The sequence below is a fragment of the Aplidium turbinatum genome, chromosome 4 (assembly GCF_918807975.1).
Source record: "Aplidium turbinatum chromosome 4, kaAplTurb1.1, whole genome shotgun sequence".
In the NCBI taxonomy this organism is placed as follows: domain Eukaryota; kingdom Metazoa; phylum Chordata; class Ascidiacea; order Aplousobranchia; family Polyclinidae; genus Aplidium; species Aplidium turbinatum.
This window is the reverse complement of record NC_137475.1, coordinates 12,948,812-13,092,990: the sequence shown is the minus strand read 5'-3', so window position 1 is coordinate 13,092,990 and position 144,179 is coordinate 12,948,812. Positions and strand designations below refer to the sequence as shown.

The window sequence follows — 144,179 nt, the reverse complement described above, 5'->3', positions numbered from 1 at the left end:
GGCAAAGACTACAGCAATAAGTAAGAAAAGTTTTCATTTTTAACAATGATTCTACGTTTGCAGACGTTGAAACAATTCCTGTCTGTGCAACCATGCACAGAAAACAACCCAGAGAGCAAAATCCGTCATTTTTACATTGATTCAACGTCTGCAGACGTAGACGTTGCAGACGTTGACGTTGAATAAATGTAAAATTGACGGGTTTTGTTGTCTGAAAAATCTTGGCAATAATGTCTTCATCTTCAGTGTTATAAATGTAAGCAATCCCTGATGCCGCTTAGATTTAAATTAAATTGCGGCTGACGTCACAAAGACTCATCAACAAGCTATTACGAGGGCGAAAAACGTAATAGAAGTCAGGTTTAAAATAGGAAAAAGGTAAAAGGTAAAAGTTCATGAAAAAACCTGACTTCTATTACGTTTTTCGCTCTCATAATAGCTTGTTGATGAGTCTTTGTGACGTCAGCCGCAATTTAATTTAAATCTAAGCGGCATCAGGGATTGCTTACATTTACATTTCACTACACTGAAGATGAAGACAGTATAGTTTTCGGAACGTTTGTTTGCTGAACATGAGTTTGGTATTTACATTTTGGGCTCTTTATTTCTTGATTAGATTAACCAGGCGTTCCAACCATTTTGCTCCTAAGTTCTTGGCAATAACTTTTCCAAGACACCACTTTAGACAAGCGAGAGCTCGAATTCGAACGACTGTTCTTTGAAGTTGTTGGTTGTGGTCATCTGAAGAACATCCATTCCAGATGAACTATTTTCCAAAGTTTAGAAATGATGAAATTGCGTTGTGTTAAATTTTTCTAGGTCAAACTAGTCTTTTGGTCAAACTTACAATATTTTGGAGAATGTTTGTTCTGCATATTTACAACCAATGCCATGTTCGATTAGTGCTTACGCGCCAGTCTCAAGATTGAGCGGCACTGGTTCGGCTCTCGGGTTGTGCGCTTTAGCAACGCATTTCAGAACTGCTCTCCATTTAGAAGCACCCAGTGGATGCTAAAACCTCAATTGCTAAGGTAACAGGGATCAATAGTCAGTAGGTAGATGTAACAGAAAATGTATTTCGCACTTGTTAGTGCATCGTCAGTTCTGATCAGAACTGACGATGCACTAACAAGTGCGAAATATATTTTCTGTTACATCTAGGGGAGACCGGGGCTAGTTGTAACATTTTTTGAATTATTTATTATATGTCTGTAAAAACAAGTCTGAGCGAATTTTTTGGAGATTAGTTGTATAGGTAGACTATTTACGCATATTATTCCACCTAAAGCCCTGTGATATGTATTAAGGATATTGAGAAAATTGGCCTAGAAAAACTTCAATCGGACGTTACAACTTGCCCCGGATCTGGGGCAAGTTGTAACAAAATATTTTTGCTGCTAATAAATAGCAAACACTTTACTGAACATTCACTTTTGCTCAAGAAAGGTTTATTCACTCCTCAAGGTCAGAAAATGTTCACCAGAAGGTACACACTGAAGCAAAACTGCACACAATATAATAGGCATTTCAAAAATTCACATTTTTCCTTTACTCTTCACAAAGGTGACAATAATACTTTGGCAATCCCTCGGTACATTGAGAATGCGACCAACCATGGCACTTTTCACGCCTGACCCTTCTCCCGGTCTACTGTTCGAATACGCTTCGGAGCACACCAAACAATACCATTCGGTTTTCTTCGAGAAGCCTTGTTTCTTTTTCTTTTCAAAAGTAAGCTTTCGCTTCTTCGTGTGCTTGGATTTGGAAGCATGTTGCTCTTCCTCAAGCTTCTCTTTTTCTGGTGTTTCTGTCAAGATTGCAGACTGCTTAGTTTTGCGTTTCTTTGCCCCAACTTTTTTAGGTGCAGCCTTAGGCAATCCTCCCATTACTTGGATAGGAGAAAACACTGCTGAACCAGCACTGAAAGAAACAGAAGGACTTGGTGTTTCACTTGAACGAAGAGAAGTAGAAGGTGTTGCAACTGAAGGTTGATCAGTAGAAACATCCTCACTTGGAGGGATACAGGATTGTTTATGACTTGTTATCTCAGTGGAAGTATTTTCATCTGTGATGATAGGTAGAGCAGGGACAGCATTGCCATGGATAGGGTCATCTCTATCAGTAACAGGAGCAAACTCATGATCTTCAAAGATATTTGGATTAAAAGGCATAATGCCAGTTTTCTTAAACCCATTCATGATATTGATTGGGGTGTTGGCTCTTGGTAGAGCTTCATTAAGAATGGCTGGCAGATGATAAATTGACATTACTTCACCACGATGATTTTTCATCCAATTATCCTGTGCACTAGCAAGATATTTCTTAAGAGGCCCATAAACTGAAACATCCAGAGGCTGGAGTTTATGGGTATTTTCTTTGGCTAAGTTCAGTACAGAAATAGACAAATGTGCAGAATAGTTGTCTAGCAGTAGCAAAACAGGGGCTTCTTTACTGGGTCGCACATGCTTAATAAAGTGATGCATAAACTCCAAGAATTGAGCTTCCTGCATTCATCCTGAACCATTTGCTACACCAATGCAGCCAAGTGGTCCCCCACGAATAAACCAGTCCCTATACATTTTTCTAAGAAAAATCAATACTGGCGGCACGTTATTGCCGGTGGCATTAACTGCTTGACAAACAGTCACCAATTCTCCCCTTTCCCTTGAAGTAATAGCACCAACTTGTCTGCTGCCTTTTCGAGCTACAACTTTGCGGGGTTTTTGCACAGTTGTGACCCCTGTCTCATCCAAATTCCAAATGTCAGAGGCTTTAAATTTGTAACGATTCAAAACTTCACCAAGTTTGTTGAAATACAACTGAACATTGTGTTTATTAAAGCTTGTTGCCCTTGCTATATAATTAAGCATAATTGTAACAGTTACCAAGTAATCTAGTTCATTTACTGCCAAAGAACATAACACAGCTCTTGTTACATCTTGCCCCAATAGCAGTTAGCCATAAACTGTTCGATATTTCACCAATAAAATGCCACATATTTTTGGTCAACTTTAATTTTTTAAATACCTAAGTAAATAGTTATATCAAAAAAAAAAGACCAGCCCTCTAGCTTACTTTTTCTTGTCGTAGTAATTACAAGTTCATTTTTCTAAAATTTTACTTTCAGTAGGCAAAAAATGCTTTTCGTTATAACTCAACTGTACGGAGAGATATTGAAACGAGGGTTTCTCTGTAACTTAGCTACAATACACTTGATAGAGGGCGCAATAGAGAAATATATTTTTCTGTTTAGTTGGGGAGAAAATGATAGTGTTACAACTTACCCCTGTTACTTTTAGCCCCGGTCTCCCCTACTGACTGCTGATCCCTGTTACCTTAGCAATTGAGGTTTTAGCTTTCTAGATATGGAACAGGGATCGTTTCAGAACAAGACTAGGTCGGAAAGCGAGGCAGACTCCGACTCAGCTCAGCAGCAGCCTAGAGCAGTTTGCTACACCCAGTGGATGGAATAATAATTCTCCGGCAACAATTATCGAAAACTTTACTCAATCTTGGTGACCGGCGTGGGTCAGTGGTTATCACTGTTATAGAAAATCCTTCATTGGTTGGGCGGTTATGGCCAAACATAAAAGACGCTTCGACGTTTTTTAACAAGATTCCTTATTGACATAAAAATTAGACAAAAGCAATAGTCCGGCAGCCCGTGCCGTATTTGTAACATCATAAGGTACAAAAGGTTTGAGTGTTTTATCAACCTTGCCCCACTGTGGGATGTTCAGAAACCCACATCCGAGGTTTCACTGCTGGGGCGTTTGGGGGCTACGCCCCGGTGAAAAACCCATTTTGGGGGTCAAAAAAACATCATAAGGTACAAGAACAAAATCTACGCCAGATTTTATGCCTTCACTTGTAGACTTTGGAACAAGTCGATCTGGGTGCCCCAGGTGGGGCATTCCCGAATAAGGGGCCCCCAAAGTTGGGGAAAAATACGTAAAAATAACATCATAAGGTACAAAGATGGAACTTCTTTCATCAGTTGGGGCATGTTCCACTGAGTACGAAACAACTTTGCTCATGGCCTCAATGTGGGGCTTAACCTCATTTTAGGGGTGTAACCCTTAAACTTCACAAAATTAACATCATAAGGTACATGGATGAAACCAAGTGTAGGTGATAGTACCTCACTTATGGATTTCAGAACAATAAAATTTGGTCGCCCCAGGTGGGGCATTCCCGAATGAGGAACCCCCAAAATTGGGGAAAAATACGTAAAAATAACATGATAAGGTACAAAGATGGAACTTGTATCATCAGTTAGGGCATGTTCCACTGAGTTCGAAACAACTTTTTTTATGGCCCCAAGGTGGGGCTTAACCTCACTTTGGGGTATAACCCCTAAAATTTACAAAATTAACATCATAAGGTACATGGATGAAACCAAGTGTAGGTGATAGTACCTCACTTACGGATTTCAGAACATTAGAATTGGTCGCCCCAGGTGGGGGTATTCCCAAATAAGGAGCCCCCAAAGTTGGGGCAAAATACGTAAAAATAGCATCATAAGGTAGGCTACAAAGATGGAACTTGTATCATCAGTTGGGACGCGTTCCACCGAGTTTGAAAAAAACTTTTCTTATGGCTCCAAGGTGGGCGTTAACCTCATTTTGGGGGTATAACCCCTAAAATTCACAAAATTAACATCATAAGGTATAAAACCAAGTGTCTCTCGTATATATTTCAAAACGTCTGCAAATATTTTGGAAAATCAACGAAGCATGTAAGATATAATGTCTACACAGCATAACATTTGCTTATTAGGTTAAAATTTATCACTATGAAAATAGATATTGTACGCTAGGGTGGATTGGCGGCTAATCCTTATAGCCTACTGGGAATTCGAGAACGTTCCCGGTTGGCCGATCAGAGGGTCACTGTCCTGTTTTATGTACAAAAGAAAATTTTATTTGAAATATAATAGTCGTAGCGCTATAACCTTATTTTTTGTATGAATAACACTGACAATGATTCAAGTTACAAATCGAAGCTTGCTATACAAATACGTACAATGTCTAATTTTATAGCCTATATTACCGGTGAAAAACTTTTTCTGAAATGAAATAAATTGTTTGTGAAACGAGCATTTTTATGCTAAATCTATTTTGATAGAAGTGGACCGTTATTATTTTTAAATTCCCTGGCTAATTTAGTTTGCTAATCCGCCCCTGATTGTACGTAGGCCTACCTACATTAAAGTTTCTCTCAGACTAAACACTGAACAGAAACAAATCACACTATGTGGTCTCATTGAAACAACTGAGAGGACTTCTCGAATAACATGTGATTTGTGCTGAAAGGAATGAAAAAATTGCTCGCTATACAAAATAACGAAACCTGGAACGGCGTGCGAAAGAAACGTTAAACTATACACTAGAACGAAAAGATGCACATTGAACTACTTGAAAACGTATGCCCTGTTCATCAAGTCAAAAGGCTTCTTGAAAAAGCATGCCTCCTGCATAATCTCTCTCGAGTAGGCTATGCACCATTGGCCCCGGTTTGCCGCCATGTGAAAAGATCAATCCAAACACTTTGTTCCATGTGGTTTTGTGAGTTCTGGTGGAAACGTAAAATTAATACAAGTTCAAACTGAACAAAGACGGTTATTTTTCTTAAATGTATTAACAAAAGAAAAATGATCGAATCGCAATTTCTGCAACAAAATACACAACGTAAGATTGTTAAACTCAACACTAGAACTAGAACAAAAGAAGCTGTTGTTCGCTAGCCTGCCAGAATGAAATGATACGAATAGAACGGAGTACTGCCTCGCGGAGTACACGTGACAAGAGGAGTGCAAAAGTAATCAAGGAAGCATGCTAACTGCAGGCATTTGTGCACAAATCATACTCTATCCCCATGTTTTACAAGAATAAAGGTAAAAAGTTGCTTATGTAGGCTATAGCCTACAGTTTATTTATGCTTGAGGTGGAGAAAGGTAAAAACTTCTATTTATTAAAGGTCTGCAGGTTCGTCGTCAGAAAAGTCAAATTCATCCGTTTCTGTTGTTTCATCTTCTGATTCTGTTCCGTCTTGGTCCAAACCCTTCTCACTTTGCAGAACGTTGTCCAGCGTGGACGGAACTGGATCTCCATCAAACCAAACTGGAGTGAATTTACCATCTTCCATACGCCAGGCGCTTTCAACTGGTGTCTGGAAAAAGCTTCCTTTTTTGGCAGCATGATTCCACATGCCACAAATGTAATTCGCTCTGAGTATTTTCTGATGGAGCACAGTTTTACACGGGGGAAAGTTGCTTCCATCTAAACCTTTCAGTCGTTGCAATGGATTGGAACCTTTCGGTTTGTATGTCTCAATGAATTTTTTAAATCGTAATTCATTAACGCAATGACCACTTTTACATCCATACATCTGGCACACAAATTTTTCAATGCCTTTTTCAATGTTTTCATCAAGATTTTTCGAATATCCCAAAGCAGCAAAGGCATGTTGAGCATGCACATTTTTCTCCAATATATTAAAAGGTCGAGCCTTCCCTTTACTCGAAAAAGCAGCTATATACCGTATTTATCTGTGTATAAGTCGCATTCGTGTATAAGTCGCACCCCAAAATTTGGCTCAAATATTGGTAGGCCTACAAAATGTTTTTTTAGCAGTTTTTATTGAAAAACAACAATCAAAATTTTAAAAGCCTTCAAACTCGTTTTCATCTTCACTGATGCCAAATAGTTTGTCCCATTGTTCTTGGGGCATTTCTTCATCTGCATCCCATTGAGGTGGGATGTCTTCTTCGTTACTTTCTTCTTCACCCTCATCATCATCCTGATGATCCCACAGATAATCATCTTCACTTCCATCGAGATTGTTGGAAATGTCAGTTTTTAAAAAGCTTCTGGCCACCATATCCTGTGGAATATCATTCCAAGCACTCTTTGTCCATGATACCAGCATTCGTTTGTCAGAAGTTCAGAACCTTGTGTATAAGTCGCACCCTCGTGTATAAGTCGCACCCCAACCTTTTTGGGCAAGATTTGGTGCAAAATTTTGCGACTTATACACGGATAAATACGGTAATCACAGCCTGTAAAGCAATGAAAACCGGGAAGCGACCGAAGCATGTCTGGAGATAAAGTACTGCCAAGCTTTGATACATCAAAATATCTCAGAGTGTTGTTTACCTGTACACCAACTTCAATCCATATGTTTACGTCTTTTTGTACAAACGACAAATTTCCCAACAGTATGATCAGAACATCCGTGTCATTAAAGCGGACTACCACATTTTTCACATCTTGGCATGCGGTGACGATGTGGTACATTAGGCGATGTGGTACATTAACAAGAAAATGCACCAATGCTTGCTTGAAATTGTCATTCCTCATTGCGACTGCAAAATTAACAGGTCGTTTCATGGCCTCTCCTTCGATGACGTATTGCTGATCGCGGAAGCCATGAATTGCTCGGCGATCTCGCTCGGCATCTTTGATGGACGGCGATACAGTTCTATCGAAAACAACGTGTATTATTTTCCCACTGTGTCTGCACAATTTCTTCAAAGTCGTCTTTGCAACACCTCCGAACGTCATCGCAAATCTCCAAGTGTGAAGAAGAAACATACCATCGATCAATGTACAGTCAACAAAAGGTGGATCTGTACTTTCAATTTTCTTTTCAAGAGCCTTCAAAAGCATTGACTTTTGGGTTGATTTCATCGTTACATCCATATGGCACAAAGACAGTGGTACTGGTGTGAGGGGGTAAGACAGCATCAATTCCATGTCTACCTTGTGATCTACTGCTATACATAGAAGCCTTCCCATCAAATTGCGTTCCATTCTCAACTGGGAAAATTTGCCTTCGCGGGTTATGCTTTTCACAACGGCAGCTTCAGAAGCAAAGTTGCAGATTTTGTTTCTACGTATTGGTTTGTTGAAGGTGCTAGCGTCCTGGTGGCATTGACTTATAAATTTGTTTCTATCCTCAGTTCCTTTTTGAAAAACATTCAAAAGAAAATTTGAAGTGGCAGGAGCAACTGCTTTTCCTGTGCTAATATTGAAAGGATACATCGAAGCTTGCACTAAATAAATTAACTGTACTGCTTATTTTTTGCATTAGTTTATCAAAATGTCTGCGATCTCTATCGATGCTTGAAGGACGAAGGTCAAATGATGCTTCCTCTGCTGATGTCATCTCCAGATCTTCATAGAAGTGGTGAAGGATCGATCGGCGCATAAAGTGGGTAATCTCTGTCTGGCACCAATTGAATTGGTGAAAGACGTAATCCTAGTGAGTCGATTGGCTGATTCTGCATTGATTCTTTGCTCCAAAGTTTGATCAACAGCACATCCACAGAAGTTTTTTTCAGTTCTTTTTACGGACAAGATGCCTTGTTCAAACAGATCACTTATTCCAGGATGAGTTTCTTCCATTGTTAGCATGTTATCCTGCAGTCGCAAAATCCATCTTGCATAATTTGGTTGATTGAAAATGAAGAACACGCTTGACAGCTCTCCTATATGCAGTGCACAAACAACTGATGATTTGCAGAATGAATACTCCGAGCAAAGAGGAGGTACGTCTTGACAAGTTTTAAGTATCCATACCAGTACTGGGCAGTGGGCAGTCTTGTCATTTTTTCCTGTTTCGGTTTTCCTTGAAAATTCTTGGTAGGAACTCAAAACGTCTTTAACATCGTCATCCAAAAAGCCAATCGTTGATTGGGATGGACGAATACATAAACGACGTAGTTCTTCGTCCAGATTTTCAGGAGAAGGGCATTGTAACAAGAATTGATTAAAATGCAAGATTTCTAATGCTGCTTTGAAAAGAACGTGTATTCGTTTGCACCTCTTGTAATGTGTACCACGCAGAAACCCGTTAAGGGATCCTTCGGCAAGAATACCAGCTTCTGTTAGGATGTATGGACCACCTGAACCATCCAAGTACTTACCCATAGCTTTAAAGAACGCCATGCAAATGTGGAAACCACCCAGTAATATGAACAAACGGTCATATTTTGGACTTTCTTGCTTTTGAATGGTGAGAGCATGTTTTGCAATGGCCAGATCGTATGTAACACACATGTACTCTTGCTGGCATTCATCTGCTATCTGCAAAGATCTTCTCATTGTTTCAGCAACCACTTGCAGACTGGTGGGAGACTGGTTGATCTGCGGAAGGTATGAGATCTTCTGTCTTGGGAAGTTATCTTCGAATACTTTTGCATTCCATCCGACCCACATAGGTGTCCTTGGAATACCCAAGGCAAGGGACACTACCCACAATGTATCAATCGTAGGAAAGTTTTGCAAAGCCTTGTGCGTTTGAATTCTCTTTTTATCCTCAAGAGCCAAAAAAACGAGCTCTGTCATCCGTTTCCGCTTACTATACGGTTGAAAATCTACAACATCAGCTGCCAGTCACCTCCGCTTCCTCGATTTCTGCCGAAAGGTTCCATCTTCAGGTTAAGGCTCCTTTACAATTTCTTCCGTTTCCGAAGTTACAGCCAGATTCTGAAAACAGATGCCAACTGTGTCGTGGAGGGTTCCCTTTCCATCCAAAGTATCGACAAAAGCATCATAATTATCCCAAGCTACACCGGTGTATCAGTCTTTGTGCTAGGAAAAATCCTTAGCTGAAGCAAAACAAATTTTGACGTTTTGCAAACACTTGGTTTCATCCAAATAGGCTACAACCTTGAATTTGGGGGTTGTAAGTTATATCCTAAAATGAGGTTAAGCCCACCTTGGAGCCATAAGAAAAGTTTTTTCGAACTCGGTGGAACGCGTCCCAACTGATGATACAAGTTCCATCTTTGTAGCCTACCTTATGATGCTATTTTTACGTATTTTGCCCCAATTTTGGGGGCTCCTTATTTGGAAATGCTTCACCTGGGGCGACCAATTTTAATGTTCTGAAATCCGTAAGTGAGGTACTATCACCTACACTTGGTTTCATCCATGTACCTTATGATGTTAATTTTGTGAATTTTAGAGGTTATACCCCTAAAATGAGGTTAAGCCCCACCTTGGGCCCATGAGAAAAGTTGTTTCGTACTCAGTGGAACATGCCCCAACTGATGAAAGAAGTTCCATCTTTGTACCTTATGATGTTATTTTTACGTATTTTGCCCCAACTCTGGGGGCCCCTTATTCGGGAATGCCCCACCTGGGGCACTCAGATCGACTTGTCCCAAAGTCTACAAGTGAAGGCATAAAATCTGGCATAGGTTTTGTTCTTGTACCTTATGATGTTTTTTGACCCCCAAAATGGGTTTTTCACCGGGGCGTAGCCTCCAAACGCCCCAGCAGTAAAACCTCGGATGTGGGTTTCTGAACATCCCACAGTGGGGCAAGGTTGATAAAACACTCAAACCTTTTGTACATTATGATGTTACAAATACGTCACGGGCTGCCGGACTACAACCAAAGCAAGTCTACATTATTTAACATTTTCTAGAGACAAACCCGCAGACTCCTTATTAAAGCCTTTGTCTTTTCTAAGCTTGCCTTAGATTTAGACGATGACGATGGAGGAAATCGTCTGAGTTGTTAACTGCTTTTAATAGTACTTTTTTTATAGGGAACTATATTGTTATCACTCAGTTCCTGAAAATGACTAGTATTGCTTCTATTGCAGTAACACAATCATAGCAACATCAGTCAGCACTTTCAAGTAGGAAAATGTATCTTTTGTAAAGTTACATTATAGTGGCAAAAGTTATGATGTTGTGAAGCAAAAATCAACATGTTTGTCGTTGCTTTTACTTTCATCAGATGAACGTTGCAACTAGTGTTAGAAACGATAATTGTCCAGATGAACGCCCAAACTTTTCAGTATTCAGCTATGATGTCTGTTACGTATCAAACGTCGATAAATTTCTGGTCTATATTGGTTTATTTTGAAATTTTCAGCAACTGTACCTATGTATTGTATGTTAGGCTATGTTGCAGCCAGGGGCGCCGGAAGCGGGGGGAAAGGGGTGGGGCAGGAGGGACGATCGCCCCCCATGCCCTCAAATTTTCTTTGGATGGGGGCAAGGGAGGCAATGGTGCCCTTTTAAAATCATGTGAGCTACTGCACATTTTTCAATATAACAATTTCTGCTATTCGCTTTTAGCCTAATTACAATCTTTCATTTTTGCCTCAAAATAATATTCACACACAAAATTCTACATCACAGTAGATTACATGATACCCTTCCGTGCCATTCTTATTTGTATACCGGTATGTAGTTCTTGTATCATTACGGTACTCGAGAATGAGTTATTGTGTTGGTCACAAACGTAATTTATTGAAAGTCTACCACTCCTATGCATCTTCAAAGACGGTTTTGTCACAACTATGTTTGATGTTACCACCAGTTGTGAAAATCAAACGCCAATGATTCGAGGCACCACTAACGACCGTTTTGCATTGCATAGGACCAAAGTTAGGGCCGGATGGCCCGGTATTGTTGATGGCTGACTTATGAGAAAAGAAAATGTTCCTCGTGGTCTTGGTTTTAGTTAGAAAAAAGATCTGAGTGATAGAGAATTGTAGGAAAGTTAAGGAATGGTAGCCTATAAACGTCTTAGCATAGCAAAGAGTGTGAGAACCTAGAAGTTAAATTTTTTTAGAAGGAAAAGTGTAAGTAAGCCGTTATGGTATAGGGTCAAATTAGGAAAGGTGAATGCTGAACGCAGTTTTAGACCATGAGGCGAGTGAAAATGTGGCTTCGTACCACAATGACAGACAACAATTCAAACAACTGAATGTTTGCGACTATTCACAAACAGGTGATGGACACCATTGACTTAGAAGCTGTTGCAAATGAGCTCATTCGAGCCACCGACGCGCGTAAAATGCACTTTGGATTGGTTTGATATTTGTCTATATACTGTAGGCTATACAAATTATCCCGTAGACACATTTTATACTTTGCAGCAAATTGTGACGCTGTGAACGTGAAATTTATCTTTTGTTTCTACTTGTTCAAACTATGTCAATATATTTCATTCATTTATCTTCATCTGTTTCACATTTCAATTAATACGGCTAATAGGGGAAAAACTATTAACGAACTGCCCAGCATTATCGATATGACTTATCTTAAAACTTAAAAAAGTGCCCTTTTTTCATAATCCTGCCCCTCCAGTCAATTTTCGTTCCGGCGCCCCTGGTTGCAGCTTGCACTTACTGCAACTCGAAGCTCAATCAAGGTACCGTAACTAGAGATGTAAAAAAACGTTTTTTTTGTTTTTAAAAAAAACGAGCTCGTTTTTTTTTTGTTTTTTATCGTTTTTTTTGGTTTTTTATTCGTTTTTTTTTACCTATTTTGACATTAAATGTCACAATATGCAGCAATTAGGGTAAACTTATTGCAATAGCGTCTCTTTTAACAAAGAAGCAGTCTCATAACTCGTATAACTTACTTTAAATCAGACTATATGTCTGGTATAGGCCTATTTTTTCATTGCAATTTTGTAGATCCCAAGTCTCGACACACGAGCCATAAAGATTTCTCACCGTCTCAAATAGCAGTAACAGTGTCCTATGGTTGGCACATCTCAAGTATTGTCTGTAATTTGGTCGAGCCAGTTGTTAAATGCAGTACCACACTCGTGTACAGTCTTGAAGCCACCTGGGATTTTGGTTAATGGGCATGTTAGGACCAGGTGGTCAGTGTCCTGTTTTTCTACTTAACAAAGGCACTTTTGACCAGCACTCCACACCTTTTCCAGTACAACGTCAAGAGGTTGTTCCAGTTGATGTGCATTTGGTGCAAACTTGATGAAAATCACACAAACGGTTCTCGAGTTATAAGTGAAGTAACCTTGGCCACTAGGTGGCTTCATAGATAAGGAGCAATAGAGAAATGGCAATATCTCAAGAACCGCTCAACATATTTGGATAATTTTTAGCTCTACCCCATGTTTTCTGGGGTGGGCTATTTGTTTATGAACATTAAAACAAGTTTTGGCAACTATTTTTTCAGATAAAAAGAAATTAACCTCTTGTCGTTATGCACCAATAAAACCATGATGCGTAACTTTAAAATAAAATTTTTTTTTTAATCGGGTAGAGGAAAAATTGATGAAAAGTTTGGCAAAAGCAGTGTAGTGCTAAAGTCCCAACTTTTAGCCCAAATCACATTTAAATGTAGTGAAAGATGGAAAAATTTTGATGTTTTTTATTTTCCCTGAAGAGGTTCAATACTCCATTGTGATGTCATAGTCATTGTATGAGATTTTACGCCCTTTATTTTTTATTATTGTTTCGTAGTTGCGGTTACCACATTTTAGTCGTCGTTTGCTGCTGCGAAACCTTCCGAAGTTTACCATGACAGAATTGTTTTGTAAGCAAGTTAGCTAATATTTTTATGTGCAGTTTTTTATCTGTAAATATCAGCAGCCGATTTGAGGTAGTAAGGGAATTCTTAAGTTTATAGTGAACTTATTGTACAGTAGTTTTTGTTAGTGAAATCCGTGTGTGTTCGGTTTCAGTGCACTGTACAGTTAGCCTAATTATTTTGTATTCATGTTTTTCAAGACAATTAGGCTGTGAATTGTCATGTGATTCAAATTCAATGATTGTGATCAGTACGTGTGGAGCACATAAAAGTTTGGTAAGTGCACTGGCATGTTTGGTGGTAACCGCTTAATTCGTTGTTTTATGTATTTATGTTCGTTGTATTATTATTCCACAGTAAACCGTCCTGCAAAAATCTACTGAGTGTGTCCAGTGTTGCCAGGTCGCGTTTACTCACAAAAAAGAGAATCTTATCAGAACGCGAGCGTCACGCTCCACGGCGCTGTGCGCGAAGCTGATACAGTTATGTTTGTTTTCCCTTAATCACACCATATTACTGTCATAGACATTTTTAAAAGAAGTATGGTTGCACTTATCTATCTAAATCAGTGGTTTTCAACCTTTTTGGTGGAACGGAACCCAATGAAACATTCCAAAAGCTCGCGGAACCCCTGTTCAATAATTTATTTGCCTTATGCAAAAAACATCATTTGATTAATAAAATAAAATTAAAATACTCATGTTCAGATTTATTTATATACAATAAAAATACAAACTGTAATAAAATTATAATTATTTATTTTCTCATAAAAAAATTCAATGAGAAACTTGAGCCTAGTGTTTCTTGCACAAGTGTTTAATATTGGGTCGTGTGTTTGACAGACACACACAAAGTTCATCTTCCACAGACAGCAATTGTGCTCGCCTCTTGTGCTTGATGATTATATTTAAACAATATGCATATAATAATAAAATAGACTCTCGGATTTGAATGTAAACTTGCGGAACCCCTAGACTTACTGGCGGAACCTTTGGGTTCCGCGGAACCCTGGTTGAAAACCACTGATCTAAATTGAACTACTGTAGTTTTCAGGACTTTGAAACTTTAGCACTTTTCTGTTTTTGCCAAACTTTTCATCAATCTTTCCTCTACCCAAAAAAAAAAATTAAAGTTACGCATCATGGTTTTATTGGTGCGTAACGACAAGAGGTCAATTCTCACTCCTTTTTACTCCAGCGTAGTTCCCAAATAAAATAAGTTTTCATCTTTGATGTTTGTTTTGTATCTTTATCCTGCATTGCGGTAGCCTAATATGGGTAAAACTTTATTCTTGTGAGGAAAAGTATTATGAAGCATTTATTCACTATGTGAACACTGCGAGCAGTGCTGAAAAACTCCACTTTAAAGGGAAACTTTCTTCATTCATGGTTGGTAGTTACTAGCAATAGTTAACATGGGTGGTGGGCATTTGAAAGGAACATTAACCTAAACCTTTTCTGACAAATGCACTTACTTTTGACAGCTAAAAATATCAGTGATAAGATCTCTTGCATTATGTCACAAATGATCTGCAGGAAGCATCAATGACAAAGTGTCTAAGACCTTACAACACACAAAAAGAATACTTCTGTTTCAACATTTATAAAGCATATTCATCGTTGTTAAGCTATCAGTTAAAAACATGTTTAAACAAGCTATTGGCAATAGCTTGCATTAGTAAATTACCACAAACAAGGTAATGTGTGTTCTGAATACTGCCATCTTGCTTTTGCCAAAATTTCGTCAACCCATTGAGTGTGTACAAGAATAACCAGTAGGCCTACCGGTATGCTAACATCGTAGGCTACCTTCCATAAAGGGCACTTCCATAAAAGGAAAAAAAATTAACTCTCTACATTATGTCATGTATCAAATTGCATTAATTCAATGTTTGTCAGGTCTACTGCCACAACACATGCCTGAGAATGAAGAAGAAAATGAAACAACATAGGACTATGCAGAAAAACATATGCTGCTGCCAAGCACACACACTTAGCAATTTCAGCACACCAATAAAACCAATTTTATTAGTTTAATGTTTTTCAAGAGCACTATAATGAAACTAAGCTGCAAATTGTAAAAAATTTGCAACTTTTCCAGAAAAATATGAATAAAAAAAAAAAAAAAAAAAAAAACGCGTGTTTTTTTTACACGTATTTAAAAAAAAAAAACGGTTCGTTTTTTTTGCATTTACAACTCTAACCGTAACACAATTTATGTACAGCTCTGACAATTAGCTTTTTTTCAGAATATTGGCTGAGTAACTTCACAAGCATAGTTTGATCACAAATGTCTGCAACCTCATTACATTAGAAAAAAAGTTCATTGATAAGCTTAAAAAACTCACTGTTTTGATCAAGTACCGATGGTTTAATCAGTAGTTCTCAAACTGTGCGTCGCGACGCCCGGTGCGTCGTTGCAATTTTCCAAGGGCGTCGCAGAAGAGTTTCGCTCGTAGCTGAATTCAGTTTATCTTATAAAGATGAGGTTAATCCTTTGATTAGCAGTTTCAGTTGTCATCAAAGTTGTTAACTTCATTAAAACACGCCCACTGAAGTCAAGAGTTTTCAAAAAACTTTGTGGAGAAATGAATGCAGCGCATCGGAGTTTGCTCTTTTAATTTTCATCCAGGTGGCTTTCGCTTAGAAAATTCTGTGAACGCTTCTACGAATTGGTGGATGAACTTCAGGCTTTTTTGCAGCAAGAAAATAATCCACTTGCAGCTTGTTTAGCTCAGAACAATTTTTTATTGAAATTGGCTTACTTTAGCCTACTTGTGTGATATCTTCGCCAAACTGAACATTTCTATGCAAGGGCCGAATAATAATATTTTATTTGCATCAGACAAAGCTGTCCATATCCAAAAAAATGACATATTCATAAAAATGACATTTCAGATTCATAAAAATGACATTTCAGATAAAATTGCAGCATTCGTTAAAAAGCTGCTATTGTGGAAGGAAGATATAGCAAACCTGTATGGAAGCTCTCGATACTTCACTTTCTTGTCCAATTTGCTTGAAAAGAAAAGTATGACGCTGCCTTCCAATTTGTGAAGCATATTTGGGCAACATTTGTCCAAGCTCGAGTCGAAATTTGCAAAATACTTTCCAAAAAATTTATCAAACTACGAATGGATTCGTGATCCTTTCGTCCAACCTACTCCACTTTCTTTTACTGCACAAGAAAAAGAAGCCTACATTGACCTTTGTTGTGACAATTCCCTGAAAAGGATGTTTAATTCAGGAAATCCGGCAAATTTATGGATTTCAATGAATGGCGATTATCCAGCTTTGGTGAAGAAAGCACTACGAATTATTATCCCATTTGTCACGTCATATTTATGTGAAGCAGGATTTTCTGCCTTGGCGGTGATAAAAAGCAAATTTCGATCACCAATAAACGCTGAAAGAAAAATGCGGGTGGCAATTTCAAAAATTCTTCCAAGATTTAATGAACTTTGTAAAAACAAACAAGCCCACACGTCACATTAAATAATATGCATGGCTTTTTGTTGTTGTATCACCAAACAAAACTTTAATAATAAGTTTCCTCATTAACTTTTATTTGCTGGTGCGTCGCAAGTCCAGAATACTTTTCCAGAGGCGTCGCAACAAAAAAAAGTTTGAGAACCACTGGTTTAAATCATGATGAAACTTAATCTGAATTCATTCGGAAAAAATATAACTCTTCTGAAACTCCTTCTATGCAAAATGCCCAAATAGCAAAATAATCGCTTTTTTTACGTAGTTAAACGTCTGCAGTCTTTGAATCAATGTAAAGTACGATTAGTTTACTGTCTGGATGGGAGTTGGAAAAGTTTGACTTTTCTTTTGATGATCAAAAACAACACCAAACTGAACTGAACCGCATTTGATCATCAACACAACAAAACTAAATAGCTAAACCGTTAGCTCAGCTGTAACCTGTAAGTCCAAACAATTGTGTTACCGTCTTACCGATTCAGCGATGTCTCAGTGGCTGCAACGAGTGACTGACGCGTGGCAAAGACTACAGCAATAAGAAAAGTTTTTATTTTTACAATGATTCAACGACTGCAGACTAAGCGTTGCAGACGTTGACGTTGAATAAATGTAAAATTGACGGGTTTTGTTTTCTGAAAAATTTTGGCAATAAGTTTTCAAGACACCACTTTCGACAAGCGAGAGCTCGAATTCGAACGACTGTTCTTTGAAGTTGTTGGTTGTGGTCATCTGAAGAACATCCATTCCAGATGAACTATTTTCCAAAGTTTAGAAATGATGAAATTGCGTTGTGTTAAATTTTTCTAGGTCAAACTAGTCTTTTGGTCAAACTTACAATATTTTGGAGAATGTTTGTTCTGCACATTTACAACCAATGCCATGTTCGATTAGTTAGTGCTTACGCGCCAGTCTCAAGATTGAGCGGCACTGGTTCGGCTCTCGGGGTGTGCGCTTTAGCAACGCATTTCAGAACTGCTCTCCATTTAGAAGCACCCAGTGGATGGAATAATTCTCCGGCAACAATTATCGAAAACTTTACTCAATTTCGGTGACCGGCTTGGGTCAGAGGTTCAAAACCTCTACAAGTATACGAAACTGCCAGGATTAAGTAGGCCTATGTAAAACCGTCAGAAAGCTTTCTCCTGCCAGGATTACCTACTAAAATGTAACATTACAGTGCAACCGCTAGGCTACAGAAACCCGGTAGGTCACTCTTTTCTACATAGGAAGTTCATAAGGTTTGTTTGTAGAGAGTTAGCGTAATTTCATAATCAAACAATAACCTAAAGCTCAAGATAGTGTACTTAATTACATTGAAAAACGAAAAAAATGCCATCAAGGAAAGGGAAAAAGTTATCTTCAGCTGACAAATAATGCGTGGATGAAAGACCTAATGTTTTTCACAAATATGACGAAGCATTTACAAACTTTCCATTTGGCATTCCAGGGTACTCAAAAGGTTCTTATATCAGAGCCAGCTCAAAAAATTTCAAGTTTCCAGAACAAAAAGAAATCAAAAAGTTTCAAAGAGACATCATGTCAAAAACATTTTGTCATTTTTCCAGAGTCAAAACGAAAACGAACGCTTTTCCTAAAAAGGAAATTTCAGATCACTAAGTGCCAGAATACAAAAATAAATTGCAAAGACTACTGAAGACGTTCCAAGCTAAACTGAAGATTTGCAGGAGCTAAAACCATGGTTTAAATTTCTTGTAAATCCATTCAACGTTAATGTGGTCAGTGATGGCTTTCCAGTTTGCCAACCGTTTTTCTCAAACACATCTGCAGTAGAAATGAAACTGACCGAAATCCAAGAAGAAGTCGCTCTAAAAAAATTCTGTCATTGCCACTCTACGACTGAGTTTTGGAGTCAGGTTCCAGAGAGTGAATACCCAAAACTCGAAAAGACCAGTGTACGACTCATTTGTGTATTTAGCACGACATATTGTTATGAATTTTATGCTCTGTAGCCTATTGAAGCTTGTAAAGTCAAAATGTCGTGCAACGCTTAATTAATGAACACTTGGATTGGAAACCCCAACTTTCTACTGAACAATGAACATGCATTGCTGGTGTCTAAAATGCAGGTAGAATTATTGTGTGAAGAGATGAGATTTGTATCGCAGATCCAAATATGTTTTGGTTATCGCTTGTAACCTTGGAAAGGTACCCAGTTATAACCAGACTAGTTAGAAGGGTCCTTACTTGCTTCGCTTCTACGTACCTTTGTGAGTCGTTGCTTTCATCAATAAACTTTGTATAAAACAAGCATAGAACGAGACTCACATATGCTCATGTTCATGAGCTTTTGAGGATATCAGTAAGTGACAGAAAGCCCCGAGTTGATGCTATTGTGAGATCTAAACGAACTCATCATTTTTCTCACTGAAACAATTTTGCAGCTGTAGAGCCTGTAGCACACTTCACTTTTGACTTTTACAAAGTTATTAATATGTTGTAGCTTGTAGGGTACATTCAACATAAATAAAGCACCATAAAAATTAAAGCGTGTCCAATATTTTTACTATTCGTATAATAGTGGATCATCATGTTGTCAGGTTTGTCTGTGATGAATCATGATAGAAATCATTTGAACATTTCTGATCTACTGTGTAGTTTTACACAAAATTACTTGCATTCCAGTTTTTTTAGTTGTATTTTTAGAGTAGCAGTTCGAATAAAATGTTTTTGAAATGTGTTTGAACTGGCACGAGTAAAATTGAATGTAGGCTATATAGTTATAAAATAGCCTATACATGAACAAACGAAACAGTGTTGGTGTTTACGTTTGTCCGTGTAGCCACTTTCCTGCTCTCAGCGCCAATTTAAATCGAAGGAAGTGAATGAATTGTAACACTTCCGCAAGCTCAAGTTTCATTCTTTTTTGCCTGAGTATTGCTTCAACAAGATTTGTTTTCTGTGGGAATTTTTCAATTTTATTTCTATTTAAAGTCGTTGCCTACACTAGTTAATTTTTCCAACAAAACGAGAAAACACTGTTTAGATTTTAGATTGCTGTAAATATCTAGATAGCTGTTAAAAATTATAATTTAAAGTGGTCAAACAAATAGCGTGATGTCTGATCATCAATTGAACCCGAAAACTGGAGTCCTATTAGCATCATTGTGCTGAGAATCCTTTTAGACTCAGCACAACGATGCTGATATGGATAATGGTAAGTAAGAGTCCTATTCCCATATAGGCTACCCAGTTACCGAGCCTGCGGAAATGAAAAGATAAGGTTATTATAACAGTCGGTTTTTGGCACTACTGAGAGTAGAGTAGTTGCTTCCTTTTTCTGGGCCGCTTTTTCTTCAGCAAGGTAGCCTACAGCCTGGGTAAGGTGAGCGGTGTTAAAAACTTGTAGCCTATGCAGCGTTTTTCTCGTGTAGGCTATTTGGCAGTTTTTACACAATCGTTTAGCAGAAATTAGAATTTTCATTTGGTAATCTTGTGACAATAATATATCTATGGTCAAGTTAAATCTTCAACACAAACTGGAGCCCAGCTGGCACAAAGTATAATTTCGTCGTGTAGGCTACTTGAGAAAACACAGCAACAAATCTGCACGACCAACTGCCTACTGCAGCAATTAATCTTGTTGCGTTGGTCACAAATGGGCTTGTGATAGGCTGGTGTGGTGCCTTTCCTTTAATTTACTCTCTTCTATGACTTTTTAAATATTGCTTGTTGCAATTAAGTTTTCACTTTACGATTTTCTTTTCGATGTTGTTTAGCGAGCTTTTAACACATAGCCTAATGCACGACGTGGTCTTAGGGGAGCGACTTCAACAAAATACAATGATGTGTAGGTTTACGTTAATCCGACCTTAAAAATACACCATAAATAAAGTTACTTTTCTATGTTTTAAGGAGGGCGATCACCCCATTCCGCCCCCCTCCCTAGAACCCTACTAGGCTATTCAGTTGACTACTCGTCTCAAACGACCACTAACATCATTTATCCTTCTTGTTTACCACTTCCTGTAAGCTAAACAGCACTTTCTCCCTGCTTATTTTGTAACTGCTTAATATTTTAATTTTTTAATCACTTTTTTAACAATATATAGATTTCGTTCAGTTGTCTTCACAAGGCTTCATCAACTGGCAGTCTGGCACACCCACACCTCCATTTACTTTAGGTATATGGAGCGGACTACTTCTTTCAACAATTCACCTACTTTAAACTGTTTGGTTTGGTGGCCGTACCTAATTTGCTTTCGTCCACGTAACCTTTACTGTAAATCTACATCGTACGCATGTCTTAAAACTTCTGTGATTTTGCCACCTTTTCTTTCGTTGGTTTTGTTCCCCTACTCTATTTGTACCTCCATCATTACTGTTGTATTCCTACAAAAAAAATTGAATTAAATTCTCTATCAATGTGTTTTCACCATTTTGTCAGCTCAGGTAAAAGGTCCCTTACTCAGTTAATGAGCTTTGTGAAATGTCAATTGCATCATGGCCAAAACGTTTGTCTACTTTGTTCTGATACAGTTTACTTTTTTTTTGCTTGCAAATCAGTCCTTTTTACATTGGTTGGAATTAAATGTCAGCAGACGATAAACCAATCTGAAAATGAATTGATTTGCTGACTGCGCTCCAAGCAGCAAACCAAAATGCCCTTTCATCACAAATCAATACTTGAACGTCACAGCAATGAAAAAAAGTAAAGTGTCGGCATTTCAGTTTTGCAGCTGCTTGGTTTTGTGGCTGGAGATTGTTCACTACCATCTCCAGTTGACAAATGGGAGGGGGATCGCCTTCGGTTCTAGTGCTGGTAGATCTGAGATCGATTTGAGGGCGGGTAATACCACACTTTAAAAATGGTAGGCCTACCGATTGTGTTCTGCGATAGACTACTAGTTGACCGAGTACAATTAACCTACAGTTGGATTCGGCTGTCTAAAGTCAAGGTTTCAGAAAAATTGTCTCTACGGTGCTTTGTGAAACTAGATTTTTCTGTTTTTTGTTTTCATTTCAGGTACAATCATTTCCTCCAATCTCCCAGAAGAAATAGTGGTTTCTGCAAAACTTGCAACGCGCTTGTTTGCTTTGTGTGCACTGTGCAGCATATATTTGCAATGGACAGTTGGACACCGCCATTTGCAGTTTGCAATGAACAACCCTACAAACGCAGCAGCCAACGAAGGCTTCACTTGCCCACCACAGGCGCATGAGCTGAAGAGCAGAGAGGAGATCCGAGAGGAGATGTTGTCAAACAAATCCAAGTAAAGGATTTTTATTTTAATAAAGTAATAAGTAAACATAAAAACTACTTGTTACTCAAGTAATTCAAGTAATAAGAAAATCTGCAATTTACTCAAGAATAAATAATTTTCAGCTGTAAAAGTAGGCGTGGCCGAGATGCATAGCCTAATTGTAATGTTCACATCATGATACTCATGATACGTTTTTGCAGATTTGTAGCCTATTGGCTAGATGGGTAGTTGTCATGTCACGTTCACGTGGTAATAATGAAGTTTAAACAAAAGCAATCAGTCAAATGAAAGGAGGGCAATCAAAGAGCGATAATTAATGAAAATATAAGGCCCTAGTCATTACAGTCATCTAATTGAATTGCAGTTGTAGCCTACCTCTCTCACTGGCTCTGGAACAGTGGCGTAGCCAGATCAATTTTCACAGAGGGGGAGGGGCAAGGAAAAGGCAAGACTTTTCCAGGAGGGGCAACGTTTTCAGTGACGTCATAAAAGAAAACGATATAAATTGCTTTAAAATTTAAGTTGCGGTAACGTTAAATTTTAATCAACGATAAAAGAATAACTTTGTAGCCTTTTTCGGAGTAGTCATGCGCAAGGTAACCAGCACAAAATTTCCGAAAGAGCAAATAAGTAGCCGCTTGGAGGGTCTCCCCAAGAAAATTTTGAAAAAATGCTTGAAGTTGCGCATTCTAAGAGTAGGCTAATTTCAACCTAAATCAATAGTTACTCTGTCAAATAATGCTGTAGCCTAACAGAAGATGAAAAGTTTAAGTTACATTAAACCAAAACAGCTGCAAGAATAAATAGACTGGACTAGGTCTATAAAAGTTGGTTTAGTGGTAGGCTTCAGTGTGTCAATAAATACCTTTCGCATACAATAGAAGACAGTAGCCTAATTAGGCCTATCTAATGTTCATCTTATATCTGAGGTGTGCGTCCAACGTAGAAACTAAAATTCGACATTACAGTTGGCTACTGGTAAGTAAAACGTTAAACAAAAAAATTACAATTAACTGCTTCTGATTACTGTGTGATAAATAAAACGCGAGTCACGGCGCGTATGCCAACTTTAGGACTGGCTGAAGCTTGATGAAATGACTACTTCCGAGACAGGAGAGTGTTTCTATTGAAGAAAATAAATAACGCAGTACAGTAGAAATTACAGAATATCGCGATATTTACACGGTAGTACAGTACAATCTATTTAACACGGATGTTTAGCTTAGGCTACTCATGCCAGGTTCTTGCCATGCCATGACTTGACTTGAAACTTTAGGCTATTCCAGAAGCTAACGCTACACGGGTTACAATACAGTACGACAACATGTCATTACGTTGAAGGCTTTCAGACGGCAGTCTATCTTCCAACAACACGTACCATTGCTGACCGCGCAGTTCCTAAATCGGCTTGAACTTCAATTGAAGTACGAATAAACGCACGCACTGGAAACAATATGACTGGAATTGGGTAGGCTGTGTGCAGTGCCGGTCTTTGAGGTGTGCAAACCGTGCGATCGCATAGGGCCCGCAAATTAGGGGGCCCGCAATTTACTCAGAAAATGCAGTCATTTTTGTAATTTCTAATAGAAAAATTCAACAAAAGAATTAGCAACAAGAAAACATAGAGACACAACTTATTTCGTCTCCTGAACATTTCGTACCCTGAAAAGATCGAGAGAAAAAAAACAACAGAGCCGAAGTCGCTGATCGGAGTTGGCGCCAACATTTCAAAATTTCCTCGATCTTTTCAGGGGACGAAATAGGTTGAAATTCGATTTTGTTGACAGCGGACAGCACCATTTAACAGTAATACTCATACCCACATTTTTGTTGAACATGCTCTCAGAATACCCCAAATTCAAAGTAATTGTTCAAAATTTTCTGGGAGAGGTCCCCCAGACCCCCTGCCGCTGGATGTCGCCTTCGGCGAACACACCATCAGGCAACGCCCGCCGTCCGTCTAACCACCCCCTCTCCTTTCAAAATACCTAGCTACGCTATTGAATTGGATCATTGTCATTGGGGCCCGCAAAACATATTGCGCACAGGGCCCGAAATACTCTAAGACCGGCACTGGCTGTGTGTATAGGCTAATGCACTACCGAAACGATACAAATGCTACTATGCAAATTACCCTTTAATAGATCTGCTGGAAGTGATAAAATTTCAGCCGAACATCTAGTATATGTAGATGAACTATTGTGCTTCTTATTCAGCTTATTGTTTAATGTGTGCCTTTCTCATGGTATGCTGCCTTCACCTTGTTTAAATACCATAATTATCCCTGTTTTATTATCCCATAATTATCCCTCACCCCCATAATTATGGCCAGTGGGGCGTGTGTTGGCGTCGGGGATGAACGAATAGAGTCTGGTGGCGCTTGACTTCCATTCAGAACTCCATTTATGGTCCGCTCAAGTAGCCGCAGAGATGTCTTGTACATCAGCTTCGTTGATAAGAAGTTGACCGGCTGGCTTCATCCGTTAAGTGAAACAGTCTGTAAAGGCTTCAGATAGTAATAACTACTGTATATTTGATTTAAAATTAGCCATATATATATAGCAAATTTTGCGTTTTGATTAGGGCAGTTTCACAAAAGTATTAGAGACATATTTTGGTGGCTGCCCAAATTGGCATGATGCAGTTGGTTAAATGCATTTCGTACTACAGTTTGATCACCATGCAATACAGTACATCAATACGGGTGTGCCAAATCAAAATTTTGCAGCACATTTCTTGTGCAAATAAGAGGCTGTATTTAGTTTGATAGTTAAAAGATATTAATTTATAGTTTTTCTTAATTCATGCAATTTTGTAGCTTTTCATATAGCAATTTTTGCTCTAATAATTGCAAGATTTTGCCCGAATTTGCGACATTTTGAAACAACAGGGGGGCGGCTGCCCCCCTGCCCCCCTGGCTCGTACGGCTATGCTTGTACGTGATAAAATCCATCTACAGTGTTTATTGCATCAGATACAGCTAATTCTAACCGGTGGTTTAAACAGTGCCACAAAATTATGTTCGGAAATACTTCTTTCATTTTGGGCCTTAGGCTACTCCGCTCTTGGTACCTTCTTGCCTTTAAGCCGCCGAAGATCACGTTGTTACATCCAGACGCAGCAGCCAATGGATTGTGTGTTCATCGAAAGTTGTGATGTCCACATATCTGTCCTGGGGTCGATATACAGGACAGTAGTAGATAATGTGGTGTGCAGTCTGAGAATCTGAGCCACATGCACAAGATGGTGAGTCGGTGAGGCCCCATTGGAACTCTTGGTACCCAGCATTACAGATGCACCATCAGATGTAAAGGAAATCAAATGTTGTTTCAAGTAAGCTTCAGTGAAACCACTCTCTCTCAGTACTTTCACAATTGTTTCATAAACAGAAACTGAATCTTGACCATCAAGTTCACAACGATCCAAAAATGTGTTTTCTGGAGATTCATTATCACATCACATATACTGCGCACATAGGCTACACAACCAAGCAGGGTTTCTTTGAGAGTGACATGGATTCATCAACAATCAAAGAAACGTTCATGCTGAGATCTATAATTGCACAGGTCACTTGTTTCCACATCGTGGCAGCAATGCTATCGATCATCGAGGTGCATGTAAAGCGACTTCGTAGCGTTGTGCCCATATATCGGCTACATTCTTAATTTAGAGTTGTACTGTCAGGGAAGTCAGATAATCGGATATAGGCTAGGTTTATTTTGATGCGCAATGTTAGTATATTGCACGCATACACATAATCGTTATTGCCATGTTGTGACTTGTGCTCATGTCAATAGATTTTTATAGCTTGCCTTCCTTTTCGCTTTTCATAATCTGTGTAGTCTTCTTATAAGTTTCAGAGTCCTTATGTTTGTAAAAAAAATTTATCAAAGATTTTTGTCTATCGGATTTCAGAACACATGTAGCCTAAGTTTGTAGCCTAGCCACTACACTACCAGAAGTCCACTCCATACTTACCCTGATCCCTCTACTTTTATGCATCCTTGCCAATGTAACTTCTTTACATACTGCACAACCTATGTTTTTCGTGTTGGAAATAAACAGCCATGGATGTTCAGAAAAATTTTTTTTTTTCTGCTCTATATGCAAAAAGCTTGATTTACCATACATGTAGATTGTATGATAAAATTAAGCTAACTATACGGGACCTACCCAAGTAGCAAAGATTGGCGTCTAGCCAGCTCCACGCTAGCGAAGTTATTGGCGACGCGCCAGCGATAATCGCCATCTAGCCGCCACCGATCTGCTCATCGCATAGCCGGCGTAACGCTGGCGAAATTCGACAATAAAGTCGGCTGTGCGTAAGCGCCTCGATCGCGAAAGTCGCTCAAGTTAGTCAACGGCGCGCTGTCTGTACGCCAACGAATTTCGCTAAACTTACTGGCACGTTTTTGCGGCTGCGCGCGCTGTCGCTGGACTGACGAATGTCGCCTTGCTGAAGCTCTTTTTTTTCGGAAACCAGCAGCAGCTGTTGTTTGCGAAATTATCAAAACAAAACACTAAAACTTCTTGAGCATTTCGTGTATTAATTGTCTTTTTGTGGTTAAAGCGAGACGCAATTCAAAAATGTAAAACAACGAAAACAATGAAGATTTTTAATATACTGTCTTACCACAGCTCCGTTTTCGTAACACAATGCTAAAAAATGTTTCAGTAATAATGAATGGCGGTTTTTCTGATCATTTGTAATACAAATAACAGAACAATTTACAAGTCCAAGCCATGTGAGAGCAAAGCTAAAGACTATAAACATGAAATTATTTGTAAAAGCCCAGCAGCTGTTAAGTGAATTTTGACAGTTTTCGCGAAACAATAATTTTTAAGCAAAAAATTCTATTAAAAAAAAAACTTTCTTGGTTTTCCAAACTATAATGAGTTTGATTAAAATGTTTGCTTGCAAGAGTTACCTTAGGCCTAGGGTAGGAGTAACCCGGGTAAGTAAAATTTACTCCCGGTTAGAAACCAATTGTGTACTACATACGACAGTGTCATAATTATATAAGCATATATGATAGGTATTGCAATACGTCAAAATCACAGCACTGGAAGAAAATACACAGCAACTTCAAGAACACTACTTTTGCTTGCACTGTACTCTATGATGTAATAAAGATTAATACGTAGCCAGCAGGGAAATTCAAATTAATGAGTTTTTTGTGCTATCTGGCTTTGAGGGTTGCCAGCACGGCAACCACAATTATAGGGAAGGGCCGCCTGAACGACGACCATAACGCATTTTCGTTTGCACATCTGTTGTGGCTGTCATGCTGGCAACCTTCAAAGCCAGATAGCACAAAATTCAAACCCTCATAACATACCATTGCATGAAAACAAATGTAAATCCACGTATGATACATGCAGTATACCAACAATCATAAGTGATTATTGCGTTCCGACATCCATTAGGTAAATAAAAAAAAAATGGGATCAGGTTGTTTTGACGCCAAAGAGCTTTGGTTCGGGGTAATGTTAGGGATTAGGACTGGCGGCAAAACACCCCTCCGAAAACACGTTTGAATAACAACATTAAACATATGAATTAAATGATCAATAACATTAAACTCGACTTCACTACAAGAATTAATATTAGTGAATAGACGGCACAACAGTGTTTGGCAATAGCTTGTGGGGATAAGATTTTCCCAAATACAACTACTGCACAAAGGAAGCAAACCGAATTAAGAGGCACAAAAATAATAATTCGCAGCAAGATGTTAAAATAGAACAATAAAAAGGTCAACAAACAATCAAAAAACAGATAGCGTTCATATATCGTCCATGTATCGTCGTTTTTTTTCATTTCTGTCACCAGCCGCCTTCAAATACCGCTTCACTGCAGATTTGTAAACTTTGTCCGTCGCCTTGGCTTGCCTTCGAATCACATCTGTAATAATACAATATGAGCTCTCCGTGAAAACAATTTCGCTCACAACAACAACTTAATTACACTACTAACTCATTATTAGGGATCGAACCGATGGCAAGTATCCTTAACCTGCATGAGGACATGAGCGGGGTTCATTACAATTAAATGTACTGTATAAACCCCCCTATGACGTAGCAAGACGGGTAGTAATATAAAAAAATTGTAATTAGGGAACGTTCAAATATTACGTAACGCCTTCGACGGGGGGGGGGGGGGGGGGGGGGGGTTATGTAAAGCGTTACGTTAGTGTCACATCGGTGGGGGAGGGGGTTTAATATAATTCATCAGTGATAATACTCAGCATTATTGAAACATCTTTTGTGATAAGGTGCTGCTGAAACCCGTGTTTTATCCTGCAACAACAACCACGCATGTGATATTGGGAAGGCATGGCTAAATAGTAGAAACTGATATAACTTATTACAGGACGTTGTCACATTTTAACGTTTATATTACAGAAAAATATTCCATTCCTTGATAAATCTTCCAATTTGTCAATCCTCAGTTGATTTGATTTATATTTAACTTCCATTCATAAAAACAAAGAAGCCTGGCATTTTCCACCATCGTACTGTAGTATGCATGGTGTTAGCAATAGCATTGCAGCACTTGTTACTGACGGTAGCTCGTAAAACTACTTAAATATACAATTATATAAATACAAACTTACCAAATTACATTTTTTTTATTTTCAGATCAAGAAAGGCAGTTTTTTCGTTTTTTCCACTTCAATTAAACTGAGCGGCCAGATTGTAATTCATTAAAAGTCGCATAACTCTCCACACAGTTTCCGTACAATCATTTCATCCAACCGTTGTTATTTTCCATCGCTGTTAAATGAACATCCACACGTTACTAAATAGTCAGTTTAGAACAGAACAAGGTAACAAGCGAAATCTAGATCGTGAACTCAAACCAAACAACCACACGTTCTATATATTGGTTAATCGTTAGGTTATTCTTTAAAAATCATCATAAATTGGTTTAATAAACATGATTCTATTTTACAAACCAAATTATTTCTGCACACAAAATGTATGTGGAAGCATTTAGAGCAAAACAAACAAGTTTTAAAAATTGAAACTGAACAGTTGAATAATTAAAAGCCCAGACAGCAAAATCTGTCATTTTTACATTGGTTCAATGTCCGCAGACGTCACATCAATGTAAAAATGACGGGTTTTGCTGTCTAAGAGGTTCTAATCTTTTTGAGTATGATTTACTGTAGTTACCACCTGCAAAGCGAAAACAAACATGTAACTAATATGACAACAGTTACTTTATAGGTGCAATAACAAATATTTTGTCAACACGTCATGTTAGAATTTAACTGATCGGTTGTTGCATGACATAAGACTGGTGTAACCATGTCGGAATAGGATTGCATGTACCTATTCCGACATGGCCTACCACACATGTAGCTTGTGGCATAAAAGTGTATAACAAATGAGTACAGTGACTTACAATAGCTGCCAAAACATCCGCATCTTCTTCTAACTTTTCTTCCAGATCAAAAAGAGAGCGTTTGTTAGCTTGCTTAAATCTTCATGTAATTAAGGTTAAAACACAACAGACTAGGACACAGTTCCCTCTTTCGACACTTTCTTACATGCTGTAGCTGTAGGCGTAACCGGGTACAGCAAAATAACTGCAAAGTAAGCTTTATTGTACAGCAGTCTACCACTCTACCCAATAACCGAGCAAGCGCAAAAGACAATTAATCAGACAAACAGGCTCTTCAAATCAAATCAACCGCGTGTTTGAAATGGCACGTGACTTCAATCAAGCGCAACTAAATGGTATGATGGCGAAATTTTTCTAATCCAGCGCGAAGCTCGGCCTTTCGTACGAAACCAACACCATCTGACGAAACTCGACGGCGCGTTGCCAGCGGAAAGCGAGCGAAAATCGGAAGCGCGTCTCTCGCTCGAAAGTCGACGGCGCGAAGCTAACAGAAAACGCTCACATTGGCGACATCGAAAATCGTTAGCTGTAGGACAGCGCCTGACTGGCGAATATCGTCATGACTTTAAAGAAAAAAAATCATGACGATATTCGCCAGTGAGGCGCTGTCCTACAGCTAACGATTTTCGATGTCGCCAATGTGAGCGCTCGTCGCCCTGATGACGCCAGCTGCACGCCGACTATTGCTACCTGGGTAATTACGGAAAACGGTTATTGCTACCAATTCATGTTCGTGTTTTTTTGCAGTTCTGTTGTGAGAAAGCTGTTAAAGTTTTACTTGTTCAGTTGAGAAGTTGCTGCTCAGCCAGAAGAGCTGAAAAATGGAAGCTTGAACGAGCCCCCCCCCCCCCCTACATCAAGCCTTTTCATATTTCCACAGGAATGCAACCAGGAATGCAACCCTGCTCTGGAGGTGACTTTTCAGAAAGCACAGAGAATCAATCATGCTACCATTAGGAAAAGACTTGAGTTTAGAGACAAATAGACTAATTGCACTGAAGCATCTTTCAGTCTCCACTGAAGAAGGTAGTAGAAAGGCAAGGCAGGATTTATATATTTCCAAGAGTCCGCCCGTTAGCTCAGTGGTTAACCGTTAAGCGCCCGACCCATCATCAAGAGGCCCTGGTTCAGTTTTCGAAGTATGCGCTAGAGCAACCCATTCCAGGGACTGCTCTCCATTCAGCGCCACCTAGTGGATGGAATAACTCCCCAGCAACAACACTTCAATGAGATACGCAATTCGTTCCCATGCTCAGAAACTACTGTCGTGTTTTCAAATATAACTTTGGCCACAGTTTCAGTATAGACTAACATGTGATATTAAATACAACCAGATTTCGAAAAACAAACGTCTGTTATTGCTAAATATTTACCTCAAATTTTTACTAAATGTCTTCAAAGCAAGTTTTTTTTTCACTAAATCCAATTCACAAACTCAACTAATTTCAAACTTTCCATGCTGGTGAAGACTGCAACTCTGCATCATTTTACACTTTGATCACGTGACACGATGCATAGTTACGTCACAAAGCCGCTGTAAGTTTTTACCCTGTGTAACGTTGTACCCCATTTCATTCAACCTATTTCGACATTATTGGTTACAGCTGATGGCAAGTTTCATTCTTCAAGCGAATACGATACAAAATGTTTCATAATGAAGACATGTTTGAAAATATGTATTGTGAAGATCAAAATCTGTTGTTTCATTAGCATACTGATTGTCCTGTGTGGCACTGTGGCTCCTGCGAGCCGTGTACACGTCATTTCATTATTAGTTCTGGAATCTGTGTGCAGGGCCGTTGACAGGATTTTCCGGGCCCGGTACCAATTTATTTTCGGACCCCCTTTATCGACAATGTTATGAATATAAAGGTTGTGTACAAACTTTTATTGATGTCGTTTAAGCATGGTCGTTTAACAAATCTTGCGCAATCTTAAAATTTCCCGAACCACAAAACTTACTATTTCTGTCTAGTGGTTGCTTTTTTGAACTTTTATTTGTCACATGGCGCTAGAGTATTACTTCCTGATTCCATTGATGTTTCACTGGTCATTCTAGGTTTACCAGAAGAGAATTTACAGCAAAGTTAGTGCAGACGGTCAGAAAGTTTTCAATTTGATTTGGGAAAGGTTTTTGGGCCTAGGTCAAACATTTGCTGATTGCTGCAATCTGAAAAGCGGTTTTGGTCTAATTGTTAGTGCAGAAATAGGGATAGTAATCTTCTTACCTGTGCCATTTCAATTTTTGAGTTTAAACAAATATCAGCTTGTTTATTTAGAAATTCGTGTTTCGGGGTATTTCACTAAATATTCGTGCAAACAAAACAGAACTGGATAAAATGAACTGGCAGATGGCCATCAGAAAAACTCAGACGATCGCCAACATCCACAAGTCACGAAGACTCTCCCTCCACAAAAAGATCTCCATCATCAATATTCTCATGGTACCCGTCACTTTGCATCTGAGTAGAGTGCTGATCCCAACAAAACAACACCTCAAAGAACTCAACAAAATCCTCGTCAACTTCCTTTGGCATTCTTCACCATTCGAACAGCTCCAGAGAAGCAAAACACTTCCTCCTGCCAAAGATAGAGGCATCAACATGGTAGACATCCAATCCAAATTTCTAACAAGCCGCATCGACAGAATTCGCCATTTCTTCTCAATAGAAGATGCCATCGAAATCTGGCACGAATGGGCCATGTTCAATTTAAGCTACAGAATGAGACACATCAATCCTCTTTTGTTTTCCAACAGCGTTCCGCATGCCCCGAATCCAAACAAAATGTAAACAAAAAGTAAAAAAAATATAGGCGATTTTTGTGAGATAATGACCTGACGTGTGGACTTATTCCATCCACACTCTCATTTTCTAATAACTTTTGATATAAAAACGATACGAGGTTGCTTTTTTCGCAAAGTTAGAGCAAAATTATTTACAAACTGGTTAAAATTTTAAGTGGACACACATACTCTACTAGTTTTTTATTAGCCTATTACGTTTTTGGTCAAAAATTGTCTGATGTCTACGCCATAATCTCCTTGAAATCGCTAATCTCTTCGTTAAAGGCACGCACGGTCCAGCCATGCATGTAATCCGAAATGGTCAGTAGTCAATAGTCATGTAGGTCACGCAGTAAATCTTGGAAGGCACAAAACAATACAAATGTTTGCTAACTTGCTTGTACAAGATGATAAAATTTTCCAGATAACCAGCACAAAACTTCTCACCAACCAGTATTATGCTTCGAAAAACATTTACTGTTTAGTATAAAACATTAATTACTACGCTACATTTACAAGTAATATTTCAACTTTCAGATAATGCTTAGTTATTGCGTTGGCTATTGATTTCCTTGTGACTTCAATCTATTTGCGACTTCGTAAGGAATAAGTTATTTGAAATGTAATTGTTTTAGACTTGGGTTGGAACATGCATCGTCAGAGTCGTCAGAAATTACAGCGCAAGCAAACAAACAAACGTCTCGATATCTATTCAACCTAATTATTATTTTGAATTTAATTGATATGGTTTCATAGTTAATTACTGATTTTGAGTGTTTCTGTGAGTAATTATCAGTTTTTGCGTTCGTACTAAAATGCTCATCATTCCATTGTTTATTGTGAATAAAACGAAATGTCCCAAGCACATGAAAACAATAAGGGTGTTTCGGTTGACTGAATACTGTGAAAGGATGCAGTCTAAAATCACTCAAAACACTTTTCGAGCAGTTTAGTTCAATCCATGCTTCACAATAAAACTTACTTCAAATTTGAGGTATAGATTTGTGTGGTAACAAAAACACAAAATTAAATTAAGAAATTGGTGATGAGCAGTGGTGGATTTCCAGAAGATTAGCTTCCGGAGCGCTAGTTTTTTACTTTCCAAATGCGCTAGGTGCAGTAGAAGAAATTCAGAAATATGTTTTTATAAGACTTTGAAACAACACACTTGATGTACCTAAAACGTTGCTAAAGTAAGTATCATGGCCTATACATGGTACAGCGTTGTTCAATACAAATATTCATATTTTAGTGAAACAATAATACAAAAAAAATACAAGTTATAGCCTAGAAAAAAATGAAAAAATTTGTTTTTAGTTTTTTCCACTTTTGATTTTTCAAGTTATGGCCTACAATTTTTAAGACACTTATCGTATTCAAAATCATAAAACCTCTGGCGACTTCGGGTCTCAATTCCGGGGTTACGTCCATGGCGTAATCAGGATCCAACGTACTTCGCTGGTAAATTTCTCAGTGGAAGACGGATCATTCGTATAAAAAATAAACTTGAAACAGTTACAGTGTGTAGAGAAGCACGGTGAGATGTCAGTATGAGGTTCATTTGTGAAAATCCGCGCTCGCACTCGCTCGATGAAATTGGAAAGGATTATAGTGACGTTATCAAATTTTGAAGACTCTGGGATCTTCTTTTCGTATTTGTATTTTCACGAAGTCCTCTCACAGCAGCTTCGCGTTCATCTAAGCGCAATCTCTTTGCCACTTCAATGATTTCGTTTTCTCCGTGTGTCATTACTGTGTCCTCTGGTCAAATAGTTGGATCAAGTAGGCTACTTTTCAGCTGTTAATAAATGACAAGTCTGTTGAATTCAACAAGCGATCTTGGATGGAATTTCCTAAGTGATTATACACCCTTCTCTGTTGAGTGGAAAATACCACCCTTTGGTAGGGTGGAAATGACCATCTTTCCCAATAGGCTATGCGGCGGGAATGAAAAAGTAGAAGTGGAGTTTTTAGACCACCCCAAAAAGTGGTTAAAACTAGACTTACCATAATTTCTTGGGCATAATCCGGAACAAACTCAAAACTATGAATGAAATAACTGGACGAAAGGCCGAAGGCCTGAGCTTGGCAAATTTTTATTCCATATTTATAAGCTTTAATATTGCATAATAAAGTATTCTACTTAGATTGAATAAAAATTTTTATTACTTTATTTAAAGGAAAATACATGTTAATTTAAGCAACACTAAGTCACAAATCAGACATTTATAAGAAAAAAAGAAAGAACAAACACTGTGAACAAAGAAAGAACACTAACTCACAAATCAAACATTTATAGGGGGATGCATTCAGAAACCATTGGCTTCATCTTTTCATTGAAGTCAATAGAATAATGACGCAATAAACGTCACTCATTATTCCCTAACTAAATGATTTCTCAACCTATGCGCGATATTTTACTCAACCTAATAAGCTAAAAAAATTAAGATATTAAAATACGCCTCGAGTTAAAGCGCCTTTTGGGATGGAGTTATTTCATAATTTTGCATCAGGTTGGAGTTAATTTTGAAAATTTCACTAAAGTAAAATTCCGGGACATTTTGCTAACCGGGACGGGACACCGGGACAAACGTTTAAACCGAGATTGTCCCGGCCAAACCGAGACGTATGGTAGGACTAGTTAAAACTACAATTTTTGACTTACAGCGTGGAAGATGCGGGGATTGATTAGCGGGCTATTTCTGCAATTGTTTACATGTAATTCTACACCTTTGATCTCTAAGTTTTCTTCAGCATCCTTAGCAATGCCATAATGTCGTCCGGGTTCGTTCCTTCGTGTTTCAAATAATTTTGCAAGATTATTAATTTTGTTATCTGCATCTCAAATAGTAGCCTACATGCTCTGTTTTACAGCTCAAGGCTTAGGCTATTTCGGATAATTCTTGCGAGTATTCGTACATCAAAGCCAAGTCCAACAAAAAAATCCGTGGATGTTATCTTCGACAAGAGTCCTTGATATTTCGCTAGTTCCCGAGAATCTCTTGTGTCGCTAATAGCCCCCTTTTTGAAAAATTTGAAAAGTGCTGGGAAATCATTCCAGACGGCACTAACTGTGCGGAAACTCGAGGCTACCCAACGTGTGTCCAGTACCCTTCCGATTTTCGACAACTGCACTTCAACAGCCGCTGTACATTCACCCAATTCCCTGCTATTGTTAGGAGAAGCGTGGTAAAGGCTATAGCGTTTGTCCATAAAAGATCGAAATCAATCAAATTACTGACCGATTTTACAGCATGACGAACCGATAGTTCCAATCTATGGTTGCACAATACCACACCACAATGTCTGGAAATTCATCACGAAGCAATTTTGCTACACCATTTTTGCGACCTAACATCACAGCCGCGCCATCACATACAACACCAATCAAACAAAAAGATAAATATGTTGTTGACATGCCATATGATTTTAGGCAGCTCTTCAGGGAATCAAAGATGCCTCTCGCAGTAAGACTAGCGAGCTCAACAAGATCTGCAAATACATTCACAGGTTCGCTTCCGTCAAGACTGGTACGAAGATATGTTATCAGAGTGAATACCCGATTTAACGTGGTCGACTCATCAAGAATTATGGATATACTTTTACTGAACAGGGCAAAGCATAATAAGAGTATAAAATATTTGAGCTTCCGGAACGCCGTTCCGGATAAGTCAATTTTTTGATCGAGCTTCCGGAGCGGCGCTCCGGACCGCTCCGGCTGAAATCCAGCCCTGGTGATGAGTGAATTACGTAAACTTTCCACAGCCTGAAGCAATCAGTACGACAACAGTTTGAGACGGTCTTTCAACGTAAAACAATGTTACTTTAGCAAAAATATTAGTCAAAAAGAAATTGGTTCCATCGATGCAAATTTGTTTAGTTTTGGATCCATATTTTTAATCTTTTTCTGCATTATCGCTAAATGGCAAAAATAAAAATAAACGTATTTGTTAGAAAGTTTACTTCATGTTGCTTTAGCGTTGCAAATGTTATTCAGCTAAAAAAACTTTAAAATTTATCTGAATTTGGGTTTTTAATAGTTTGAAAATTGTAGAAATACTATTAGACGAGTCAATATACGGAAAAAAGGCACCTAACCCCAAAAAAATTGATACAAAAGGTTTTTCAACGGATTCTGTTACCAATGGGCATACTAAATAACATACTAAAAGTCTACCAAAATCGGACCCCCAGAAAGGGGTCATTTTCAAGGAAATGTACGGCATATTTCTAAATTATTTTGCGTATTGGGTAGATGGTGGTATTCAAGTTTTTCTTGTTCTTGTGTTTGTGACATCATAATCACATGAATGCGTGCATAGTCGCATCACAATGCAAGCAAAGTTATCGTTGTTAAAGTCGAAAAGATTTATTCCACCAGCACTTATAAAAGAAGTACCGGTACTAGGGACTTTGAGGGTCTGTTCAATACCAAGACTGATTGCCTTTTCTGCGGAAATAATGTTCATGATGGAAGTGAAGACTATAGTTATGTGAAAACTGATATCTTCGTAAAGGCAATATTGGATTGCAGTGAAAACCGCCATGATGAGTGGTCTTTGAAAGTCAAAGGTAGAATTGAATACTATTGTGGTGATCTACATGCTGCAGACTGCGTATATCACAAAATATGTAGCCGCCATTTCAGGTGTAGCCGTGATGTCCCCTTGCAGTTTCAGACTGATCGCGATTCAAAGCGTAGGAAAGCTGGAAGGCCAAAGAATGAGAATCAAGAGCAAGCCTTCACAAAGATGTGTGCGTACCTAGCCATGAATGATGAAGAACAGCTGACTGTTTCTGATCTAAGGTGTAAAATGACAGAGTATTTATCTGAGGACGGTTCCCTCCCTTATGGCAATCAATACCGTACCTAAAAAGTCACCTGAAGAAACGGTATGGAAACTCCATAATTATTGCAGAAGGAAAAGGTTTAGAGGACATAGTGACGCTGAGAGAGAAAACGGGAAGCATCCTCAGGTCATACTTCGCAAGCACAAACCAAGAAGGTGATGAAGAGTCACAGAAGAGAGCATTACTTGAAGCAGCTGCCAGGCTCATAAAGAGTGACATCAAGACAAATGTGCCATCCGTTAACGACCAGTACCCGACTACAGAGACACTTAAAATCGATTGATTGATTGATTGAATCTTTATCCTCGGACTGGGAAAGCTTCTTGCAGAACTTAATCCTGGCAGTTTCGCATACTTGTAGAGGCTTTGAATCACTGACGCAGGCCCGGTCACCGAGATTGACAGAGTGAAGTTTCCGATTGTTGAAGTCTTGTTGCCGGGGAACTATTCCATCCATTAGATGCCGCTGAATGGAGAGCAGCCCTTAACGTGCGTTGCTCAAGGGCACACCCCGAGAGTCGAACCAGCGCCGCTTGATCTTGAAGTTTCTTCGTTCCAGAAGTGACGCGCTAACCAATTGAGCTATCGGGGCGGACGGCGGCTCTCGATTATATTCCAAAATCACTCTACGTTGTGTTCAATGCCTTGTTTGTAGGTAAAGGCACACAGCGAAAAGTTGCTATTATTGGTCATGCAATCATACAGGCAGTCCGACCACGAGCTGTTATTGCCCCTTTGCAAATTGGCCTTTCAGTGCAACTGCACCATCTAAATCGATCGCGGTTTCTTTTGGATAGCTTGTGTCAGATGGGGTTCTGCTCTTCGTATGGCGAAATGCAGAGGTTTGAAATGAATGCCGCAAATTGTTCTGCACCAAACATGCTTGGTAAGGATATTGATGTGTTGGACAACAACTTGCTATTCGCAGCAGACAATGTAGATCATAACATTTTCACAATTGATGGGAAAGGAACGTTTCACGGGATGGGCATGATAGCCGCCTTGACACCAGGACAGGAAACAGGCCAGATTATCCCAAGGCACGAAACGTTAAAACTGAACATTGTAGAGACGTCCAAGGTTGCGATAATTGAGCATCGTTTTGCAAAACATATTCGACAAGACATCACATTCAGAGAACTTCCGATTCTCACTGCATGTGCCAACATGGTTGATCTGCTTTGGGAGTTGTCATTCAACTTCAAGCAGGCCACGCCAGGCTGGCAGGGGATGATGCACACTATTTATCAGGGAAAGGAAGACCCAGGCCAGTCTTTAGTAAGGTATCTGCCAATGATAGACATGTACTCCGGAGACAAGACAGTATAAGGGCCTTTATTTCAGGTCAGACAAGTCCAAAGCTGATGGCAGTACCAAAGTATACAACATCAACCGTTTGAAAAAAATCTTTGGACATGACATGTGTTCTGAGTTGATATTTATCCATGCCATGACTGGTTGTGACACTACGTCTCGGATATTCGGTGTTTGCAAAAAGACTGCTTTTCGGAAACTTGTGCATGGAGATCCTGTTCTTCGGTCTTGTGCTAAAGCATTCATTGCCCCAAACCAGACCACAGAGATAATCGATGACCTTGGGTGCCAAGTTTCAAGTTTCAATAAGTAATGGCTGTCTTCTTTGATGGCCAGAGCACAGATTCCCTTGCGACAATGCGATACAACACCTTCAGCAAGAAAGTTGTCTCTGCTTCATCATTTGTACCGCCCGAGAGTCTGCCACCAACTGAATCTGCTACCCAATTTCACTGTCGTCGAGTTTACTACCAGATAATGGTCTGGATGGGAAAAGCAGAGAGCATGGATGTCATGAATTGGGGGTGGAACCTGCAAAAGAATCGGCTCATCCCACTTATGTCAAAAATGAGGGCTGCTCCAGACAGTCTCTTGAAGGTCATTCATTGCAACTGCTCCACTGCCTGTAAGACACTCCGCTGCTCCTGTAGAGGATACGGATTACCATGTACCGCTGCATGTGGACCATGCAAACTGCAAGAATGTGACAATCCACATAACAAGTTTCTTCTAGACGAGTCGGAAGATGATGAATAGAGACAGCCGTAGGCAATAAGACAACAAACCGGTAGATCACCCTGGTTTACGATTTACCTTTGTAGCCTACTGTTGTAATTCCTATAATTTTCTGAATGTGTCTGTGTCCAGACTTTAATGGTACGCCATTCTTTAGAACAGATTAATCCCCTGTATTCATCTGCTGTAGGAAGCCAAGTATGAGCCTCCTGTTGGTTGCAGTTTTTCTTAGATGCCTGTATTGATAGTACTTGTTATGCCGCATGTAATATGCTGTTATGATAATTCCATCTTATTAGGCGAGATTGGGGATACTACGGACGGATTTTCGAGTGTTTTGTTTTCGAAAAAACGTTTTATTTTAAACTTTACTGGAAACCGTTTTGCACCAATACATATGGAATTTATTCAGATGAAAAGTGAGGAGTTGTCTCTGAAAATTTTACCACTATTCGGCTTATCAAGCTGCCAAAAGTATAGAAACTGGAATGTTGGAAAACCACTTTTCTCAAGCTTGTGTTACATAATGGAAGTCAAGATGATTTTGTTTGCGGTTTATCTCAAGCTTCAAGTGAATTTGCTAATATCGTGCTCTGCTCTGTCTGATGTTGGCCTATCGCTGCGTCCGAAATGTCCCCGGGCTCCTCCAGGTCGTATATTATATACAAATCATACGTATCTCAGTAGATAATCAGTCTATCGTAATTTAACCTACTTAATTCGATTGATTGACCCCGAAAACCTAGGGATAGACACCTAAACCGCCTTTCTAGCTTAAATAGCAATTGAGATATAGGCAATATAACATCTCGGCGGCCATCTTGGACGCCATCTTGAAAATGACCCCTTTCTGGAGGTCCGATTTTGGTAGACTTTTAGTATGTTATTTAGTAGGCCCTTAGGTAACAGAATCCGTTGAAAAACCTTTTGTATCAATTTTTTTGGGGTTCAACCTTATATTGACTCGTCTATATCGAAAGTGTCATTGTTATTTCAAATATTTGCTCTTCAAAGATGCATGGGCGTGTCGAATTTTTTTTTTAAATAACTGTGTAAAACTGTGTATACCTTTAGTTGCGTTATATGGTCTGCAACTCATTTTACAATCCATTTTTTTTGTGCATCAGCTTTGTTTCTACTATAATCACTAGACGTGCAACTTTATTTTTTGCAAAAGTTTACAACAAGTAGGCTGCATACTTCTAAACCTAGTAATGTGCTCTGTCCCATTGTAGATTGTCGAACAAAACAAAATCGAAAGCTGGTTTAGCGCACTTTTTATAAGTTGTGTGTTGAATAGTAGGCAACCATAAACCACTGGACATATGATTTATCAGCAAATATAACAATTGAAAACAGGTAGTGATGTATTGGAAACTAAAAAACGCAAATGAAGAAAGATCATCTTTTGTTCATTTGGGTTTAAACCAAATTTATTTTAGAGAAATTTATGCAAGAACTCCTCTTCGCAAATGCATTTGTGAAGAAGAAATCAACGATCATGCTGCTAAAAGTGAAACTCTATGTATTGCTTTGCAAGAATGTTTGTCATTTGATCGTTTATACGACGTTGCTAAATGTAGCCAATGTGCTTTGAAAAAAAAAGTTATCTCTCCCTGATGATATTTTAGTTGACTGAGCAGTGTAAAAGTCTGCAGTCAATCATTACTCCTAAAACTTTTCCATTGGAGTGTTCCCAATCGAGCTTTTCATAATTATATTTAGGCCTATACATTGTAGGCCTACGTTAACGTTTGGAAATTTAAGGTGAGATTAATTCAGCAACAAAAAAAAAATTCCGTAACAAATTTGATCGAGAATAAACCAAAACTTTCGCAGCCAAAGCAATTGCGTTAGTTTGTGAACATAAAGCTGATATTGGTTTAGAGATGAAGTTTCAACCTCTGTTATTTTTGGTGAACGAAGCTCCAACAGCTAATGAAACTAACTTTTTCTTTGTTTGTGTAAACTAAAATGTTCAGAGCATACTTGAAGACAAGTCAAAAAATGACAAGTTTGACATGACATAAAAGTCTTCTTTTCGAACTCCGTAAAGCCATAAAATAAATTTGAAATATGTAGTTAAATTATGGTTGCATCTAATCTTTGTATTTATTTATTATACCAACGTTATATTTTTTCATATTTTTATATTATTTATCAACCATTTTATTTATCATAAAATTTGGAGGGTTATTTTAGTTCCGTAGCCTAATATTTTACATAGGGAAATTGTTGCTAGAAGCCGATTACAAAATTGTGACAAAGTTGAGTTCTAAACTTCATGCACTTTTGTTAGCGAAAACACAATTCCCACGAGATCAACTGCATTTGTTTATAAATGCCAGTCCACTTGTTATGCTTCACTGATTTTTCTGAACAATACATTGCAACACATCTGATATCAAGCAGAGCGAAGATTTGACGTCGTGACCTATTTTCTTCCGACAACTGTTGACGCAAAATCCAGCGGTGGAGTTAATCCCTCTTCAATTTCACGCTGATTAATTTTTACTAGTTTTGCAGACAATCTTGGGAGTATAGGGTGTCAAAAACTGCTCATAACCAAAAAACTACACTACACAAAAATGTCATTTTATTACTAAACCAAAGATGAATAATTTTTCGGAAAAGTAATAAAACTTTAGTTAATTTGAGCCAGTAGCTTTTATGTAATCGGTGAAAGTAATTAGGTATGGACGGAACCCGTCCACCCGTCAGTCCGAATAGGGTTAATTGTAGTTCAGCTTTAACTTAATTTTGTCTTGTAAATTAGAAATATTACTGTAAAAGAAAAGGGCAGTTTAGAATATCCCTTCATGATTTTGCGAAAAAAAAACAATTATTGCACGACAGCCAGAAATTTTGCATCGCTTTTATGTACATCAGCACAAAATAACCGAAATTGGAAAATTATTATTTAATCGTGTTGTGAAGCTTGGTATGGGTTCTGGCCGCGTGGTACCAGTCTACCGCTCCATTCTTTCCACGGTCGACTACCCAAATGCAAATGTATTGTGTTTTAGTTTTTAAAGATGATATAGAGGTTCATTGATATTGTTATTAGTTTGCGACACACAATGCTCGCTATAATAAAGGCAGTAGCGTAGAGGAGTTCAGGCTTTTTTGATCCTGATATGGAAACTGTCCAGCGAAACAGAAAACTTGAAAAAACACCACCACGTATTCTTTTTCAACAGTGCGTTTGCATTCATATTAATATTTTTAGGCAAATCCTCCTTTTCAAGGAAAAAGTTCCTCTTTCCTCGATGATTTTACTAATATTTCGTGTTTCCTTTTTTGATGCAGTTTTTTTCATTTTTGTGAAAGGGTTGAGCGTTCAGTCTTGAGCTGACAGCTACAAAGATCGTGACATACAACCATTGTTAGACCTGGTGGCATTGAAAAGCATCTATCATAAAAAAAAAAATTGAAAACAGCTAGATCGATTTGGTGTTGTTGGATAAAAGTATGCTTTCCATTCCACATGTCTTTAGGCATTTCTTTTGATATTAAATTTGATAGTGTTCTTATAGAACTGTAAGGAGTTCTTCGTTCGGTCGTGTATCGGTAGCACTTTACCTTTAAGGGATGAGAATCTGAAATACATTAGAAAGTTAATGGTAGCGTACATCACCAGCTTCACAAAATTGAAATCAAGACCAGAGTTGCCAGGTAATCCTGGAGGTATTCGAACAGTATTAGTCTGACATTCAGAAATTTTCAGAAAAATAATAAAAAAAATGCATTACTCATGGTCCAGCACTTAAGTGATACCACAGAAAATTAAGCATTGGTACAAAAAATGTTCGAATGATTTTCAAGCTGTGAGACACAGTAAATAAAATTAGACCATTTTATCGTTTTTTGGTGAGAAGTTTAGGCTACCTGGCAATCTTGATGAAAATCTACCCTTCAGTAGTTGTAATAATCACTTAATTAGAACTAAATAAAAACCTTATTTTTCTTGTATTTTCGCAGTAATAGTCTTACTAATAGTTTCGCAGTGATAGTCTATAGTGCAACTAAATAAAACCAGATCAATGAGCAACATACATATCGCGCAATGGCTCATTCTCGGTGAATGCAAATTGCCAATCAAATCCAATAAAAAACGAATAAAATATATCATAAAGAACTTTGTCTTCAACGAATAGTAGTAGAAACAAAAGCTGATTAAATAATTATTCCATGTTTTTGAAAACTTCTAAATATAACGAATTATTATTTATTTGCATCAGACAAAAAATGTCCATATTAATTTTGTGAAGTATAAAAAGTGCGTTGTTTACGAAAATGAGAGAATACAATGAGACTAACATTACGGAAAGAGATTATTAAGCAGCAAGGAAAAAACATTCTTTTATTACTTACAGCTTATGCTTTTCTTTTTTTCGTAAATCTAAGGTGTCATGTGCTAACTTTTACCATTTAAACTGAGCATAGACAGATAACGTTGTGTTCCATGAAATGATGTTGGCATAACTGTAACATGTGGGAAAAATTCGAAAACAACAAAAAGTGTGACGTACAAAGACATTTTCAGAACAGGCGTACCATTTGCTGCAAAGTAGGCTACCCCACTGAAGATGAGCGGAAGAAAGCAGTTGTGGAAATAATGGAAAAAGCCGAGAACAGTAACAAAGCTTTTAATAAATAGATAAAATCCCCATGCTTGTCACGTCAGTGCTGCTAGTTTTGTGGCAGCTCGAAAACTGTAAAGCTCGAAAAGCCTTTCACAGACGGAGATTTTATGAAAGAATTTTTTCCTAAGAAAGCAGAAAAATTGTATTCTCATGTATATTTACGGAAACACCACGAAATACGTAGGCTATATTACGTTTGTGGCTTCGTGTTGGTCATATCTGCTGAAAGGCATAGCAGCATAGCTATTTCGTTAAAAAAGGATACCGACTACTGGCTTAGGCAATTACAATTTTCAAGTTAAACTATTTTAGCCGAGATAATTCTACAACCACGGCTGTACTGTAGCCAATCATGAAACACCTACTTTCCAACATGATGAAAAACATATGGTTCTATTGCTGGTAATCTCTTTTTAAATTCTCTTTGGCATCTTAGTTCATCTCCGTCATTCGTACAATACGCTGTTCTTGTGTAATCCCCCTAAAAAAAATAGCGCATTAGATAAGAAGATATCGGACACTCTGGGCTCGGTACCACTGAGATCCCGGGATGTTAAACACCAGACACAGCAAAACAAACAGGAAAAGGAGTTGTTTAATAAAATGGTTTGGATGCAAACGCCTTACAGCAAAAGGGACTACGCGGTGTTGTCTTCAATTCTTTACTCCCTCTTGCAAACGTTTCAGGATCTTAAAATTAGGTTATTCTGGGCTCGGATATAAGAGCAGCCTAATACTTAGATTCTATGTAGGCTAAACCTTATTAAAGCTGTTTTGAAATTGAAGATTTAAAATAAAGATCAAGATTATGATCACCTTAATTGGCAAGCTCAGTTAATTACCGCAAACACCATCGTCATTGTAATCTGTGCATCGCGGGTTACAGGCAGGGCTATGGAGTTAGAGAGCCGGAGTCGGAAAGATTTGACATAGGCCTACCATATTTTCATAGCCCAAAAAGAGGACACGTTTCGCCAGCAAGTAAAATTTTACGTTTGGACAATCTTTTACATCTTTTGGATAATTTTAAACTTATGCAGCAAAAGTTACAGCAAAAAAATAAGATAAATTTATATGCCAGATTTGGTCTATGAATCTTTTGCAGCCCCCTTATATAGCCTGATTTGTTAGCCTACATTCTGCAACACGTTTCCAGATTTTTCCAACTTTTGGTTACTGTCTGAGTAATTGTAATTGCTGACTGAGTAGAATTTTTAAAAATCATATTTTAACATCTTTTGCTCTCTTTCCCAAGTGACACAATGAGTTTCAACATCACAAAGGTTGGAAAAACGAAGACAATTTGACCTATAAGATTTCACTCAGACTGGTAAAAGGGCTTGCATACAAAGACTTTTTAACAGCCTGCTTGAACGCTTTTTAATATTGTTTTTCTCATGTTTGACTGCTTCCTCAAGGCAACAAAAAGCTTTCATATTATTACAAGTCAGCTGATTTTTAGAAAATTTAAGTCAGACAGCAACGATCGCAAAAATTTACAAAATGTGACAAATCAGGCACCACCTCTAGATAACAATGCCTTAAATTTTTCAGTAAGAAAGGATCAGCTCTAAAATTACAAAATTGTTGGCATGAAATATGATTGAAATTGTATGCTACTCAATAGATGAGATTCTGAAAACGGACTGAGATAACTGAAAGGCTGTTTATTCCCATGCACCATTGAGGTTAAAACAAGAATCGTACATAAAATGCGTTCTATTTGCATCTGCATCAACTGAAAGTATCTATGCCACGATTTCTTTTTGCAGTAGCCTACCGTAAGCTATGTTATTCATGGTGCACTTTTGTAAATTCGTTTCTACTTGCTTCACTTGACCAACGAGCCAAACTCTTAAGTTGGTACGGTAATCATAACATCTACAAGCGTTGAATCAATTTAATAAAATCTAAGTAAAAAGATTATTTGTTTGTAAAAGTATGCAGAGGGCCGTAAATTATAAATACGACAAACTCTTTTGCATTTTTTTGTTTTTAGGTCACATTTTTAATGTATTTCCTCGTGATTTAGCCTATGTAGCCCACTCATTTGTTTGATTTCTCAAATTTCTTATTTCGTCACAAATTTCCTTATAAAATTCCAAATTCAAAGTCACAAATTTCCGATAACCGCGAAACAATGGTGTTTGATATGTTAGAATACAGTAGGCTGTAGAGTGTAGACGTCTGATTGTTTACAACAACGGATCATCAAGATAGGCTACGCCAATTTTTTGAATTATCTTTGAATATTACATCGGTGCAGAAAATTGTTTTGGAAACCACATACAAGCCATCGCCGAAAATTCGCACAACAATAAAATCCTGTTGAAAATTTGAGCATTTCTGAGTGTCCTTGGAGGACTATTAATTTTTCTTGAAAAAAGAGGACAAATCCTCTAAAAAGAGGACATATGGTAGCCCTATTTGACATGTCCGAAGTCGTTAAAAAAAGATCGACTCCGGTTGAATACAAAACAACGAACAATAACATTTTTCAACAAGTGAATAAAAAATATCAGTAACCTCTCAAGTAGGCTATAAGTTTGCTGGTTTGCTAGTACACCCCTTCATTTTCTTTGAATCTTAATAACATTTTTGCAATCTTTTTTCAAAACATTGCTTCTTGTTGCTTGTACTGTGAAGTCGCCATTTTAATATCGATTGCAACTTAGTGAAATTAAATTTAAAAAAAAAAGGACGAACATTTAAAAATAGTCTGACAACTCTAAAAAATCTGGCAACACTGAAGCCGCCGTCGGAGTTGGTCGGCCACTTATAAATCGAGGAGTCGGAGTCGTATATTTTTCGCTAACTCCACAGCCCTGGTGTTACAGGTATGGTCTACATCAGCCGTTTGCAGACTCAGATGCTCAGTTGGGCACAAGGCCATTTTTATTTTGATCTGCAACATGTTGGGGAGAGTGTCCAACAGTGCCCCGCTTTTTGGAAAATTGAGGTTTAGACATCAAAAAAAAAATTTTTTTTCAAAATTTTTTTTCCTATTATGAAAATTCCTCCTTTTCTTCAGTATTTCCACATAAAAAAAGTTTAAAAGTTTTACACAAACTTCATAATCAGGCGTTAAAAATCATCTGTCAAAGTGGGGCACTGTTGGATATGGTATCCAACAGTGCCCGGGTAGGATCCAACAGTGCCCCTATCAAAGTAATTGGTGTCTTTAGTTGCAATGTTGAACCACGCTTTTTGCAATGATTACCCTAGGTATGAAACTTGTGTTAGTACCGGTATTGTTTTACATGATGGATGTCACTGAGCTGGTCAGGTCAAGACAAAACCTTTTAAAAGTGGTACATATGCTATCACAGACACAAAGTATAACAGCAACAATTATCATATCATGTAAAACACGCTATCTGCCCGTCGTGGTGACTGAGCTTAAACGAAAGAATGCGAATAGGCTCTAAGGAACCATGCGAACACACTGTGCTGTAGTTTATAGAACAGCCCAAGTTGATTTAATTAGAGCTGTAATTACCTTTTTAAAAGCTTTGGTGTTATGACCTAACTACCAATTGCAATGACAAGGAAGGTGTTTATTCAACAGTCGATCAGTGAAAGAACATGCAATGCAGGATATTAAAGACATCATTGATTCGGCCACATGGAAGGTATGATTAACACAAGATACAGACACAACACACTTTAGTAGGCCTATAATGACATGTGGTTCACAAGAAATCGCTTGGTTTATGGAGCAAAATAACCAAATTTGACAGACAAAATTACTAAACAATAGGCCCACATAGTTCAGGCACGAAGCTTCTTCCACAGCCGAAACTTAGGCTACCAAAAACTCCCCAACACCTATAATATTGTTGATATAACATAAAATGTTAATAATCATTTTGGCACTGCATATTGATTAATAAAATCTCATGGCTTCCAACAGTGCTCCACCGGGGCACTGTAGGAGACCTCAGGGTGGGGCACTGTTGGAACCACGGGCCTACAAGATAAAATGGCGTCAGTTTTTTTACCGAGGCCTACGATCTGAAACGTTATTACTGAAACCTAGTCTAGTGACTGACAAAGGATGAAAAACTTGTGAAGCTTCCCTGAAGCCACCGTAAAAACTGCAACAAAAAAAGTTATAAAGTTCTGAAAATTTACTTTTTACCGCCTAAAACAAACTTTCATTTCTGCCAACAACAAGCAATGACTTATTTCTGCCTAACTTAGTTTCAGCAGCTTCTACGGACCACGTGACCATGGTAATGTACGGTTGAGTGAATAATTTGTCACGGATTGCGAAAAACGATGGGAGGGGCACTGTAGGCACCCGGGGCACTGTTGGGCACTCTCCCCTTATTCTTTTATTTTGACCAAGTGATTTTTGCAAGATTAAAGGTATTTGAAATTTCATTGCACTGATTTTGTTCCAAAACAAACGTTCTACAAAAGGCAGGTAAAATAGATTTAAAGAAATCCTTATTCACATTTCGTGTCGTTAGTATTGTAAAATTACATATTTTAAATATAAAAGAACTTGTTTAAAAGAGTTCCAACTAATTGAAACAAAATTTGCTACAAGGTTAGATGACGTCACAAAAAAACAAACAATATAATAGGCAGGGCCTCCAAGAGCCCTGCCAGGCCCCGGTGCAGAGGTTGCTGCCGGGCCCCTCAGCGCGACATGTCGCGTGATATCTCATCAATCACAAGCAAAATTTCCGGTGTGCGTTCTTACAAAGGATAAATTAGGTTAAAGTATTAACACTCCATTATTTCACAAACAATGCACTATTATAAATATAACTTTAAATTCACAGATACACACTAGTTATACACAAAGATAAAATGCTGTAAAATGCTAAAACACTACATAGTGTAAATATAGCCTCAATAGCGTTGTCAGATATGGAATTTTGCCCTAATTTGAGGAAAAGTTTATAGCTGTTGAAAACAAAAACTTGTATTTTGGAAATTTTTTTTAATCCTGGGCAAAGATCAAAACCCTAACCTTATTCCTAACTCAAACCCTTCCCAACTCTGGCAACACCTGATTGTAACTATGGCAACAAGTGGGTAAAATCAGCCATTTCGATGATAAAAATTGCAATACTATCCGACATGGCTGACATAGCATTGCATATGTGTGCTTACAGCTTTACATTATCATACAATGCCATTTCTGACCTTGAAATCTGCAGAGACTAGGGCAGCAAACTTAGGATGAATGCATTGCTATTGTTCATGACATCAAGAAATACCAACTTCATATAAGAAATACCAACTTCAAAATATAAAAAACATTTTATGCAAAATTGACCTTAACACGCAAATTTAAATATTTTATTGGCCCCCTGAACGCAAAAAAATGAAAATTTTGTTGTTCTAAAAAAGGGCATACCCATGAGGGGGCCCATTCAAAACACAAAACAAAAAAATTCATATAAAAAACAATATTTTATGCAAAATCGACCTGAGCACGCAAATTTAAACATTTTGTCGGGCCCCCTAAACTCAAAAAATTGAAAATTCTGTAATTTTAAAAAAGGACATAGCCTAGGCTACCCATAAGGGGGCCCCATTCGACATACGGAACTAATATAAAAACAATATTTTATGCAAAATCGTTGAAATCAATCTTTTTATCGCGTGAATTTAGACATTTTGTCGGGCCCCCTTGAACTCACCGGGCCCCGGTGCAATGCACCGGTTGTCCCTCCTCTTGTGGGCCCTGATAACAGGCTTTTTGATGAGATCAACCGGCAAAATGAAATCGGACAATTCTTTCTGTTTAGCTTATCCTTTAGGTTTAGTTGAAAACTATTTTAAAAACAGATTGTAGTATTAAAGTCTACTCTACATTATACGCAATTTGGACATCAATCATTTTATTTTATTTTTTCGACATGAAGTTTAGGGGAAGGTGGGGCAGGACTGGATATTTAACTTTAACCGATGTTTTGCAGAACTCCTTTTTATCAATATCGGTACCTTTGGTATCATGTTATTCCTATATTGCACACCAGTATCAACCAGCAAGATATAGAGACTCAGTCAGTATCGCATGACCTCATAATTAACAAAAAACAAAAATTTTAATTTGTCCTATCTTACCCCACACCTGCGGCAGGACTGGACGCATGTCCCATCTTGCCCCATTGTCACCAAAATTCATTACAGTATTGTTTATATGTGTGCTTTCAATGTTCGAAGTTATAACCATCGCTGAAGTGCGGCATGCTTCTAAACAGGCCGTTTTTCAACATTTTGTGAGCTTGATAGGCTATACTTCAAAGTATTTCATAACCTGGCTCTAATTTGTGTCTGCCACTGAATAGTTAGGCTACTTTAAAGGGCGGGGAAACCCAAATTAACTCTTGCGAGCTTTTTGTTTCAGCGTGATGTCATTGTGTACAACATGCGTTTAACAAACAAAAAAATCCAAATTTTGTTGCCCTCGTCTCGCTAAGGCCGCTTTTGTTTGATATCCGTTTGCGAGGTCTCGCGCGCATCCAGCCGTGACGCTGTACGCTGTGACGCCACAAGGTACATATAGTCGTGACCAAAAGTTTAAGACCAGACTTGATTTATGACGATTTTTGCATTAGACCTACTTCAAAATACTGCATCAGATATAAGATGATGCGTCAAGATGATGCAACTGAAACAATATCTGATGCAGTATTTTGAAGTAATGCAAAAATCGTCATAAATCAAGTCTGGTCTTAAACTTTTGGCTACGGCTGTATGTACCTTGTGACGTCACATCGTACAGCATCACGGCTGGATGCGCGCGAGGCCTCGCAAACGGGTATCAAACAAAAGCGGCCTTAGCGAGACGAGGGCAACAAAATTTGGATTTTTTTTTGCTAAAACGCATGTTGTACACAATGACATCACGCTGAAACAAAAAACTCGCAAAAATTAATTTGGGTTCCCCCCCTTTAAAACAATTCACGAGGAATCAACTGTAAAACCACAAATCTACTGATAATATCTTGTAATGTCAAAAATGACTTGCATTTACAGCACACGTACGGTACTGAAATCAGGGAAAAATGACAGGCTACTTTTTTCCACAAAAATCACGATTGTTTTGAAAGTTAGGCACGAATTCGTTTGCAAGAGATAACCAGAAGTGTGATGATGATGTTTTTCGAATCTGGACTGCAAAGTAGAAGCATAACATATTGTAATTCAATCAGCCTTTCTTTTTCATGAAGATTAAGGTCGCATGTGCTGACATCATCGATGCATGGATTGTTTATCCAAAAGTTTCCATGTCGAGGATTTTCATGTTACGCGAAATGAATCGTTAAAATTGTTAGCCAACTCTTTCAATTGTTGACTCACAACGCTCAGCACCTCTTTTTACTTTTTTCACCACTCCATTTCACCAGAATTTTCCACAGCAAATCAGCTTGTCTTCATTCCATTCTTTGAAAAACAATATCTTTGCTTTCTCAAACTCCGGTTCTGGCAAATTTCCATTGCAGGCCTGACTTTATCCCGGAACTTCAAACTTATCTAATTCCAAATTTTCGTCTCCAACGACTTTGAAATTTTTCAAAATCAAGGACAAAATTCCCCATTTGTTAATGTATTTCTGTGTTTCAAAACTTTTTGAAAACTATTATGCAATTTGTCACAAAAACATTATCAACGGCACAGAATTAGGTCATCAAAAAGTTCACCTTTATTATCAAACAATTTTACGTGGAGATATGTCAGTTTTACAGCTGTGCATGTTTCACAGTGCGATCACAATTTTACAATATGCTAATGACTCCACATTAAAATAAGCTTTGCAGAAAGTAAGATCTTTTGCGGACCGGCAAAAAAATTACACGGACCGGCACCGGTCCGAGGACCGGCGGTTAAGAACCACTGACTTAAAGCACTTACAACTTATAACATAATTACAAAGAAATGTTTTTTTTTGAGATTTTTATCTTTGACTTGACCCTTTTTATCTTTGACTTGATCAAGGTGAGCATGTAGTGGGTGTAGTTTCGGTGACATCTTCCATCCCATATTCTAATAGGCTACGCATCCTTGAGTTGATCAAAAAGCACCCTGTAGTTCTCTGTCTTGTGATTGCCCAAAAATCTGTTAACTACAGACATGAAACAGGTCCAAGCTGTCTGTTAAACTTCAGACAGCATCTCGATGAGGAAAATAAATGGAGTTTATCAGTCGCTTCACTTCAGATCACGTAAATACTCCAGCTTTGGTTATGCATCTTGCAGTTTTTAAAATAGTTCTTTAATTGCTTGAATGCTCCACCCTCTGTAGAGTTGTTTAAGACCTAGTTTTAGCCTATGTGCAGAGAAGACATTAGTAGTTTTGTTGCATCTACCAGAGGTTGTTGTTTTACACTATATTATAAGGCCCAATCTCATAGCTGGTTCTTGGAGGCCAATTCCTCTTCTTGTAGTGAAAAGCTGTGTTTCTGCTATCCCAGAGACAAAGACAGCATTGAAACTTGATAGAACCACCCTGAAGCACCACTATGAAGGCCACTATCTTGAAATCACCAACAACTTCCCAGTTGTAGAAGTCCTACTTCAATGCACTCATCACGATTTTGATGTCTTAATATTCTTCCTTCATATAAACTGAGTAAGCCGGAAGAATAGAGGGACACTACTGCGTTACTCAACAATACAGCTGTGAGACTTTTAGATGAGCTGTCGATGAAGAGCTTCCACTCAAGGATTGCAGGAAATGCCTATTTAGCCTGAAAAAGTTTTTTCTATATCATGGCAGTAGCATAAACTGTCTTTAAATGTGTAGAACACTGAAAAACTTCTTTGTGAAATAAGTTGAACACTGTCATTCAATAAGTCCTATTGCTCTATTGTAGAAATGAGTACGGTAGCTCAACATTGGACTTTGTCAATGACAATTTTCCGACACTATCGTTTATAATAATATCTTTTTTAATTGCGGTAGTAAGGGCGCTTTTCACCAGTAACTCGGAGTTGAAGACAAGACAAACACACTGTGTAGGGTTGCATCTCGCAAAGCAGTAAATGTGAATAAATTGCTCAAGTAAGGTACGCGACTGCAAAAATGCTCAGCCTTTTTTGTTTCATCACAAAAGCAAAACCTTGCAAGGCTTTGTGTGCAAACAGAATCCAATTGTTACTTAATTATACCCATTATTAGGTAACTATTGCTGGAAGCAGCTGACAGTAAATTTTCAACGTTATGTATATGCCTATTTTCATGAGAAATGAGAAAAAATTCAAACTAATCTGAGGAACACAAACCTGAAGTTATTGTGGTACAATAAAGATTTTTTGTATTTTTTTGGCAAAAGCAAACAGAAAATAGCAATTATTTTCCAAGGACAAAATTTTTTTCTTTTTTTGTTACGCTAAGCAGAACAGTTTTCGTGGCACCATTTTTTGCACATAGAATAACTATCTTAGGCTTTCAATACAGACAATTGATTGATTGCTTGTTCAGTTGTGTTTATTCAAGTCAAAGATAGAATTTTGAGACAATTAGGGTGATCCTTCACTTGACTGTAAAGGTGGTCCTTTGGTCTGTAGAGGCTTTGACTTAGTTTAATGAGATAATAATATAGCCTAATAATAATCAAGAGATAATAACATATGTGACAACCATTTTATGTTCTACGGTCAAGTCACCTATTGTAGTAGTTCCTAAAATGATAACTGTTTTAACAAAGGTAGGCTACAGCATGCTAAAACTGCTTCAACTTTACAATAAAACAAAATCCATTTAACCTCTCCACTACCATTTATAGTACTGTAACCCCAGTGTAGGGTGTGGTGCAAAGCTTACTAATAGGTGCCTAACTCTCAAGTTACTAGTTAACTTAGCATTTGCACTAGCTAGGAGGCCTTCCCTACGTGACAAGTTGGGCTAGCATGTCATTGAAAATTGATTTATAATTGATAATTTCATTGGGGCAAGACGGGACAGAAGTCCCATCCTGCCCCAAGCAGCTCTGTCCCGTTTTGCCCCAATGACTGACATTTTGAAATTTTCTGTTTGTTTATTATATATGCAACTCATATCTAAAAAGTCAGATACCTCAAAGAGCACTTTTACAGTCGTGGCCAAAAGTTTAAGACCAAACCGCAAATTTCGAGAAAATCAGTTTTTCGACCTATTTGTTGTCGTTTTTTTACTTATTTCTTGCTAAACTATATATAAGAAAACGTAATAAGCATTTATATTGTATTTTGCTTCAAAATTTCAAATTTTTAATATTTGGTGTGTCCTCCTTTCGCTTTGATGACGGCCATGATTCCTCTGGGCATAATTTCGATTAAATTTTTGGCAAAGTTTTTCAGGAATTTCACGGATCCACACTAATTTGATTACTTCAATTAAGGAAGGAATACTCGGGAGATGTTTTTCAGCAACTTTATTTTTGATAAAAGTCAAAAAGTTTTCGATAGGGTTAAGATTGGGACTGTTCCCCGGCCACTGCAGAAGAGTACTTTTCTTAACCCTAAAAAACTTTGTTACTATCTTCAAACGATGGCATAGGGCCCCATCTTGCATAAAAATCATGCACTCGTACACCGACATGTGCATTATTGTGCAGTTGCAGATTCTCCTTCATTAATCTCAAGTATTTCTGGCCGTTCATCGTAGTTTCAGGTTTTAGAAAAAAAAGTTTGGTTGTACCTTTGGTCGAAATATCTCCCCATATCATCACACCTGGTGGATGTTTCATCGTTTGCCGGGTATACTTTTCATCAAATTCTGTTCCTGAGGGTCGACGGACATTTCTTTTCCTTGCACCAAACTGTTGGACACTTGATTGGTCCGAAAGTTAAAATTTAGACCATTGGGAAGAAGTCCAGTCTTTGTGATGCAATGCAAACAGCTGGCCCTTCTTCATCGCTGGTATAAGCCTCGTTTTTCTTGCTGGTTTTCGTGACTTTAGACCAAATTTTACAACTAAACGGCGGCTAACAGTCCTCCTGCTGACTGGAATAACGACTCCATTCAAATCAACCCTGATTTGTTTAGCTGAACATGTTGGAGACTTCACCACTTGCCTTTTCATAAAGATATCAGCTCTAGGAGTTGTTTTTTAAGGACAACCACTGCGTTTTGCATCAGCATAAGTTCCTGATTTCTTAAATTTCACAATTGCCTGATGCACAGCAGTTTTACTAAATCCAAGCTGCTCACTAATTTGACGTTCTGTGTAGCCTTTCCTGTGGAGAAAAACAATTTGACATTGCTGAACCTCCGAAAGAGAGCACATTTTACCCCATTTTAGGCAGACAAATAATACAGAAAAGTAATCTCTACTGGCTAATGTTCAATTGATATTTGCTAAATAATGATTGATTACATCAGATTTCGACCCAGAATAAAGATGATGGAAGTGAAACAATATCTGATGCAGTATTATGACGTAATGCAAAAACCGTCATAAATCAAGTCTGGTCTTAAACTTTTGGCCACGACTGTATTACTACCAATCAAAAGCACACAAAGTTATTCATAACAAATACAATGTAATCCAAGGTTAAACAAACACTACAATCAATCAATCAAACAAACAATATATCGGCTGAATAAGCCTAGAAATCCTAGCTAATGTGATGGGTGAGCCTGCTTTTTAGCAACAAGCTCATTAATACGAGGTGAAACATTAGCAACAGCACAACGAAGATCATGTTCAGATGTTTTGAGCTGTGATCTGTTTTTTGATTTGATTCCAAGCAGCACTGAAAATCTTGACGACTCTTTGTAAACCTTTGTAATTACGGTTCTCATAGCAATCAATCAGCTGTTTTGTCTTGTGTGCTGTGATTGGACAAAATAAGTCATGTGAACTTGGTAGTTACTGTAGTTGTAGTTAAAGCTTCTACTGGGGTGAAAATGTGACTTACTAAGGAGTTCTTATTCTCAGGTCTTCAAATTATTACACTTATGACCCAAGACATTGAGGACAGCTTCTCGGCTAAGAAGAAGGCTGGCGCCGTGTTTGTTGATCTCACGGCTGCCGATGATACCGTATGGTATAGCGGCCTTACCTGCAAGTTACTCCGTTTGCTCACTGACAGACACATGGTCCGTATGATGATGGAACTTGTGCAAAACCGCAGTTTTACCCTCACAACCGGTAGCGGTCGTCGAAGCAGACTACGCCGACTTAAAAACGGCGTCCCACAGGGCTCAGTCTTGGCTCCTCTACTGTTCAACATCACCTACGACTTGCCCCCCACCATCTCCAGAAAATATGCTTACGCAGACGACCTGGCACTCCTACACTTAGCAGGAAACTGGCAGTCAGTGGAGAGGAACCTCAGCCAAGACATGCAAACACTATCAGCATACCTTCAGAAATGGAAGCTACAGCTTAGCAAATCAAAGACAGTGTCGGCGGCCTTCCACCGTAACAACCGGGAAGCACAGCGTGAGATAAACATCAACTTTGATGGGGAACGCCTGCCCTACTGTCGTCAGCGTATGCTCAAATTCTATGAATGGTCACACTTTTGAGGCGATTGGCGGGTTCCGGCTGGGGAACTGGTGCTAAAACTCTTCGTACAGCTACCCTAGCCCTTGTTCATTCCACCGCTGAGTACTGCGCGCCGGTCTGGTGTCGTAGTTCTCACACCCACCAGATTGATACCGCCATCAACGACGCACTGCCTACTGTGACTGGATGCCTGCGTCCCACTCCAACGGACTGCCTACCCATCCTAGCAGGCATCCAACCCGCTGAGCTACCCCGTAAAGGAGCCACGATTTCTCTCGCTCGCCGCGCTCTGGACCCCGACCATCTCTTCCATGCAACATTCAAGTGACCACCACCTATAAAGCAGCGGCTGAAATCAAGACGCCCCTTTGTGCCTGCCACACAACAACTACTTAAGAACGCAGAAGAACTTGCAGGCATCCAACCCGCTGAGCTACCCCGTAAAGGAGCCACGATTTCTCTCGCTCGCCGCGCTCTGGACCCCGACCATCTCTTCCATGCAACATTCAAGTGACCACCACCTATAAAGCAGTGGCTGAAATCAAGACGCCCCTTTGTGCCTGCCACACAACAACTACTTAAGAACGCAGAAGAACTTGGTTTAAGTGCGGCACACTGGACGAACCACATGTGGAACACGGAGTAGCAAAATCACACCTCCACGCTCCGGGACTTCATACCCGACGCTGATCCCCGTCCACCAGGGATGTCCCTCGCAAGGCTTGCGTGGGTCAGGCTTAACCGCCTCCGAACTGGCGTCGGCCGCTTTCGTTCGGACATGCACAAGTGAGGCCTGGCTCCTTCATCAGAATGCGAGTGTGGTGCCACGGAACAGACCGCAGACCATGTCATCCACCACTGCCTAACCCACCGGCCTCCACACGGTACGCATGGTCTGAGGGTCCTGGACGACGAGACTGCTGAGTGGCTGAAGATTTCCTGCCCTCCAATCTAGCCTGGAAAAATCGCTCATACGCCATCATCATCATCAGGTGATAAAAAATATTTTAAGGCAGATTAGAAGTTATGGAAAGAATATCCTTATACTTTATCTAATGTACCCCTTGAAAAGTCGAAATGTACCCCTGAGGGTACATGTGCACCGACTGCTGTCTTATATTTGTCACTAGCCAATATTCGGCAGTCCAGCTTTCTCATAATTCAACTGTTTCAAGTTTTATTAATTCATTAGCATTGGGCCTGGCAGCACTCAGGCGAATGAACACTTTCGCGTATAAACGAGACTAGCATGGCAAGATTCGCTCCTTTTCCTTCCTTTTTCAAATTGACACAACTTGGCATCGGTGCGTTTGTCTTGGCTATCTGGGAACATCGGCACAAATGCTTGGTAATCAATAAAGAAACACTCTTGAAGAACGACTGTAGTGCTTGATTTATGTATTCAGAATGTCAGCTTAACAACTTCTGTTACAATGGTGCCTCCGAGTAACTTTTCTGAACTCACGCCTTCAACAAAGACATCAACCCGGTAATGTAGCACGTGTTTGCAAATGTTTCTTAACTTTTTGTTCTGGTTGCTATACAAAAAAAAAACGGCATGCAAAATTGTTTTAAATATTTGTAATCATCTAGCAGCCTACTGCAACATATATCAATCATTTTCAACCATTTACAACTTCTATTCTCGATGTACCTCACCCTTCTTGTTGCCATACAAACCACCGCATGCTAAATTTTTTTAACTTATTGTAATTAACCAATACCTACTGTAGCCTATAGGTAATTGCCGGCCTTACTCATTATCAATCTCCCCATTATGCATCGATTTCCTAACAACTGCAACGTTTATAACACGTCATGATGTCTCTCTGCGCTCACGTCACCTTGTACATTTTTTTACTTAGGCCTCAGCCTACTGCCACCTTGTGTTATACTTAACGTCATCTTACCGCAACTCGTGTTGCTGTTTTTATTTTATTTTGCCTAAGCAGGCCTATCTAAGCTTACGCCATGACAAGGTCATGTACTCTCTGTGCTCACGTCACTTTGTACACTCTTTTACTTAAGCCTACTGCCACCTTATACTTAACGTCATCTTGTCTCAACTAGTGTTGCTGTTTTGTGCTCTATTTTGCCTAAGTAGGCCTACCTAAGCTTACGCCATGACAACGTCATGTACTTTCTGTGCTTACTATGCCACAACAAACTCAACTATATGCCTAATGACTGAATTCATTCTGTAGCTTACCGTCCTGGACAAAACGTCAAAACTGCATCCATTCTTCCATTCTACAGTCACTCGTTTAACTACAGTCACGTGACATTGCAACAACTTTTTGTACTCATATTTGTCGCTATTTTTTTAAAAAGTGACCTTTCATCAGCCGGCATTTGCCGCCATGACCACGTCATGCTACGTATGCTCACTTATCGCTAGTTTTTTAATGTATCCTATCTCAGCCGGCATTTTCCGCCATGACCATGTCATGCTACGTCATTGCAACAATTTTTTTTTGCTCGTGCTTGTCGCTTTTTTTTTAATGAGTGCTGAGCCTACTCAGTACCCATGTACTACCACTCTCATAGTTTCATGCCTAGTTTCCTACCTATCATCAGCCGGCATCTGTCGCCATGACCACGTCATGCCTTGCAACTTTAACAATTTGTATGCCGCATGTATCGCCATTTTTTTGTTATGTGTCCTTATACTGCTTATATGTTACTCTCTAGCGGACGCTACTCTGTATCAATTTTGTTTCAGAGGCGCCCATCAACACGGTTGCTGCGAGACTTGATGCGAGACTTCAAGGGACTTCAATACAGCACCACGATGATGTCACGACAAGCTCATTGATGAGACCACTTCAACATGGCACCACAGCACCCCATGTTCTCCACGACTTGCACTGAGTTGAACAGTCCCTCATTACATACCTCAACACGAGATGCCTCCACGGAGATGATTTCAATACGGCTATTCACAGCCGCCGACGCAACCAATATGGTCAACCCCATATCTGCCGCTACTTCCTGCGACACACCTTCAACGTGCAATTGCTGCATCATTCATCATTCAAGCCTTCTCTGCGTCAGAAGCACACCGCGACATTTCAAGCCTTCTCCACGTTAGAAGCACACTGCGACGTCAACCAAACCAGTGCCGCTATTTGCGCCACTTTTGACATGCAATGGCTGCATGTCACACAGCTTGCAACTATACAAGCTGGCCCCTTTCCTGTCATATTCGTCCATATCAACGGACTCACAACTCAACAGCTGTCGTGCTCGTCATCCATCAATGGACTACTAACTGAACTGCTTATCACCTGCTGTCGTGCTCATCATATATCATCGAACTTCCACATCAACTGCTGTCTTGTCCTCCTTCATCAATATACTCGAACTAACAGTATGACTCTAGAACATCCTTGTCTCGCACAACCGCGCGCGCACCGTTAGACTACATACATTTTTTCACCTTTCTGGTTTGCTTCCATGGGTGTCAGGTCCTATCTCTTCGAAGGCAGGACATGGACAGCCATGGACGCTTACCTGTTTGTATATATGCTTATTTTTTCTCTAAAAACGCTTGTAAATATTTTTCTCTCATGGCTGATTTTACAGTTGCGCCCCAGTATTCAATTTTAGTTTCTAACCCTAAATCATAACTTAATTTGTTTTCGTCATTCACGACACCTCTCCTACGTTTCAATGTCGTTCTGACTGGGGCCAACGTATGTATCGACTGCTGTCTTATATTCGTCACTAGCCAATATTCGGCAGTCTAGCTTTCTCATAATTCAACTGTTTCAAGTTTTATTAATTCATTAGCATTGGGCCTGGCAGCACTCAGGCGGATGAACACTTTCGCGTATAAAAGAGACTAGCATGGCAAGATTCGCTCCCTTCCTTTTTCAAATTGACACAACTTGGCATCGGTGCGTTTGTCTTGGCTATCTGGGAACATCGGCACAAATGCTTGGTAATCAATAAAGAAACACTCTTGAAGAACGACTGCAGTGCTTGATTTATGTATTCAGAATGTTAGCTTAACCACTTCTGTTACACATGTACTCCAGTTTGGGAACCCCTGCTCTAATCAGTTATCCTGTTGCCATGACCACGTTTTTTCTCTGCACATCTCTTTTTTTGCAAGTCATCGAGAATCATGGTATCCTGTAACCTAGAAGACGCTAAAGCTAATACTTTTAAAAATATCCACGGTGTCCCGTCCTGCCCCACGTCCCATCTTGCCCCACCTTCCCCTATCATTAATTTTAATAGGTTAGCTTGGCCTTCATCATAAAATTGCCATTACAGTAGCTGTTGGATATGCAGTGTCCTACCTGTAACCAATCGATTGGCTTTTTATTCCAAAAAGTATGAACAAAACCAGCAAATGAGGGAATACTTTCTTTTCTGAACAGCTTTCCAATAGAACACCAACCGCAGTAAGAAATGAAGAACCAATCAGAGTTTTCCAATCGCTTGGTATTCTGCAATGTAGAAATAGCGAAACGTTGATTTCATAAATTCAGCAAACACACGAGGTAAAAATAGATGGGAGATCAAAAGCTTATAGGCCTACAGCCCTACAGTGTCTTTTTTGAGTAAGCCTTTGGGACTTGCATCAGAGAAAGTATTTGAAAACAGCTAGTTTTGATTTCGTCATCAAAACGAGCCGACACTTTTCTTCATTGGTAGATGAAAAATAGTAGACCAGTCAATAAAATGGTCTGTGGCTAGTTTCTCAAGGTCACGCTTGCAAGAAAAAACAATGACACCCATGAAACGGCTGATGAACACTCTCAGGCTTGACTAGGCTACCTACTAGTCTACTAGACACGAAAGTGCGTTGCGTCAAAAGCGCAACAGTTTTGCAAAATCGTACAGAATACTATGCTCTTCTGATTGTTAGTCCAACAATGTTGAAATAGTATTAGTTAGGCCTACATTAGGCTTTTATTTTTTTTGAAACTTTCTTACTGAGTGATTACACAATCTGAAATTTTTCCTAATCGATGTAGGCTACATACGGGATGATTTCATAGTTGTAAAATATGGAATTAAAGAGTTCATAGGCTAATTTAAATACAGCAAAAGAGCAGACTATTGCAGAAGAATTAGTCGATATCATGGCTACCTACAGATACGACCTGATTTGTCACGTTTTGCCGAATTTTCCAGATTTTGCAAACTTTTGGTGACAGTTACGTCGTATTTGTCCTCCTCCTTTTCTATGTGTCACCAGCTAAATTCGAATTCCTGTGGCAACCCTTGCTGTCTTACCTTGAGGTGTGATGGTTGCGTCATAATCGCATTTGAGTTTACTACGTCTCTTTGTTAAGTTTGTTCATTGAGTTTTGTTTTGTCCAGTCCAGTGCATGTAAAGATCAGTTTAGCGTTTACAACAACTATAGTTAGCGACTGATAGTCAATTCGAGCTAATAACGGTGCTGCTGTTTTTTAGTTGACTCAGAATAAGTGTGTTACTGTGTTAACATATTGTTGAAGCCTGTGCAGCCAATTTATCTGTCGTCCAGGGGTGGCTCGCTCGTGTGTGCTGTGGTGCTGCAGCATTCCCAATGAAAGTTTTCACAAAAAGTTTCTCAAATATCTTCTGCCCAAAAGGCAAAATGTGTTTTATGTTCTCTGTTCACAGAATTGCTGACTCTTATACGTGTAAATTATATTTGGAAACCCTGCGTGTGTTACGGACAATTTCACCAAATCAAACGTCACATAAAACCGTTATGGTCTACTTAACCTAGCTGGCATCTTACGTCATGGAAATTCCTAAAAAATGAGCCAAGATTGCAACATACTTCGTAAGACTTGTAAAACATTACACCTGTTGAAACATTACATCATCGTTAAATCTTGAATTACGAAATATGGTGTAAGCCAAATTTAACACCTGTTGAGAATTGCTTCACAATGCATATGGACTATTACGTCACAGAAGCTGATTACGTGCAGTTGAAATATCGCAATCAATTCGTCATTTGTAAAATTGTTGCTTGAAGAGTTGGTCGCATATTTAACTGTTTTGGTTAGTGCTTGCCAGCTGGACGAAATTTCCGTCTTTATCTAAGTAATTTGTATTGTAGTGACAAGTTTTTAGTGGTGTATCGCGTTGCACTCCATATTCGACAGCTTTGAGGCTATTTTTACAGAAATACAATTTTTGAATAGACGTTTCAGAAGAGTGTTTGTTTCGGTTATTGCATATAGACGAACGGATCCGGGAACTTTATGTTACAATTTTCCCACGAAGAGATTATGGTTTACCGTTGTCACCATAAAAAAAAGACGGTTTGTTTCTGGTTGGTACTCTACAGAAGAAAAATAATAAAGACGATTTTGTTGGTTGGTAGGCTACAAAAGCACAAAGAAAAATAAAGACGTGTTGTTGTCAGTTCCGGAAGCACAAAAGAAAATTAAAGACGTTTCTTTGTTGGTTCTGAAGAAAAACTACATTGACATTTATTGGCAAGATCGAAGATTAAAGACTATCGATCTGTGCTTGAAGATTCAAGTGGACGAATCCAAGTAAGTTTTGTGGAACTTTCAATAGCCTAGATTGGAAGTCTCCAGAACTTTAGGACTTCATATATATACCCTTACAACTACAGTATTGTGCATTAAATTCTTTTTGTATTTTTACGGTCTTTGCAGTTAAGTTTTTTATAACTACTGTAATAATTTTGTGTGTTTGTGTAACTTAATTTTTTAATTGTTAAATTTAGCCCCAACATTTAATATGTGTACATTCGGTGGCGACAAGGACTCAACCGCCGTCGACTCGACTGAGTTTAAGCCTGATGATGTTCTTTGCAGTCGGGCAGGCCATTCTGGGGAGGGACCCAGTAACGATGAGGCTAAGTCAGTTCGAGAGGCCCGGCATCTTAAAAGGGATATTTTGACTCAAATTGGGAAACTTTCTGTAGCCCTAGGTTCTTTGAGTGATAAGCGGGAACTGTTATTTTTCGATCTAACTTATCTACTTTAGAAGAGGAATTACGGCATTTCCATGCTCTGTTGAGTAAAATTTTTAACTCTGCAATTTTGGTAGAACTTCGTGATAGGGTAGATCCCGAATTTAACTTGTTAAAAACTAACTTTGAACAAAAAGAAAGTGAGTACTCTGATATGTTGGATGCTGACATACATCCTGAGGATAGCGCCTCAAATGTAAGCACTAGGATGTCTAAAAGCTCGTCACGGATAGTTGCACAAATTAACCTACAGCTAAGACGAGAGGAGCTCCAGATACAAGCCGAGGCCGAAGCAAAAGCTGCTGAGGCCACCGCGAGAGCTGAGACCATACGAGCTGAGGCCGAAGCGAGAGCTGCTGAGGCCGCCGCGAGAGCTGAGGCCGAAGCCAGAGCTGCTGAGTTCGCACTCAAAGACGCTCAGTTGAGGGCTGAACAACGTAAAGAGGTAGTTTTAGCTGAATATCGATCAGAGTTGGGCTCCCGGTGTAGTTCTAAGAAGGGCTCTTCTAGCCATTCCAGAAGTGAACATCAATCGCAGTTAAATTTACATAACCTTTTTCAGACGCCTGTTCAATCCGTAAGTGGACCAGTACAATCCACATGTTTTCAAGCTGTTTCAGGAGGTCACGGGACCGCGGCTAAGGATCTTCCGAAAGATTTAAAGCCAAGGTCTGCAAATTATAGCTGAACTCCTCCCTCAGAGCGTACAGGTCACGGGACCGCTATCAGAAGTAATGTTTTGCCCCCTTTACAGTTTTCTGCGCCGCTAGTTTTTGATCGCCCAGCTACACGTAATTTGGGTTGGTTGTGAGAGGCGTGTCTCGTCTACTGAATTTAACGTGTGTGAGGATCGTGATCGGGCTGTGCATGTGACTGAGCCCCCTCAGCCCCACAAGGGATATAGCTTGTCTTCTCCCGCTAAATCGAGTTCTCAACAACAGGATTGCTTTTTTGAATACCAAAATAGTAGGACGTTTTTTGATAAGGCGGCCTTGATTGGTTACGATGGTAATAATATGACATTTATCTTCTTTAAAAATCGTGTTAAGGCCTTGATGGCAGCTTCGCCTTTCAAAGGAACTCGTTTGACTTTGTTACAAGCAGCTTGTGTTAGGACAGCTGCTCAAACGATTGCTAATTTGGTTTCCGACACTCCTGGCTTGTCAGAGGAAGACAGGATAGAAATGTCGTTAGATCGCTTGTCCCAACGTTTTGGAGTTCGTGGAGGTCTTTTCGCCGAACCGGAAATTAGAAAGTATCGCTATGGTAGCAAATTGACTTCGATCTCTTCCAGTGATTTGAAAGAGTTTGAAGATGAATTGTCGCAGTGTCTGCTTTACGCGCAAGCTTATGGTCAGCGTGATAAATTAGAAGGACGTTTTGTTTTGGATTTGGCTAAGCGACTCCCGTTTGACGCTAAGCAGCGTTATCTTGACTTTTTAGGTGATCAGTATGGTAGCACTGATGAGCCTACTTTTCAGAGTTTGTTCGATTTTGTAGTACGGGAGGAAACGCACACGTCGACTGATTTTAGCATTATGCTAATGGGCGATTCTGGTGAGTCGCAGCATTTTAAAAAGTTTGGCAAAGGAAAATTGCCTTCATGTTCGGTTAGGCAGACGTCGGTAAACCCGTGATAATGTGATGTAAGGGAGTTCGCAGTACTCGACTGCTGTTGGCGCACCGCGCGGTGGTGATGTCAGACATAGAGACCTACCGGCATGTATTTATTGTTCGTCACGTGGTCAAGTTGAACATCATTTTTTGTCTAATTGTAAAGAATTTTTGCGCTTGACACCTAAAGATCGGAGAGATGCCATTGTGAAAGCTGGCAAATGCTTGAATTGTTTGCGCCAGCATATGGTTAGGGATTGCGTTCATGCAAACAACTGTCGTAAGTGTGGGCCTAACAACGATAGGAAACACTATTTTCTTCTGCATGATTTTTATGTGACGTCACGTGATTCTCTGGATTCGGTTGGCAAAGATGATGCTCGTGCCAGAGTTCCAGTGCGTAACGTTACGATTGGAAATGTTAAAGCAGCCTTTAACCGCATTACTGCTGCTCGTGTTTTGAATCCAATAACTGGCAAATCGAAATTGGTGTATTGTCAACATGATCCTGGTTCGCAGTTGACGTTTGTTTCGAGTGATTTGGTGTGCGAACTTGGCGTTAAACCATATGATAAAGCGTCGTTTAAAATGGATACCCTGGCTGGTCAGAAAGCTACTTGTGCTGACCTTGTTAAACTCAACATCAAGTCGTTAGAGACGGATGAACTGTATTGTGATATAACTTCGGTGGTTAACCCAGCTTGGGCTGACGATGTTAAAACTTTACCACATAAGCAGGATTTAAGTGGTTTTCGTCAATTTCATGACGTGAATATGTTTCATTTGAATGATTGTAGTACTGTATAGATGTACTGATTGGCAAAGACAACGCTTATTTGATGTGGGCTAAAGAAGAGCGTGTTGGTGAAAATCGTAGTGAACCGCATGCTTTACTCACTCCTCTCGGTTGGTTGGCTTGTGGTGGTAAGTCACCCTTAAATGAAAGCGTTGCTAACATGTGCAGAGTGCAGACGTCTTCAGAGTCGAATGTCATATCTGGCTTTCAGCGTAAAATTGAGTCTCGTGATATGGAAATAGCAGACCTGAGCAAAGTCATTCAGGGTTTGACATTGCAAAATGAAACCTGTGAATTGTCTCGCAATGACATTTTGGCTAGAGAACTTGTTGAACCGAATATTGAGTTGAAAGATGGTCGATTTGAGATACCTGTACCGTTGAAGGAAGATATTGATCTACCTAACAATTTTGTGTTGGCGTCAGATAGAGCTGCTGCTTTAAGGAAAAAGGCTTTAAAACAACCTGAACTTCGTGATTTTCTTACTGACACCATGAAAGATCTTAAATCTAATGGTTATATTGAGCGTGCTGGTGAAGCAGGAAATGTAAAAGGATTTGAGTGGTATTTACCATATTTTGTGACGTCACAATTAAAAAAGCGCATTGTTTATGATGGCAAGTCGGAATTCCGAGGAACTTGTGTAAATGATGTAATGCTTTCGTGTCCTGATTTGTTAAACTCTCTGGCAGATGTCTTGGCTAGATTTCGGCTTGGTAGATTTGGTTTCATGGCCGATGTGATTAAATACTTTTTTCACATTTTGGAAGCTTCAATACGCAAGCCCAATTTTATTGAACTGCTTACGTACACATGCAGTGCCGTTCGGATCGTGAACGAACGCCCTTTGGTACCTTTGAGTGACGACCCTAGGGATTTTACTGTCATCACCCCTGCCTCACTGTTGACCCCATATTTAGACCCATACTGTGCTGTTGAGCAATCACATGATCGTGACCAACTAAGAAGGGATTATCGGTTCAATTTGTCACTTTCTCAGCAGTTTTGGAGTAAATGGATCGATTTTTACTTGCCAGGGCTTCAGGGCCGGAAAACATGGTTAAAAATGGCCGACAATTTGGAGCCTGGTCAACTTGTAGTGGTGGGTTCTCTCCAAGACATTGGTAAACGTGGGAAGTATCAACTTGGGAGGGTGCATGAGGTAGTCCCACAAATTAGGAAAGGGAAGCCTGTGGTTCGGAGAGCTAAAGTTGCCGTCTGCAACTATGATGAGAGTACGGGGGAAGTGAAAGTAGACTACTTGTTGAGGGATATTTCGTGCCTCGCCCCAGTAAAGAACACTTAAGTTAGGGTTTGAGCCTGGTTTTGTCTGCGGTGGCCGACCTTAGTCTGAGCCCAGAACAGTCGGTTATTATCGCAACCATTGTATATAGCGTCATTTTAGCGTGTACCTATGGTACCAATTTCATGTATCGTCGCGTGTTATTCTTATTGCTGTTCATTCTTTGCATGCCCTTTGTATTGCGTATTACCTCTTTGAAGGTTGGGGGGGAGCTGTCAATTCAACTTTTTTGCATCAACAGTTGTATCTCTAAAACCACTGAGGCTGCGACAACGAGATTTCTTAACTTTTCCTAACTTTCATTCACCTCTATTGAGCTGAAATTTTGAGCGAATAAAGGTTATAAATTGAAAGATATAAGGCATTTCTCAGCACATCCTCTGAAATATTTCCTATTCTATTGTTCAAAATTTTCCCACCAGCTGGATGAAAGTAATTAATTTGGCCCATGTCTTGTTAATCCTAACTGCTTCACAGCATGAAGGAAATTGGCAGTATGCGTGGACCTTTTGTTCTCACCATGGCTTATAAGCGACGTCGATACAAGAAAAGCTTCAACTTTGATACGATGAGTTACCGTCGCTTGCGGTTGAAATTGCGTAAAATTAAACATAAGACTTGGCGCCAATGCATCTAGAGCGAGAATTGTTTTTCGCATCCTTTCAATCAAACAAAGCATAGGCTACAACGTTATTGCAATGACTCAGCGTCATTTGGAGTAGATTTGATGTAAAATGTGAGATAAGTATTGAAAGTGATCGACTTGTTTTGTTTCACTCTCATTTCTCGTGACATATTCATCGTTGTGGACTGTTTTTAGATTGTTCTGTTTGGGCCACAACGCTTTTTTGAATAATATTAGAAATTTACCTACTGTAGAAGCTGCGCTGTAACATATTATGATTTTGGTTTCAAATCTTTCGTTTTGTCCGACACACTATCAAAAGCAGAAAAGGCGTCGATGTTCCCAAAGCTTCTCACATATACTTGTAAACATTTATTTCCAAGTCGACATGTAAAGATTTGAAATGCAATACGCTTCTCATTTGTGTAGGATAAACCAGAACATCACGCTTTTGTGAAAAGGACGATCGTTCCACCACGTTTATACGTGATGCGGCTTAGTTGAATCAATATATTGGAGGCTTCTTGTACCAGGTTCACTGTCACTGATAAACTAAACCGCAATGCAGTACCTCGAAAAGCAATTGTAGCGTAACATTTCCATGTGCTATGACTCGTCATAAATTGTAAAAACTTGTTGTTGTATTTCCAGACGTTTAATATAAAATAAACAATAATAATTGTAGCGATAGCCAACCAAGTGAGAAAACCATTTACCTCTTGTTACTTACTGATTCACTGTATAAAATCAACGCAATATATAGTAAGAAAGAAACGCAAAACAATCAACTGAGGAACGTGGTACAGAACGCTTAATTGATTACACGCGCAGTGCGGTGGTAATCAATTCCAACGTCTGTACCAGAAAACGCTGAACGGTGATTATGTAGTGGCGCTGGTCACGAGTTACATATATTCAACGTAGATGACGACTATAACACTTGTGTATTTACTTGTCAAGTTGTCTCATGTGAAATATAAGTTTACATAGCAATGTCACAATGAAATCTTATCTCCGTTTACCAAACTAAAGATATGAACTTATGCGACGTCTTGCAACGTTGAATCGACGGAAAGGCGGGTAACTGCCAACCTGAACTGAGAATGCATGAAAGAAATCGTTTATTGTCGAATGGACGTGACAACAGAAAACGATGAATCGACATAGGCTAGTGGCAAGAGATATTTTAGTTAGATAATGACACGCGGAAGCGCGTTTACATTGAATAAAAATACCTTTATTTTATCCATTTCTATTACCATTCTTCCTAGTTTCGTCTCACAATAACAAACAGATGAAGTTACGCATATTTACTAAATTATTCAATAAACAATAATGCATCATCCAGCATTATGTCAGCACTGATTGACTAGACATATTCACGAGTTGTGTGAGAATTGTATTCGATTAATCGCATTATTTATTGTAGGTAACACTTGCAAAAATTCAAGTAATTGCAGACTCTTCCTTCATAAGTGTAGTTTAGAAGTAGCCATCTCATATTGAGCCAATCGAATCAATGTAAAATAGAACGCTTTTACTTGATAGCGCGTGTGATATATAGGTTTTATCTAACAACTACTTTCAGTTACATTGAAAGTGAATGAGTAAGCATTATGCAGTCTGTGACAAGGACTGGAAATGTATAATCAGAAAACATAATATCATAAAGTATATTGCGTTATGTACATCTAGTAATTTTTATGAACATGGTACTATTTTGCAGGCAGGCGTTTTTATAGGGAAACAAACTTATTCCATAGTTTGATTTATGGCACTTATCCAACTGTTTCATATTGCGAATAGCTGTTTTAGTTGAATTTAGAAAAAAATATAACTTATAACCGCAGACAGATGCAACTTTTTTCATGCTTTAGGCAATCGGCAGTACGGTGAACTATAGTGGTACATAACATAACCCATATGCGGAGTAATCGCAAGGGTCAACCCAAGTAATGGAAAGGTTCTTTTTGAATTATGGTGATGAAATTCTTATAATGCTATTGAACTTCATCTTGTTATGAAAAACTTATATTGTTTGCATTTGCAAGAAATATCAAACTTTTGGATTTTTTTATCACTGAACTGTGCGTTAGTAGAATGTTTCTTTATTACCTCAGTTAGGCCTATTGGTAAGTCAGGAAAGTATTTGTTGATGTGACATATGAGGATATTCTAAGAGACCGAGTTATTTTGTAAATAATATTTGATTTTTGGACACCATCAAAATTTTCACACAATACGCAAATGCGCATCGAGATATAGTGCTCATAGTTGGGAAAGTTAGATTGTGATAATTACAACTTGTCTGAGATGGCCTACAGCAAGGGACAATCAAAATAGATGAAACCGCATTCATGGTAATGTAGACGTTTTGCAAACTGCTCTTTTCATTTTCAATATAATAACAAGCATGACAGCTTATTTTTACTAAACATATAAACAAATATCAAAAATTATGGATGAACAGCGCATCTATATTTTTCGGTTTAGGTTCAACAATGCATTCTAGCCGTCAAAATGATGGAATATTTGGTAATTTTGTTGAGACATACCATTGCCCAATCGTTGAATTTACATCAGAGATAATTTTATTAGATAGATTATCAGTTTCATGCACATGGTTTCATTCAGCGTTATAATGTTGTTTTTCAAGCCACGTGGCGTTCATGGTCATAACGCAACATTGCAGAAACAGCCAATATTGATACCAGGTAGGCCTACTAATTATTACGCCGCTTTCGTCGAATCTACGTCGCAAAACGACGAAATTGTGCAAACGCCTGTTGGATTTCCCTTCTACGTGTAGTTTATCATAAACGTGAAGCATTGCTCAAGAAGCTAATCTGAATCACCATAGATAACCATAACATTCATATAGTTTCATCATCAGTAAATATGTAAAGTGCACTTCACAATTTTTGACAACGGTCTGACAATTTATTATATTGCAAAGTTTTGGTTTCTTCTTGACTTTTATAATTCTGTGTAACAGTTTTTTTCTATCTAGTTTCTATGTGACTAACAATTTGTTTCATTATACATTTTCTTTAGTATTTCAACGCCATTATTAAAAAATTACGTCCTTTTCACTTTTAAATAAAACATGGCAAGGCAAGGATTCAGTGCTGAAGAAATATTGCAACATGTTTTACTGGATTCTGACGACGAAAGCCAGGCGGATGATTTGGAGGATTTATGGCACTCCGATTCAGATGAAGAAGCGGATTCTTCTCCGTCAACTTCCGCAACAGCGATTCCGATCGAGATTGACGACCAGTTACCTTCCATGGGCAATGTTCAACCGGAGTTTGCGCCACCACGACGGATTATAACATCGAAAAGACTGGTGAACAGCATAGATTCCTCTCTCGACATGAACAACTACGATGCTGTTGAGTTTCCCGACACACTGAAGTCTTATACAACTTTTGTAGAAAAGCCAAAGAACAGACAAGAGGGCGGCGTCAGCATTACTTGGTCTAATGCGAGACCGGTGCACAATGGGAGAAGGTGCCGGGCTAACATTATATCTGGCGCGACTGGTGTTAGAGGAGAAGCCAAAGAAGCCAAGACTCCTCGGCAAGCATGGGAACTATTTTTTTCTTTAAACATTTTGAACATTATTGTTCAAGAAACAAATAGAAAAATTGCCACACTCATTTCTCAATTGCCAGAGAGAATTTTAGATGACAGCAGGTAGGCTACTGCTATTTTGGCCCAACCAACAACGAGGAGATGCTGGCCTTTGTTGGATTGGGGTATTTTCGGGGGCATTTAGGACAGGCTGGTCATTCCACCGATGTATTGTTCAATCAACTGCAAGGGCATCCCGTGTTTAGTGCAACAATGAGCAAGAACCGCTTTAAATTTTTATTTTCGAACATTTCGTTCGACGACCAAAATACTAGGCCGCAACGTTGGAAGAATGACCGGTTTGCCGCATTTCGAGTCGTTTTCGAAATGTTTAACGAAAACTGCGGCAAACATGTCATTCCAGGTGACTTGGACGAAACGCTATACCCCATGAGGACACAAATTGCCTTCAAGCAATATAATCCAAACAAGCCTGCGAAATATGGCCTTCTGTTCAAGTCGGTAAACGCCAGCAGATTCCCATACACATTTACGGCATCGGTCTATTCAGGTAAACCGAAGGAAGAGCCATTTCATTTTTACGTTCGTGGAACAGAAGAAGTGGTAAAAGAAATGGTGATGAGCCTGGAACAACACGGTGACCTTCAAGGTCGGAATATTTCGTATGACCGCTTGTACACCTCCATACCACTCGCGCAGTGGTTGCTTGACAGGGGTATAACGTCAGTGGGAACCCTCAACGCTATACGTAGAGGAATACCCCTGGAAGTGAAGCAAGTGAGTGGTAGGGAGGAATTTTCGTACGAAATTTATTGGCAGACGAGTGAGGCTGATCTCAGCCTACATTCTTATGTAGTAAAAACGAAGAATTCTGGCATGCGGAATGTGTTGATGTTGACCACCATGCAACCTCTATTGGGGATTACCAAGGATGACGGCATAAAGAAGCCAGGCTTGTATAAGCTTTACGACTTCACAAAGAGTGGCACCGATATCATCGACCAAAGGATGGGTTCATTCACGTGCAAAGCGAAGTCCCCACGGTGGACAACTACTGCGTTTGCTTATTTTTTGGATACTTGCCGCGTCAACGCATCTACAGTTTTAGCACTAAATTAAGGAACTGATCCACGCAAGCGAAAATCCTTCGACTTCGGTTGGGAACTGGCCATGGAACTCGTGAAGCCATTCATAAAGTCGCGATCTCTCCAGGGCCTGAACTATCACACCATACATAAGATTGAAGCAGTAATAGGGAAACAACCTTCAACAACAACTCCAAGCGGCAAAAGGGCCACTCTGCCCCAACTATCGTCGACACGACGTAGATGCGACGTATGCAAACACGCTATTATGGGAGAAGGTGCCAAAGCCAGAAAAAATAAACTTCCAAAAAACCGTGACCAATGTCAGTGCTGTGAAAAGCCTTTATGTCCTGCACATTCCATACGAGTATGTCAAGCTTGCTTTTGTGCAGAATAAACTATTTGAATGATTGCGGTTTTATAAACATTGGCTTCAACCACAGCCTAAATAAAACGCGGAGCTCAATGAAAGATTTTCCTTTTTTCCTTTCATTAGACAGATAGTTATTTTTACGTTGATTCAACATATCAAGACGTTGAATACTTGTAAACATGCGCAGTTTTGCAATTAAATTGCTTATCAAAATCATCTATCCTTTTTTGTATAAAAAGTGGGTCATAAAACTAATCGTAATACTCGATGTAAAATTCAACATTTTTATATGCTGAAACAGTATTGTATTCATATTTTATAAATCCATTTTCTATTTAGAAAATATCAATGTAATGCGGTTTGAACGTAGCTGAATTTTAGCACGGATACAACGACTGATTTTATGACTTTTATACAAACAAGGACAGAAGAGAAGTAATCTAATTGCAAACCCGCGCATGTTTACATCGTCTTGCAATGTTGAATCCACGTCGAAATGATTGTATTAGCGTTGTATTCAATTCCTCGTATTATCGAACTGTAAATGTGCAGCTACTTGTAATTTCAATGTGCCTCATTGCATATTCCTAAATATTTCTGAACTTGTGTGTACATAACCTGACAGAATACAGGTTGCTTTACCATTGAATCAAGTTGAAACACGTTGCTGCAAGAGCCTTGTGCCAATTGCTGCAGTCCGGTATTACTGTAACCAAATCAAAATACTTCTCAATATTTTGCTGCCAAACTGACATTTTTATCGCACAAACGCCCATTAGGCAGCTAATTCTTTGTAAAGTATTTCTCCAGGTTCACAATGATTTAACGCATAATAAATACTACTTTGAATAAATCTAAATATTGTTTGGATTTTAGTGTGTGCTGACGTATGAATCTTAAAAAGCTTATTGAATCCACAAGAAAATGACCCGAGGTATTACAGATTTTCCTTTTGACGAAAAGCGTTGTGACGTTCTGTTAATTAATGAACCGTAACTGTTTTATTTTGAATTTCTTTCTGACTTCTGTTTACGTAGACTCTACGTCGTAGAGCATCATCGACTTTATCAGGTAATCTTACTCCTAGTACTAGCCTTGTATGTAGCCGAGTTCACATTGAACTTACATTGAAAGACGCTGTTGCAACTACAATACATTGCATTTATACCGCGTTTTTTGTCGCATGATGTTCCATTCGTTTCGTGGATTACATAATAGTATTTGATAAACGCCACCCTGCTTCTTCAGCTGGTCAACATTTGTTAATAAAGCGTAGGAGTTGCTGTTCTTGGAACCGAGGTCACAAGATCATAATCCAAATTGGTGTGACACGCGTTCAGCAATCTCATTATTGCATGTAATTGATGAAGCATTGTTCTTTTAGTCAAGCAGCGAGCTTATCTTTGAGCGTGGGAAAAGTTATTATTTTGCATGAAAAATATAGGTTCAAATTGAGATTATGTAAAAAAATTTTAATCACAACATTGCAATGCATGTTCTTCATTACTCTACCAAAAAATAATGGGTAAACTCACGCTACAATTGCTTTAATCGCAAAATAATCCAAAAGTCATAAGTCACCTCAACATTTCAACGTCTATGAGCAGTTCTAAAATTCACATAGTTTTAATTTTCGGATATGCTCAGCGTGAATAATTTTACAAGTTGAATCCTAAAGTTTGAAACCGTACCTTAAAAAATAACAGAGATATCACTCCTAAAGCATAAGAAGAATCGACAGCCCCCCCCCCCCCCAAACTGAGCAAGACTCCAGGGAGCCCAACCTTGTAAGGGTTAACACGTGAGTGATTCAAACAATTTGTGTATCGTGTGTTTTTATTTATTGGCTCACGATTGTCCTTAAATTCTTTTTTAGTTATGCCATGTTAGACTGTCATAACTATAAGGGTCACAATGTTACGGACAATTTCACCTGATGAAACATTACATCATCGTTAAATCTTGAATTACGAAATATGGTGTAAGCCAAATTTAACACCTGTTGAGAATTGCTTCACAATGCATATGGACTATTACGTCACAGAAGCTGATTACGTGCAGTTGAAATATCGCAATCAATTCGTCATTTGTAAAATTGTTGCTTGAAGAGTTGGTTGCATATTTAACTGTTTTGGTTAGTGCTTGCCAGCTGGACGAAATTTCCGTCTTTATCTAAGTAATTTGTATTGTAGTGACAAGTTTTTAGTGGTGTATCGCGTTGCACTCCATTTTCGACAGCTTTGAGGCTATTTTTACAGAAATACAATTCTTGAAGTAGACGTTTCAGAAGAGTGTTTCTTTCGGTCATTGCATATAGACGAACGGATCCGGGAACTTTATGTTACAATTTTCCCACGAAGAGATTATGGTTTACCGTTGCGTCGTGGTAACGTCAAAAACAGCTTACGGTTACGGCGCGCCAGTGTGAATACGCCTTTGCGTTGTGAAATTACGCATTGTTAAGTGTTACGCAATAAACCAATTAGTAGTTTACATCTTCGCAGTGGCGTAGCAGCCACTTGGCGGTTCTGGCTCTGCGGCCTGCGCCAGGGGCGGCAGGCTGCAAGGGGGCGGCAAAATGAGGCTGCACAGTGCACACACCACGAGAAATGAAGTAATGCAAAAATAAATAAAAAGTAAAGCAAGAAAATGATTTACAAAGAGACTGCTAGCACACCTTAAAAAATTTAAGGATAGAACAACAGCTAAAAAGCTCGAGTTGCTTCTTGCGTGATGTTGGATAGCTGTAGCCTGTACTCCGTCTGTTGTTCAATTCTTAGTAACATTTATTACGTCATAAATCTGTTGTTATAATCACGATTCATTTTCTCTATCTCAGTAGTAGTTTCTGTAGTCAGACCTCGTGTGCAGTAAAGCTGAGATACTGGTGTATTTTATTGTTTTAACGTAGTTAGATGGGGAAGGCAGAGATAGTGTTGAGAGTTGGCTGGCACTACAGATTCAGTTTAGTTAGGGCAGGATAGGTTTTCTGTGCCAGCATCATAATTTTAGCTAGGTGTTTATTTAGGATTTGAAGTAGACTACCGGTGTGTCGTTGGGAAAGACTCTTCCGGTTACTTAGAAGACTTTTGGCGGCCAGGGGCTCTTATTGGCTTTTGACGCTAGCACGAAAAAAAGTTTTAGCGAGTCTCTCACGTTTGGCCCTATGAGAGGGAGGACATTGTACCCGGGCCCGGACGCGAATTTTTTTCCACGAGCTTTCTGTCTCATTGATTCTAATCACTCTAAAAGTAAGATTTTCCGAAAGTGTTTTGAGAGATTGGTTGATTCAGATTGCGAAATAACTATTTTGCAATGAAATTTTGCAACGATAATAAAATATAAGCTTTCCCTAACCCTACTTTTTTTTAAAAGCTCTTGTGCACCGCAAAAATTAATTTAAAGAAATAAAAAGTTTGACTTCGACGGGCGTCGAACTCTCGTTCTCACGAACATTAGGCAGAGGACGAAACCACTGAACCAACCGTGCCAACGAAAAACTGTTGCATTCACACGGTTTTAATACAAACTTTTACCAAAATAAGTAAATGAGACAGAACGTAGCCTACGTGGGAAAAAAAATGTCGCGGCCCGGACTGAGGGGGGGCCCGGAGAGATTGGCTGATTTTTGAATCCTCACACGCTGCTGCAAAGCGAAAGTCACAATGGATTCACCAACGCTTTTAAAAGCACTTATGACGACGAGGTGGACTTTTGAAGTTAGCTGTGGAAATTGACAGATTTAAGAGGCTGGTGCGAAGCAGTGAAACCACGTTTGATCGTAATGCAACAGGTGCGTTTGATGTTTTACAGTGGTTAGCTAAATCACACCTACTTGATTCGACACCATATTTATGCTTGTGTCTGAAACTTTATCTTACCATTGGTGCAGTGCCGGTCTTTGGGATGTGCAAACCGTGCGATCGCACAGGGCCCGCAAATTAGGGGGCCCGCAATTTACTCAGAAAATGCAGTAATTTTGTCATTTTCAAAGGAAAAATTCAACAAAGGAATTCGCAACAAGAAAACATAGAGACTCAAGGAATTCAACCTATTTCGTCGCCTGAATATTTCGTACCCTGAAAACATCGAGAAAAAAAAACGACATAGCCGAAATCGCTGATCGGAGTTGCCGCAAACATTTCAAAATTTCTCGATCTTTTCAGGGGACGAAATGAGTCGAAATTTAATTTTGTTACACGATTTCAGGGGACGAAATAGGTTGCATCCAGACTCAACATACTGTAGAGACATAGCTTTATTTCCGAAAAATGCCAAAGAAAGCATGATCTTATCCTTTTGCTATGCCACCGGACAGCACCATTTCACAGTAATATTCATACCTAAATTTTTGTTGAACATGCTCTCAGAATGTCCCAAATTCAAAGTAATTTTTCAAAATTTTCTGGGGGAGGCCCCCCAGACCCCCCACCGCTGGTTGTCGTCTTTGGCGATCACGCCGCCACCACCGCCCCACCCCTTTCAAAGTACCTAGCTACGCCACTCAATTGGATTATTGTCATTGGGGCCCGCAAAAGCATATTCCGCACAGGGCCCGAAAAACCCTAAGACCGGCAATGATTGGTGTTTCAATTGCGAGCTGTGAGGAGTTTCTCAAAGCTCAAAATGATAAAGTCGTATTTACGTTCTACGATGAATAATGATCGGCCATCAGCTCTATCGATTCTTTCTATAGAAAGAGACTACGTTCAAAAACTTGATTTTGAAGATATTATCGCTGATTTTGCTTCGGCAAAAGCTCGAAAAGTTCAATTTTGAGGCGGCTATTGATCTTTTATTTGCCTAATACATTTGTTGTCCATTTTTTGTCTTTTATTTTTAGCTTTAACGCTGAGACAGCGAGGCTTCTTTCTCAAGCAATATAGAACTTCTGAGACGCGGCACATTATTTGTAATTATTTTTATTGAAAAGATTGCTTGAACATGAAACTATTTTAAAATTTGCTGCAGTTTACTTAGGGAGGCATTTTTAACGAAAGCCAGGGGCAGCAGCATATGCTCCTACGCCACTGCATCTTCGCTGATTAGTATTACAGTAGTCTTAGTTACAAAAGAACGCAAATAGGGAGGCACTAGAAAAATTGATACTTCTTAGGATAGGTCTACTTCCCATCCTTGGAAAAAACTGCTTGAATTTAATATGTCATGCAACGAGCAACGTATCTATATTCAAAATGTAGAGTGACATAGGCCACGGGAGAATTTTTTTGTGGAATAGGTAATAAAAAAAACAAGTGTTTTATCATTTAGAACGTGTTATTCACATATGTTTGTTGATCGTCCCCTTCAAAATATTACACATTTGCGAAACTCTTAAAAAAGCCAAGTTTTACTTAAACTTTTATCACAATTTAGATTAGAGCTAAAATATGCTCAGAATGCACCAAATCAAATGTAATTTTTCTGAGGGAAACCCCCCGCTGTTGTATTCGCCTTCGGCGGACACGCGGCCGGGCTTCGCCCGTCCGCAGCATCCCCATTTTTAGGACTCACCAGCCGCCACTGCTGTCGTCGGCCTATGTGGCCTAATCATCACAGTTTACGGTAAGCTTAATATCCTACTGCAATCTTTAGTGATAGACTATATGAATAATAGTGCCGATGGTTAGTGTAATGAGAACCTCGTCTTCTCATCCTCCAATGCTTGGATCAAGTATGAGACTTACCTATATGAATTTGATAGCCTACTATTGTACTGTTTATATGTTCAGTTTCGATCTACAACGGTTGAATTCAATTATGTTTCTCCCTGTGCTGTTTCAATGAGCCACAAAATATTCGGTAAGAAAACAAGAATCCATTATAATACGTCATCTGTAATTCCCCATTAGGCCTAATTCGGAAGTTTTGTGGTTAATGGTTTGTTGTTGCTGTGATGTCACAGAAACCTTCTTCACCTTCTGCTTGTTCATCGTCGTCGCTGTGGTCTCGTCGACAGTTGAATAGGCTACTATTATTGTTACTCTGTGTACGTGTTCGTGTACGTTGCAGTGACTATGACACAATGGGCTTTTACATCATCAGACGTTGATTCATAAAGTTTAATTAAAGTAAAGTTTAGTAAAGCAACTGTTAACCACTTGTTAGTTGTTACCAGTCTGATTGAGCGTTTTTCAACTTTCTTTTTCTCATTTTCTACTGCTTCCCCAAGGCGGCAACAAAAAGCTTTTAGTTTCATATCAATACGAGACAGCAAAAGTCAAAAAATCTCAGAAAGTTTAGCCAGCCACTGCCAGTAGCGGTAATCAAAATTTACAAAATGTGATAAATCTGGCCGCATCTCCAGGTGGCCATGCTAGTATTTTTAATTATAAATATGTGAAAAAATATCGTAGAGCAGAAGCACAAACAACAAAACAGTCATAGTTATAATAAGTCATTACCAGGGTAAGTTTTTGTTGCAAAAAATTAAGTGAGAAACTTGCACTTCTAGGCTATTTTAAAAGATAAGTTGCATTAAAAAGCTGTAGGCTATTTATACACGAGCATTTTAAACCGCAGTAGCCTACTTATTCACAGTATTCATGTACAATCAGGGACCATCTTCAAGCCACCTAATGGAGTGGAAGGTCTGCACGTCATGAATGATGAAACCAAAGACTGGCTGCTCTCTATAGTAGCCTTCCATTGTCAGGGCCGTTGACAGGATTTCTCGGGCCCGGTACCAATTTATTTTCGGGCCCCCTTCGGCCTTCATCGACTATGTTATGAAAATAAAGGTTGTTTACAAACTTTTATTGATGTCGTTTAAGCATGGTCATTTAACAAATCTTGCGCAATCTTAAAATTTCTTGAACCGCAAAACTTACTATCTCTATCTAGCGGCTGCTTTTTTGAACTTTTATTTGTCACATGGCGCTAGAGTATTCTAGGCTCACCAAAAGAGAATTTACAGCAAAGGTAGTGCAGACAGTCAGAAAGTTTTCAATTTGATTTGGGAAAGGTGTTTGGGCCTCGATCAAACATTTGCTGATTGCTGCAATCTGAAAAGCGGTTTTGTGCAGTTTTTAGTGCAGTGCAATGCAATTTTTAGTGCAGAAACAGGGATAGCAATCTTCTTACCTGTGCCATCTCAGTTTGAGTTTAAACAAATATTAACCTGTTTATGTTGAAATTCGTGTTTCGGGTAATATTCATGGTTAGGGAAATCACTATACTAGACTAAACTAAATTCTTACTTTCCTGTTTGGTGGCTGAAGTGGCTATTTGACCACCAGAAAGCCGAAGTAAAGTGCTGTGTTAAGCCCTTCGTGGGCCCCCGGGGCCAAAATAATTTTGAGCCCCTTATTGGCAAGCAGACTTATGATAATGTAGTGTGTATGTTAACTGCACTGATATGGAAAGGTGGTTCACTTCACTAGACTTTCTCACCAGTTGAGAAAACAATACAAATGTAAATAAGAGCAAACACAGGTCTATCAAGTCATAGCTACACCTTTGCTTGCTATGAAAGCCAAAAGTGTTAACGATTTCTAAACATACTGGCAACGGTCATGAAGCGTATGGGTCATTCAACCCAGATCTTATATCACACAGTAGAAGCTGGTATCAAAATCTGACATGCTTATCACATTGAGTTCATACAATTTTTTACATCGGACAAGACTTGACAAAATTATGAGAATTTTAAACTGGTTACCAACATTTAGAAGCAATTTTTTCCAAAAATTACAATTGGCATTTGAAATTTCACTAACCTATTATTTTTAAATGTATAGCCATAACATAGCAAAACAGTTTAGAAGTGCAAAAAAAAGTGAATTCACAAATGCTTTAACAAACAACATTTTAACACTTTCACCAAGTGGTAATTATGTTTTGCCTTATAGGATCGCCGAGGTGGAGGCTGACTTGGTGACCTCATAAGGTCTTTCGCTTCTTTCCTATCTCACTTTTATGTAATGTACCAGTGCATTTGATGTGATATTTTGTGAAAAAAAATAAACCAGTGATTGATTGATTAAACCACTCACCTATACAATACTTTCAAAAAGCTAACAAGTACCCAATCAAAATGCTAACATGAAAACTCAAGTGTACTCAAATGTGCATAATCAGGAACTTAAGTACGATAAAAACAATAGTTTACCAATCTAGTGATATACTTTCAATTCACAACAGAACAGTGTTAATCCATAACAGCACAGAATGGCGTACATGGTTTATTAACTAGGCCTACTCACACAAGATACATTATTATTAGAAACCTGTTGTTAATCATGCTATATTTCACTAAAACATTTTTTTTATTAATTGCTTTATTTTTGGAACATTGTGGTTGTTGAATTTAAGAAGCACAATTATTATGAGCAGCAGTTGCTGTAATCTAACTGTTGAATTAACTTTTCTACATGTAATTATTTTTTCATATGCAAACACCATTGGTCATGCTAAAAACAGTTGTTATTGAAATGGTGCATAAGTGCTGACTTATGTAGATGAAGTGTAATAACTTTATCACATGTTGCAACTACTTCACAGGAATCACAGCATACATAAGAAAATTACTATGATCTTTAACAAAACGGAGCAATATTTACAGTGTAACACTAGTTAATAGGTTTCTAGGTAAGGTCTAACAGCTTCATCACTCACTGACAACTTTGCAGTACTCAGAAAGCCTTCATAGGTTACTGGTGCTTAATGAAATGTTATAATGCTTACTGCGCAATACCGGCTAACTACTACCTAGTTAAACTTTTATAACTTCATAAACAATCATCAACCCAGCAGTGTACAGAACACAGCAGAAATATAACTAATAGTAAACACAGGTCTATCAAGTTATAGCTTCATCTTTGCTTGGAATGAAAGAAATGAAACATAAAGCAGCAACGATTTGAAATCACAAACAAAATACTGGCAACTGTCATAAAATACTTATTATACTGGTATCTAAATGTAATATGCTGGTTACACTTGCTGATAGCTACCTCTGTAAAGTCAGGGATATTTATAATTGCGGGATTGTAAATGCTAAAAATGAAATGCTAATTAATCTATGAGAAATGCTATTTTGTTTACTGTTCACAATTTTTTAGCAATAAACAAAATATGACTGCACAAATTGAATAGGCTACAAATAAGACAAACATTTTTATGGCCTACAGTTAAAGGCAGGTTAATTGATTATATACCTATTACACTACTCAATGTTCGCTTATTACTTGCTGACCTTTGACTTTGAGGTCAGTTTTTGAATTGTTTGTCTTACTTTTGGTGGTCGTTCTTAAGCTTGTGGCCTGCTGATCACTTTATCTGGTTCTTACCACAGCAATTAAAGACATGGGTAAAGATGGCATTAAATGCTTCATGGTTTCTGGTACATTCAAGGTTTAACATTTGGCTCAACATAACTTTTGAAAAAAAAAAACTATGCAAAGACCTTGGAGAAAAACATTCCCTTGTTTGGAACATCTGCAAAACTTTTACAGCACGTCTGCACCATTGCTAATCATAGTAAACGAATGTATTCCAATTGCAATAACGGCAAAGCAAAGTTTGCTAGGTTCTGACAAACCTCCATGTTCAGCCATTTCAAAGAATTCCTCTTTGAGAGTTTTGTTTATCTGAAATGTTCAAAGCAAGAATGTCGGTAGTTCAAACAAGACATCTTCTTTATGAAATGCTGAATGAAATCTTGGTACATAGCAAGGTTACACCATTCTAGAACTAGATTACCGGTTGTAAACCAGTAACATTCACTTTGAAGTAAAGCTTAAGAAAACTAAACACCCTGTAAAACCAAAACGTTAAGCTAAAAGTGCAACAGCCTTAATGCAGCTTCTGACACTTCAAAAAATACTTTTACCTTGCAAGTTATACCGGTAGATGTAGAAAAAATATTTTATTGTTAAATGGGATATCAATAGACCAACCATACTTTAAGCTAGTCCAGTATTACAAAAAGTATTTCATGTGTCTTGTTTACTTATTGGCAGACTTCAAAATCAATCGTACCTGACTCTTAAAGTTTATGCTAACGAGAAGCTAACCTACAAAACATGAACGCTTTCACCTTATGCTAAAGAAAGGTTTCAATCTATGCTTTTGCAAAATTTAGACAAGGCATTGCAATTAAGTTATGCAAATGTCTTATATAATTTGCCCATTTATGACAATCATTTTAAAATAAGCTGTCTACTTCGTGGTTTAACCTATAACAGTAGTACACAAAGTATGGTGACCCTACCACTACCAGTGTATAAAGCGGTTTCAGTTCAACAGTTGCCAATTCCAAAGTTTTACCACAAAATACGAAAATATAAACAACCAAAATAATTAAAACACATTTATCTTAAACACACCTTTGTAGGAATTGGGCCTGTCTTGATTTCAAGTATTCAATTGCAACCAACCTGTTTTATTTCAAATGCAGGTAATTTTACTAATGTTGTCACATTTTAACTTAAGATAATGTGGTTTTTAGAGATGTTTTGGTATAAGGGCCCAGCATCTCATTGGTACCGGTACCGGGCCTAAATTATCTTGTCAATGAACAAGTAGGCTACACGCAGTAAACTTTAACAGCTAAAAAACAGATTGTTACTGAAACGCAAAAGTCAATTACCTGTGGGCCCCCTGAAATTCTATCACAATATAACGACCAAGATAATGTGGTGATTTTAGAGATATTTTGATATAAGGGCCCAGGCCCAGCATCTCATTGGTACCGGACCTAAATTATCTTCTCAATGGAAGTACACACAGTAAACTTTAGCAGCTAAAAAACATGTTGTCACTGACACGCAAAAGTCTATTACTAATAGGCCCCCTGAGATGGTGGGCCCAGTACCCAGAAGGGGGCCCGGTACTTTACCATCTGACGGCTAAAATAGCAGTTTTAACCTCTGATGGCAATTCCTTCAGATCTGATTATATTAAGATCTTGATTATGTTTGAAGTTGCGGGGAATTTTTAAAATCCGGGCCCCTCAAATATTCCGGGCCCGGGTCCAAAAGTACCACCTAGACCCCCCTGTCAACGCCCCTGTCCATTGTAGTCCGGGAACATCGTGAATCTGGGGTGGTAAAAGGATAGACCCTCGGCCCCAGAGGCTCACACGAAGAAGAAGGGACGGTATGGCTTACCAGGAGTTCGGGAACTTTCTCTGTAGGTCAGTTGAATTTTTAAATGTGGATCGGTCAAATTTTTGAACATGTGTAGGCTTGGGCCTAGATGTAGCTTGCATAAGTTATTCTCTTATTAGCTATTTCCTACCAGGCCATCCCTGTACCAGGCATACAAGTTAGGCTAAGCTTTACTCTTTTGGTTACACAAGTCGGTAGTGAAAGGACTTTTAGTAAACTAAAAAAGTACGTGAAAACCGTTTAAGAAGACAGCTCTTCCAATATGGAGTCTTCTAAATTTAATTGATGTACCTTAGATTGACACATTCCTTTGCGACGGAGTGGTAGCCTATACTGAAAGGTCCCATACTTACTGCACTGAGCGATGAGCTAGTGGGCCCACAAGAAGATGGTCTGCTGTTTAAGGTTTGGTGACACAAATACATGTAACTATGGGCTTGTTGTTGTGAGTTCATGGAATGAATGAGACAACGTTTAGTCTATGGAAACTTGCAATTCGCTACTACGAAAATTATTCGCTGTACCTCAAAGACTAGTGCCAATTCGAGAAAACAAGTGCATCTTTGGAATCAGAGGCCTCAAAATATGTTATAACACCTCTCACATCCCGCACCTTTGAAACATTTTTCTGTTGGCCAGTGCAATAAAAGCGAATTTTTTTCTTTTACATTGAAAGAGATTGCTCTCCAATTGTAATGCTTTTACACCCTATTTCTGAACAGACCCATGAAGCGACTCTATCACAAAAAATTTTAAGCATGGTCACTATAACATAGGGACTCGCCAGTGAATTTCTGGGGAAAAGCAATGGTGCTCACACGGCAACGCGTGATGTGGTTACATAGTTTGAACAAAAGAACGAATTATTTAAACACATCAAACTTATTATTTTCATGGCTTTTACTCACTTGTTCCATCACCTCATCGTAACCAACATCACTCTTTACATCATCTTCCAACATTAGGTAATATTTTGTTGACAATTGATAGATGTACATCATAATAAACACAGCGTCCAAGTTTTCCTTTGATCTCCACTTTACTCGCTCCAAAGAATCTCCCAGGGTATTTGTGATTGCTACATTCCAGTCAGGATAATATTCTTTTGGAGGACTGATGATCTAAAATATCATTTATTAACAACAAAACTGCAAACTCGAAATTGAAGAAAAAAGAAAAGAAAAATGGGATTAAATGACATTATTCAAGAAACAATACCACAAACTAACAAAATAACCCAATTAGTTGTTGTTTGTCATGCATCTATCTATGGCAGGGGTTTCCAAACTTTTTTCCAGGGGGGCCAAACATGATAATGCGTAAATCCTCGAAAAATCTTGTTTTGCTCGAAGAAAGGTGCATCAGGCTATATGGTAACATTGTGTTATTTAATGTCATTTTTATACAACAAAGCAATATGCAGGTTTACGCAATTTGTTATATAAGTTACATATCAAGGGGTGTGATAAGTTATCTGCTTTTCCAATATATATTGAAACATCCAGAAATTTCATAAAATATAGCTGTATTGATGTGAAGGACGAAATGACGTTTTGATTTCAATACCCATCACCTAGGTCAAATTTGGTTCGAGGTTTGTGGTAAGCAAGCATAATTCATCACGCATGCAGGAGTCGCTCAGTTTTGATCTCAAGCGGTTCTTGTTTAAGTTCATTACAGAAAACGTCTGCTCACACAAATATGTTTGGTTTGGTTTTGAATCTTTATCTTCGGACTGGCAAAGCCTTGATAAGTTATTCCTGGTAGTTTCGCATAGCCTACTTGTAGAGGCTTTTGACGCAGGACCGGTTACCGAGATCGACAAAGTGAAGTTTCCGATTGTTGAAGTGTTGTTGCTGGGGAATTATTCCATCCATTAGGTGCCGCTGAATGGAGAGCAGTCCTGAAATGCGTTGCTCAAGCGCACACCCCGAGATTCGAACCAGCGCCCACTTGATCTTGAAGCTTCTTCATTCCAGAAATCACGCGCTAACCAACTGAGCTATTGAGCCGAACAAGCTCAACGTTTTCTTTACAAAACGTCTGCATTTGTGAATTCTTTTTTGTTAGTAAAAAAGTACAAGGAAAAAATGTTGTTGTCGACTTCGGCACTCGGCGTCCCAGTGAAGCTCAATTAGCTGCAGGTGAGCCAGAGCCTCATCAGGGTTCACGCTGAAAGTGAATAGCAATAAGTCCTTCTCATATCATATCTTAACGTTCGTGTTTTTATCTCTGTGATAATTTTCGTGTAGTCTACGGTGTTTGTTTTGTTTTTGACGATAACAACAAAAGTAACTGATCTGAATTAACCTAAGCGATTTCATATAGGACTATAAGTGCAGTATTGCTGGGACGGCGCGTCCATTATAGGCGAAGTTGGTAGTCGCCTGTGGCGCAGCTTTTACGGGTTCTTATAGTTTATTAAACGTTTTGAAAGTTTTTTTTTGTTTTAATAAAGATATCTATGTGTATTGAATACTGTCGTACGAACTGCAGGCCTAAACTTTACAAGATAATAAACGAGAAAGTCGCTTTGATGCATTAAAACCACAAGTTTGATGAGCTCTTCTGGAAATACGGAGTTGCATTTGCAAAGTCGTCGTAAGAGCTTGTTGCAATTTTTGCAATAGGTTGGTACAATCAAGCAGGCACATTGATGCCAGTGAGTTAAGCTGTTAACAGCAATAACTACAAAATTCCCAAAATCTATGACACCTGAAGATGTACTGTCGTTTTGGTGGAATAAAAACTTTCAGAAAATATACCCAATGCTTCACAGATTTGCATATTTCACTGAGCTTGTCAATGTCCGCGTCGAGACTGTTAATCAGACTGTTAACAAATTCTTTACTTCTTTCATTTACTTTGGTTAACAAATTTTGTAGTTTTTCTTCCGAATCAGGCACCAAGACAGTGTCATTAGCATACCTCAGATTATTCAAGTTAGTTTCCCCAATATTTACGCCAGCTTCATCTTCAAGACATCGGAGGATGACCTCACTGTATGATGAAAAAAGGCTTGGAGAGAGCACGCATCCTTGTCTAACGCCTCTCTTGATTGATATCCAATCGCTGATGTTGTGATTGAGCTTTATTGCTGCAATTTGATCAACGTAAAGGTTTTGAATAATACGTAGATCAGAGCGCGTAAGTATGACGTCATCACGTAGCAACGCCGCCATCTTGGTTCCAAACAACTTTTATCTGCCATTGCAGCAGTATACCGGCTGATCTTCTTTCGTTTGCTATCGTCGTTAACAGAAGTATGGTTCAATGTTTTGTGCCTGATTGCAATCATCAATCCCAAAGGGATAACTGCAACACATTTTTTCGTTTTTCAAGCAACGAAAAGGAGAAAAAACGCTGGGTGCAACTGATAAGGCGCAAGGACAAAGAGCCTACCACTTCTTCTAGGGTGTGTAGTTGCCATTTTCGTGACAGTGATCGGAAAAATGGGCCTGAAATTTTTGAAAGGAATAAGAACAAGTTGTTTTCTTTAGAAATAAACCCTAGTAAGAAGATTAGATTAGTAGAAGAAGCACAAGCAGCACCCTCTAACATCACCTTGGACCCAGACAATGTTGTTCCAGGTAGGCATTACCATCTAGGTTAGACTGTTCTGTTTTTTTATGTATGTGACAAGCAAAATAAGCTAGTGAAAGAAATTATGAACAAGGTTTATTAAATGTCGTGATACAAGGCTGGGTAACCTAATGTCATTTTTAGTATACGGTACCCTACCATTTTTTTTTTTTTTTCTTGATTTTACACTTCAACATGTTATGCTACTTAAGATTATTTTTTCTTGTAGAATCCAGTGAAAATGTTTCCCCTCAAATAGGATCAAGCAGTGCAAGTATCGTTTTACAGATCGAAAATGAACAGCTGTCAAAAGAATTAAAAGAGGCTAAGAAAAATCTTGAATACAGCAAATTTCACTTCACTGTTAAGAATCTTTCACAGAAAGTGTTATGCATAGAGACAGGTCTGCCAACAAGAGAAGTTTTTGATATTGTGGTGCAATATGTAAAACGTTTTGAATGTTCGATTGTGTATTTCAGTGGATGGAAGGTTGTGTCTATATCTATAGAAGATCAAATTTTTATTACTTTAATGAAATTAAGACAAAACTATACCAACTTACATTTGAGCGAACTATTTAATTGCAGTAGCGCAACAATTACCAACATCACTTTAACCTTTATTCATGTTTTATATAAATTGTTGTATAAAGATGTCATGGCCACAGTGCCATCAAGGATGAAAAATAAAACTTCTCTTTCAGGTGCCTTCATTTTATTTTTGGAAACTGCAAAATGGTGATTGACTGCACTGACATTGAAATTGCCAGTCCTGCGTTAATGTCTGATCAGAAGCTGACATATTCTAATTACAGGGGCATGAATTCCTTTAAGGTGTTGTTAGGTGTAGCACCAAATGCCGTAATCACCTATGTCAGTGATTTGTATCCTGGGTCAACTTCAGATAAAGCAGTGGTGCAAAAATGTGGGATCCTTCATCATTTTGTTGCAGGTGATTTAATACTGGCTGACAAAGGTTTTTTAATCCAAAACATTGTAGGCTACCTGATGGAGTATCTGTTAATATTCCTCCATTTCTCAAACATGGCAAGCTAACAGAAAGTGAAATTAAAATTACAAAGTGTATTGCTAGATGCCGCATTCATGTTGAACGAAAAAATGCTCGTATCAAAGAATTTAAAATTTTGAAGTTCATACCAGCCCATCTTAGATGTTATGCTGACATTGTAGTTAAGCTGTGTGCTGCTATTGTAAATTTGCAATATCCCTTGATCCAAGAAGTGAAGGACTCATTGGATTTCCAGTAACCTCTGGTTTTATTGTTTATTACTTGCCTGTGTAATTCTGTGTGTGCCTCCATCCATTGAAAGTGTTTGCGTTTAAGTGTTGTAGAATAACTGTCAGTATTGCATTCCTTTCGTATTGATTACCAAGCATAGTGCTTGTAGGTTCTTACTTACAGACATAGCTGAGCAACAGGTGCTTAGCTATGTCTGTTGTTGAAAAAAGTATACACTACCAGTGTCAACAAAAAGTTAAACAATACTTTGTATTTGAATTCTATTTGAATAAGAGTACTGATGAAGCCGCCTTTACGGCGGCGAAATCTCTACCAATAAATTTTTGTAGTTACCAAACCTGGTTGATTTTTTATTAATACTTTGTATCTAAAACAATGAAAACTATTAATACCACAAAAAGTGCTCAATGCTAAGCAAAAAGGCAAAGCAGAGCGAATTAAATCAAATATAGTTATATAGTTATAGTTATTTGTAAAGGCTTCAGATAGTAATAACTATATTTGATTTACTTATTTTATTCTAGCTTACTTAGCTTTATTCTAGCTTACAGGCATAGTGTGTTTGCCAGAACCTGCTTTTTTGCAAACTATTTCCACGTTCTGTTTGAGTTTTAACCAATACGTTTTACAGATACTTTGATAGTGTACTTTTTTATTTTCTATACTGTATGTGTGACTGCTGTACGGCACACTTTTCTTTATGTATGGCTTGCTTAATTTGCATGCTTTTGTATTACCTGGTTTCATAAATGGCCTAAATGATGTGATGTTTTTATTGCATTGATAACCCTTTATCAATTTTGCTCGTGGAAGCAGCTGACTGTTTAACATTATTGATACCTTCAATTCCGCAGAACAATGCAATTTTTCAGTTAGAAATTGTAATGTGGTAACTAGGAAGTCACAGTCATGGACAAGTCTGACACCAAACATACTATATACTTCACAAAATGTAACACGAAGCCTACCAATTGTACCATTGCTTCTTATCACAGAGTAACACTTGCACCAAGAATAACAAGCCATAGGCGTTTTATCAGTTAAAAATAATAGACAAGTTTGATGAAGTTTTTTAGGATTATAAATTCCAAACCAAAGATTTGTTACAAATCCGGTTTAACAAATCTGGCATCATATCTTTCTTCATTAACTTACCTATGACAAAATTGACAGTGCAAGCTGCAATAAAAGACATAACCTACCACCATGTCAGTGATAAAAACTTGAAAGGTGTACATGGTAAGGTATTAACATAGATCGCTATATGTGTAGTAAGAGTAAGATACAAGTCTGTAGATGTCATTTAACCAAAATCAAAAAATAAACAAAAAAACACATATAATGAATAGGTACCATAGGCATACGAAGCCGAGCAACGTGATCAAGTTGCTCGGCTTCGTATGCCTATGGTTCAACAAGACAAACTCTCTACCGAAGCTCTATAAGTATAGGTACCTAAAAATGTAATAAAGTGAGTTTTGCTTGTATCAGCATGATTGTTAATTATTTCACAATTGTAGATTGAACTCTCTCATTTTAGGATAATGCTGTGGTAATAGAGGGTTTATTAAACAGGTGTGCCTATTAAGCATGGTACGATCTTCTGCCACTGCTACACATTCAAGTATTCCGGACCAAATTGGGCTTAATAAGTGAGTGGGCCTAATAACTATAGGCTTAATAAGTAAGGACTATTACGATACTACAAAACTGCCAAGTAGAGAAAATTACATAAAATACAATTACCATTCACTAAAAACCGCAACAGGCTGTTCACCCTTATTGAGATCATCACAAAACAAGCAAAAAAGCACACATAATAAACAAATACTCTTTGAGGCGTTAATAAAGGACTATTACAATACTACAAAAATGCCAAGTAGAGAAAATTACATGAAATACAATTATGTGGGTCTTGTAGAAATCATGCAATTTGGCAATATTGTGCTCCCATCTGGGATCATGATTAATTTCAAGCACCACGCATTGAATAGGGGTCCAGACAACAAAATAACACGACGACCTTCTGGTAACACATAACTGCCCTTGTATTTGGTGCCAGTACTGATGATTTTCCTTGAGTGAATAATTTCCAGCAGAATCTTTTAATAGATAAAAATTTGCACATTTTGTTGCGTCATCAATCTTTGAATTTCTGAATTTGTAAGGACACTTAACCTCAACAATATGACTGTTGCTGAATAAATCATCAGGTGAAGCGCCCAAGATGCCTGACTTATGAAGCCACAGACCCGAGGGGTTGACTTCCACCTTTATTATTTCTTGCATAGCATCTATTGCATCTTTCTCATGGTTGATGCCCCAGTTAATCGCTTGCACTCTGCTGAGGTCATATTGATTAAATATCCTTTTTATGAGAGATGGTGTCACACGTTTGGCATTCAACACTATTCCAAGAACATTCTGTATCAGTGCAACTTATGTTGTGAATGGCATGTATCATTAAAGCAGCACTATGGCTGCATTTATATCCGCCCCGTGGACACTCGCATGATGTGGATACAATTGCATCTCCTGATAGTTGAACCTGCAACACAAGGATTTTCTGCTTAGACCTAATAAAATGCAGTTAGGTTTATATGTGAATAAAAAAATAACAGTTAACCTCTCAAGTACATGTAGCTACACACAGAGTTTTATCACTTCATTTATCCAATCCTATAGATGTTTGCTGGTACACCCCTTCATTTTCTTTGAAGGTTTATATGTGTTTGGGTATTTGCAATAAATTCTGTGTTTATTTCAACGTGATGTAATGTCAATAAATGATACCGGTAAGTCAAGTAGGCTACTTACCAAAGCTTTGTAAACCTTGTCTTTCATGCTGGCATGTACACTTCCTCTGAGACAACCTTCAAAAAAGTCTTTAGACTGGACATGATTTGATTTATAGTGATTTTCTCCACGGTTTATAGATTTAGGTTCATCAGAAAAATACGTTACAAGCAGTGTTGTACGTTGACGCCGTCAATTTGACGGCGTCAACTTTTTGTTGACGCTGAGGCTAGCGCCGTCAATTTATTTTTCAGTTGACGGAAGTGATAGCGCCATCAATTATTTTGCCGATTTTAAGCGTCAAGCGCTAAGCGTCATGTTTTTGTTCTCATGGAAAATCTCGTTTCACAATAAGAGTTTCACAATGTATTCTGGCCAGCGCGACTCATCCGAATTACCGGCTTTTGCGTTGGTTGGAATGGCTCCCTGGAATACATGCGGAAGAAGTTCGCCAAATGGTGATCACCCATGTATTGAGAACAAGGGATCAGAGACAGAAAGCGAAAAATCCATGAATGGCATCGCGGACGTTGAATATACAGTACTTTATTTCAAGAGCTCTATGCCCCTGAAGAGAGCGATGTTGGTGCAGTGGACCTCGTTAAAAGATTTATACATGTTAAAATATCACAGCACGCTTGGAACAGTGATACCTTTCCGACTAAACGTTTTCAACTTGTTTTTGAAATACAACACACCAATAGGCTACCAACCAGCGCTGTTGTGGAACGCATGTTTTCACTTGGAAAGGGCAATATGCGCAGGGGCGCCGGAAGCGGGAGGGGGGGAGCAGGGGTAACGGATGCCCCCTGCCCTCAAATTTCTGTGGATGGGGAGGGAAGAGGGGGCAATGGTGCCCTTTTAAGGTCATGTAAGCTACTGCACACTTTGCAATATAACAATTTATGCTATTCGCTTTTAGCCTAATTATAATGTTCTATTTTTGCCTCAAAATAATATTCACGACACAAAATTCTCCATCACAGTAAGTTATATTACATTATTATAAGATAGCATGATGCCCTTCCGTGCCATTGTTCTTTGTATAGCGGACAATTGTATCATTACTCGATAATGAGCTGATAGATGAGCATTATCGCTATATCTTATCTTAAAACTTACAAAAAAAATTGGCCTTTTAGCAACAAAAGTGCCCTTTTTTCATACTCCTGCCTCTCCAGTCAAAAATCGTTTCGGCGCCCCTAAATATGCGTCCCAAACGCAGCAGATTGTCAGACAAACGTTTTGAAATGCTTGTTTTTCTGCAAGGAAATAACTAATAGGCTGAGCAGCTAATTAAAATACAGTCTCAAAACGTAATACCTGCTCTTTATTTATAGCTATTGTTAGCCTGAACTTGGTTGAAATATTTCCGTTTTATGAGACGCTGGCAAAAAATAGCGCTAGAAATTAGCGCTGACGCTGACGCCGTCAATTTCTTCAAGAGCTTACGCAGTCCTTTACGCCGTAAAGTTTTTAGGCAATTCGCGCTGATGCTGACGCCGTCAAATTATTTCAATGACGCGTACAATACTGGTTACAAGAGAAGTAATAGAAAACTTATCCATTTTAATTGAGTAACTAGCAAACGAAACCTCAACTAGTAGCGAGTTCTGTAGCGTTGTTAAGGCAAGAATTTATAGTTTGGAACCAACAAGCGCGTTGCTAGGGATGTGTGACGTCACAGCTTTCGCTCTCTTGCATCTCCAGTAATTTGGTATGTTTCACTCGGTCGAAAGCTTTCTTCAATGAAATCGATGTACAAATCTTTCTTCATTTCACATGATCGTTGTGCGATATTTTTTAATACAAGTAGGCTACAGCATTTCTTGTACCGACGTCTGGAATGAATCCGTACTGTTCTTCAGCAATTTCACTGTTGATTTTGTTCTTGATACGGTTCATGCTAATGCATAGTAGAATTTTTGTAATATGTGATGTCAAGCTGATTGTGCGGTGGTTTTCACATTCCTTTGTTCCCCTGTTTTTTAGGTAGGCCTAATGCTATAAAATTGATTTGTTCACCTTGTTACGGACAATCGTTCCCAAAATTAAACGTCACATAAAAGTTTTAAAACCGTTAAAGTCTACTTAACCTGGCGTCTTACGTCATGGAATATTGCTAAAAAATGAGCAGAGATTTCATCATTCTTTTGTAACACCTGTGAACATTGCATCATTCTTTTTAACACCGTCCTGTGGAATTGCTTCACAGTGCATATCGACTGTTAGGTCACAGACGCAAGTTATGTGCCTTTGAAATATCTCAATGAGTTTCATCATTTTAGAATTGTCGCTGGAAAGGTTGGTCGAATATTAAAACTGTTTTGTTTGTGCTTACCAACTAGACAAAATTTCTGTCTTTTATCCAGAAATCTGTTTTGTGGTGACAAGTTGTTTTTTGTTAGAGCGTACCGTGTTGCGCTATTTTTGTAACAGCCAGTGTTGCTGTGCTTTCTGAAATACAATCGAAACGTTTAGCTAAGTCACATTTTCACTCGAATTGAGTTAAGTACAAAAACGTATTGCTTTTATTGTCCTTTGTCACCAGACACAAAAATATTTTGGTATGAAGGTTGCTAAGTCATCATTTTCGAATAGCCTACAGGTTTTGAGCGGAAAGGTAATTTTTTCTTCTAAAAGTAGCTAAGTCCGTTCTGACCAATAGCGTCGAGTCATTTAACCACGTGACATGATTTTAATTTGCTTTTTGATCGGGTTCCATTTTAGAGGATATAAAGTCATTAGCTGGTTACCGGTTATTTAGACTGGGACACTGCCTCTGGTTTAGGTAGGGTAGGTGAAGGATTAGGATCATTGGTAGTGTTAAAAACGGTAGTGTTTTTATCAGCTTTTAATTGTAGATATTTTGCAAATAAGTGATCAAATATCGGTAGTATTTATAATAGCCTAGGCCTACTGCTTTCGAATCAAATTCAGCACTCCACAGGTCCAGTTTGCAAGAAGTTTAGCAGTGCAGACTTCAATATTTATGGGACATGATTAGGCTATTCGATGGAGTGTTGGTGCCAGCAGATAACGAAATGAAGTACACTTAACCTAAAATTAAGTAGCCTATTAGATTGGACTATTATTTTTACAACTTATTCTGTAAAGGTCCTAGCCTATCTACCAGTCTTCTATACTACACTATTAATGAAGGAAAGAAGGTTTTGAGAGTGTACCCAATTATTATTATGTAGTCTAGTAGGCCTAACCCAATTATTATTCTACTGTACATTGCCAATGAAGGTGGGGAAGTCTCTGTACTTTATCTGTTTTTTACCCCATTAATTACCAGTAACAGTTATTATGTGCTACCAGCCTAATTTTTTCAAGATATTTCTAACCCAAAATAATTCTTTGCAGATTATTCCAATGTCATATTAGTACGAGGTTTGAAGAAATATATTTAAATAGCTTAGCCTACTTTACAGTAGCATCTGGAGTAAGAGATGGCAAATTCTGTTAGGCCTAGCCTGTAGAACAACTAGGCCTACCCACGGATAAATTAGTTGGACCCAGTCACAGACCTACTTCAAATTCAGCCTCAAGTTCTACACCAAAGTGCTTAAGTCCATTATTTGTGTCTAAAAGTGCCTAAGTCCAGCAATTTTAAAGAAAAGTGCTTAGGTCCAAAAAAGAATATTATCAATATTTTTTGACAAGTTCAACTAAAAAATCAATTAATAGTGCAATCAGAACTAGGTTGGGGTTGTAGACACTGACATATGGTGAAAACAAAAAAATCTTTTAAATCTTGATTTTACAATGCAATTGAAAACTGTACATGTCAATATCTCCTTAGTAAGTTAGTATTTTGTGACTTGGTCACTTTTCGTTCTAAACGCTTCGTGAAGAGGCTTTCAGAAGTGTGTTTCTTTGGTGTCATCGCATACAGACGAAGGATTTGGGAATTTTATGATGGAGATATATGGTTTCCCACGGAGATATATGGTTTTCCACTGTGACCACATATCGGTAGGCAAAGGTATTTCTCCGGAATCATATAGGCTACGTTATTGAAGAGTGCATGCAATGCATCCACACATACATGCTCCAGTGTTTTTAGCATCCCAGTACTGATCTCTTCTGGGCCCGCAGCCTTATTCAATTTAATATGTTTTATGGCATGTTCAATTTCATTTTTAGAATCTTTGGTGCTAACAATGGTTCACGGAATTTGAAAGGTTTTACAGTTCGATCTGGATCATCATATAAATCAGATAAATACTCCTGTTGTATTTCATTTTTTTCCATTAGTAGGCCTATTTCACTTGTTTTACTCTTCAAAAATCTTGACTTTGACGTAGAATTGTCTTCTGCAGTTAACGTCTTGATTCTGATGTGTTTATCTTGGACTGAGATTATACAATTTTTCGATTGAAGTGCACTCGACATTCAAGTATTTTTCACAGGCTTTTTTTACATGCTTTATTTGTTTGTTAAACTTTTGGTATGCACTTTTACAAAAATGCTTAACTTTGTTAAAGTGTTGCCAGCAGACTGTACTCCTTTTAGAGATGTGAAGTACTGTATTGGCCTATAGGGTTTCTCAAACTTATTAGGACAACGTAGTCTACCACTATTAGTGAATTTGTTCTTGCGTGTGCCCCAATCACAGGACCTTTGAGAGAGTAATTTGGGCCCGGTAGCAAGAAAATCTTCGGGTCCCAAATCAAGACATTTCTAAGAAGATGCATTATATCCAAACAATACGCAGTGGTTTCTTTAATTCCCGGGACTGTTAGAAAGGTTACTGGACCCTAAAATCATGCCGGGTCGGATTCAAAAGTACCTCCTAGACCTCCCTGTTTACGTTACTGCCCAATCATATTTTACATCAACTATTCCGTTCAACCAGCCTGGAAGGATAATCAATAAAATACGAAGAAGTGAAGGGAAGCATTCCAATGCGAGTTCCACATTCGGTTTATAAATTACGGATGGGGCCGTGTCTTATTGCACACTTTATCAATTCTCTGAGCAATTTGTGACAGGCAAACTCATAGGCTATCTATTGTTTTATCCAAGTTGTTGCAGTGAATGTGCACTTTCCTGACGCGGTATCTGTAATATCAAAGCTGGTTTGGAACAGCTCTAACATTTGAAGCATAGTAGCCTATTTGTGTCGCAAATCTATTATGCAATACAGTGTTTAACTGTTTACTGTAATATACGGGACTACGTTGTACAGGTGGTTTTGTTGGGGTATATTGTAGAATAAAGCTGCAACACTGTTGGTCTATCTGCGGTTGGTTTCCTTGTTTGGCTACTATACAGCCAAATAAACAAAAGTATCAACGCGACCATACGGTCGATAGAACAAAAAGCCTTGAAGAAATTATCAGGCGATTGAACTTGATATAAAATATCAAAGACAAAATGTATTACAACCAGGTCACAGTACAACCAGGTCAAAATGTGTTACAACCAGGTCACATTGGTACGAACTGAGTTAATTTCAACAACAATTGAAAACCTGAGTTGAAGAACTACTGTATATACAAACTTTAAAATACAACTTTTGAGATAAAACAAGTTAAAGTTTTTTCAATGTTGATTAATCTTTTGTTTTTATGCAAACACCAGCGTGTGTTTTAACGACATTAAGCAGATTTCTAGATCAAATTTTGCGCGGACAAGCATGGACTACCGTAAAACATACAACATATTTTTGTTGATAAATAAATTTCCACAAAATGTGACTGCAGTAGTTCTGCAACTCAGGTCTTCGTGTGCAAAAATCTGAATAATTGCGTTTAACCAGACATGAAGATGAAATCGATAAAACTTAAATACATGTGTGCCAAGATATGAATTTTCAAAGGCCGCATGCGACTTTTGTAACTACAATTAAAAGCCATTGCTCTAAGGCAAAAAATCTCACACCTGCATTCTTCCCTTGTCAAACTCTGTTGTGAAGGAATTGTATACTTGCTGGCTTCTTTCTTTCACGTAAGTGAGATTTACTTCTCCAAGGAAAATAACAATCTTGAACGACGCAGTTTTAGATCTACGATTGTTCACCAAAGAATGGAGTGTATCCATCAAATAATCACCACGATCTCTCTAAACAGAATTATTATGGTGTTGACAACATTGCAATAATCTTAAATATTTGCCTTTATATACAGTAGGTAGGCTAGTAGCCTACGGTAGAGTCACTAGAGTGTAAAGTACAGTACATTTGTCGCAGTTTTGTCACGATTGTGCAAAAAAGTAGCCTGCTGAAAGACATTATTCATTTTGATTTGAAAACAGGCTACAAGAGCTGACAATAACAAAACAAATATTTTTTTTTATGTTGCGAAATAGCTAGTTGCACATAGTGCAGCAAATAACAAAGGATTAATGCTTTTCTGTTTCAAATATGGCACAGCGGTAACCAGTAAACCATTACACATGACCATAGAATTAGCAAAGAAGAAGGAGAAGCATGAACTGCAAGTAAAAAAGTGTGGGTTTCGAAAACAAGAAATTAAAATTTCTTTCTATTTGTTCTACAGTGAATAGTGATGGTTTACCGCGGCAACCAAGTGATCTATTGGCGCTGGAAATCGCCTCCACCCCCACCATAGTTCGGTTAACTAACAAATAACTGTAAGGTAAAATGTCATTTCCTTACGCTTTATCTAAGTTTTTCAAATACAAAAAGAGCTTTTCTTTTATCCATATGTCAGTCGCGATGTTTTGTGCTAGAAAATATAAAAAATACAGAAATTACTGCTTTTTTGTATTCTTATGTAGGCCTACATAGTTTACACGTTATCTGCGGTTCATTGCCACAATAAAAAAATGTGACTGGTGTAGCTCACAATTTCGCATGGTTGATTGAAACAGACAGGCGCTACCATAGTGATGATAGCTGTTACAATGGGACATTCTACTGATGAAGAAACTAGCGTTGGATGATCTTGAACAGTAATAAATACTGCATTTTTTCATCCTTTCGGTTAATCCTCGTTTCGGTTTATGTTGGTTTCGATAAACCTTTATTTCACGAGGTCTCCGTTTCGCTGTAATAGTGGTTTCAGCTAAACCTTTATAGTAATGTAACTAACCTGGAATATGTATCAAGATCAAAACGACGTATCTTTAGGCTTATCATGTAGGAAAAACGTTTACGATTTTGTTTTATGATGCTTATTACAACTAAACCACTCTATGATAATATCATGACGATACAACTCAATACACAACCACTAATGCTTTGGTATTGTTCAGTTTAAATCTGTGTAGCTTATCGTGTTTATCATTTTGCTAAGCATTTGTTTGATAAAGATCATTGAAACAGTGGTTTTAGGTAATCATTGTTAGTAATTTTGATAAATAGCCTATAACTAACCGGGAATTTAAATTTGTTGGTATGATGTCATTTAAAGCTTGTAAGAATAATAGCTTTTTCAAAACAATGTAATTTTTGTCATTTGTGTTTGTACGAATAAATTTTACATTTTTATATGGTGCTAAAAACTTAATACCAGCTAAACAATCAACGTTCCTTTTATGCAATGAGAACACCCAAATGAACAGCTATAGAACATATTGTTGCAACATATACTTCTACAATCTGACGACTAGAAAAAATCAACAAACCTAACGCAATCTACATCACAAATTGTTACCTTAAGACAGTGGTTCCCAACCGGGGGGAATTCCCCACTAGGGGGAATTTTGCAATTTTCAGGGGGAATTTAGTTTTAGGATTGTAAAGCTTTTTAAGCCTAGTAAGTTGGCCTAAGCCAGAGCTTTAAAGTGTTAAGGAGAAGCCCTAAACTCCCGATTATTTAAGCAACTGTACACTGACATGGATGCAAACCATCACGTAGGCCTACTTCTTTTTCATGCAAGTACTCTATGACTTTCAAGAGGAAACGTAACCAAGCGAGTGTTTAAGCTCAGAAACGAACTTAAATTATTTTTTGACCTTTAAATAATATTGGAATGTGTTTCATTGCTGAATGATGACAGATGGATTAGATTCCTTGCTTATTTGGTTGAAATGTTTGGTCCATTGAATGAACTAAATTTGAAAATACAAGGAAAAAACACCAATATACGGTATAAGTTCAGTCGCCATCTCCGTTTGAAGCAGATTGCGCATCAACATGGGTTATCTGTATCCATGAGCCATTGACATATTGATACCATGTGAATTTATAAACTGTACTGCTTTCATCCTGGCTCAAGGCAGATTGGAAGAGAGTGATTGATTTATGTCACTGTCAATAGGAGATTATCTAAACCAGTGTTTCTCAAACTTTTTTAGTCCATCGCCCCCTTTTCGTATTGAAGTAAAATTTCGCCCCCCTAATTCTGTCAAGTAAAATAAACATTGATAATAATAGAGTGATAGACAAATTTAGTTTTGGAAATTTAATCAACGAAATTGACAGTAACATGATAATGTTCAATGGGATGGATGAGCTTGGCGACTTTTACAAAGTTTGGAAATGTTTGGCGACATCTTCGTAAGATAGAGTCGAAGATCATCACATTTATGAACTAGCAAGCGATTTCTTTGCTTTGAAAGTATCAATGTCACAGCCGAAAACCCCTTTTCAGCCATACATAAAGTAGGAAACGACAAAATCCACATTCAAACTTCTTTCCAGAGAAGCTCATATTTGCCAGCAACCAGGCACCAAAACAAATCGTATCGATCATTTCTGAATTTCACTCTTGACTCATCATGTTTGCCATCACTCATCATGTTTGCCTATCAATGAACTGCTCTTGAAGTTCCACTTCTACAGTATGTCTGTAGGTTCGGTAGAAAATGGTTGTACCACCCAGTTTGGAACATGGGGGTCCACGAGATCTGCAAAGCGAAGTTTCATGTCTTTATGAAGCATGTCTAAATGTGAGCACTGAGCAGTATTTTTGCGGTTGCTCTTCTGTAATAACTTTCTTGCTCAAATTGGGAAACTGAGTTAAGACGTTTTCACCTGCGCTTTTATCTTGTTGACTCATTTTATCACAATATTCAGTAATTCATGCAGTTCAGGACTGAGATTACGGGCAACCAAATGCTGACTGTGAATTACACCATGTATTGCAATAAGTCCAGGAATTGCTCTTTTCATAAGTGCAATGAACCCTCGATGATTTCCAACCATTGCCGGAGCACCGTCAGTTATACGCAATGCGCATTGTAGAATATTCTTCAGTGGAATCCCCTTCTTTTCGTAGAACTTTTTCAGTGCATTAAAGATGCTTGATGCCCGAATATTTGTAGGAAGACTGAACGCAAAAAAAATTTCTTCTTGTTCTCATATTATGAACAAAATGCACATATCCAAGCAGCAGCAGCGATACATTGTCGGTCAAGTTGGATTCATCTATTTGCAGTAAATGGTTTGCGCGTTGGACTGTTATTGGTGATTTGATAAATTCGCCTCCTTCAAGTGTTTTCGCCCCCCAATCGCCCCCTTTGATTTTTTCGCCCCACTGGCGCTCGAAATCGCCCCCAGGGGGGCGATTTAGCCCACTTTGAGAAACGCTGGTCTAAACAATATCCTATTGGTACTAGAATTAAGGTACTAGAAGGCTCTGCTGTCCTGATCGCGGGGGACTACGTTTTGTCTGACCTCTACCTTCCGACCAGCCTGGCTTGGGTGGCCCTTTCAGGAGCAGATGCCAGTACCGCTCAACATTTAAAGATGCTTTGGAAGCTTTCACTAGCAAGATTAATGATTGAAAGAGAAAAGTTAGAATGAACAATTGAACATGTCACCATATTTAAAAAATTATCATTGGTGCTGGTTGTTGACGGCAAAGAACAAGTTCTTCCAGAGTTGGAAAAAGAATTGATTTTGCAACATCTCACAGCATTAGAATTGGAATTCATTCAATATTTTTATGAAATTTATGACGATGAGCTTGATTTAATACGAAATTCATTCACATTGTTAATGGAAAAACTTCCAGATAAATTGCGGAATGAATTTTTAGAACTCAAAACGGATTCTTGCACAAGAGACTTATTCAGAGAAACAATCAATCACTGGATTTTGGCTATTAACGTGTAATTCCTATCCCAAACTGGCAGAGAAAGCTATTCGAAGCATCCTTCCGTTTGCTTCCACTTATCTATGCGAATCAGGTTTTTCAATTGCAGATGAAAAGAAAACAGAGAAACAGATTAGATTTGGAGAATGATATTCGTTGTGCACTTTCCAATACTCTTCCACCACATTCATGAGTTGTCGAAACAAAAAAATTTCAAGCTTCACACAGACTGTTAAATGCATTGACTCTTCTATTTTGAATGTCGTGGGCTCCAGCTCGTGTCCGATTGAATTTGGCTTTAGATGATGATTGGTGATGTCATATGTGGCTTTGGAGGCCCATACTATGATGGGAAAGACGTGGGAAAAAATTACATTGTATGGATGGTGGGAGACGTGGTAGTTTTAGCTTTCCTTTTCTAGTGTTTCGCTTTTCATTGGCCTTTGTATCCTGATTTTTTCGAATATTTTCGTGCTTTCCTTAGTTTTTTTCTCCAGAGTGATCTGTCACTAGCAAGTTGTTTCCATGAATCCAGATCAATGTTTACATGGTTGAGGAAGACTTTCAGCTGGTCTTTGTATTTCTTTTTTTTTCTTTGAATAAAATACTTTTCAGCAACGTTCTTCATTAATTAAATTATTTTAGTATTAAAAGGAATATTACAGGCTAAAAAGCTTATTTGGCTACTAGTGAAAGTTTAGTTTATCTTCCAAGACTTAGATTAAAATATTAATGTAAACAAGTTTTTAACAAACTAAATTTATAGGGGGGAATTTAGATTTGAATATTGACTAAAAGGATCCACCGGATGAAAAAGGTTGGAAACCACTGCCTTAAGACAAGCATGAAAAAATACAAACTCTACTAGCAGAATGCGAGCACAAATTTTGCAACACGTAATGACACCTGATAATAAAAACACACAAACAAATCTCCGAACACAGATTTTAACGTTAAAAAATATGCAACAGAAGCTTGTGATATTTTAATGTAGTTTCTTAAGCTTGTAAAAATAAAATTGCAATTTGTTGAAAATATTTTTAAGTTTGTAAAAGAAAACTTAAGTTTGTGACTTAAAATAATTTTTCATGTGTATGTTTTCAGAGGTAAACTTTCAGATTACATTTTTCAGTTGTAAATTATGGAACTTAAACGTTTGTTAAAACTATTTTTCAGTTGTAAATTATGGAACTTAAAGCTTGCACCTTGTTAGTTAATTTTTTTATTTGTCAATCATACAACTTAAAATTTTGTAGCTTGTTATTTTTAGTTGTTGGTTTGTGCAATAAAAAGTTTATGATTTGTTAAAAATATTTTTCAGTTTGTAAACAAAAAATAAAATAAAACTTAAGTTTGTGATTAATTATTCGTGTATATGTTTTTAAAGCAAAACTTTCAGCTTACAATTTGTTAAAACTATTTTTCAGTTGTAAATTAAGGAACTTGAAAGTTTGCACCTAGTTAGTTTTTTGATTTGTCAATCATACAACTTAAAAGTTTGTAGTTTCTTAAAAGTATTTTTAGTTGTTGGTTTTTGCAATGAAAACTTTGTGATCTATTAAAATTATTTTTTCAGTTTTGCAAGTTGCAGAACTTACATTTTCAATTTCTTAAAATAATTTTTCGTGTCAGTGTTTTAGGAGCAAAAACTTATAGTTTACAGTTTGTTGAAATAATTTTTTATTTCTCTCAGGAATAATACATATGCTTATTTATTTTATTTTTTATATGTTGCACAATTCAGTTTGTAACGTTTTAGAATAGAAAATCAAGATGAGGTATTTCCAGCAAACATAAGCTTACTCCTAGCAACCTTAAGCGTATTTCCAGCAACTTAAAGCACACTTATGATTTGCAAACATTTAAATTGTTTTCATAATCTTAATCTAAAAATAATAAAACACTTTGGATGTGTCACATGAGACTTTTAAATGACAACACCGTTTACTTAAGGTTTCACCGCCATTCTGTTCTGAAGGTTTTATTGTTGAGCTGTTGGATCCGTGATCGATACCACCCTTACATTTGTAAAAAGGATTAGTGTCTTGTTTATACTATGGTCACAAGTATTTTTTTCACATTTTCAACCCCTGTTATTTTTGTTAAACACACACATGGTTTACTTTGTAAACGCTAAAATTTTTATACTGGTAGTTTTATAAAGCATAGGCTATTACTTAAAGTGATTTATATTTTCTACCTGATACAACTGCAATTTAATTTGACATTCATTTTTAGCGATTTAGAGATTACTTATGTATATTCTTCCTATTCCATAAATACAATTCATCTGTAAAGATCATGATTACCTGTAACTTATTGTTTTGAAGTAACAACACAATATTTTTGAATCGTGGTAAGTTGTATTGCATAAATCAGTTTATTGCTGTTTTATTAAAAACGTCTTAATGGTAGGCTACACATGCGTTGCATTTTGCACGCTCCAGAACCACTGTACAAAATTGTGTAAGAAACAGAGGAAGTCATGAAGTTCCATTGTTTTGATGAAATGCTTTGAAGGGTAAAACTTTTGTAGTATTGACGTAAATTTACCATTCAAGGGTTGATAGCTTATAAGTCTATATAACACGTGTTTTACTTTAGTTTCCTTGTTGACTTGCATAAGTAACTAAACAATGCTGTTTATGAACTTTTATAACAGGTTGCTGTTTCGTTAGGGTTCTTCAAGTTTATAAAGCTCAGTGCTTAAACTGTTTGTAATTATATCTAACCTAATATGTAACCTCTAACAGATATACTAAACTATTTTATCACATTGAAAGATGTTTTCTAGTAACCCATTGTTTTACACGTTTTATATGGCCCTAACTTCATGTAATGATTTTTCCACATCTACTTATAACCTAATTTCAGTGAGGTAGGGTATATTTAAACCAATAACTTTCTATGAGTATCAATCCACAACTAAATTTTTTCACTTCAATTCATTGCTGGGTGGAAGCACACAAGCAGGTCTTGAAAACGAAAATTATTTTATACCAGTTCTAATACATTGTCTTGTATTGTATTCAAACTTCAAAATTTATCTGTTACACTGATTGATATGCATAAAAACGAACCCATATTTCCTAATTCCTATCAAATTCGTCTAACGAAGTGTATCATACAACTTAATCACTTCCCTTAATTGGATGACACCCTTTATAAACTGCTAGAACCTCCTGTTTGAATAGCTTAGGCACCTGCTATAGCACATAATTTCATGATCACGAGTTTTCACAGTCGAATTATGACTTAAAAGTCTTTGTTTTATCATATTCAAAACATTTTTTAAATGAAATTGCAATAAACTGTTTTATGTTGTTTAAAACAAACGTAATATAACAATTTTCAGTTTGGTCATGCGTAGGCCTACTGAGCACTTGTTTATTTTTTTATTTTTTATTTATTTATTTGGTTCAGACCTGAAGAGAGGTCCATAGAAACACGCCAGCACACACATATAAATAAAATAATTGAAAAATCAAACAACAAGCATTGAACGGTTAGAATGTTGTAAATACATTGAACGAGCGAAACACTCAGAGGTCATTAACGCTTTGATATAGGAGTTAGAAGAGCTGCAACACCGATTTACAAAGCTAGCAATGCTCTTCCGTAGCAGGGCATAAAAAGTGTTCACGTTGTGGTTTACTTGGATGTGACTAATGCTGCAAATTTTAGGCAATTTGAACAGAATTCTGAACGAGTTGTTATATGCAACTTTCAGACGATTAATAGCTGATATTGAATAATTACACCAAAGGGGAGAAGCATAAAATGCAGAACAGTAGGTGCGAAAAAGCACATTTTTTACAAGAACACTACATTTGTTGAATTTATATCTGAGCATGTTCGCTATGCAGTATGAAGATCTGGTTTGCCTTGCAATGTCATCATTATCACACAAGTTATTGGTAAGAATAACACCAAGGTATTTAACTCTTTCTACAAAAAAAAACGTTTTCTTTGCCAAGTCTGATTGTAGGCTGGAGTTTTCCCCTGAGTTGTTTAGTCAAAAACATCAATCCAACAGTCTTAGAACAATTAAACACAATATTATGCGTAGTTGCAAATGTATCACATGTGTCAATGAGTTTTTGCAGACCTTTGATACTGGGAGCTAGGCAGCAAAGATCGTCAGCGAACATAAGATTATTTATACAATAATTACCAATACTGCAGCCAATTTCTAAGTTATTAAGCAATTTTGACAAATCGTCCATGTATACATTAAACAAGAAGAGACTAAGAACTCCTCCTTGCCTCACACCATTAGTGACTTGGAATAATGCTGAGAAGCAACCATCCCATCTAACAGACATGGTCTGCTGGGTGTACCAGTAGAAGAGTAGACGGACAAATACCATTGGAACATTACGTTGAATTAATTTCTCAAACTAGTTTAGACCAAACTAGATTGACCGAGCGGTGAAGGTGTTGGTCTTAAGAACTAATGGGCTAGCGTACGCGTGGGCTCGAATCCCACATCTAGTATTTCTATTTTGGGTTAATGTTTACCGCTTAATTCTGTTTGTTTTGTTTCTTAACCTCACGTCAGTTGCTTGTACATACGGTTGTGATTTTCCTTAATCACAACAAGATTCACTTTTTCACATAAAAACATAGAAATCTAAAAATTTGCCAATAAGTCACCTTTTGTTTACTCAGATTCCAACATAAATAGCCTAGATGAAAAATCTCTTTACCTTTGATCTATTTTAGTATTTTCTGACAAACAATCAGGTTTTGGCAACACTTTTGCAACAACTTATTAGGTGTTGTATTTATATTTTGTATACAGAAATACCAAAAATGTTAATTATTTCCAACCATATAACACCATTTATTCGTTTAGAATCGACATAACCCATTTTTTAAACAAGTCTGAACACGATTTATATGAAATTAGTGGTTTATTTTAAATCGATCACAACATCGTTTCAAATTGATTTTGTGGCAATTAAGGTTTTATTTTAGCTTTCGGTAGATGTTTGTTTATTTACATCATGTAAAGGTACGTTTTTTTTTTCATTTCACTGTGTTATTGTTTGTTAATATCTCAGTCTTTTGTGTAACTTTAAGTGTTTTATAAGATCTAAACAAAAATTATGCAATCTGATACATTTCATGGTAGCTTTTGAACAGGTCTAAATCAGTTTTGATGAAAATATGCTTGAAAACACATGATGATGCTTTATTAAATGACCCACGTGTATCAACCACGAACCAAACCAGTTGTAATAATTTTGTTTATATTAACAACATAAAAAAAAGGTTGTGTTTGTGGATTTTAATAATTGTTTGGTCTGTAATCGACTTTACCGGTTTGTTTACCATCAACTTACATTTAAACACAAGAAAATTACTTGAACACTCTACTTGGTTACATAGCACTATTGTTTATCATTATCCGCAAACTTTTTCTATTGTGTTTTCACCTTTGAATCACTTCCTTAGACTTTCTTTTGTCGTATGTTATGTAATGTTTAATTCTTAAAAATATGTTATTTGAACAATTTTCCGCTTTTATGCTTATCCTCATTTCAAACAGATTGCTTGTGAAGACTATACGTTAATAGTTTCCACATTTTAGTAAAGATATCCATGTTTTATTTAACTCTTTTATTTTGCTCCCACATTGTTTGGTTCCTCTTGAACCGTCTTTTGGCCACATGTTCCTGATGCTTCATCTTTACTACTCTATCTTACTTGTCATACATTGGTTTGTGGTTAGTCTACATAATACTGACATAGTAATACTGACAACTTTGTACTAGTTTTTACTTCCATACAGTAGACTTATCCTCTTTATCTCCATTTAATCTTACAGTACAACTGCTTTAATTTCTTCCAAACACCTTTTCTTTAGTCTTTCTCTGATTTTATTGGATCAAAACTTAATAAGTTTACCAACTAGTCTTTCTGTGTTTACATATCCATAGCATTTTATCACCACTTTTGTGTTTTTTCACAAATATTAATCCAAAGTTGTGAAACATTTTCAAAATAAATTTAAACGATTTTTTAAGATTTAGATTAAGATTATGAAAACAATTTAAGAGTTTGCAAATCATACTGTAAGTGTGCTTTAAGTTGCTGGAAATACGCTTAAGGTTGCTGGGAGTAAGCTTATGTTTGCTGGAAATACCTCATCTTGAATTTCTATTCTAAAACGTTACAAACTGAATTGTGCAACATACAAAAAATAAAATAAATAAGCAGATGTATTATTCCTGAAAGAAATAAAAATTATTTCAACAAACTGTAAACTATAAGTTTTTGCTCTAAAAACACTGACACGAAAAATTATTTTAAGAAATTGAAAATGTTAGTTCTGCAACTTGCAAAACTGAAAAAATAATTTTAATAAATCACAAAGTTTTCATTTCAAAAACCAACAACTAAAAAATACTTTTAACAAACTACAAACTTTTAAGTTGTATGATTGACAAATCAAAAAAAATAACTAAGGTACCTGCAGCTAATAAGGCCCGCTAATTTTCAAACCTCAATATTTTTCTAAAGACTGCATAATTTTGAACAAAACTAGGAATGAGGATACTTTGGGTCTATCTAAACAACATATCTATGAAACAAGTTTCTAAGTAAAAGGGGTTGTAAAATATTAAAAAAATAAAAAAAATCTCAAGCGGGCATTAGATGCACGTGTTGTGAATAAGGCACGGTTTGAATTAGCACCAAAAGTGATGGAAAAGGTGTATTTTCACAATAACAACACCACAAAACAACTTCTAATCGACAACACAGGCACATAACTAATAATTAAATACACAGAGACAACTATTCCCTCCCCCGCCTCATGCTCCATTTTTTAAAAAGCGACATGGTGTTTTTAGATATGGTAGAGATGATAAAGTATTTTGATTCTGAAATTATGATATTTCCATTGCAATAACAGATTGGATTAATGGTGTAACAAGAATTGTTTAGGTCACTCAAATCTTTAACCCTCACTTTCTTAACCAGGGGTGCACAACGTTACCCCAGGGGCCCATGGGCCTCATTACCAAAATTAGCCTTGTCTGATCATCATTATCAGTCTTGGTTTAATTAGAAAAAAAGTTCAAATTTATTGATTTCACTGCATCAGCATGCGCATATCTTTCACATAAAATGCAAAAAAACGGAAGTGAAAGCGGTTTGTTAACTGCAGAACAGTCTAAAATATGTGAAAATTAATAAAATCACTCAATTTCAGTCCCCCCAAACTTCAACTTTCCATAACTCAAAAAGTTCTCAACTTTAGGCTGTGAAACTTTACCAGTTAGTCTCAATTCACCATAGCAGCAATCAGAGCATCCAATTTTGTTCAAAAGATTTGTAACAACAGAGATCCAGAGGGTGGGCTTTATTACTGGCCGGGCCTTATTAGCTGCAGGTGCCTTAGGTGACAAATTGTAAACTGAAAGTTTTGCTTTAAAAACATATACACGAAAAATTAATCACAAACTTAAGTTTTATTTTTTTGTTTGTTTACAAACTGAAAAATATTTTTAACAAATCACAAACTTTTCATTGCACAAACCAACAAATAAAAATAACAAGCTACAAACTTTTAAGTTGTATGATTGACAAATAAAAAAATTAACTAATGAGGTGCAAACTTTAAGTTCCATAATTTACAACTGAAAATTAGTTTTAACAAACGTTTAAGTTCCATAATTTACAACTGAAAAATAGTTTTAATAAATTACAAACTAATAAGTTCCATAACTTACAAACTGAAAATAAAAAACAGTTTTAACAAATTGTAATATGAAAGTTTACCTCTGAAAACATACACATGAAAAATTATTTTAAGTCACAAACTTAAGTTTTCTTTTGGAAACTTAAAAATATTTTCAACAAATTGCAATTTTATTTTTACAAGCTTAAGAAACTACAACAAAATATCACAAGTTTCTGTTGCATAATTTGTAACGTTAAAGTCTGTGTTCGGAGATTTGTTTGTGTGTTTTTATCATCAGGTGTCATTACGTGTTGCAAAATTTGTGCTCGTATTCTGCTAGAGTTTGTATTTTTTCATGCTTGTCTTATGGTAACAATTTGTGATGTAGATTGTGTTAGGTTTGTTGATTTTTTCTAGTCGTCAGATTGTAGAAGTATATGTTGCAACAATTTGTTCTATAGCTGTTCATTTGGGTGTTCTCATTGCATAAAAGGGATGTTGATTGTTTAGCTGGTATTAGCACCATATAAAAATGTAAAATTTATTTGTACAAACACAAATGACAAAAATTACATTGTTTTGAAAAAGCTATTATTCTTACAAGCTTTAAGTGACATCATACCAACAAATTTAAATTCCCGGTTAGTTATACTTATCAAAATAATTACTATCAATGATTACCTAAAACCACTGTTTCAATGATCTTTATCAAACAAATGCTTAGCAAAATGATAAACACGATAAGCTACACAGATTTAAACTGAACAATACCAAAGCATTAGTGATTGTGTATTGAGTTGCTTCGTCATGATATTATCATAGAGTGGTTTAGTTGTAATAAGCATCATAAAACAAAATTTTAAATGTTATTCCTACATGATAAGCCTAAAGATACGTCGTTTTGATCTAGCTATTATTCCAGGTTAGTTACATTTATCAAACGTTACTATAAAAGTCTTGCTGAAACCACTGTTACAGCGAATCGGGACCTGATGAAACAAAGGTTTACCGAAACCAATACCGATAAAACCGATAAAAAATTAACATAACTTTTATAAAATTAACTTAATTAAATCTTACATATTAACCGATCTATAAATTTTACGTCCATATGCATACAGACAATATGCTAACTTAAGCAGCTCTGTATCGTTCCAACGAGATGGAACGCTTCGATTTGGAAACGAAAGATCAGCTTGGTATGAATACGCGAGCAGCCCGAACTACGTATTGTACGAGAAGAAAAACAAACATGCGTTGACATATGGTATTTGAATCGTGATGCTCTATATGCCTAAAACCAAAAGATCTGCAATTTAAATCAGCAACAATATTAGTTAATATTTTGTGAGGTTGATATTTTTATGTTGGTAGAGCAAGAAACATGAATAACGTTAATAAACCTTATAATCTTCAAGTACGCTTGAGGTGTGTTTATAGTCAGGTTCACTATGTCAAAAAGAAGAGTTTCGTTCAAAATTTTTGGAGATTAGCAAACCTATACATTTTCGGAAAGCTTAGATCATGAGGAATCCGAAAAACGTTGATTAAATTTGCAGAGATGTCCGCATGGCTGCCATTTTGAATTTTCAAAATGGCCTCCGCAAAATATATATTTTGATATACTGTATCTCGGCTCCTACTAAACTTAGAAACTTTATCAAACATTCTAATTCTATGTTTTAAGGGTCAAGAAATCCATTAGAAGCATACCTAGATACCAAGCGTTAACCACTTTGCAATTATCCGCCATATTGGTTTTCAAAATGGCCGCCGAATTTATATTTCGTTACATTACTACTTACTAGTTGAGATATAAACTTCATTCAACATGCTAGTGCTAAGAACTGTTGACTAAGGAAATCATTAAAAGCAAGCTTGCACGCCACTGTCATATTTTGGACAAACAATTCAATTTTCCAACAGCTGTCCTGAGTCTTATTTCCAGCATTACAGTCAACGTCATTTTCGCAGTCTGTCCCACACAGGCACAAGTCGGTGCAGGTCAAGTTGTTCCTTCGACACGAACATTTTTGGGTTGAGCAGTTGGTTTTGCATTGGCATCGGTCTAGCTGAATAATGGTTTGTGGTGCAGGTAGAATCTTTGTGGTGATAGGTTAAATCCCACTTTCATGCTGATGGTAGCCATGCCGAAGTGGATCAAGGAGCTGTTGCCACATGACAGTGGCTTGGCACCAGACACGACTCTGAACTCGCACGCGTTCAACGTGCTCCTCTAATGCACTAATTGTTGGAAGCAAGTTATGATTCTCCGCCAAGTTCTTGAAAAGCAGGTGCCATCTCAGTTCTGGAATGTTGTTTATGTGGACACCCTTCGGGCAGTACATCGTGCAGACAAAGTTGGCCAGCATTTCTTTCACATTCTGAGATAGTGTGCTGTGCTCAGGTAGCTGTATTAGTGCACTGATTGTTTCCGTTCCTGCCTTCAAGTACTGTTGGAATCACTTGGTTTTATCCAATCCTGAAAATCTGCCAACATTATCAGCTCCACTGAAAGTATAGAATCCGGGTAATGCTTTCGCCTTCTCTTGTCCTAGAGCTCTCCATATTGGTGCGATAACCACTCACCAGTGTACCTGATAGCATGGAAATGGACGAGTGTTTGCAGAGTTGGTCGCACAATTTTGGTAGAGAGGTTATTTTCTTTAACCATAGACAGATAAAACCAAGCAACTACACAGCATTTAACATCATATATTAGAGTGAACATAAAACTATAAACTTCGAACGTTTTCGGCCGAAAACGTTGGCCGAAAACTTTCGTAGTTTATAGTTTTATGTTCACTCTAATATATGATGTTCAGTGCCGTGGGTTAGTTGTAGTTTGCAACAGCAAGGACAAGAACGTCTGTGTCCAGACTGAAGAAGACTAACTGCGCACAAGGACTCCGCTGTGATGCTGATGTAGCGAGGCAGATTATCAAGGTGTCAGCTTCTTCGTGATTGTTCACTTCAAACGTGATGTTCCGATTGCTTCTGATGTGGCCTGACGCTGAAGTTATCACCAGCTTTGGAGAATGCTTGTTATATCCAATTACTTCTTCAGCAAGGTACTGTGTCAAATCTGCTTTCGTTTGGTCATGGGACAGGAACCTACTCAGTGGTATGTGCTTGATTCTGGTGTCACGGGATCTTTGTCTTTTCGTCGTCTTGCTCTAGTTTTCTGTTTCAAAGAGTCAAACTTGTACGTGTCGAATACCAGAATAATCTCGTCAAACTCTGCTGTCAACGTTATGAGCTTGTCATTGAAGTGTTGGCTAAGATCTTTGACTGTCGTGATGGCCCCGTATTCTTTGTCATCTTCTGGACGACCACCATGCTATTGACAATGACAATTTTCTGACTCATGTGCGATGCCGATGTTAACAGTTCTATATTAGCAGTGTCAACTCTCTGTCCACCCGATGCTGGTTCATGCGTATCATGCTCTGTTCCATCAGTTTCAACTAGATGCTGCATCAGGCAATGGATGAGCTTTGATTTATCAGTGCATGGTACTGTGGAGTGTAGAACTGATCCATTAGGAGCGAATAGTGCTCTCGGTGTGAGGGTGAACTCATAGTTACCGATAGCGTTCTTCTGGTCAATGTCCCGGCTTGATCTGGATAGGACCATGAAGCGCCCGTAGAGATCTTTTGTTTCTTTCAGATCGACCGACTGGTCACGAACCTTGACTGTTTGCTTCTTGTTTCTTGACATGTACATGGGGTTGTTCTGCTTCTTAACTGGTGCCCATAAGCTGACATCACCATTGATGCGTTCTGCAACATATCATACTCTTTGTAGAGCTGTTGTCCCTGCTCATCGACGGTCAGGATCTGTTTGATATTTTCTTGTAGAACACATGCGTGTGTGATGAAGTTATACAACTCATCACCTTCAACTGCGAATGGATTTCCGTGACTCAGTATGGTAGCTTTTATCTTGTCAACAGCTTCATGCTCTTTCCTGACAATGGCTGGTTGTACTTCATGGTGACTTTTTTGAAGAAGTGTCTCCAAACTGCTCTTTGAACTTTTCTGAGAGGCGCGACATCTTTGTGCAGCCAGGAAAAACCGTTGCCGGGCATTCGTGTTGTTAGAAATGCCAATTAGTTCAGAGCTGACTTTCATCATCTTGTTGAACTGCTCGCATGCACGATCTACACCAATGGACACAAATGGGATCTCACCTTTGGTAACAGACACATTGCCTTCTTGAAGTTCACACCAAGTCTCTGGGTGGTTGATCTTCAGTCATGCATATCTGCAATATACCATGGCCATAGGCGCTTGTACTTTATCCGATCTAGGGCTTATTTTGTTCCTCACCAGGTTGCAAATGGAGATTGAGATCTGCATTCCGGGATGCCTCGACAAAAAATAAGATCGTTTCCACACGGTGAACATAGTTCATCATTGACTTGAACATCGCATTAAAGGACTTCTCCGTTTCCCATGCTTTTGATTGCTGCGTCACAGATTCATTCCAGATAGTCATGAACAGTCGAGATGGATTCAGGACTAATGTTTCTGTTATCAGATGGTGATGTACATGCCTCCTGGACCTTATCTGCTGATCTTAAGCAGATAATCTTCAGATGTGGCTTCTCTGTGAAAAACTGATCCAAGGCCAGTTCATACAAAGCTATGTAAGTGTGGATGTGTGCTCGAAGAGTTCTCTTGTAGTGCGCACACTTGAGAACTTGTGTTGTGGTCGCAGATCTATACACATCGGCTTCGATCCAGGCATCCACAATCCCAGAGTTCTCTATGGAAGTTCCGAAAGCTCGTAGTGCAGCCATCACAGCATGTAGTTCACCCAGTCTGGAAACAATTTCTCTTTTCAGGTCGACCCGTGCGTCTAGCAACTGCACTGCCTTTTCGTTGAAGGCCATGCCGAAGGTTATCATAGTTGGGTACCCCTGCCCAACGACTAACGTTTTCAGCTGGGATACTTGTAGAATCACAGTCAGCATAGTAGGACACTCGTGAGCAACTTCAGGTAGCAGGGGCAGTGCATCAACGTGAGTGAGTGGTTGGCAAGATGAGATGAGTGACTTGTATCCTGCCCATCCGGGGATCTTGCTCTGTTCATCATTTTCTGTTGCTCTGGACAAAGTAGATCCTGTGACCCACCCTAACTGGGTCAGTTCATATGACTGAGCAACACCTGTTGTGTTGGCCTCAAACCTCCGAGCTCTGTTGTCAGGTTCTGGTTTTAGCTTGGCACATGGCTTAATGGGCACATGATATGGAAGGATTGATAAGTTCTTAGCTGCAGTAAGTTCGAGCTTTGGTGCGACCAGTTCTCCTGGAACATTTACTTTCTGATACACTGCAGTGATTGTTCCATGTGTGGTGCCTTTCCAGTAGGCGGACAACAAATATGAATAAATACTTTTTTGTAGGCGGTCAAATACGACGTAACACTGTATAGAAGTAGTAATGTAACGAAATATAATTTCGGCGGCCATTTTGAAAACCAATATGGCGGATAATTGCAAAGTGGTTAACGCTTGGTATCTAGGTATGCTTCTAATGGATTTCTTGACCTTAAAAACATAGAATTAGCATTTAGCATGTTTGATAAAGTTTCTAAGTTTATTAGGAGCCAAGATATATTAAAATATATATTTTGCGGAGGCCATTTTGAAAATTCAAAATGGCGGCCATGCGGACATCTCTGCAAATGTAATCAACGTTTTTCGGATTCCTCATGATCTAAGCTTTCCAAAAATGTATAGGTTTGCTAATCTCCAAAAATTTTGAACGAAATTACATAACGAACCTGACTATTAGGACTTGTATTGTAATAATAATTATGCCAGTACTTCGAAGCGAAGATGAAAAGAAGTTAAAATCACGTCATTTTTACAAGCTGTCATATAAAATGTAATGTATCATATGTAATGTAATTGTAATGAAAGAAATTAAGGCACGACAATTATGAACACCTACGAGATTAAATACGATTACGCAATTAAAACATTCAATGTGCAACATTATGAAACAGAAGTGATGACACAAAGGTATCCTGTAACATTAAATAACCGCAAACATAGGTTGTTTCCCAGCTCAAGCGTTTGAAAAAGGTAATGAAGCTTTGTAAAAAAAAAATTGGTTACCATCAGACCGACAAAAATTAAGGGTTACCCTCGGAAGTTCTCGAAATGTAACAAATCTAGATCTACAGTTTAAAATCAGCAACATTTGTTAATATGTTCAGAGATTGCTTTTTTTTATGTTGGTTGAGTAAGAAAAATTATTAAAGTAGCGTTAATACCTTAATGACCTTCAAGTACGTTTTAAGTATATTTAGGACTTAGCCTACATTGAAATGAAAAGATAGATTGTTTTATAACCACCACACAAGATACTTCACACCTACAAAGTTCTACCATGCGGACATTTATGTTGCTGCCGAACGTGAACAAAAAATTGCTACATGTCCTTGCTGCAGAAAAACGTATTTCAAAAAGTATAATCGCATTAATAAAGTTATACCATAGTTGTGATTCAAATTCAGGAAACAGCCAGAACGACTTCGCTCTGCGCAGACGCTATGATTACATTTTTAATAAAAAATAAGCTGATATCAATTTGATAAGCAACTTCCGGGTTACCACTCCCGAGATACATTTAAGAGCCCAGAACCACTTCTCTAACTACTATCACACTTCATTGACCTAACCAACCGGATAGAAAAAGGCGTGTGTTTCCAGCAGTAGATATAAGAGGTGGAAAGTTTTGTGCTCTGTAAAAACTGAGAAAATAATTGCAATATTCCATACGACGTAAAACACATTGCTCACTCAACTAGTCAACAATTTAATTAACCTATTTTCGTGTTAATACAAGTATGAGATAAATTGTGCATTGCAAAATTTTATCGAGTCATGACATTGCAATGAGGGCACAATCAGCTCACATCACAATCACCACATGCTAATAAATATAAAAACGGTTATAATTGTTCGTAAACAGTTGTTCGTAATATTAATTTTTCGTAAAACAATTCTTCATAAATCATTTCTTCGTATACATCAATGCTTCGTATAGGTGAATTGTTCGTAAACAGGTGATAGGTCAATTTTTCAAGTTATTAGTCAGGGGCGCCGGAAGCGGGAGAGAGCGGGGGGGGGGGGCAGGGAGGGCATCATGGAGGGGAAGGGGGGCAATGGTGCTCTTTTAAGGTCATGTAAGCTACTGCACATTTTGCAATATAACAATTTCTGCTATTCGGTTTTAGTCTAATTATAATTTTATTTTTGCCTCAAAATAATATTCACTGCACAAAATTCTGCAACACTGTAGGTTACATCATTATAAAATAGCATGATTGATGTCCTTCATTGTATACCGGACACTTGTATCATAACTCGATAGTGAGCTGATAGATGAGCATTATCGCTATATCTTATCTTAAAACTTTTTAAAAAATTGACCTTTCAGCAACAAAATTGCCCTTTTTCATAATCCTGCCCCTAGTCAAAAATCGTTTCGGCGCCCATGTTGTTACTTGTGCAGGACATTTCGTTTGAAAATGCTCAAATTTCCAATAAGTAGTTTCTTGCCCTTGTGCGTTAAGTGCACTATGGTCTTTGTAATAAAGCTGGCCACCACACAAAAGCTTTAGCTTTCCTTTTTCGCAGCGCACAAAGTGTAATGCCATTCTGAATCAGGGACTCTACACTCTGTCTGCTCGTCTACAGCACGTCACATCTCTAGCATATACGCTACCTTAATTAATTATTGTAACTGTTTATTGTAACTGTTTTACGAACAATTAGTATTACTGTCAATTGCATGCACGAAGAAATGCTTTACGAAGAATTGTGTTACGAAGAATTAATTTTACCAACAATTGTTTACGAAGAATTGTTTTACGAACAACTGTTTACGAAAAAAACGTCGGACACTTATAAAAAAAACAATGTCTTGTCATGTTGGGCTGTTTGCGTTATGAGTTGGTGGTATCGTGTTGACTGTAAGGTCGTTTCATAATAGCCTACTTTCTTTGGCAAAAAGTTGAATTCCAAAGGGAATACAATCAAATACATTTGCTTAAATCAAAACAAACTCAATCTGAATTGCTTAGAAACACTAATCTAATAACTAAATCACCATCTTTAAATTTCATAACTCTTTGTGTTTTGAGACTTCCATGCATTTCATTTTCGTCTCTATTGCATAATGAAGCATGATTGTTTGGATTTCATTGATGAACTAATTCTGAGGTGAAGGAACCACAGTTTGTTTCGTTTTAAAAAAAGCAGTGTGTGTCAAACAAGCCCAATGTGGTGTGCTATGCTCAAATGCGTCGAGTTTGAACAACTTGTATATGAACAAAGTACATGAGTTAATAAAATATGCCGTCTGAAAGTCACATTTGCGGTAAGTATTTTCCTCACTTTATCTAGGCTAAATATGGCTCCTATAGCCTATAGCTAGTAGGCTATATCGGAAAATGAATCAATGTTATCTGAAGTCAGAGCCAGGAAATGAATGGTTGATGGATTTAAAGCTATAGAGTCAAAGTTACAACTTGACAAGGTTTGAGTTAGAGCTTAAACTTGATAGCTTTGAAGCTAAACGTTTTTACATGAGGATCCTAGCACTAGCGTACTAAAACACAACAAAATGGTGGATTGGTAAAAACAAGCGGCCCTATGCGAAACTCAAAATGTAAACTGTTAAAGTAGACCATATCAAATTTCGGTTAAAGTAAGTGAAGATGAGCATGCACTGAGTCGTCTTCACAATTAGGGGTTTTCGTGTGAGGTGTGAGAAATACAATGAAAACCACGTTGGTCACAGCGGTAAACCATAATCTCTTCGTGGGAAAATTGTAACATAAGATTCCCGAATCCGTTCGTCTGTATGCAATGACCGAAAGAAATACTCTTCTGAAAACGTCTATTCAAGAATTGTATTTCTGTAAAAATAGCCTCAAGGCTGTCGAAAATGGGGTGCAACGCGATACACCACTAAAAAGTTGTCACTACAATACAAATTACTGAGATAAAGACGGAAATTTCGTCCAGCTGGCAAGCAAAAGCAAAACCGTTTTAATATGCGACCAACTCTTCAAGCAACAATTTTACAAATGAGAGAATAGATTGCAATATTCCAAACGCACGTAACCATCTTCTGTGACGTAATAATGATAAGCATTATGAAGCTATTCAAGCACCTGTTAAACCTGGCTTACACCATATCTCGTAATTCAAGATTTAACGATGATGTAATGCTTCACTGGTGTGACAAAGGTGATGCAATCTTTGCTTATTTCTAGCAATAGTCCATATGACGTAAGACGTCAGGTTCAGTAGACAACGGTTTTATGTGACGTTTGATTTGTACAAGCGATTGTCGGTAACACACGTAAAAACTTATATCCGTAACGCCACTCACCTGAGTTTATGTTTAGCCTACGTCACGGGTATTTTGCTGAGGGAGAAGGCCAACAATGCATTTAAATCTAACCCATTCGCTATACAATAAACTGCAACTACGTTTTGTAAAAGCTTACAGATAATAGTCACTAGTCAGTCTTACAGTACTTGGTTACAAACTTAAACTTTTTAAAATTTGTAAAAAAATTATATAGCCTACCGTAGTTTTCTCATTTTTGGGTGCAGGTTTGAATATTAATAGTTTTTAATAAATTTATGGTTAAACGTGCCAATAAAAAATGATTTTACTTAATAACTTATAACAATACGTATACTATTGTGATGAAATATGATTTCTTACGAAGTTGTCCGTCTAACCAAAATCATATCATACAAATAATGAAACGTCATTAATCTGGACAATGCAAAGCTTATTTGAAGTGTACTTTTCATTTGCTTGTCGTTTTGGTGGTTTATATCTCTCTACGCATGAGAAACGCTTCTTGATTATTTTCGTAACAGATGACTAAAAAAATCGTTGCAGCTGAGTTTTAATGTTCTTAAGGTGCAATAAGTATTGCACTTTTTGTAACAGTGGTATGACAGTGTTTTACGGCTAAGTAATAACTGTAGTCTTCACTCAGTAGTCAGTACGTAAGAAAGGCTGTAAATATAATATGTGACTGCAATATCGGCTGAATAGTATTTTAAGTATACCTTTACTGATGGAATTCCTATGATAAAATCAGCTGATCCGTTCAGCTTACCCTGCTTAAAAGCGGGTTTAGGTGATTTTACAGAATATTTCAAAGGAAAAGTCCAATCGATAAGATGTTCGTATTTGTCTGTCACTACTGGAACGCTTGTTGGTTGAGAGATTGCAACATCAGATTTTATTCCGTTCTGGAATAAATATATCAATAAATATAAAAAACATTTAAATGAAAATCCCTATTCTCTAGAAATGATCTTTCCCTGATTTTGTTATTTTCTTTGCTTGATGAAAGCTTCAACCTCTCCATTTATTCGATGCAGAGGCTACACTTCACAAGGTTAGTTGTCATCACAAAGTTGAATCAGCAAACCTAAGAGAAAGAAAAACGATAACTCAACTCACCGCAAAAAGGTTGTTCCTCAGACGATGGACGAAATCAACTTTTTCAGTTTTAGTTTTTGCGTTGAAACGTCGAATTTCAATTTTCTTGGTTAATTCTGTTGTATCCAATGGATGCTTTGTATATAAACCAAAATAACTGAGAAAAAGATGACAATAAGAGACAAGCAGTATACCAGACAGAAGATTTCGTATTCGCAGTACACGCATGTTGTGGATTTGGTAGATTGGGACCACACAGAGCAAATACCAACTTATAGCTTATTGTGCAAAGCTTTCATCAACGTCTTTAAGTCCATTGATACTTCTAAATTCAACAAATCTTAGATTATAAAATGTTTTGTCATACTATCAGAGACTGGAAGCTGTTAAAATTGATAACCGGCCTTATTTCCTATGTTTTATCAGTCAGCATGACTGACTTTATCAAATGACTAAACAAGGAGGCTTTGGTCGACTTTGGACACTCCTGCCTTAGAACATTTAAAAGTGAAAATATGAGATAAATCTCTAAAGGTGCTGTTCGGAGAAAAATAACTGTAGCCTACAAAAAGTTTTGGTTTTTGATATGAAATCTTTCAATGTTTGCCTTACCCTGGTCTGTTCTTCTTGCCAGCACAGCATTTTACCGAAAAAAGCGTCTCATACATTTCCGGTTTGCTTTCGCGGCTCGAAATCGTTATGAAGTCTACCGCAAGTAGAGACGAAGACACTAATTGAGTTAATTGAATTCCCAACCGAATTTGCTCATTGGCTGCTTTAAATAACAATGCTGCTGCAGCCTAATTGGAAACGAGTTTCCCCTCACTTTAGATAAGAAAGTTTGCTTACCCCTGTATTAGACTATAGTAGGCTAGGCTAGGTTACTAAGCTGAATTTCTGTACACACTGAACTCTGCGCTCGGCGACTGCATAAAGTCTAGTTCTCGCATCTGTTCTGGATGTGAAGACACGTGACAAGGAATTGGAACAGCAAACAGAGGGTTGGCTGTTCGAAAAATAGAAAAATGGAATTAGCAACAGCATGTTAGCCCTTTATCAAACATCTGAACACTCATTATCTTGTAGGCTACAACTCTAATTTTATGGTTTTTATTTATTGTCGCTCTTCAGCTGCTAACGTCTTTTAGCAATATTTAATTTTATTATCAAATTTTACGATGTCATCACATTATTACCCAATTTATTCTCACTGCGTTATTCAAGAACGCAATCGGTACCGTTTTTAAAGTCTTCGGTTTGACCCGACCTGGGATCGATCTCAGATCTATCAGCACCAGAGCTAACGGCAATAACCACTCGGCCAATGAGCTTTTCACTAAAGTACTGTAGATGAAATCAAATACGAAAGGCACAAGAGTGAATTAAACACGGCAAAGGAATTGAGACACAAGTTATGAAGGTTTGATCACACACAAAAAACATATCACGTAACAATTTAATTAACTACGTTGATCAGAAAAGAGGTACTTCCGACGCCTGTTGAGCAGGGGATTGTAAGATTTGATAAGCGAATCCTCGTGGACTTTTTAAACATTTTTTAAAATAAATACCTAATACCAATTTACTTATGAAGGCAATTAAGTTGGCTACCAAGTACAGTACCGTACCGCATTACTAAATTTAAAATAGCCTACCGACGCCCACCAATGGTTAAAAATGACTTACTGGACAAAAAAATTCATGTTTGCCAATAAATTTTGTTCAATAATTTTGACATAATTTTGACTGTTTCAGGAGTCAGGATAGAAGAACAATTTGGCAAATCATAATTACAGGACTGTTTCTGAGAAGGAAAACTATGCATTTACACAAACCTCGCTGACCATGAAGGACACAAAAATGATTTGATTGATTGCCGATGTCTTTATGCTCAGGCTGAGAAAGCTTTTTTTAGAGCTTAATCCTGACAGTTTCACATACTTTTGGGAGCTTTGAGCCACAGACGCAGGCCCATCACGAGATTGACAAATAGAAGTTTCCGGTTGTTGAAGTGCTGTTTGTAAATTATGTGCCGCTGAATGGAGAGGAGTCCTTGAAATGCGTTGCCCAATCGCATCCGGAAAGAGCCGAACTAGCGCTGCTTGATCTTTCGGTCTTTGTGCGCAAGGTCAGGCGCTTAACCACTCCAGCTGAGCTTTCACGGTAGGCAACTGATCTATCGGGGAGGTTTTGAACTTACATAATAAATTTGTGTCATTAACAAAACTAAAATAACTTTGCAATACTATGGTCATTAGAATGATATTTTCTTCTTTTTATTCTAATTTTTTTTTACCAATTTTGCCTTTTTAAATTTTATTTTATAGACATCCTTCAATCGATTTTGTCATCATAGCTTACGAGTCTGTTTTTTCATAAGTTAACATTAGTGTCATAACTTTGCATCATCATTGTCAGCCACTGTTGTTCCACTGCAGGACAAAGGCCTTCCCCATATCTTTATGATTTTGTCTGTTTTTGCACGTTTGTGTCCAGTGTTTGTCGAATTGGTAGAGTTCGTCTCGCCATCTTGTTTTCTGTTTCCCTCTTGCGTTTATTGTCAAGCGGTATCCAGTCAGTAGATCTTCTTGTCCATCTGTTGTCAGTTGTTTGCATGATATGTCCTGCCCAATTCCACTTTAAACTTTTTACTGTTTGAATGATATCTTTGATTTGTGTTTGTTATCGTATCCATTTAGCTGGTTTCCTGTCTTTCCATGTAATGCCTAAGAGCACTTTTTCATGTGATCTTTGCGCAGTGCGTAGTTTGAGTGTTAGTGCTTTCGTTAAGTTCCATGTGTCTGCTCCGTATGTCATTGTTGGGAAAATGCATTGATTATATACTTTTCTTTTCATTGAGATCGGTAATTTACTTTTAAATATTGAGTTCGCTCCTCCAAATGCCTGCCAACCAAGCGTAACTCTTCTTTTAATTTCTTCTTCTTTATCAGGTGATGTGGTTACTATTTGGCCAAGGTATGTGTATTTGTTTACGTTTTGGAGATTGGCTCCACCTAATGTAATGTAGAGGTTTCCTTTGACATGGTGATTGAACATAACTTGTGTTTTAGGCAAATTCATTTTGAGACTGACCTCTTTGCTTGTCTCGTCGAGTTCAGTCAACATTGTTTGGAGTTCATTGGGTGTTGAAGATATCAAAATGATGTCATCAGCAAACCTGAGATTGGATAGGTATTCGCCATCTACTTTGATACCGTTTTCTTCCCAGTTTAAATTTTAGAAAATTTCTTTTAAGCATGCTGTGAAAAGCTTAGGAGAGATGGTGTCTCCTTGCCTAACACCTCGTTTAAGTTGAAATTTGGCTGAGTCTTTGTGTAGTCTGATGAAGGAAAAGCAATTTTGATAGATGTGTTGAAGGATATTGATATATGTCTGGTCAATTGCTTGGTTTCTGATGGCTTGTAGCACTGCAGGGATCTGTATTGAATCAAACGCTTTACTGTAGTCAACAAAGGCAAGGCAGAGAGGCAAGTTGCATTCATTTGTTTTTTTGATTATTTGGTTGGTTGTTTGCAGATGATCTATGGTGGAGTAGCCGCTTCTAAATCCAGCTTGTTCTCTTGGTTGACATTCATCTAGTTGATTAGCTAGCCTATAGGAAAGGATTTTGGTGAAAAGTTTGTAGACACTACTAAGTAGACTGATTGGTCGGTAATTGTTCAGATCTTTGTGATCTCCTTTTTTGTGAAGCAAGATCATGATAGCAGTATTCCAAGCTTCCGGAGTCTTTCCCTGCTGAAGGCATTCAGTAAAGAGGTTAGCTAGTAGGGTGGGTCGCGAAATGGACTTGTTCACCAAATCGAAAACCTCAAATGGTTATTTGAAAATAGGCCCAAAAAAGGACTCCATGCCAAATCTGAGCTCATTTGGTCTAGGCATGGCTTGCGAAACTGCATTTAAAATTTCCCAAAAATCCTGATTTTTCCGGAAAAATGCCATTTACCATTTTTTCTCCAAAACTTGAAAAAAAAATTCTGTCACACTATATTGATGAAATGCATGCCCTTATACAATTTAGATGTCATTGTACTCCTTTAAAGGCCAATTCAACTAGGATTATGTCTCAAAACTACTTGTTTGAAAATGTGAAAAAAAGGCCAAATATGCATGATGACGAATACAATTGAAATAACGTGTATTTGTATTGTATACTGCAGTGTATTATACTGTATACTAGTGTGTATAGGCTAAAAGTATACAGTATAATTGATTAAATGCTTTATTGCATCACACATTTAAAGCATTTTCTCAATTGTTCGAAGTTTTGTACCATTTAAGCTGAATTACATAGAAACATATTATGCAAAAGCATCTATGAAAGCAGTTCGGCTGCAGTCAGTCAATTCATTCATCAATGGTTGCTCCATCACAACTGCCACTTTGGTGCACAAATGAAATGAAATCCTTCTTCGAATCAGATATTGGATGAATGGCTCTTGAATTAAGGTTCGACAGAATTTGGCCCTCCCTAGTACCTCAAGGTTGGCCTTCACATTACCAACACGACCATGTTCACTAACGTACAACCGGCAAACTCTGGAGGCCAAAGTCAACCATCGAACATGGTTTAAGGGGCAGATATTGATGATCTCTAGTCGGGCTGGTACAGATCCATTTCGAATAGCTGCACAAACATCATACAGATACCGTTGATCATCCGATAAATCATAGACAATCTCTTGAGGTAGTTCTCGGATAGGTTGGGCATTCTCGATCGGTTGGAAATTGATATCAATAGGTAGGTATTCAGCAGACTTACAAAGCTGCCCAATAAGTCCTTTGAATGACCTATTGACCTATCACCGGTAGTTTCTCCATCAAATTTGATAAAAAGATGCCGGAATGGCAACTCATTCATGTGCAGCATACATATCACTTATCAGCCAGACAAGCCGATGGTCCGAATGCTTTTCTTATAATGCAATAACCCCGCCATGCATTCCAAAGTTAACATTTGTTGAGTCACATCTGATGAACTTCAAACTGGTCAGCCAATTTTTTTCTTTTAGGGCAGCCGATAAGAATTGCTGAATGTCCTTACTCTGTCCGCTTTGAGGAGTGAAGTGAGTTAGGTACCTGCCACCAGGCTGTTTCACTACAGAATAATGTTGTTCTTTGGCCACGTGCTTGCCGCTGCTTCCTGGTCGTGGAACAAGTGTTTGATCTTTACGGCCATCAAAATACACATCCTGGACCAAAGCCGGGCACACTGCGATGGAATTGCAATCCACATTTTTATTTCTAAGATATTCCTTATCTCTTTGGATTTTACTCTTATCAATTATTTGTGAAGTATCATCTTCCGTAACGATGCCGATATCAACTAAGAGAACGGTACATATCACTGCTGTTGCTCGAATGGACACATCATATCTTTCACCTTCGCGTACAGTATTTTCAAAAATCTTCTTTTGTGAAGCCAATCGAGAACTTGATACGTTTTCGGCATTGACAGTTCTGGCGTATCAGCAACAACATCCCTAAATGAAGACGTAACAGAGGAAACAATTGACGACGAGTCATCGGTATCATCAGTATTAGTAGAGTCTCCATGAATGTCACTGGCAAATGTGCTGCAATGTGCAGCTGCGGATCTAGATCCTTTCTTTGCTTGTTTCCGTACTTGCTCTCTTAGTGCTGCAGTTCCAGTTGGATCGACACTTTGAATTTGAGAACTTGAGCGACCACTATCCCTTAACCGCTGATCCCACACAAAATGCAGATCAATCAATGGTATTTGATCCTCTTTTGGGCACTTGCATTTGATATGAGCTTTCATATCACATCCACAATTGTGTCCTTTTGAAGTAAAGTTAGTCCGTTTTTTCTTGGTGAGATGGTTTCTTTTGAGATCTTCATATTCTTTAAGGAGCCTAACCAATTTGGTTTTCATAGTCTTGTCTGGAATTAGTGGAATATTGGTACAGATTTTGAGGTTAATTGATTTTACATCTGACATTATTTGTGAAAGGACAGCTTCTTCGTCCCCATCCCCCAGGCATCTTTCCCTAAGAAGATTCACTTTCTTCAAAATATCCTTAGATATTAGAAGTTGTGCCTAGGGTAGCTCTCTAGAAGGACCAACGATCGGGCATGCATTTTTTCTGGTTATTTTCAATTTTGACAGCATTGTAATCAGTCTACATTAACACTACCTCTCTCTTACAGTATAATTTTGTGAATGATGCAATATTGCATAATTTAGCAATTTTTTCACATTTTAAAGCAGTTTTTAACATAATCATGAGGTGAATTGTGACCTTGAAAAGGGTATAGTGGTATCTAAAATGTATAAGGAGATGCATTTCACCAATATTGGATCACAGAATAATTGTTTTTAAGTTCTGGATAAAAAAATAATAAATGTCATTTTCGCCCAAAAGTCTATATATTTGGAAATTTCAAATGCATTTTCGCAAGCTATTTCTGGTCCAAATCAGCTCAGATTTGGCATGGAGTATTTTTTCGGGCCTATTTTCACATATCCATTTGAGGTTTTTGAATTGGTGAAAAAGTCCATTTCGCGACTCACCCTAATATATTAGCTAGCCTTTTCAGTATGGTCTCTCCAGTATCTTTTAGAAGATCATTAGTGATGTTGTCTGGTCCTGGAGCTTTTTGTGTTTTTAGAGCATCAATAGCATGTTTCATTTCAGAAACAGTTATTGGTGGTTCGTGGTTCGTTGCTATTTTTGGCTTTGGTATTTTGGAGAGATTCTGCTGATTCTTGTTACTGCTGTAAATTCTTTTGATTTTTCAACAATTCGATCTTGATTGTTCGTGATTTTTCCGTCTTCTTCTTTTATAGCTGTTATTTGGCTTTTCCCTTGACTTAGTTTTTTCTTTGCAAAATTGAATCCTCTACCTTGTTTAATAGTTTCATCAATCATTTTCATGTTATGGGATCGAATGTCCATTCTTTGGTTCTTTTTGATCAGTTTGTTTAGTTCTATCTATAACTTTGCATAGCACACTAAAATGTTAGAGTAGGCTACTTATTTCATATTTGCTTTTAGAAGGATTCCACAATATCTTTTTCACAAGGACAAATTTTTCAAACATCACTCCCGTGATTTTGGTAGACCTAATATGCGCCATTTTGTCGAAAATGACTTTTTTGCATTTTTCTACGTTTAAAGACTTCATGCATCTCCTGACAAAAATTTGTGCCCTAATATAGTATGGTTTTCGAGATAATTGGTGGGTAAAACCTAACGTATTCTAATTTGTGCAAGAATAATTTTCTGAAACCTAACATATTCATCTACTCCAATCACATAACAGGATCTCGTCACGTGACAGCCATAATTTCAGAAGCAATTGCAGCAGGGTATTTCACAACATCTTACATCTCTTGAGTTGCATGAAGCGGATTTAAAAGCGTTTGATAAAGTAGATTGGGCGAAAATGTTGTCAAGCACTAAGTAAGCTTAATTATGTAGGCTAGCCTAAAAATGTCCATCCGAACACACTAGCTTTTCTTTTCATTAAATGCCGTATCATTTACGTCTCGCCGATCAGTTTGATTTTTCGAAGCCTACTAGTGTAGGCTACTGATGGCTTAATTGACTTTAAAGGTAAAGGTCCCATACTCAGATACTGAGCTTTGGGGAATGAGAAGATAAGGTTCTCATTATACTAAGCCTTCGGCACTATGGAGAGTAAGGTGGCCAATTCCTTTCTCTCGGCCGCCTTTACTTCAGAAACTACGCCCACCCAATTTATTACACCCTGGGTAGAGGTGAGCGGTGTTTTTCAACAACCAGCTGAAGCCGGGAGTCGAACCAGGTTTGCATAATTGGAAAGCCAACGCCTTATCCGTTGCGCCATCCCACCGCCATTTGACTTTACGGTACGCTAAATAACTTAGCTAGCATATGATTATTAAGATTTTAAAGCAGAGACCCGGGAGTACGTCGCTACTCAGTGTGTTTGGTCATTTTTGATCAACCGCCCCAGATGCTGTGTAGCCAATGAGCCAATGTAGTACGGTAGCCTTAAATCAGGGGTGCGAACCTTTTTGCGGTCGCGGGCCACTTTGTCAATTACACATGAGTTATCGGGCCACACAACTTAGCGCTTGTCAAAATTCTATGACGTCATAGATTGGAATCGACCAAAAATACAAGGTGAAGTTGGCGAATAGTGTCTGTGTTTTAACAACTTTGCCTTGTAGCTTTCCTATTTTCTAACTTTAAACCTTGAAAGTTAGTGTTTAGGGCAAGAAAATAGCAAAGGAAAGGTGTACCAGTGAATGCATAAAACAGCTTTGAGATGTCTTTTGTCTTTAACGCATGAGCGATTGTCAAATCGTTTTGCGGGCCTCACAAAACTCTTTGACGGGCCGCAGGTTCGTCACCTCTGCCTTAAATGAAGGCATGGTTATTAAGTAGGCTACCAGCAACTAATTTTGAGTCAGCGATAGCCTTTAACCTAGCAGGCTTTTGTGATATCAGCAAAGTCATCTAGAGATTACAGTGATGAAATGATACCCAGTTCTAGGAGAAATCCAGAGGCTTACCGGTACTTTAGGTTTGATTTAGGCTTACAAAGCCAACATAGTGTGGTCAAAGTCAACATTTAGCTTATACGAGGCTTTGTCATACAAAAACATAACATTAAATAAGCCAATAAGGCAGTTAAAGTCAACATCGAGAGTATATATTAGGTTTTATCGTACAAACCTAATACTTTTTTTTATAACTAGTTATCTGGCAAAACCAAATATACGCCATATTTTCATAAACAAACAAACACCTGGCTCAACTTTCATTCTTAAAAACTTTGTTTGGTTGTCCGCTCCAGCCTTCCAAAAGTCAACTTCGAGTGTTTTACCTTGTTAATTTTACAGCTATAAACACAAAAAGTCGTTATCTCGAAAACTTGAAAATGGCGAATATTAGGTTGTGACAAATCACGGGAGATCACTGTTCATCATTTTGTTCCTTCCTCGTATGGAGGGTTGGATACAATGCGCCATTGTTCTCGACCATGAGCTGTGCTCACGGTCGAGATTTTCACTGTTACTGTTGTACTGATTTTCACTGTTATAGAAAATCATTTATTGGTTGGGCGGTTATAGTCAAATATAAAAGACACTTCCACGTTTTTTAACCAGAATCCTTATTGACATAAAAAATAGACAAAAGCAACCAAAACAAGTCTACATTATTTAACATTTTCTGGAGATAAACCCGCAGACTCCTTATTAAAGTCTTTGTCTTTTCTAAGCTTGCCTTAGAGCAGACATGTGCAACCAGTGGCCCGCGGGCCGCACTGCGGTCCGCCAGGTTGTTCCGTGCGGCCCGTGTGGTGGTCAGAAAAATCTTAGAAGCTCATACTAGCCTGCATACATGCTAGCCTGCCTAGAAGCTCATACTAGATGCAGTTTACATCAAAGCAATGGAAATTTTCGCACGCTGTGTACAGAAATATTGCGCTTTGTGATGCAAGAATGCTGCGGTGCATAATTTCGCAATGGCATTGTACTACAGTAGCCTACTGTATTTGTACAGTACCGTAGTAGCGTAGTTGATACTTGATGGAGTTGTTGGTGCTACATAGATAGTCTACTGTTGAAAATGATTTGGTGAACTTTTATAAAAACTGTATTAGGGGCAGGCCCGGATTTAGGGGGGGGCAGTTGCCCCGGGCCCCCCGACTTTTGAAGGGCCCCCCTATATGGAAAAAATGTGATTTTGTGTTATTTTTTCCTTTTGGCCTTTAAAGTTTCTGCAAAATGCTGTGCAGTACTTGACTGATGCTACTGAAGACGTAGAGGGGGTGTTTCGCGCCGTAGGCTTGAACAATTTTTTTGCACGGGAGCCCCCCGATCTAAAAGTGCCCCGGGCCCCCATCAGCTAAATCCGGCCCTGATTAGGGGGAAGCATCAGAATCTTGTCGACCATGCCTTAAAACCATTTCGCTTTTTGGAAGCACATATTGATGTGAGCAATTTTTCTCTAAGATGAAATATTGCAAAGGAAAGCAAAGAGGGCAACTATCGGACCAACATTTGAAAAATCAACTTCGAGTTGCTTGTAGTTCTGTGAAAGCAAATATTCCAAAAGTTTGCAAAGATCTGCAACAGCAAAAATCACATTAGCCTAATCTGTAGTTAAATACGCTTGACTGAATTTAGTTTCCTGATTTTCCATCGACAATTATTCACAGTTTTTAAAGAAACTGTCGCACAAGTGTGTCGTGGACTCATGGGCGCCGATCCCTATAGGACAGCGGGGACATGTCCCCACCATCTTTTTACATGTCCCCACCATCTTTTTACATTATTTTTATAACGTAAAAGGGAAATTATTAACCGAATGTCACGATTTTATTAGTCAGACCATGGCCACCTAAAGATACGGCCTGATTTGTCACATTTTGCAGAAATTTTCATGTTTTTCTAACTTTGAGCGAACGTTTAAATAAATTTTTCTAAAAATTATATTCTTACGCTTTCTTTATTCTTTTCCCCAGATGACACAATAGGTTTGAACATTCTCACATGTTGAAAAACAAAGAAAATTTGATTTCGAAAATTTTAGTCAGACTGTTAATTTTCAATAACAGTCTGATTTTGCGTTTTTCAACTTACTTTTTTTCATTTACTACTGCTTCCCCAAGGCAAAAAAAAAGTTTTATGTCATTAGGAAACCGCAAAAAGTAAAAACATCTCAAAAAATATCAGTCAAGCACTAGGAGTAGCTGTAATCAAAATCTGCAAAATGTGACAAATCAGGCCGCATCTCCAGGTGGCCATGGTCAGACGTTGTTTAAAATCTATTGAAAGGAGGGAACAACATTTTGTTATATGCGAGGAAACCCCGACCGTAGTAGAAATGTTTTATTATGCGGGGAAATTTCTCATTTCACCAGCCAGCTCGTGTTCAGCTGAACGGTCATTTTCAACTTCGCGACTTGTCAAAACTTGGTTATGATCTACCATGACACAGGAACGGCTAAATCATGCAATGGTCTGCCATGTGCACAACAAAGTTTTGAATTCGCTCAACCTCCATGACTTCTCCAAGGACTTCGTTTTTAATTAGCCGGAGACTCGTTGCCAAGTGTTTGGACGTCTGTTGTCCAATGTTGACACTGACAATTAAATATATAGGCTATACATCGCATTAGATCCTAGCCTACCTACTGTAAGCTTATTTGTTTGTCAGAACAGACCCCCGATTTTTCTAGCTCGTTTTGCTCGACGCCCCTTTCTACCTTTGCTAGTAAATGTCCCCACCAATTTTAGAGAGCGATCGGCGCCCATGCGTGGACTGCAATAACTCTATTTCTTAACTACATAAACTACGTTTACAAGAAAGTACCGTAGTTTTATGATAAGCTTACTATTTTTTTTCTGAAAATGTCTTGTGGCCCGCGTTGTCATTCAAAATTTTGTATTTGGTCCTCCAGTGAAAAAGGTTGCACATACCTGCCTTAGAGTCTTAGACGATGGAGGATATCGTCTGAGGCAAGGTCACAACTTTAATGTTAACTTCTTCCAATAGTATTTGCTTATAAGGAACCAGGGGCGGCGCCAGCCAAAAATGAGTGGGGTGGACAAAAATATTTTGAGGTAATATGAACAAAAGAATAGAATGGGGCCAAACGCTCCCATACATTTCCTCTGCGGTCCATAGAATTGCCAACTACGATCTTTATGTTAGCAAGCTTGTCGTTATTTTATGTCATGGAGCTGCTGCAATGATAGGCGGCCTCATAAAAATTTATTGGGTGGCCCCTTAAACAGAATTTTAAAAAACCTGGCTATTACCGGTACCTAATAATACCCATTGCCATAGGTTAAGAACAGAGATGTAGCCTACGTATACGCCGCAAATTCTACGCCGCAAGTATGCGGCGTAGACTTTTTGTTTACGCTAACGCTTGCGGCCACATTTTTTTGGATAGTTTGCGCTTGAGGCTACGCCGTAAAGTTTTCGCGGTTTTTTAGCGCATAGCGTCAACGCATAGGCTACTTTTTAATGTCTTTTTTTTGCTACAACACGCTAATACCTTCCAGCGCTGCAGTTGAAAGAACGTTTTCAATGGGCAAAGACATATTGGAACCAAAACACAGCAAAATGTCTGATGAACACTTTCAGATGCTTGTGTTTCTTCGTGGAAATTCAAAATAAAACTTGTTTGTTTCGAGTGGTTTATACCGTGTGAATGTTTGGCACCTAGCAAACAAAATTAGTTTACGCTAATGTATGCGCTGACGCCGCCAAATTTTTTTCCAAGTTACGTTGACGCATACGGCGCATGGTTTTTCAAACGTTTGCGTTAACGCTGACGGCGTCAATATTTTTTGTATGCGCGTACATTACTGATTAAGAATCACTGCACTAAAGTTTTATTTTGCGCTCGCAGGTCAGTTGAAAAGCTTTCACCATTTTTGAGGACCAGTGTTGTCGGCAATGTCTCGCTTACTGCTGATCTGCACCAGATGTTCAAGTCTTTGTAATGATGGCAGGTCGCAGATAATAGTTTATTGTCTTATTTTGCTGTGGATACGTTCACAAGATGCCACAGTCATGGGAAAAGTAGCAACAGTAGCAATAATTTGAAACAAATCGCTGTACAAATGATTTAAGATCGTTTTGTCCACACAATTTCAAAAGTGAAGGTAGACACAACCACACGGTCCACTTTGGTGCTTTTCAATTTCTAGTTTCCACTTGTGACAATTAGCTGACCCCAAAAAAGAAGATCCTATTGCTGCCCAACCTGATTTTCATGGAAATTATAGAATTTGACTAAATATTCAACTTTAGGCAAATTTGATGGAGGCATGTGCGTGTAATAAAATGCAGCTGCATTTGACATTAATTCACATGTTTGATCCGAGTAGCCTAACGCTTTTTAAGTTCATTCAGCATTCTGTCAAAGGATAAAGAAAAATCTTGTCTTAACTAGGCTCTGTAATGGATTCAGATTCACTCCACGGAAGGCTGTTGCAACCTATCAATAATATCTGACCATCTCGGAAATGGCTTGGTGGGTAGCGGTATCGCTTAGCCGGCGTAGTGGTTTCACTGGTAATTTGATTTCTATCCGCAAACAGCGATGTGTTGAAAACCAATTTGGCAAAATCTTCCTCTGAACGCAGTGAGTCAAATGCTCTTGTCAAGTCGTTGATAGCAGCAACCCCAGTGGTGAGATCCATTTCTTCACTTTTTAAATAATCTGAAGCCTGTTTACTTAACGAAAAGCATTTATGAAGAATTAGACTAGCAGTAACAAATTCAGTTTGTGTGAAGAAAGGCGTTCTTCCCGGCTATCAGCACAAGGCTGATTACTCACTAGCACAGCGAGCTGCAGTGACGCTTCGCTAACCAGAACGGTGTAGCTTCCACGCCAGCCATTGAGACCTCCAATTAAACGTTTAAGTTATTTTGGCAGCCGATTGTAGCATCGAATAGACAGCGATAGACACGTGTTTCGCCCATGAGGCTGGGCTCATCAGTATCGCACCGTATTCTTGCCACTTGAGTAATCGACCGCCGCTTTACCAGTCAGTTTAACTCTTATCTTTGTGGAAAGAAAGAGCCAACAAAACCAGCAGGTGCCAGGGGTAGGTCAATGTGAAGAAAGGCGTTCTTCCCGGCTATCAGCACAAGGCTGATTACTCACTAGCACAGCGAGCTGCAGTGACGCTTCGCTAACCAGAACGGTGTAGCTTCCACGCCAGCCATTGAGACCTCCAATTAAACGTTTAAGTTATTTTGGCAGCCGATTGTAGCATCGAATAGACAGCGATAGACACGTGTTTCGCCCATGAGGCTGGGCTCATCAGTATCGCACCGTATTCTTGCCACTTGAGTAACTTAAACGTTTAATTGGAGGTCTCAATGGCTGGCGTGGAAGCTACACCGTTCTGGTTAGCGAAGCGTCACTGCAGCTCGCTGTGCTAGTGAGTAATCAGCCTTGTGCTGATAGCCGGGAAGAACGCCTTTCTTCACATTGACCTACCCCTGGCACCTGCTGGTTTTGTTGGCTCTTTCTTTCCACAAAGATAAGAGTTAAACTGACTGGTAAAGCGGCGGTCGATTACTCAAGTGGCAAGAATACGGTGCGATACTGATGAGCCCAGTCTCATGGGCGAAACACGTGTCTATCGCTGTCTATTCGATGCTACAATCGGCTGCCAAAATAACTTAAACGTTTAATTGGAGGTCTCAATGGCTGGCGTGGAAGCTACACCGTTCTGGTTAGCGAAGCGTCACTGCAGCTCGCTGTGCTAGTGAGTAATCAGCCTTGCGCTGATAGCCGGGAAGAACGCCTTTCTTCACATTGACCTACCCCTGGCACCTGCTGGTTTTGTTGGCTCTTTCTTTCCACAAAGATAAGAGTTAAACTGACTGGTAAAGCGGCGGTCGATTACTCAAGTGGCAAGAATACGGTGCGATACTGATGAGCCCAGCCTCATGGGCGAAACACGTGTCTATCGCTGTCTATTCGATGCTACAATCGGCTGCCAAAATAACTTAAATTCAGTTTGCTTGATGCGGAACAAACATCCAGTAGATACACCATTACCTTCGTTTGACATTTGTTGGAACATTGACAGCAGTGCTGGATATAGGCTACATTAATAACAACATCCAGATCATCTGAACGTGCAGACCAATGAGACCATCTAGTAGCCTATCAGATAACGAGTGCAATGCAATTTTTCCAGACGTGATTCCATCCTTTTTAAAATGCTCTTTATACAAAAAAATGTATCTTGGGAGAACAGTCCATAAAGTTGTAGATTTTACCAATTGTTTTGACTGTCGCTACGTTTTCAACACTGTGCCCAAGCGCAAGATTTAGTCGGTGTGCAAAACAATGAAAATATACCGACGGTTTGGCACCCGCTGCAATTAGGTGTTGCTGTGCACCTTCATCCTTGCCTGACATGTTGGTGGCCCCATCAAAACCTTTGCCTATTAGGTCTTACAAAGCTTGTGTCTCAGCTGTGATAAAAGCCATCACCTCAAAATGGTAAAATTAGACTACAATCAATCAATACAATAGAGCGATAACCATGAAGATTCTTTATTTCTTCGTATGTCAATGCTGCAACAGTAATTCATAAGTAAGAAGTTGAAATTAATTTATGACGCAGTCACTAGGCCCCCCTAACCCCCTGCATACACCCCCCAAGTTTTCTCATCGGATCTCGACGAATTACAAAATTGACCATAAATAGAAGTGGGGTGGACATGTCCACCCCAGTCCCCCCCGTGGCGCCGCTACTGTAAGGAACTAGGCTATATTGTCATCAATCAGTTCCTGAAACTGACTAGTTTGCTTCCTTCGTAGTAACACAATCATAGCAACATCAGTCAGCGCTTTCCAGTAGGAAAATGTATCTTTTGTAAATTTACATTATACTGTAATATGAAACCAAGGAACTTTCAGAAATAATTAATTAAACTACCATTCAACGTTTTATAGGCAGAGAAAACTTTTTCTCAAACCGTAGAAAATGCACTCTGCAATGCTTAATGCAGATTTATCTGTGGATTTCCATCACGCATTGAAGCGGTGATCTGATAATGAAATTTTCTACGGTTTGAGAAAAAGTTTTCTCTGCCTATAAAACGTTGAATGGTAGTTTAATTAATTACATTATACTAGTGGCAAAAGCTATGATGGCGCGAAGCAAAAAAATCAACCTGTTTGTTGTCGCTTTTACTTTCACCAGATGAAAGTTGCAACTAGTATTAGAAACGATAATTGTCCAGATAAACACCCAAACTTTTCAGTATTCAGCTATGATGTCTGTTACGTATCAAACGTCGACAAATTTTCGGTCTAGATTGGTTTATTTTGAAATTTTCAACAACTGTACCTATCTATTGTATGTTATGTTGCCGCTTGCACTTATTGCAACTCGAAGCTCAAGGTAACACAATTCATGAACAGCTCTGACAATTAGCCTTTTTTCAGAATATTAGCTGAGTAACTTCACAATCACAAATGTCTGCAACCTTATTAGTCATTACATTAGAAAAAGTTCATTGATAAGCTTATAAAACTCACTGTTTTGATCAAGTAGCCTACCGATAGTTTAAATCATGATGAAACTTAATCTGAATTCGTGAGGAAAAAATATAACTCTTCTGAAACTCCTTCTATGCTATATGCTCAAATAGCAAATTAATCGCTTTTTACGTGGTTAAACGTCTGCAGTCTTTTAATCAGTGTAAAGTAGGCTACGACTAGTTTGCTGTCTGGGTGGGAGTTGGAAAAGTTTGACTTTTTCCTTGATGGTCAAAAACAACACCAAACTGAACTGAACCGCATTTCATCATCAACACAACTGAACCATTAGCTCAGCTGTAACCTGTAAGTTCAAACAATTTGTGTTACCGAGTCAGGATGTACCAGTGGCGTAGCTAAGGAATGTGCCGCCCGGGGCGGATTCAGATTTTACCGCTCCTTCAAGAAAAAGCATGTGAAAATAAAATGCGTTTTTTTATCAGCACTGAAATACGCAACGGGCTTTTTTCAATTTGCGGTGTAACGTCAGACGAACGTAGCCTACCATTATAATTTAGTAATATACTGAATGCAAAAGCACAAAAACTGCTGCAGAATTAAAATAATCAATTTGTAACCTTTTACAAGGCTACACGCTACACTGTTAAAAAATTTTACTGACATTTTACAGGCAGCAGAAAAACATCATTCGATGTTTACAGATTACTTATAGTTTCCCTGTATTTCAATTAGCCTACTACATATCTTACTCTGTAAATTTACAGACTGAAGCTATTTCTGAATAACGCACATCACTGTAAAATTACTGTGCGCTTTTGTAGTGCATTTTACAAGTTTGCTGTAATTATACTGACAAAGAGCAGGCAGCAGATTCACATCATTTATTGTAATTTATATTACACCAAAAACACTGCAAATTTACACCAAAGACAGCAATCGATGAACAACAGCAGCGAACAATCGAACAACTTTGTACGCAGTTGGTGGTGATTAACTTCACCGGCAACCACGTACAAAATTAAAGAGCCGAAAGTGAAGTTCCCAAGCACGGAGTTTAAGCAAACTAAATCCACCTTGGTCAGGAACTGCATCGACAAGACCTGATTGGTTGAAAAAGAGTAGGACATTAGGATGTTCCAATTTTGGGCGACTTCAGGAAAAATAAGCTTGGGTCATCTTCTGACTGGATTTTCAAAGCTGAATTCAAAAACGACGTTATTTGTTCACTATGACATCATCTTGAGGCGACACCTAAGAATTTGTACCGGGAAAAACAGGAAATCGAACCTTCCGGTCATTTTGGTACAAGTTCTAGGTTTTGCAATTTTCGAGATATAGCCCAAATTGTAAAAATCCGCCTCAAGATGACGACATAATGAAAAAATAACGTCACTTTTTTATTAAGCGTTGAAAATCCAGTCACAATATGACCCAAGCTTATGTTTCCTGAAGTCGCCCAAAAAACGGGACATCCTATGGTAGGTTAGGCCTACATTGCTTACACTTCAGTCTATAAACAATCTTGATCATTTCAGAAAAAGCACAGAATAAGCAGAGAAAGCACAGAATAAGCAAAGAAAGAACATTGTGTTCTCAACAGAAATGGCCCAGTCATCGGGCAAGTCATCCGCAAAAAACTAACTGCCACCTTCCACATTTTCGCAAAACATCAGCGCTATGTCAATCCCAGGAACCCACTCCCCTTGACTTCAGACGACTTTTATCGACAGTCCCAAAACAAAAAAAATCCAATAAAGAATTCAGGATTTCACTGGTTAAGAAGTCGAAGCTTGTAGTGATGACGCCACAAGATAGCCCTGCTTCAGCATGATTTCGTTGGTCAGCTGGACACTGTTCGTCTGGAACGTTTTTTTCGGTTCTGTCGGCTGCTGTTCCCTTTGGCAAAATACCTAAAGCACATGCTTTGGTATTTTGCCAATTGTACACAGGTCAATCCTAAATACGATGCTCAGAAGAAAATTACTGAAAAACGATCGTTGATAGCAATATTCTAAAGAGCTCAAAGCCCTGCGTAGATCTCGGAATGTTGTTGCGGAGCACTCGAACTGGCACGCGTGACTGGCAACGACTTGAACTGACAGCGTCTTGAACTGGTCACGACTTTAAATGACCGCGAGTGGATAGGGTTATTTGGAAGTAGTTAGGGTTGATCTGTATTACATACGAATCTCGTGGTCAGTTCAAGTCGTGGCCAGTTCAAGACGCGGTCAGTCGCGCGCGGGCAGTTCAAGTGTACCGTGTTGTTGTGTGAAAGGACAGCTATAGTAGTCTATGATTGCACCTAAGCATGGTGAAATTGTTTTTACTGGATATGGGTAGGCCTACTTGGGTAGTTTCAAATTGCAGTCAGACATTGCAAAAACGCAAATTAGAGGCATTCATTGTCGTCGATGTTTTGTTGGAGTACCAAAATTCCAGATGACGAGAATTTTTCTCTTGAGATTGGTCATAAATCAGTTCTAACAGCGATTTGTATGTGGTGATCTCGGTAATCGAACTGGGGCGACAACACGCACCGTAGAAAGCACAACAAACTATAAATCATGATATGAACATTGAACAACTGAACGTTTACCTCCGTATGAATTCAAAGGTGCATTCGGCACCATTTGGATACTCCATATTGAAAACGTGGAATGCACAATAAACATAGGCCAATGCTGTGAAGAACGAGCCTGTCTACATCACTATGTTGTCTTCTACAGTCACCAAAAAAAATTCAGCCGATGCAGCTGTATCACCTATAGTGAAAACCCAACGTTAGCGAGAAGCTACAGCACAAATTTACAGCAGTTGCTTTCTGTGATGCTTTCATTCAGCTTATTTTATAATAGTCGACAAGATATCCCCAACTGCATGACACATGGAAACCATTCTGATGTCAAATTGGTCGGCGGCGCCAGTCATCGTCAGTTTTGCGCCATGCACCACACACAACTGCATGAACACCGAACAGTCAATGCCAAAGTGATGGTGAGTCAGTGGTAATAACATGCTTTAAAGCTCAGCCTACCTTCCTTGTGTGAAATAATGCTGAGCATCAACTTGAGAGAGCAAGTATCAACTAAGGCAGCATAGCCAATTTGGCGGCCGTAGTTGAGGAATGCAAGATGTGACTATAACAACACAGTAATGCTGAAAACTGAATGAAACTGTTCACCAGGCATTTAACTCAACAAGGCGCGAACAAAACGGCGCAGAAAAAACGGCGCAGAGACAAAATGGTGCAGAGGCAAAACGGCGCAGACAAAACGGCGCCAAAGTCATCGTAACAAGCTCAGAACCTTTTCCTTATTTTGTTCACATGTTTTGGTCAATTCCTCTTTGTCATGAGTTGCCAAGGGTGGTAGGGGGCCGGGGGACTTGTATACCAGCTCCAGAAATCCTTATTCACACATAAACTTTCGTTATGGTTGCAGAGTATTATCGTTCTATACATTGACTTTGGCGCCGTTTTGCCTTTGCGCCATTTTGTCTCTGCGCCGTTTTTTCTGCGCCGTTTTGTTTGCGCCTTAATGTCCTGCTTCGTCAGTAATGTCAGCCCAATAATCCATACCCTGTGAGCGTGGAGGTTTTTTGGAAGGTAATTAGAAATGCCTCTTTGAAAGAAGCCTCCACGCTCGCAGTGCTTTGCTGCTGAAAATGCCCACTACTCATATCCACCACCAACTTCTCGACTGCAAGCCTGACTCGCAGTACATGAGAAACTACAGGTGGTTCAAAAGATGAAGTACTCTGATCACTACCAGTACCTTCCAAGCCATCTCCAGCTTGTTGATCACTTTCCTGGTTATCATTTTTTGGGATATTAATAATGTTATGACAAGAGTGTTTATGAACTCTTGAGATGTGAGAAGTAAAGGATGAAACAACTTTGTATGATTTCTCACAGTTTACTATAGGACCCTTCATGGAAAAGCCTTCTCTTATATGTTCTTTGATGTGCTGCAATAATTGTATTGACTCATTGAGTTACTGAGGGTAATTCCACAAAGTTGAAGAGAGCAAACAAGATTATACGCTATATTTATCAGTTCAGTAATTCAGTTCAATAAAGAAACCAAAGCAAACTACTAACCAGCTAACCTTTAATCTTTGCATTAGTCAGATCAAGACATTAGCATATCCTGTTGGAATAATTATTTATTTGGGTCAGACACAAATCTGTCATCAGTCCATAGCGAGGTCACACAAACTAAAACAGTAAAAAGATTCATATAGAGTCCTGAGCGATGTATTTTTACAGGAAATAAAAAATATGCATGACTAGTGTTCCGAATAGACTAGTCAGAATAGACAGTGTTCTCTCTAAGGAATTTGTGAGTGGGCAGATGAAATTTTTTTTTGCAAGCCAAAACATGACAATGTATTTTAAAAGAAATTAGACATGCCGTATTGACATTAATGACTCAACAATAGATCAATGACATCAATTTAAACATGATAGTACACCTTTAGATTAATATTTTATAGAAATCCACCAAGAAAAGTCAAGAAATATTTTACCAACATTTGAAAAATCTCTTGGCAGAAGACATTTTTTTGCCCACAAAAACATGCTTAAAGGGAACACTGAGAATAGAACAAATGCAACATCAGTCACCTACCATACACAGTAATACTGAATAATGTATCATGAAGTGTGATTTTACATGACACCCTGATTTTATCAGGTCTCTAATCAAGCCAATTGTGGAAGGGGAGCGCTGAGCTATGAAGGCATTCTTTAAGATATTTTCTCTTCACTGCATAAGTTTTGAAGTTCACGTGTTTACGAGTGTAAATGCCCTCTTTGACGGCATAGCAGCTTTCTTCTGGCGATCCATCAACTGCAATTGATTAACTGGAAAGTTTGTTAGGTTAAAACAATATAGAAGAAACACTTTATTTTGGAAAATATTTTGGTGATTTCATATGCCCTTGCAAAACACGGTGCCTCCAAGTTTATTGTGACGTAACATTTTACTGAAATCATCGCCCCTTGGGATTGCTTACAGAAACAACATTCCATGATTTCATCGAAAATATTGTGTTCGATTTGTTGCTTCTTTATTATAATTTGGGAATTTCAAAACAAGTAAAAATTTATCTTAAATAAGCGCACTTGTGCCTGAAATATTATCAGACAGTTTGTAGCCAACGTTGGGCAAAAGTTCTGTTCATCTGTGAACTTGGGGTGTTTTGTCAGCCAGTTCGGACTTATTTAGTAAGTCGAGATTTGTAGAATTCGGACAAAGCAGCTTTAAAGAGATTTCTTCGAATGTGAGTACAAATTGATTGCTAATTTGTAAATTTAGCCTTTGCCATGTGTTAATCGTCTGACGTATCTAAACTGAACATATCTATCACTATCAGTTTTGTACGCGCTGTGTTCACTTGTAAAAGGGCTTACTTAATGACACAGTTTTATTGCGCATTATCTACGTATCGTAACGCGTTATTTTCATTTGTTATAGCTGAATTGTAACCGCATTGGAATCCTGTGTAAAGAATTTCAGACTATAGCTGTTGCCGAAATTCACCGGCTTACTTGGCAAAAATTGGTATGGACATTTTAATTATGTGAAATTTATTGCTGATTTAATGTATTGTTATTCACACTATCTGTCCGTAAAGCACTAAAGGTCGACGCATATTCACGATGGATGTAGCAATGTAAAAACTCACATTAATCATTATTGCCTTGTAGTTTTAGTTTAGGCAAATGCGTGATTTGTGCTTTTATGTTATTTCAGAAAACGACTTCTCTTCTCATTGTTCCTGTTGTGTTCACTCGGGATTGTGGTTTGAGAGACTGTTGACAAAAACGTCAAGTATCATTGTAATTTCGCTCCAATTTAATAAACCATTTCCATCTATATTCTACAACAGTCGGGTTGCCTTTGCGGTCGAGCCTAGGGATTGTAGATCATAGGGATGCGAAACTTCATCCGCTTTTGGCTTATCCGCAACACTAGAAGGGTTACGTTTTTTTGTAATTTACAAAATATTTTACTTTTATGGGTTATATAAGAAGAGTGAAGTTGGTTTTAAAGTAATTTAAGGTTTTTAGTTGAAAGTAAGCCAGCAGTAAAGAGTAAAAAAAGTGTCAAATTGGCAATTGACCCTTCTAATGTTGAAGGAACAACGGAGTTGCGCGTCCCGTAATGTACCGTCCCTAGGTCGAGCCTAGTGATATAGGAGAATATCACACATTCAAACACACATTCTTTCTAATGAGAGCTTGAAGCATTGTCATATAGCAGCTAACCTGCAAGCTGGATATATATACTTTGGAAATGAGGAATGTTGCACGCAAGTTTCTGTCACAGGCGTTGTTGTAGGCAACATGAATGTGATTAATACTGGACGCTAGTAGCTTCATAGCTGGCATTAATACATAGGCATACAATAATTATAAAATCAAACAAGATTAAGCATATATACCTCACCACTAAATATATAGGCCTACATATAAACCATTTTTAAAACGACTTATACTAAGCCGGGATGATTTTCTCATGCATAGCCCTGTTTGTGGAAATCTCTACACAGGAACCAAGAGTAGCCCAGATACATCGAACATATGCTATGCATAAGTGATTTAGAGGTGGCACTGAAGACCAACTGGGAATAAACTGAAATAAAACAGCTTAAAATGAGCCGTTTACGGACAAATAAGCCAGGTTTTAAAAACTGCTTACTTTAAGGCATTATTTTTTGCAGTGAAGTCAAATTACAAAAAACACCAGTTTCCAACAAAACGGTACCGGTAAAGCTAAATGACGGACTACCGGTATCAGGATTTGTATTTCAATCTGCTATCTGACTGACTCTCACTATTTCTCTGCTAATCTGCTTGCACTACTTCTCTAACATATATTACTGAACCAAACCTAACCCTTACTATTACACTCTAACACAGCGGTCACCAACCTTTTTTGCATGCGGGCCACTTTGGCACTAAGGAGAGCTGTGGCGGGCCGCACGAATAAAATTTTAGGTAGGTTGACTCTTATGCTAGAAAAGAACGCATTTCGTACCCAGTATCCAGCGTTACACGTTGTTCATATTTATGTTAGAATACCGCAGCAACAAAATTAATCGAACAACGCTACTGCCAGGCCAAGCTCCTTTTACAACACTTTTGACTTTTTTAACAATGCCTAATAAACGAGGCCACTTGTTTTGTGCACTTATAGCGAGGCGAGTGGTTTCATCAGAATATTCATCGCCAAGCAAGAGTGGTGTTGTCACTTCGCTTCACAAAAGGTATTTTGCAATTAACAATTTCAGCAAACAAGGAAATGTTTGACACATCGCAGTAGGCATCCTTCCATCTTTTCAGATGATGGTAGCCAGTGGCGGCTGGTGAGCTGTGAAAGTGGTGGTGCTGCGGACGGGCGCAGCCCGGCCGCGTCTTTGCCGAAGGCGAGTAAAACGGCGGGGGGTCTGGGGGACCCCTCCAGAAAATTTTGAAAAATGACACTTAATTTGGTGCATTCTGTGCGCATCTTCAGCTCTAAATTGTAATGAAAAGTTAAGATAAAACTTTCGCGATTTGAACTTTATCATGCAGATGCAAATGTAAAAAATTAAATTTCTGCACTTTGCATATCTATAATTGGCTAAATCGCTGCTAGGCTATTAAAAATTACATACATACAGCTCAGAAAAAAGTTAAGGACTTAGATATTTATCAACATATTCCCTGGCTAACTTCCTTTTCTCTTCTATATAACCTTGTGGTATGTTGCCTATATTGTAGCACTATATTAAACAGAACACCAAAAAAGAAAAAGTAGAACATATGAAGAAAAATATAAATTTATTGTTGCAGATCTTCTACTTGTGACAGCACTCATTTCACAGTGAAATACAGTGTTTTTTATGTCTTGAAAACGTCTTGTAATTAACTCTGGAGAAGTAATGAATACGACGTAGCAACTCTGCGCGGTGTGCCGAGAGTCAATTTCGCATATATAACGAATGAATATCGCTGGTTCCGACTTGTCCGTTGCTTATTTATTTGCTTCAGATATATATACAATATACATGTTACACATCCATGTGGTGATATAAGAAAAAAAGAAAAGAAAAATACCCGTTCAGGTCAGAAAACTACAAACATAACCATAGGTGAAGCAAGAGAAAATCGCTGGACGATGACACTTTACCACTACTATGAGTAGGCTGCATGTCAGTCTTCCTTGTACAACAAATTACAAGCAACATCACAAAACTTCGATTTTCAAATGAACATCAGCATTTAGCATGTTACAAATCAGGTTATTTTCAGACTCTGGGGAGCGTTACAAAAAATTATATATATTTTTTCTCAATATAATTGAATTCTTCACCCCTGAGAACATAGGAATAGACACTTTGTTCATCATAATTGGACAAGAAACTAGTGGCAAAATGTAAAACTTTAAATTGCGATAACTTGAAAACGACACAAGGTATCAAAAAAATTTCAACAGTTATGAAAATCATTTTAAATTATGTACCAAATGTGTAAAAATGAAGAAAATCTAAGAGATGGTGGTGTTCACCATTTGTTGAATTATAATGGAATGACTCTAGAGCATCAATCGTTACTACATTACAGCGAACTTGGTGAGTGCTCACATTTTC

The 144,179-nt window shown here is 38.1% G+C and overlaps 1 protein-coding gene and 1 non-coding gene across 2 annotated transcripts; one reads left to right on the top strand and one right to left on the bottom strand.

Annotated features, from left to right (window-relative positions):
* Positions 1-41,212: 41,212 nt before the first annotated feature.
* LOC145769385 (alpha-1,3-mannosyl-glycoprotein 4-beta-N-acetylglucosaminyltransferase A-like) lies at positions 41,213-119,839 on the bottom strand. The gene is made up of 7 exons (XM_082581002.1): positions 119,541-119,839; positions 119,141-119,326; positions 97,212-97,391; positions 84,590-84,802; positions 60,526-60,675; positions 44,124-44,239; positions 41,213-42,711 (listed from the first exon to the last, which is right to left on the bottom strand). The coding sequence occupies exons 1-7, from the start codon at positions 119,745-119,747 to the stop codon at positions 42,606-42,608; spliced, it is 1,158 nt and encodes a 385-aa protein (XP_082437128.1). The 5' UTR covers positions 119,748-119,839; the 3' UTR covers positions 41,213-42,605.
* Positions 105,748-105,830, top strand: Trnal-uaa (transfer RNA leucine (anticodon UAA)). Its single transcript has one exon. It is a non-coding gene; the product is annotated as a tRNA-Leu (tRNA).
* Positions 119,840-144,179: the final 24,340 nt, after the last annotated feature.

Excerpts from the sequence above, each read along its gene's own strand:
- LOC145769385 (XM_082581002.1), bottom strand. The coding sequence starts at position 119,747 with ATGCGTGTACTGCGAATACGAAATCTTCTGTCTGGTATACTGCTTGTC. Across the intron at positions 119,327-119,540 it reads TGAGGAACAACCTTTTTGCG|AACGGAATAAAATCTGATGT; the intron begins GTGAGTTGAGTT and ends TATTTATTCCAG. Across the intron at positions 44,240-60,525 it reads AGCCAATCGATTGGTTACAG|GGGGATTACACAAGAACAGC; the intron begins GTAGGACACTGC and ends TATTTTTTTTAG.